Source organism: Ambystoma mexicanum, chromosome 5q, assembly GCF_040938575.1.
Source record: "Ambystoma mexicanum isolate Mex_15411 chromosome 5q, UKY_AmexF1_1, whole genome shotgun sequence".
Lineage (NCBI taxonomy): Eukaryota > Metazoa > Chordata > Amphibia > Caudata > Ambystomatidae > Ambystoma > Ambystoma mexicanum.
In genome coordinates, this window is record NC_090933.1 from 715952379 (window position 1) to 716096557 (window position 144179).

The following is a 144179-nucleotide window of genomic DNA, read 5'->3' on the forward strand; positions in this document are numbered from 1 at the left end:
CCTGAAGCACGCAGACGACTACATCTCTCTACCACGCTCGGAGCTGGAAATAACCAACACAAAAGTGGGATTCCATGCACTTGCCGGCATACCGGGTTGCATTGGTGCCATCGACTGCACCCATGTCGAATTGGTCGTCCCACATGCCATGGAGGCCCAGTACCGCAACCGAAAACAATTTCATTCCCTGAATGTACAGATGGTGTGTGACTCCAACAGGATCATTACACATTGTTGTGCCCGATTCCCTGGATCAACCCATGATTCTATGGTCTTGAGGAACTCGACAATACCACGCTACATGGAACGACACGCAGGGAACAGATCCTGGCTACTCGGTGAGTCTCATTACATGCATGATGATGTGGGGTATGTGAATTGTCAATGACCTGCCAGGAAGGGGGGGGGGGGTGTGCGTACGTATCAATGGCATTCCACATCATACGTTTCTCGTCCACATACAGGTGATGCTGGATATCCACTGAAGAGATGGCTCCTCACACCAGTCCGGAACCCACGGGACCAGCATGAGGAGGACTACAACCATGCCCACTCACGTACCCGTGTAGTCATTGAACAGGCATTCGGCCTACTGAAGGGTCGTTTCCGCTGCCTCAGCAGGTCTGGCGGGGCACTCCTGTACCGCCATGAGAAGGTTGCAAAGATGGTCATGGCATGTGTCATGCTCCACAACATGTGCGTACGTAGAAATGTGCCCATGCCCCCTGACGCAGAACTGCAAGCACCTGAAGATGGTCATGAAGAGGGTGGGGATGTGGCAGCACCTCATGGAGTCTGCGAGGCACCGGAGGGCCGTGACATTCGTCAGCATCTCATTGATGTATGCTTCTAGCACTCACGCCTGGTGGCTGATGCATGGACACGGGACTCGTGGCACTGCGTGTGTCTGGGACATGCACAATATGGACTGTACGCCTATGATGGCCTAGTACACAAAGATCAATGTCCACACTTCTCATTGGTTGATCGTGCACTTTTTATGGCATATGTGATATCATGTTGAACACCCTATCGACCCGCCACCCAAGTGAGCCCAACACACCCCCTCCACCCTCCTACCTCCCCCCCGAACACCAGTGTCCAAAGATGCTCATTGTCAGTGGGCTGTCGCTATTGCATGCCCCCTCTGCGGGTATCAGGGGCACCCCTGCCTGTGGAGCGCAGGTTCCTTCCAGATCTACGTTGGGGGCTGCCCTGGACGGAACTTGCAACGGATGATGTGTCTGCCTGCTCACGTCCATGCATGTCCCTAAGGGTTTGCGAGAGCTCAGTGAGCACACGGCGCACTGCGGCAAGTTCGGCACATACGTCTTTGGACGTCGCATGCAGTTCCCCCCTCAGGCTCTCGGTGCTACTCTCCATTTGGACTCTCAGGCTCTCGGTGCTACTCTCAATTTGTGCCCTTAGCGTCTCTGTACCTCTCTCCATTTCTGCCCTAAGTGTCTCTGTTGATGTTTCTATGTCTGCCTTGGTGCCCCCACATTCATCGGCATGGCCCTTGAGGAGTGTGGCCATTTGCTGCTGTTGGACGATTAACTTGTCGAGGGACTGTTGCCTCTGCTGGGCCATGGCCATTTGCGGTGGTGTCACAGAGGGGCTGTTGTCCTCATGTTGCCTTGCCACAGGGCTTGTGGGGGATGGCCAGTCGTCGTCTTGTGGGTGCCCCTGCGTGGTATCCTCATGTTGTACGGGAGGGGACAGACAGGGGGATTGGGACAGGTCATGGATGGATCTGACCTCGACATCCCCGTCTTCTGTGTCGGAGCATGCTGCCATCAATGGGGTGTCACCTATGGTGCTGCTGCCACCAGAGGCAGTGCCTTCTGTGGCATCCGTTGGGGGGACCTGTGGTGGTGGTGTTGTGGGCATGCTGGCTGCTGGGGTGCCTGTTGATGTTCCCTCCTCTGTGCTGCCACCTGATTTGTGCTGCTGCCGTGTCTTGATGCGTGCAGCTGAGGTGGAGGGTCTCTGGCCGTTGGTCTTGGCCCTCTTTGCAGGTGTGCTGGTAGGGGTGTCCTGTAGCTCGTCGTTTGGATCGGACCCTGTGGTGGAGTAAAGGAGGGCGAGGGTTATTGATGGGTCAGTGGGAATTGGAATGGCATTGTATCACATGCATTGGGGTGGTGCCTGAGGGTGTTTGGGTCGGGGTCTTGGGGGTGGTTTCATTTGTGTGTGGAGTGAGGGTGCAGTTGTTTGGCAGCCTGCAGTTAGGGTGTGCCTGCTGCACGTGTAGTGCGTGTTTTAGGGGTTTTTAATTAATTATGTATTTACTGTGGGTTTTAACGTGCGCTATCAGGCCGATGTGTGTGGACGTTCTCCTGGACATGTGTTTCTGTTGCACTATGGGGACACATGGTACTTCACATGAATGGACTTTGTGGATTTGGCATTGTTTTATCTGGGCCACCTACCTGAATCTTCGGATGTCTGCACTCCTTTCTCCATCCCTCCGACTCCCTCTATGCTCTCCATTCCGATGGTGGAGGCACAGATTTCTTTCCAGGGGGTCAACTTGATGGGTGATTCAGGACCTCCCCCGGTGGCTGTGGCAATGTTGCGGTTGGCAGAGAGTATGCTGCGGACGCGTATCCGCAGGTCGTCCCATCGCTTGCGGCATTGCTGTGGGGTGCGGGGTGCGGTCCCCACCGCACTTACCCGCTGTGCCACCAGAGCCCATATGGCCTTCTTGTTTGCAAGTGCCGTCCTGGTCATTTGCGTGGAGAAGACGACGGCAGCATTCTCCTGGAGGGTCTCTGTTAGCACGGTGAGTTCCTCACGGGAGAAGTGGACCTGCCGCTTGCGGTCGCACGCTTTCTTCGCTACTTTTCCCATTTTTCTTGGTTTCGCTAGGGTGGTTGGCGGGTTGGGGTGTGTTTCGGGGTAGTGATTTTAGTGGTTGTGTGGTTTTAGTGTATTTATAGGTGTACGCCGGGATGTTTCCCGTTCCGGGCCCATGTTTTAACTTCCGTTTCCGTATATTTCCGGCCACCGTACTTTCCGGTAGGCGCACACTGCGGTGACCGCTAAGAGGGGTGGCGGTATTGCACCTAGGGCGCCGTACGGCGGCGGTGTGGGCCGTTTTGGGGTCATTTCCGCCATCGCGGACTTTGCACTTCCGCCATGCCGTGGTGCTCGTGCCCGATGGGTCGGAATGGGCCGCACTTTGCTCCTTCGTGCAATGGCGGAAACGCTATTTACGCTGTGGCGCTCCGGTCAGTCGCTTTCCGCCAGGGTCGTAATGAGGGCCATTGTCTAATGTATGTATTGAAAATAGCTGGGGATGTCAGCAGCTTAAGTGAATTTGGGTTTAAAGCCACTAAAATCGAAATGTTTAGAATGTTTAGAATAAATGAGTGACCTACATTTGAGTGTCACACAGGTTGCAATTGTCTAAATGTCATAGTTTTGAACTTAGATTCAGTGTTGTAGCCGCATGTGTAAAAATTGCAAGTTTGGTTTGAATGTAGAAAACTGGGAACCAAAGTGAGATTTAGCTGAAGCCTGGCTTAAAGAGATTTAATTCTGCCTGACAACTACCCCCGACAGGAGTTGAAACTTGATCAGCAGCTGTGTTACCAGGCCTGGTTGCATTCTGCTGCCCCTGCCAAAAGGAGATGACACCTCGCTGATTGAATTAGAGGAGTGGGACATGGGGACTGCAGGAAACTGAACAAAGCACTGTCTTGGGCTCAGGCAAATGTTATATTCGGGGGGTCGTAAAATAGCTTCCTCTTGGGAGAAGTGGGAGGAGAAGTGCCTTTGTGAGCAAGCTGAGCTTGGGGGAAGTGTACAAACCAGAAATTCCACCATGTGCTTTGGAAAACCACACCCCTTTGGGGCCAGAGCATAATTTTAAAAAGATGGATAATTCATAGTGCGGACTTGTAAAAATTATATAAATACTATCATCATTCTTGTGATTTTTCTGTGCACATTTTAAGAGGTGTCAGGACTCTGTGGTATGTTCTGGGGAGTAGTAGCGGAAAATAAGGTTGTTACTCCAAATATATGCATGTTAAAAATCTGACACTTTATCATCTGAAACCCACATCCCTTGTGCACATTCGTGTAAAATCTGGAAAAGTTTAGAGGTCGTTATCTGGATAAAAGGGCAGAATTCTGTCAAAAGTGGACACAACATCTTACAAAGACAGGGATCGGATGGTTTGGTGCCACAGAAAATATGTCAACTGGACATATAATATTAGAAAAATGGTACATAGATAAATGGGTATTTGGATCAGAAATAGATTTGTGTGCACTCTGACTCACTGTTCCCTTCTCAAATCAGGTCAAAGAGAAATCCTTGACCTATCAAATCGTGAGTGGGTTGGGCAAAGAAAGTTAGCATCCACACCCATTTTCAAAAGACATAAAAAGAGCCACTGGAACCCAGGCAGGGTCATTCACTTTCCACTTTCTTGCAGGACGCTTTACCGGGAGACTCCAGACTTCAAATCCATCAATCTCCAGAGACCAGAACTTAACTCCAGAACTTAAAGCAGAGAGGCCTGGACCACCAGCTAAATCCTTTTTCAGCAGGCCTTCAGAATCCAGCAATCCAACTAAGCTGTTCTTCAGCCGGGCGAGCTGTTGAATTCTTTGCCAAGAACTTTTGCCAGAAGCAGACCCAGAAAGAAGTGCTGATAGCAGAACCGCAGACCAGACCCAGACCGCTGTGAGCAGGACCGGTGCCTGATTGAACCGCCGAGCAGAGAGAACCGCAGCTAAACCTATTGACCCGATCCGTGACGGAGTCGCATTCCTGTCCAAAATATAGTGTAAGTACTCAGCCAGAACTGTGCAAAACCAATCTCTTAGTTTAAAATAATCTAATTCAAACTATGTTAACCTTTTGAGAACTGCATCATAGAAATCGTGTCCCTCCTGTTGTTTCAAAGCTGCAAAACTGTCATCTGTCATTCTGAGCTTTACTTTTATTTTGAGAATCTACCTTCACAAAATCGTCCGTATCTTGCTACTCCGTATACGTCCTCTGTAATCGCGCTCGACGCACGTGAATAAATTCCCGAGATTTGACATTTTGCTTCATTCCAGCCACATGTAAAAACATTTGTCTTTTGCTTCCATTACGGAATTCCGTTTTCAACCTGGTTACCAGCCCTGAATCATTGATAGGGCTGGCCTGAACTGATTTAAAGCATCTCTCACTCACCCTGAACCTCTAGAGGGAATTCAAATCTTTTTTAGCATATTTTTCCCTTCTTTGCAGACCACCTTTAAAGTACTTTGCCTGTGTTTAAAATCATCCCTGTTTCTCTAAGCTTGCTAGGGGGGAACTGAATTCGTATTGTACTGGGATTGTATTCCTGAAGACTGTGTGTGTTACTTCCACCTCCTTACATTGCATAGAGGGGGGGTGAATTGCCAAAAGGGGAAAAATGATTATATTATGTTTTGCTGAAATCATATCAAGTTTATTCCTGTGTTGCTTCTTTTCCACCTTGCATTTCCTTGTACCATATAAAGCATTCTCAGCTACCTTGTTCTTTCCGTACCAACTCCTAAGTAATAAAATAAGTGTGCTAGTATAACATTATCCATTGTTGATCGACATTATACTCATAAGTGTGATATCAATTATCAATGTATTTATAAAAGTTTGATATATATCTATTGTTTAGTTTTCAATAAATCTTTTAATTTGCAAAAAAAAACGACTTCTTCGCTCAGGTGGGTCAGGGGGATTCTAAGAGAGGGGCGTTATACAAGGGTTCATCATCCAGATTATAACTTGTCATAAAAATATATAAATAAGTGCTTCCCTTGAGCAATCCCAGACAAGGCACTGACTTAGTGGGAATGCTTGATCGGAGTCATTAACAACGTCATGCGATGTCACCCAGGGTCAAATGACATCACTTCCTGTGATGTTACTCTTGGGGCATGGCATTGTGATGTCACATCCGCGACCCCTGGCATTTTGGTGAAATTATGTCCCTGGTACGCTCAGTATTTTCCTTAATCATTCCAAAAATCATGCATACTTTTCAGTAAACATTGAATGATTTTATCTGGATAGCATGTAGGGCACCCGCATGGTTGCCTGCTTGAAAGTTGCACAGACTGTTGAATCCCCAAGCCAGGTTTTCACTCTCTCCCTCGAATGGATGTCCAGTGTTGTAACAATTATCTTCTGGGACTTATCAGGGCTGTTAACAGTCATAGATGTTGGTATCTCTATAGATCCTCTATTATTTGTGAATAACCCAAGATTACTCGTCTCCAAATCAATTTCGGCATGGTAGAATCCTAACTGCAATGAGCACATGAAAGAAACCATTCAGCTCGAATACCAAGACAATGGATAATAATCAGGATCTGGCCACGGATCACAAAGATGTTCATTGACCTGAAATATTAATCATTGAACCAAATAAATGTGTCATTGACATAAACACTCTCCTGGAAATTCATTAAACACTTAAATATTGTATTTTCAGTTGTCAAATCTGTATTAGGGATTTAAAAAGGTTGCACAAATCTTTGTGGAATTCACCCATGGACAAAAGCTTTTTTCATCCACAAATGAAATATAACATGCAATATTGATTACTTAAAGAGAGTTCGGACGTAATCAGATTTTTTGAAATGCCCTACAAATCAGGTTTTTTTTATTTTAATTTTTAAATTAATTAAATGCTTAATGGGACAGGGCACTGCAGTGATTTGTATACAATGCCTTTGGAGGGAAGGCCACCACATGGCAGTGTACCACGTGTAATTATTTATTTGAAGAGCTCCAGAGGAATGTATACTCTTTTTACTTCTTATACCCTCTGGACAGTGGGCAGGAGACTTGTTGAGGAATGGCCTTCTGGAGGGAGGTTTGTCCCATGTATCCCCGGATAAGCACTGCTACTTGGGATGGGGCTTGTGTTGTGCCTCTCTGGGGACTGAACGCACTCTGGCCCAAGGATGATGGTGTGAATTACAGTGGCTACAAGACTAGCGCTCTGTGGTCTAAAAAAGAGGCATCATTTTAACAGTATGGCTCTAACTTGGGAAACTCTTCACAGAATATAGAATCTGCTTCCGTGATAAATAGAACTTTCCTTCATATACTCTCAGACTAAACTGATAAGGAATTTCTACTGGGTTTACATCACTGGTACCCTCTGGACTCAGCCACCACCAGTCACTAACCTAGAGACTAACTAGCAAAAGACAGATTCATTAATAGTCACAAACGTTCGTGGTCTTCCTTTTCTTCATATGAGAATTAAACCAGACTATCCAAACCCCTTACATTCATAAAGTATATCAAGTACAACTGTCTCCAACTTGCTCTTTCAAGGATATATCGTAAAGATGATGTAACTGTCTAGATTCACAAACTGTCACAAACTGACTTTTTTGCACTGTTCAAAGTGACTTTGCACTGCTGAAAAGTGACTTTGCACTGCCAACACTGCCAACACAAACCCCGATTCGTGGAATTGTGCAAAGTGTATTTTTGCTGTGCAAAGTCCGGGCAAAGTCATTTCGTACTGCAAAAATGACTATGCACGGACTTTCCACTGCAATAATACACTTTGCAAAGTCCCATGATTCAGGATTTGTGTCAGCAGTGCAAAGTCACTTTTCAGCAGTGCAAAGTCACTTTAAAGCGTGCAAGAAAATCCATGAATGGTGCCCATAAAATATCAAAAAAGCCAACGCAGCTTTCATCTCGCTTCTGCTCTTCATACTATTGGCAAAACAAAAGACACTGGTCAATAATAGCTGCCCTACGACAATGCGACAAGCTCCCATTTTCAGCAGTATGGAAGACCCATTTCCCAGGACTGCACCTTGTCGCAGGGCATCTTAATTAAAGCGTATTGTCTTCTTTCCCTCACTTGCTAATTGCACTGCACTGCTGCTGACCGGTGCTTGTGAAAACAATGAAAGGCACTGCTGATGTTTTCATCATAGTTGGTGATTAGTTGTGCGCTGTGCATTGTGAGTGTGGTTATGGCATACAGGAACCAGGACTCACTATGCAGCATAGTCTATACTACAGTTTTTTGGCAGACTTGAGTAGATTAAAGTGATTTCCAGTTCAGCCAATCAGCACTAACTTAGAGGAAAACAAGGATTATCATGAGGGAGATGTAGGAAGTGGACGCGCTAAGGAATCCCATTCTTGAAATTAAAAAAGTGTTGCCGTTGTCTGTTCTTTTTAAGCTCTGTCTGTGAAACAATAATGTCTGCTCATGAAGGTTATTTGTGTAATCTTATCATCATGTTACTTATTTATAAGCAATCACCCAAAGATACAATGTTTGAAAAACAAATTATAATACAAAATGAACATTTGAGAATTTAACAAAATCATTGTTTTATCAAAAGTGTGCGATGTTGTGGGAAACCCACTTTGTGTTTGTATTGAGTGTATGCTTTCCCATTCAGGTTTTCCAACTAGGGTGTGCCCATAACTTTTGATACAGGAGCACATTTAATTTCTTTGTGGCATTGGCTTGCTCAGTGTTACTTTCTTAGCAACCCCCGGGCAAGCTACTAAACACTGCATCACAGGTTTGTTTCGATTAGCGAGACCCCAACACTGATTTGCATCTGTTGAGTGCTACTTCTCCATGAGCATACTCTGGATTGAGCTCTCCTGTTCGAATGAGAGATCAGTAACACATTCAAACTCTGAACAGCTCTCTCTCCACTCTGTGATTTAAGCAGTTTTGGGGGCACCTTCATCTGCTCTTGGAGCAGGGTACATGAAACTCACTGCTTGCAATTGTATTTGGGTTTTGTAAAGTGAAATCTTTCCCCGAAGGGCCCTGTAGAGGAATACATGCTGCTAATATAAGATACAACAAAGAAGGATATTTACTAAAAAGCAGGGTTCCAGCCATGCGTGATAAAAGAAAGGTTTTCTTTAAGGATAATAGTTTCTTGTCTTTCACGTGATTTAAAGGATGAATATTATAGAGTTGGAGATCTTTGTTACAAACATTTGTCCACGCATTCTTAACCGCTAAGATCTGCTGGAGAGAAAACTATAGGCGTAATTTGAAAAAAAATCACTAAGACCGTGCTAAGTAGTTAGAAAAAACATTGCGTGGACTCAAAAAATAGCATTGGGAACCTATTCATGGAAACGAGTAGTGCCCGGAATGCCCACAACACGCCCCCATGGCAAATAGATCATAGCGCTGTTGAAACAACCATTGCACCTGAAAACACAAGTAAAAAAGTAATCACCATTACTTCCACTCCTCTCGAGTGACCGCCATGTCCTTGTCCCAGTACTCCTACTGTTTTTTGCTATGAAGAGAGCCTGGACAATCTCAAATTACACAGGGGTTCTGGATTCCATCAAACCAGACTAAATAAAGGAAATAGGAAAATTGCAAGGCAAAACCCAGCTTTATTATCATCAAAATACAGCAGTATGGGCAGTATACAAGCATTGAATTCTTTTAGCTCTTGCTCGTTACATAAAAAACAATGTTCTCTATATTCAACATTTGTCATAACTGCCATCATACTGTAATCTCAGTTACCAAAAACGTATGGGTGACAGGGATTGGGAAGTGATAGCGATTACATAAACATTCTATAGGGATTACATTTTTAATTGGGTAATGCTTGTCTGATGGCTCCTCCGGACACCACCTCTATATTGATAAAGGTAAAAAGATATCATCTCTGCAATAGGTAACCTTACTTCATGGGAAGCATGATATTGGGGGTTTTAACTGATTGGCTTTGTACTAACCGACCTTTGACCACTGACAGGTCGTCAAGACATGAGCCAGACAGGAGTAGGGTGAGGAAGGTCCACTTAATGCTTCCCTTTCAATTAAAGAAAATACCATCCCTCAGTCCTAGGCCATGAGCCAGGGTTGTATTTGGCTTTGTTTAGTGCCTTGTGTCTGAGTGTACTTGTAGGGAGTAATGCAGGTGGCCTATCTGTGTTAGTTGCTAATAAATAGACAGTGTTCTTCAATTATGGGTCACGTGTGATGGGACCATGTCTGGAATTATTTCAATCTGCATTTATTGGGATTATGGTTTATTTTACCATTTGGGACAATATCGATTTATTCTGCGTGGTTTCCCTTAGATTATAATTGCATGCACCTGGCTAACAATGATTGGTTGTGCGTTTCTAAACTTTAATTAATCTTGGAGTATACTTCTGCATCCTGGGAATTACTATCTCATGTCTTCTCTGCAATGTTATGACACTCCCCTAATTCACAGTAACCCTGGCTGTGGTAACCAGCTTCTGTGTGGGATCTGCACAAGTCTGTATCTCTGTGGTTTCAGCATGTTGTGTTCTCTTGAAACCTTGAGGCCTTTGTCTATATGAAAGCGTGCTGTAGCTTCTATTTTGGAAAATATTGCTACTCATTACTCTCAAGTTTCTATGTTAGTGAGCTATATTTGCGTGTCGTTCATGTATCATTCAGTTTATACAGTGCTTATGTTATTATTCTTCATGTCTTATGGATGCTATGTTAATATTCTTCATGTATAAGTGCATATATTACCTAGTGTGCATGTCCTTCACATTGAGTGCACTTTTGCTTTGTGTCTAATGCATGCACATATATTGCCACAACATTAATTTGATTACCTTTGCCATCTTCAGCCTGAATAGTGACTATTTCTAGCAGTACCTGCCTGGGATAAGCGTGATACGGTTTTCTTAGGGAAAAGCATTTCATACCTTTATGACATTTACAACAGCGCACCAACCCCCTAATTTAAGGCAGCACCCACAAGCCCGTCCTCTTCCCAGTACCCCTATTAATCAGCACAACGGCCCCCTACATCAAGGCAGCACCAACATAGTCCCACTAAACTGTGCGCTGGCCCACAATGTTAAGGCTGCACACAAGTACCCCCACTAAACTGCGTCCCAGCTCCGTACAATAAGGCAGCACCCACAGAGACTCACTAAACTGCACCCTGGCACATTACATTATTGGGGGTACAACGTACCCCCAATAACCTGTGCTCCGACCCCCTACATTAAGGCAGCATTGTTAAGTATTTCAATCAGGCATACACCCAGGTCTCGCCAGAATGTAGTGCACAATGAAATACTTATTTTATTTGTGTCTATAAGTTCAATATTCTGAATGATATACCACTCATATCACACCCTTCTCAAAACACTCCCCAGGTCACACTGAACCAGGAATCAGGCTAGTTTGTAAAGGTAAACATTTATTTTATTTATTTAATATTCAAATCACACATAAGTTTAATATCTATATATAGGTGACAGCAATCACCTAACAGTGACACTACTATTCAGAAAATAAGCAAAGCAATTGAATTCACTTATAGTGATGCAGAATAGAAAATGCAGGAAAAAGAACAGTTTTGGTTTGTGAACAGATAGCGTTTAGGTTAATATTCCCCCTGCAAAGTACTGAAGTACAAATGAGCAATCCTACACAAATGTGAGTAACCAGGGGGTATTCTGCAAAGAAAGACAATGGGCCTCATTACGACCCAGGCGGAGGACCATGGTGCTATTAGCACCATGGTCCATGCCGGTGTCCGCCATGGCGGAATGGGGAATTACCACCCCATTCCAAGGTTGGCGGGGTGGTAATTCCCCATGCCGCCATGGCCCTTCCCCATTCCCATTTTTGCCCCATAGGGCTCAATGGGAATGGGGAAGGCACTAAGTATGGTGCCCCAAATTGCGGCACCGTACTTAGCACCAAGGTCCCTTTGCGGGTCCCTACTTTAAAGGCTGGTAAAACCAATGGCCCAATGGGCCTCATCACGTGTTTGGCGGTAACCCTTAAATGCGGCGGTAGCGCTATTTCTGCCGGATTTAAGGGTTCGCCAAATCACGGGTTTGGCAGATTTCCCCCCAGCTCTGAGCTGGGGCGAAATCCGCCGAAATTTTGCGCTCATACCTCCGGCGGGAAATCCGGTAAGAGCGCGAAAATTCCCCATTGAGCCCAATGGGGAATGGGGAATTCCCGAATGGGGTCAGTGGGGAATGGGCAATACCCGTTCCGCCAAACCCGTGATCCGGCGCTATTAGCGCCAGGGGGTTTGGCGGCAGGGCTATTAACCGCCCAACTCGTGATGAGGCCCAATGTCTAGAGTTTAAATGCAATCTTCCCTCAACAAACAAGAGAGAGAACCATTTTTGAAAAATGACACTTTTAAACTGACAGGTGGAAATTGCTTTGTAAAATAATGCAAAGGGTGAAAAAATGATTAAATGGATAGAAATTCTGAAGAAAGCAACACTAACAGGTCCTAACACACAGGAGCTATAATATAAACAACAGTACACACTTTAGATCAGGATGGGATTTGAAGAACACTTTGAATGGGAAAAGACACGTGTAAACTTTGGAAAACTGCAAATCGCTGCAGAATTTCACTATGCGATATTGGAGAAAAACGCATCAAATACACTGCTCCACAATGCGGTTTTTGGTTGTCGATGTAGCTATCAGTGAGAGTTGAAATTTCGTTTATATCTATAAATTTGAAGAAGTTATGGAGGTTTTAGCAAGAAGCGATGTTGTAAAATAGGCGCAAAATGAAGCAGAAGTCACGGTTCTGGTCATTGGATCGGGTCAGGTCTACCGGCAGCAGGACACTTCTGGAGAGATTGGATCAGCAGCGCGGTTCTGGTCAATTTTGGACTGCACCTCAGACTGGATTTGGATGGGCCCTTCTTGTCACTGGACACGGCAGATTACAGGATGCAAGTTTCAGCAGGCAAGCCTTAATGGTAGCAAGCCAAGCTGAATCAGAATTATATCCCCTCAATTTGGGATACTTGAAATTGGGTCTAGCTAGCAAGAGTTCCGCAATGCTAAAATCTGGATTCTGCAAAGAAATCTGGAATCAAAGAGGTCTGGAGTCAGCTACAAGAGGAAGAGTTCTGGAACAAGGTGCTGTGCGGTTATCACTGTGTGCTAGGTGGAGTGAAGTTCCTATATTTATCCTATCAAATGACATCACCAGGTTTTATGGTGTGGTCAGAATTTCAAACACACCCCCATGGCGGTGAGTGGCCGCAGGCACATGCTTTGTTTTGGTTGGCAGTCAGAACAGAGCTGTCATCTTTACGATGGGATTTAGGAACTCCCACATTGATTTTGTCCAAAACATACATTTTGCTCAAATGTACATTTCTACAATGATGTACCTTAATACAATTGAACACATACATTTCATATTTGATTGTCTATATTCACATTCAATCCCTATCTTTGTGCGAGCTGTTGTTGTCATTCTATGGATTTTTATCAATTTTAACCATACCAGTTTGGATTAATCATTTCTAATTCGGTACATCTCTGGGCGCTTATCAGTGGATCATCTACATATAATCTTAGGTTTGCAACATTAATCGTTCTGTTACAATAATAATTTTTTTGCAACTTTGGTTCCTTAAATGGTACAGGTTTCATCAATGTCTTCAAATCAAAAGCCTGAAATTAGGTTAATGTCTACCAATTTTCAGATTTATCCCTCTTTAGGTTGCTCAGTTAAAGAGTTTCAACTTTTATCACAAATAAGGATTTAACAAGCCCCCTCAGTTTTTTTTTCTTTGTTCCTCCTCTTCACAGGCAACAGCTGTCACAGTCCTTTGATCAGGGAGGTGTGTCCCCTTCCTGGAGAGGGAAGCTCCCCTGTAGAGATCATTTGGGCAGCTTGCCATTGTTCTTGTCTCAGCCCCAGATGAATGTCTAATGTGGTCTCATTGTGCTGCTTGTTGTCATTATGCGGGAACCATTAGGCTTCCTATTTTCAATGGAGTGTCAAGCTGAGATGTCAACTTTCCCGGGCCAGGCACTTTCCAATAACAATTAAGCAGTTACTTCCACTGGATTACTGTAAGATGCACAATAAATTATTTTCTTTAGCACAAATAAAAATAAGCACAGTTTATAAGGGATTTGGACATCTAAAAGAATTAAGCCCTTCAAAAACATGCTTTCAATAGGCGCATTTTGCAATTTCTTCCAGAAAAAGAAACACCTTTAAACTGGGTTTGACAGCTAATTTTATTAAGCAGCTGTCAGGCAATGAGGCCTGGACTCCTCTGACTGCCTGGAGAATCTATGATTTCAGCACACTTTTCCTTTCAATAATTCACTGGTAAAATGACTGAATTTAGCACCAAAACAGCACTTTGAAGGTTGCCATTGATTAGAAAGCTGTATTTATGGAATTTTCGGATTTTAGCCCTTTTGTGGCCTTAGTTCAGGTGACAGGTGACAGTTGACAGGTGACAGATGACATTCAGTGATTCATGTTTTTACACCAATTTTGACTTTGCGTGGCAGGCTGTGCAGCCTCTTGTGATGGCGAACCATGCATAGTTTAGCAGATTTGGCATGCACAGGGATTAGTGCTTCCATTTTTGGCAGTTTCTCCCCCCATTGGCAAAGGGGTGTAGTAGCGTGCATTGGCATGGGTAAAAATCTTCCACAGTACGCACATACCCCCACTAAACTGTGCCTTGGTGTCATGATCTCTGCTTCCAAAAGGTCAGGGTTTTCCCAACTCCCTTGGAAGCAGATCCATAACCCAGGTTCCGAGTGCCAACCAGTCCCAATTGGGACCTTTTGGACCCAGTCCTGGCGCCAGTGGCACCAGGCTCATAAATATGCCCAGTCCCAGCGCTGGAAGCGCCGGGCTCATAATGCTTGGGTGGACTTACCTGCAGCAGACCATGCTGCTTACTTGCCTGCCAGTTGAGCCTCTGATCCTCTTCTGTTTGGGAACTACTTTTCCTGTTGGGTGGGGCAGGAGCCACTCCCTAGATTCAGAACACTGGAACTCTTCTGGAAAGCAGGAACTCTTTTCTTACCTAGGCGTGGCTGTGGAAGGAGACTCTAAGCACTACAGGAGGCTATTTAAACCACACCCGATGGATGAATCTTGCTTTGCGTTATTCTGCATCCTCTGCAGCAGAATGCTCATCGTGTCTTCTGCATCTGATCCTGGGCCTAAGGAAAAAGGCTTACCATCCTGAATCCAGTCTTCAGCAACACCTATAAAGACAAGAAAGAACAGGTTAGCATTACGGTCTTCAGTGACAGCTCTTCACTTACCTGGTCCATCGGCTGTCACCAACGCCTCGCGCTGCATTCCGGCATCTGAAAGACAAAGGCTTACCTACTCTTCGTGCGCTCCGGAGGTCTTCACACTGCATTCCGGCATCTGAAAGACAAAAGCTTACCAACTCTTCGCACGCTCCGGAGGCCTTCGGCGCTGCATCCCGCATCTGAAAGACAAAACAAGGTGCGTTTAAAGACATTGGGGAACTTTAATACTCACGTGCCATTACTCCTTTCCACATCTAACCCAGTGGGTATTCCGGCACCCTGCAGCCGCTCCGAACTTGTACCTGCAAAATAAAAAGACAGTTAGAGCGCATCGTGAAGCAGGCAACAAGCGCTTACTTACGTGCTTCCAGGTGCTTCTATTCATCACACGGGCTCCATCTTCAACTCACTTCAGCCCGTCATCCGCCATCGCCGGAACCCTGCAAAACAAGAGACATCATTACTAAAGACTTTAAAGACATTAGAATTACTCGAAAGTTACCGTTCGTGCAGTAAACGACGGACAGCAGTCCTCTGAAGTCAAGAGGCCTGCTCCCCTTATCCAGTGAAGAAACTGGTTACAGCACCCTGCCCCGAGGCAGATGGCGACCACGGCGTTCACTTACCTAAGGTGAGAGCGTTAACCTTTGGGGTTCTACAGGAGAAGAGAAAGGGAAGAAGAGGGAGACATTCAATAACCCAGTTCCTTAATCCCATATTTTCTATCTGCAGACATCTTACCCTTCGAGTCAGACATAGAGTGCACAGAGGTCCAGCCCAAAGAGCCAGCCGTGTGTTACACATCACCTTTGAAGATACGGTATACGCCCAGTCAAGACCGGCACCTCTACGGGAATTAGGTGAGCGTTACAGAACGCAAAGCCTACCACAAAACTCCCATCCAGGCGCTATGGAAACCTCGGATACCGACCAGCTAGCCCAGTTACTTGGGGAACTAAGGGCAGAAGTGCATGCAGCCCGTCAGGAAACGAACGCTCTAAGAAGGGAACTGATTATTTCCAAGGAGCGAACAGATGATCTCGCTAGACAATTGCTACAGTCACAAGCCGGACAGACCCCGTTACCCGCATCTGGGGGAAATCTTCCTTCTACATCCTCTATGAATCCAGTGCAGATCAACCTACCTGGGAATGTACCTCTGGCTCCGCCCGAACGATTTTCTGGTGACCCAAAGAGGTTTGCAGTATTTATCAATCAGTGCCGGTTGCATTTCTTATGCCGGCCAGCAGCCTTTCCAACTGATCAAGCTAAAGTAGCTTTCGTGCTTTCGTACCTTAGTGGCAATGCGGCAGACTGGTCGATCCCTCTAGTAAATCAAGATGATCCGGTCCTCCATGATTTTCAAGCTTTTCAGCTCAGTATGGAAAAACTGTTCACAAGACATTCACAGGGGCAGGCCTTGGACAATGAGCTTCTTTCGTTGCGACAAGGTAATCAAGACCTTTTGGCTTATATTGCGTCTTTCAACAGACTGATAGTGGAAACTCAATGGCCTGAGGACAAAAGGATTACGCTGTTTTATAGAGGTCTACGTGGAGAGCTCAAAGATGTGTTAGCCCAAGTAGTGAATCCCCCACAAGATTGTTCGGACTATATAGACTTAGTCGTTCAAATAGATCACAGACTGCAGAACAGGAAGGCCGATCGTTCCAAGTTTGATGCTCGAGTATTTTCCAAATCGCCAACTCCTTCCAAAGGAGTAGACTCCGGGGAACCCATGCAAATAGGGGGTCTGAAAGGTCCTCTAACACAAAAGGAGCGGGAAAGGAGAAAACAGTTGCAATTATGCCTCTATTGCGGAAACTCAGTGCACTTTCTTCAAGACTGTCCGGTGAAACCTGCCAAGAAGGCAGTAGGAGCTGCAGTTACCAAAGTTACAAACTCTGAGCAGGGAAACAACCTCGCCCGACAAGAATAGAGGTCCTCTTGCCGAGCGTGAAAACCAGTTCCGTGACCTCGCATTTCGTGATACCTATGGTCCTCATTAGCCCTGATAATCCGGATCGATTACATGCAATTGAAGCTTACGTCGACAGCGGTGGCATCGGCAATTATGTGGATCATGAAATGGTTTTGAGGATGAATCTAACTCTTTGTCCCAAGGCTGTAAAGGACGTCATTACTACGGTGGATGGTACGGAGATAGCCTCCGGGCCAGTAACGCATACCACTCAAGAAGTGACGCTAGTAAGTCAAGATGGACACCATGAGAAGATCGTGTTCGATGTGATCAAGGCCCCTCAGTTTCAGATTATTCTAGGAATACCTTGGTTAGAGAAACACAATCCTCTGATCGATTGGCGAGCAAGAACGGTCCAGTTTCCAGAATGTGTCTCTACTTGTCACCCTCCACCTGGTGTTGCACTGGCAGCAATTTCTTCAGAGACTCCCCAGTTACCTCCCGAATACCTAGAATACCAAGATGTTTTCCGGAAGGATCAGGCTAACTCTCTACCTCCTCATAGGTCTTATGACTGCCAGATAGACCTGATACCTGGATCGACTCCTCCTTGTAGTAGAATGTATGCCCTCACCGAGCCTGAGAACCTTCACCTTCGACAATACCTGGATCAATACCTGGCAAATGGGTTTATTCGTCCTTCCAAGTCCCCTGCTTCTTCAGCTTTGTTCTTCGTTCCAAAAAAGGAAGGAGACCTTAGAACTTGTATAGATTATCGCTCCCTGAACCAGATCACCGTTAAGAATAGATATCCGTTACCTTTGATCCCTGAACTCCTGGACCAAGTCAGAAAAGCATGCATATATACAAAGCTGGATCTTAAAGGAGCTTACCACTTGGTACGAGTAAAAGAGGGCGATGAATGGAAGACAGCCTTCCGCACCAAGTATGGGCTATTTGAATATCAGGTCATGCCCTTCGGACTTTGCAATGCCCCGGCCGCCTTTCAATATTTTATGAACAATGTCCTCAGAGAGCTCATAGATGTGTGTGTTGTTGTTTACATTGACGACATCCTCGTTTATTCTTCATCGGAATCTGAACATCGGAAACACGTGAAAATGGTCCTCGAAAGATTGCGTCAACACAAACTTTTCGCTAAGTTGGAAAAATGTGTTTTCAACGTGACTGAAGTTGAATTCTTGGGATTCATATTATCACCTGGCGGAGTGCGTATGGATTCAAAGAAGGTCGATGCAGTTCTCAAATGGCCATCACCATCCTCCGTAAAAGGTGTGCAAAGCATGTTAGGCTTCGCTAACTTTTACCGCCGGTTTATCCCCGAATTCTCTCGAATAGTCCAGCCCATCACTGCCTTGTTAAAGAAAAACAAACGTTTTGAATGGTCTACCGAGGCGGAACAAGCTTTCCAGGATTTGAAGATTAAATTTATCTCTGCACCAATCTTAAAACACCCTCGCCCCGAACTCCCCTACATCGTGGAAACTGATGCTTCAAGCCTTGCCATGGGGGCAGTTCTATCACAAAAGGACCCGGTAACCAATCAGTTGCATCCCGTGGCATTTTGGTCCCGCAAATTCTCGCCTCCTGAAATCAATTACACGATTACTGACAAGGAACTTCTGGCTATCAAGTATGCCTTTAAGGCTTGGCGGCATTATCTGCTGGGGGCCCGACACACCGTTACTGTGATTACGGATCACCCAAACCTGCAATATTTGAAAACCGCAAAAGCCCAATCCTCTAGACAACTCCGTTGGGCATTATTCTTTGCCGAGTTTGACTTCATAATTACCTATCGACCTGGTACAAAGAACGGTAAAGCTGATGCCCTTTCTCGGATGGGAGTGGAAGAACACTTGATCAACCCTAAACCTGTACCAATCATTCCCGAACAAAGAATTCTGGGTGTAATCGCCACAGAATCCATAGAGGAAGTTAAGGATAAAGCCAGGCAACTTGTAACTCCAGCAGACATACAGAATTGGCATCTGCAGGGAAAGGACTTTGCAGTAAAGGACAACTTAATGTATTTCCAAGAACGATTATACCTACCCAGCACAGATTTACAGAAAAAAGTAATCTCTTGTTATCACGATTCTTTAATGGAAGGACATCCCGGTATGGCCAAGACCTCAGAAAAGATCAAGCGCTACTTCTGGTGGCCGTCTTGGAAAAAAGATATCAGAGACTTTATAATGTCCTGTGGAGTATGCGCCCAAAACAAGAGTCAAAAGGAAAGACCAGCAGGCCTCTTACGCCCTATTGACATCCCACCTCGCCCTTGGCATACGCTTTCTATGGACTTCATCACCGATCTACCTCCATGCTCCGGATACAATACGATTCTAGTAATCGTGGACTTATTCTCCAAGATGGCGCATTTCATTCCGCTCAAAGGCTTGCCAACAGCAGCAACTCTGGCCCGAGAATTTCTCGAAAACATCGTCCGACTGCACGGTTTTCCTTCGGTTCTAATTTCGGATCGAGGTAGTCAATTTATTTCTCATTTTTGGCGAAGTTGCTGTCGGTCAGCTCAAATTGATGTGAGACTATCGACCAGTCACCACCCTCAGACCGACGGACAAACCGAGAGGACCAATCAAACTCTGGAACAGTATTTACGCTGCATGCTGCAACAAACTGAAAAAACTTGGAAAGACATCCTTTGGATAGCCGAATATGCCTACACTAACTCTGTCCATTCGGGAACTGGGAAAACCCCGTTTTTTCTTTTGTACGGCAGTCACCCTCGAACCTCGGAGTTGGCTCCCCTCCAAGATCTTGAAACACCAGCAGTAGACTACCTGCATTCTACAATCACCCAAGCCTTTAAGGAAGCTGTTTCTCACCTTCAAAGGGCTAAAGAACAATACAAGAAAGGAGCAGATCAACATCGGAAGGAAGCCCCTCAATATCAAGTAGGGGATCAAGTCTGGTTATCCACCAAATATCTACCTCTAAAAGGGCCACGCACATTCAACCCAAGATACCTTGGTCCCTATTCCATCACTACCATAGTAAACCCAGTAGCGGTCAAGTTGGACTTGCCCCCGCACATGAAGATACATCCGGTCTTCCACGTCTCTCTATTAAAACCCGTGCAACCTCAAACCCGACTAACTAAATCTCCAAAACCTATCCTAGTTGATGGAGAACTCGAGTTTGAAGTCAAAAGCTTTCTGGACTCCAAGATCTCCAAATCTAAACTATTTTACCTAATTGACTGGAAAGGCTACGGCCCCCAAGAGAGATCCTGGGAACCTGCTGAATATGTCCACGCTCCTCGCCTAATCAAAAGATTTCACCGAACATTTCCTGACAAGCCAAAACCCCCGGAGAAGCCCGGTTTGGGAGGGGCCTTGAGGGGGGGTACTGTCATGATCTCTGCTTCCAAAAGGTCAGGGTTTTCCCAACTCCCTTGGAAGCAGATCCATAACCCAGGTTCCGAGTGCCAACCAGTCCCAATTGGGACCTTTTGGACCCAGTCCTGGCGCCAGTGGCACCAGGCTCATAAATATGCCCTGTCCCAGCGCTGGAAGCGCCGGGCTCATAATGCTTGGGTGGACTTACCTGCAGCAGACCATGCTGCTTACTTGCCTGCCAGTTGAGCCTCTGATCCTCTTCTGTTTGGGAACTACTTTTCCTGTTGGGTGGGGCAGGAGCCACTCCCTAGATTCAGAACACTGGAACTCTTCTGGAAAGCAGGAACTCTTTTCTTACCTAGGCGTGGCTGTGGAAGGAGACACCTAAGCACTACAGGAGGCTATTTAAACCACACCCGATGGATGAATCTTGCTTTGCGTTATTCTGCATCCTCTGCAGCAGAACGCTCATCGTGTCTTCTGCATCTGATCCTGGGCCTAAGGAAAAAGGCTTACCATCCTGAATCCAGTCTTCAGCAACACCTATAAAGACAAGAAAGAACAGGTTAGCATTATGGTCTTCAGTGACAGCTCTTCACTTACCTGGTCCATCGGCTGTCACCAACGCCTTGCGCTGCATTCCGGCATCTGAAAGACAAAGGCTTACCTACTCTTCGTGCGCTCCGGAGGTCTTCACACTGCATTCCGGCATCTGAAAGACAAAAGCTTACCAACTCTTCGCACGCTCCGGAGGCCTTCGGCGCTGCATCCCGCATCTGAAAGACAAAACAAGGTGCGTTTAAAGACATTGGGGAACTTTAATACTCACGTGCCATTACTCCTTTCCACATCTAACCCAGTGGGTATTCCGGCACCCTGCAGCCGCTTCGAACTTGTACCTGCAAAATAAAAAGACAGTTAGAGCGCATCGTGAAGCAGGCAACAAGCGCTTACTTACGTGCTTCCAGGCGCTTCTATTCATCACACGGGCTCCATCTTCAACTCACTTCAGCCCGTCATCTGCCATCGCCGGAACCCTGCAAAACAAGAGACATCATTACTAAAGACTTTAAAGACATTAGAATTACTCGAAAGTTACCGTTCGTGCAGTAAACGACGGACAGCAGTCCTCTGAAGTCAAGAGGCCTGCTCCCCTTATCCAGTGAAGAAACTGGTTACAGCACCCTGCCCCGAGGCAGATGGAGAGCACGGCGTTCACTTACCTAAGGTGAGAGCGTTAACCTTTGGGGTTCTACAGGAGAAGAGAAAGGGAAGAAGAGAGAGACATTCAATAACCCAGTTCCTTAATCCCATATTTTCTATCTGCAGACATCTTACCCTTCGAGTCAGACATACAGTGCACAGAGGTCCAGCCCAAAGAGCCAGCCGTGTGTTACACATCACCTTTGAAGATACGGTATACGCCCAGTCAAGACCGGCGCCTCTACGGGAATCAGGTGAGCGTTACACTTGGCCCCCTACATAAAGGCAGCACCCACAAGTCCACCCTTTTCCCAGTACCCAGAGTAATCTGCATGTCAACACCCTACATTAAGGCTGAACCTACAAGTCTGCCCTCATCCCAGTACCCTAACTAATATGCGTGTCAACAACCTACATGCAGGCTGAACGCACAAGTCTGCCCTTGTTGCAGTATTCTGACTAATCTGCATGTCAATACCCATGGCCTAGTTCACTGTGGAGCATTTACCTTCCTCAACTCCTCTAGCATGTGTCTACCATAAACCATACCTGGCAGACATCCTCCACCATCATGATCACTTGGAAGTATTGGTCTATCCAGGATAATCACCTATTCCATGGCATTCCATGCCATCCCCTTGGATCACACCCAGCTGCACAACACCAGTCAACCATTTTGTTGCTGCAGCTGTACTTTGGTCCCTTGATGTACAGGTGACTTAGTCCATATGCGATTTGCATAGCCCAGTGAATCAGAGTGTGACCACATCCCTCTTCATCATCCCCAATGCCAATAAGCCATATCTGTTTTGGGTGTGTCAGCACATCCACATGGACAAGAAAGTGCAGACATTTCTGTGGTAGCATAAGTGAATTGCCAGAGTGAATTAGCTGTTTCCAGATTCCTCAAATAACCTTGCAGTGGAGAACATCTGACCAGACACCTAAACAAATGTGTACATATTCATAATAACAGACCCAAAACATCTTCTGAAAAATACCTCCCATCACAAGATCTCTACCCACATTGCCACAGGTAGAAACACAATTCAAATCAATCTCTACTACCACTGAGACACCAAAAGCAAACATGCAATGTCCCTGCACCATAAATGTCATCAATCAACCATAGTTTGCTGCCCACACTCTTGTAATGCTCCCTTCCCTACGGGCGAAAAACACATGTCCACATGGCCATATGGGCAAGTCAGTCACATTAATACCACCATGTCTATCTCAAACAACCCCAAGCATAAATCAACACCCATGAAGACATTTACAAAGGAAATGCCATGACAACCACAGCATACATGTTTCACACACCCATTCACATCATGTACAGAAATGACCAACAGGCCTGTACTGCAAAGCACTGAAATAGGCAAGCAACAGATGTTCATGATAAAAATGTGAAACACGTAATTCCCAAAACATGTCAGCTCCTCACATCTACAACAGACCACATATGTTCATCTACCATGAATGCAACATACTAAACATCACACGCACATGAAGCATGCACAAATGTCGCCCAGCAAAGATCTCAGTACCAACATGACTCGCAGAGTGTGCCCTAAACCCTCATGACAGCTATAGGACATACTTACTCAGAGAACATGTTCAAACAAAAGTTGCACATGGAGAAAGAGATGGCACACAGTGTGGAAATGAAAATGTGTTGAAGACCAACTATATACAAACATGAAAAGGGAATCATTGTCCAGGAACAAATAAATAAAGGAAACCTGCAACTACTTAACTATATGCATGAGTCAGCGGGCTAGTCCATGGAGATCTCTGACAGTGCCTCATGCCTCAGCCAAGATCAATTCAATTTCCACCTTTGCTGCCTGCAGGTGAGCCGCGGTTGTTTCCGGGATGGCTCGCAGGGCATCCCTCATCTGAGATTTAATCTCCTCTGCTGCACTACAAGACTCCTCCAGGATGTCAGCTCTCTTCCACCTCAGCCCTGGCTATTTCTGCCTAATGTGCCTGCTTCCTCTCCACCTCTTGCTGCCTCACAAATGACACCTGAGAACACCTCAGTGCCTACAGTCACCTCCTGCCTCACTTGTACCATGAGTGCCCTTGTTATGCCATCCATTACTTGCTTCCTCAGCATCACCATCTCCTGCTGCCTGTCCATGTGTCTTTGGCGCACATACTCCCTCTCACTGAATGACAGTCTGCGTCGGGGGAGTACATTACCTGCACTGACTTCAAGTGCCTGTTGTTCCTCCACAGCCTCTTCCCTTGTCTGTTCTTGGTCTGTCTCAGTTACCACCTCACCTGCCACAGTATAGTTTTACACTGCCACCAGGGGTACAGGCACTTCCAGACTGACCGATTGTGGGACAGTGGCATAGGAGGCCATGGTGGTAGCTGGCATGGAGGCTTCAGCCGAGATTGACTGGGGCACAGAGGTGGAGGAAGTGGAAGGGGGCCATGGCAATGGCCTGTCCAAAGTGGCCACCGGAAACACCGGAAAGAAGGGCAGCTGCCAGTTGTGACAGGAGGCGGCCCATCTGTCCGTGATGGTCTAGTAGCAACTCATGAGTTGATTGCACAGCACCATGTATAGAAGCCTGCCGCCATAAACTACCCATCAGCAGGGTCAGCTTTTCATCCCAGATGACCACATTGGCTGGAAGTGCGGGCTCTGTCTGGATGGAGGCATCACTGAAGGTGCGCAGTGCTTCTGCAGATGTTTATGGTACAGGAGGTTGTGCTAACCCCTCCACGGTGGACTGCACTGCCTTCTGTCCCTGAGCCAGGTGTGCAGCCTGCACATCTCTCTTGGTACCCACACCTGACACCATGGGCAGGCCTGCAATGGCCTCCTCCTGTTCTACCATCAACCCAGATGCCTCCAATTAGATCTCCATGCTTTGGGGCCCTCTGCAGCAGTGCCATTAGAATGTGATGCTCCTCCAGGAACCTCCCCCTCAGAGGAGGTGGAAACAACAGGGCGTGCCAGGGGTATGAGGTGTGCCTGGAGGGCTTGCCCCTGGGATGCAGCTCCACAGCACTGTTGATACTGTCTTCTTTCACCACTTCAATGGTGGAAAGGGGAACAAAGGAAATAGGTATCAATCATGAGTGCCAATGCATGTGTGCTCCCATCAATTCGATCAGTGTCATGCTATCAGCATTAATCAACAAGCATGTTACATACACACACTGGCCCATGCTCTGGTAAATCATCAGATTCAGTCTCACAAGTGTAAGCAAAATGATTTGATTTGATTTATTGAGCATTTGTTAGGCACCTGTACAACAAAATAGTGTTTCAAGTCACCACAAGGCAAAGTGGGGAGGGAACAGGGGAGGAAAAAAAACATAATGGTAAAAGACAGAACTGATACAATCATGGTCCTGCTAGGTCTCGTGGAATTCAGACGTGCAAGTGCTGTGAAGAGAAATGCAGGGGTTTGGGAATGGGGGAGGGAGCAAGGCATGGGCAAGTGCTGGTGAGAGCCCAGGAGGGAAGTGCCAAGGGTGCCAGAGTAGAAACCGCTGGTTAAGTGATAAGGCAGGGGAATCCCATGGGTGGGATGCACAGCCGGCCAGCAGGGGGCCCACAACGGTAGTACTTGGGGGTGCTGTTGTTGACTGGGCAGGGGCCAGGTATCTGTGAGATTTATGAGGTCCTGGCTGCCAGTCTCAGCGGCAGTGGGTGATTAGCAGGGGGAGGGAAAGAAGTAGAGAAAAGCAGAGATTTGAGAAGTTTGCGGAACTTAAGGAGGGACAGCTTAATTCTGAGTGGGGCAGGGAGGCTGTTCTATAGAGAGACACCAGCCAAGGAGAGAGAACCGCCCCCAACTCTCTGCTTGGAGAAGTGTTTTGACAAGCAGATAGTTGGAGTTAGAGGAGTGAAGGGCTGTAGCAGGGAGGTATTTAGGGATAGAAAGTTGGAGATAGCGTGGTCCCAGGCCCCATATGAGATGTCACAATGCTGAATCTTGCATGGGTGAACACAGCACCTCGATGTGAGGCCACATGCACATGACAACAACTCACCTCATATCACCATCACAATGAAGCAGTGACCATATGTAGCCTGAAGGCATGGCTATGAAAAGGCAGCCTGGCCACATGTGTCCATAGCACCATATGTACATCTACATAAAACCACGTCTTGCAACATGCTCCCCTGACAGTCTGACATGAAAGCATGTAACATGTACATGCACCCATTGCTGATGATTAAGCAGCAGTGCTCTTGCTGCCAACAATAACATATGTTATGATGACATACTATTTAAGGCCCCTCATTCTGTGGTCTGACATAGCACACTAATGATTATGATAGTCAGATGTACAAAAACGACATGAACACACATCTATGCCCATGTGACGGTCATAGCTGCCGAGTGTAGATGATACTATCAACATATGCAAATGAACAACCCGTTGGGGAGCCTGCATGTATGTGCCTCATAAGGCCTCAATATCTCAATGTGGCAACCGTACCTGTCAGAAGCCTTGCTGCCAGTATCACACAGTACATGCACACTAGTAAATTATGTACCCAACAGCTGACAGTGCTCATACCTACACCTGTCCAGTTCACACATGTGTGCCATATCATACTTCCATTGTCAGCAGTGCCAGCATGCCAGTGAAACATAGTGCAACACACACGCTGTGTAAAGTATTAACTAGTTGAAGTCATGCATGCCCAGGCAGGATATACAAAAGTCAGTGGAAAGGTTTAGCCTGTGAGTACTCACTAGCACCTTGGATGTGTGCCTGCAGGTCAAGGACCTGGGCATGGGCTACTGAGTTTAATCTCCCCAGGATCCAGAGGTGAACTAGTGACACCCGATGGTGGCCTGCATGGTGAACTTCCACGGATGCACCTGCATCAAAGGCCGCATTCATCAGGCTCTGGATCCTGAGGTCATCTGATCGCTTCTTCATGCGGGCCATTGTAGAGGCTGCCACCCCCTCCGTGTTGATGGCAGCCATGATGTCCGCCCAGATCTTCTGTTGGCCAAGCGCTCCAAGCTGCTTCACAGGAACAAAGAGGGCATCACATTTTGCCTGGATCAGTTCACCCAGGATGCCAACTTCAGCAGCTGAGAAGCATGATCGCCCTCAACCTCACCTTGGGGTGCTGGAGGATGTCCCAGACGTAATGTACCCGAGGCCAGTGGGCTGACGCTTTGCGCTGATGATGAGTACTCTGGAGCTGCAGTGGTATTGTATAGGTGTGGAAGTCCTAATATGGCTGAGGAGGTGTTGACAGAGCCTGACAGGCGTGCCACAAGGGAACAGGCTATGGGGCAATATGAGGCCCTCCAAGGCAGTACAAGTGGTCAGCAGCCAGTGACACACTAATAGGGAGCAGGATATGTTGGGGTATGGAGGCAAAATATGTCGGAGGAAGGAAGTTATGAGGTAGGAGTAGCAGCAAGGCGGAGGTGCCTCCACTCCATGCATGAGGCAGCAGTGAAGAACACAGAGGATTGGCCCTATGCATATAATTTCGGTGCCACATGCAGCACATGTAAAGCTGTGCATGAAGTACCCTCCCTTGTGTACATGGATGCAGAGATATTTAGGGGTACACCATGGAGTTCCACGCATGCACAGAGGTTGCCCTATTTAGGGAATACACAGCAAAGTTCCTGACATGTGCGATGGCCCAGACATTTAGGGGGTACACCACAGAGCTCCTGGCATACACAGAGGCAGAGACATTTAGGGGGTACACCACATATTTTGCGCCTCCATTTGCGGGTACCTTGCTGTGAACGCTGCTTGAACCATGGTTCAGAGTGCTCTGCAGAAACCATCCAGCAGGGTCCACCTGCTGAATGTGGTGGTGAGCCTACAGGTGCCCCTTTGCCACCAAAGCCCAGTAGGACTAAGAGGGGCCAGCCTGCATAGCAGGAACATGCAGCACTCCATGAAGAGGCAAAGCTGAAGGAGAAGGGCCAATGAGGAAGACACGCTTTTCAGATGAGGAGCTAACAATCCTCACTGATTATGTCAATGAACATCAGGTCAACCTGTGCCCTTGGGCTGGTAGTACCCTTCCTGTAACCCAGCGGTATAGGATGTGGCAGGAGGTCACAGCCTGGATAAATGCCTGTGGGGTGTAGAGGCGCACTGCAGGCGAGGCCCATAAGAGGATAAGGGGCCTCATGCAACGGGCCTGGGAGAAACTCGGCAGCAATGTGGTTTCTGCCCAGGCTACTGGAGCTGGATCACCACATGTGGATGAGCTGACTCCATTTGAAGAGGCCACCAGTGGCCTCATAAGCAGTGAGCAGGTTGTTAGAATTGGAGGCATGGACACCTATGCAGCCACATGAAGTGAGTGCCATGTGTGCATGATATGTATGCCTACCTCGCCACATGATATGCTATCACATGTTGTAGTAAAGTTGGTAGTGGTCCATCTCACCCCTCCATGAGTATTCCAGTGATACTCCATTAGACATCCATTACATGTTGTGCATTCTAGAGGTGGAGGCTTGCAAAATGTCTGCGGTTGACATTGATCTTACTGCACACATCACTGTATACTGGATGCTCTAGTGATGTAAATACACCTATATTTGCCAATTGCCTGCAGGACACAAGTCATTGTACAAACTCACAGTGTCATGCTTGTGGATTTTGTATCGTGAACACAAATTCAGACTCTCATGGAATGACAGATAGCAGTGGATGATGTCAGAGTCATCCATTCACTGGCCCTGGAGGCCAGTGGATGTGGATGAGGGTCAGTGAGAAGTTGCATAAGGGTGTGTTTCAGACAGAAGTGACAGTGGTTGTCCCAACTTTGTTTGAGTGATAATGATTCCATATTTAAAGTGTCAATTATTCACTGGTCATGCAAGTGCCCACTGGTCATATCCACTGCACTCTCCTCACACATAGTAAAGATGCATGGTAGCATGTTCAACAGCAAATCTGGACTTAGCCAAGGTGTGGAAATGGGTTGATGGGGATTCTGGAAACATAAATGAATGTCTGCATGCATGTTTGTTCAGCAGGTACAAATGTGATACTGACACATGTTTCAAGTTGGAATGTATGAAGTTGAGTAGGAACTCCATCCATCCACTGTTGGACCTTCCACTCTCACACATGTATGTATGTATGGACGCATACTCCTCCAATCGGTGGCTTGATGCAGGACCTAAGATGCACCAACATGATTGCACAGAGCATTGAATGTTAGTCGCCTGTGTCTTCCACATTTCAGACTGCCCAGTTTCAATGTCTGATGTATGTGTGGCTGGCCCAATTGTGTCTGTATGAATTTAATTTCACATATGAATGTCCAGCTGGGTTGGTAGGCCTCTGAACTTTGTTGCCTGACTTTGTGCAGGTGAGGATGCAGTGGATGTGGAGGAGGTGAAGGATGAAGCACAACCATCCACCAGTGCAACCCGGGGTGCTGTGTCTGGCGACAATTTCCTTGTGTTACAGGCCATCATCAGCAGGCTTATTTTTGTATTTTTTATCATGCTACCCCTATGGACATGTTTGCTCCCTTGTCTCTTTAACTGTTTTTTTTCTACCCTGATTTTGTACCCAGGTATCGTACTGCGATCATCTCCCTACTACTCCTCTCTAGTTGGTGTCCATATTAACTGTTTTCCAATGTGATTTTTCTCTTCAGCCTCCTACTTTGATTTTGTTATCCTGGTGCCTCATATTAACTCATGATCCGCTGTGAATGCTGCTTCTTGGTGTCCTTACCCCTGGTGACCAACATTATTTGTCTACCATGGCCCTTGCTTCTAGGTGGCCTACCACTACTTTACTCCTGGTGTCCTGCATTATTTCTTGCCTTACTGTGTTTTTCTGCTCAAGTGTTCGACTGTGACCAGGCTTTAAGGCACACTACTCTGAATATATGCCCCTCCTATGCTCAAAACCTTACATAACTTCCAATAGCATCCCACGCTATGACACAGTTTTATTATACCATTACCAAGTGATGCAACAATGGCAGGATACCTCCATCGCAAAGGTACAGAAAGGCCAAGGAGGCTACCTTCAAGACAGCAATGAATCAATCAGTGAGAAGTAGAATAGTGGTAGCAGTTATAACAACCTATTTAAAGACCTCTAGCAACTTAAATCTCATGATACTCTGACCGAAAACTCCCAGCACCAACAACTGACATCCCCTATTTACCTCAAGCCATCAAAACAATACACAGAGTACCTGAAGAAAAGGAAAGAAAGCAATACCACCCCAAAAGACCACGAGTGACAGCCAATGGACATTAGCACAGAGAAGAAAAATAACCAGAATGATCTGACTCCAGGAATCATCACAGATTATACATTTTATCATGAAAAATCACCCTACTACGACAACCAACTGCATCCCAAGAAGTAGTTGCTTAGTCTCCTCAAAGACAAATTCAGCACTTGAGAGTGTTTCGAGGTGCACACTGTTAAAGAAGGAGCAACCCGGGCAAACATGAAAACCCAAAGAAGATGCACAAATTCAGAAACAGATGAATTCTTGAAAATCTATTACCTTTATGCACTGGGGAAAAAAATGTTATTTATCACAATAACCGTGCTTACAAGGGACTAGGCAGTGGTTATAGACAGATCCATTCGTATAGGCTTCAAAATTCTATTTGTCAACAGCATTGCAGGTTGATTATAAACAATTGTAGCTGTAGACAAAGACATTATCAGCGTTAAAATCATCACAGGTGATGAATCACTTTTCCTCCTCTTTCTGCCCCTAAATGTCCATGCTCAGATCCCAGCTCATGCCCATACCACCCTCATACAACCCATCCTTTTCAGATAACCTGCCAGATGCTGCCTGCCAACACCTTACTATTTCCGAAAACTTCATTCTATAGGTGGGAAACTCCCAATATACCACCCAACTTGTGATGAGGCTTTGTCTGCTGCATTCTGTAATGCTAACTTAATCTCTGTATCTTCATAAATGTTCTTACCCTATCAAAACAAGGACTGCAACCCCATCAGCATATTAACTAAAGCACCACTACTGCCAAAGTTGATCAAAGCCCCCTAAAGCCTCCCAATATTAATCAGGCTATGGAAGAAAACCAATTCAGACCCTCAAACCTCCAAACACCAGCCTACAATTAGAAACCGGACTGGAACACTGGAAGAAATACTAAGGCACCTCATCATGAGTTGGGCGGTATCCCGGCTGTAATACCACCGAAGTGTAATAGTGTTAGCGCTCACCAGTCTAGCAGTATTAACACCGGATCACGGGTTGTGCGTTAACTGTAAATCCCCATTCTCTATTAAGTCCATTGGACCCAATGGGGAATCCTCAGCGTTAATACTGCATGCTAATTCAGCTGGCAGTAATACAGGGTGCTAAATGGGATTTTCATCTCCAGAAAAAAGCTGGAGGTAAAACAGCACATTTAGCACCTAAGTCGTGATAGGGCCATCCCTTAAATGCAGACATAAAACCGTTACTGCCGCATTTAAGGGGTAGAGCCCAACTCATGATGAGGCCCTCAATGACATTCATGCCTCAATATTTGATTTGAGTTATTGGATATTTATAAGGCGCTTATACAACAAGAAAGTGTTTCAAAGCACCACAATGCATAAGGGAAGGGAACAAGGGAGCAAATATACAATGAAAGTGACAATGAATAAAAAGAAAATGAACAGCGGTCCAAATAGGCCTTGTGACACTCGGAACATGCAAGTGCAGTGGGAAGAAAAAACAAAAACAGGGGGTGGGTGTAAGTGCAGTTAGGGTCCCCCAGGGGGAAAGTGCCATAGGTGCTCATTGGGGAGGCAGCAGGTTAGTGCATAGGTGAAGACGTCCCAGGTGAAGAGGGAGGTCTACTACCTGACATGTAAGTGCAGGGAGGAGGCAAACCACCCAACAGGTGGGAATGGGCCGAGAGGGCAGTCCGGGGGGAGCGGGGGGTGCTGGTGTTGATTGGGCAGAGGAACAGGGCCCTATTAGACTCTTGAGGGACCAGACAGCCAATCTCAGTGAAGAGGGGATGGGTAGCATGAGGGGGATAGGGAAGGAGGAGGAAAAGAGAAAGGGCTTGAGTTGTTTGCAGAACTTGAGGTGGCCGTGTCAAGACGGAAAGACAGAGGGATGCTGTTCCATAGGTGGGAGCAAACTGAGGAGAGAGATCTGCACCCTGCTCTTAGACACCTGTGTCAGTGTCACCCTGAATATGTTGTAGAACGAAGCAATTTAGCATAAGCTTTACTCCAAACATAACTCAGAGGGTCAAGAACATCTAGAGAGAAAAATACCCACAGACAGCTAGAGTGGCATTCCACTGAAAGCTCGGGATCCACAGACCTAAAATGATAAAAACAAGAAAAGCTCATTGTTAATACTGAATAGAGTCAGATCTAGACATCGACCACGTTATCCACAGGTACAAATAACCTGTAGCCTAAAACATAGCTTAATCACCATCTCAAGAACCCTTCTACTCCACTGCAGCACTCTTCTACAAGTACATGTGAAAAACGGAGGGCTATCTGGATTATAAAGGGCCGGCATCACCAGTCGCAGCAATGTAAACATTACCAAGGAGACCACCTACTCCAGCACTGGCAGTCTTTCATCCCTTCTCAGTTGCATTTTCTAACCACTGTCAATGCTAGCAATCCAGCAGGGTCATTAATAGACCTTTGCCCCTCAAACATCTACAAAGAAATATCAAAACTCCCCGGTCTAGATCCCTTCTTTCCAAGCCCTTCTGAAAGCGTCCATCAAAGAATGGGCCTCATTAAGAGTTTGGTGGTATCCTGCTGGTAAATCCGTTGTGATAGCACCAAACGGTATTATCGTTCCTGCCACTTGGTCTGCCAGAATTGCCGGTGGATTACAAGTGGCAGGAAGGGTTGTTAATCCCCCTTCCATGTGTCCCATAGGACTAGATGGGGGGATTGCTGGTATTAGCGGCACCAGTAATGTTTTGCCGGTGGGGTGCCTGAGTTACCTCCAGCTAAGAGCTCGCAACTGTAGGATCGCAACTGTAGGATAGCTCTTAGTTGGAGGTAACTCAGGCACCGCACCGGCAAACATACACTTTGCCAGTCTGGACACGTGCCGGTAAATGGAATTACTGGCACATTAATTCCGGACCGACTTACTTGTAATGAGACCCAATATTGTCCCCTGCACAATCCAAATAGCCTTTCTTAAAAAGCCTCACAGTGGAGCCCAATGGCCCAGAACACTAATGATATATCTTCAACAGACCATTCTCTGCAAAGGTCCTGGAGAAGTTGATCTACCAACAGCTAATGGAACACACTGAAAGTTCTAACCATCTCCACAAATAAAAATTAAAAAAACTGCTTCAGACCTAAATCAACGCTATACAACACAGATGCCAAGTCACATAGTGCACTCATCCCACTGCACAGCTCCATCAGCATCAATACTATCAACTATCATATCATGCTAAAATGATTACAGGACATTGGATTAAATAGATAGAACCACTTTGTGACAGATCACTTGAATCTCACTATTATTTTTAGTCAATCTATGATACCGTAGATTTGTATTTACAATGGCAGTTCTAATGCACCATGATGAGTGAGATTAAATGGTAGGCTCCAGGATATCGCCAACATTATCTGGGAGTGCTAAAGACTGAACCTAGAATCAGGAAACCTCTTTAGATTATAATCTGCAGTATCTAACAATGGAAAGCAGTATCCGAGATTATGAATGGAGTCATGAGACCACTTGGAAGTATAATCTGTAGAGTTTGTAATTAACATGCAAGGTTCTGGAGACTGTGCTGGGAGTCTGGCGACCCATTATGTGATTTGTGTTGAATATGAGTTATACAGCCTTTGTGTGCTGTTTATAAATGGAGGATGTACGCACTGTGCTATTCTTCTGACACAAAACTATTAAGGTGATTACCAATTTAATATGCTTTCAGGTTTTCGTCATTGCACTCTATATAATTGCATTTTCGCTGCAGGGAAAGACGATTGACAACCATCTTGCTATGGTTATTGTGACGACCACACTCCACCAGTGATTGCAGCTGTTCCTACACCAAACGGCATCAAACATAATAATATTGCAATTCTATACACTGCTTCATGAAGATCCCTTCGGCGGTGTAGCATTGCCATCCATGTCCTAATTACTGCACAATGTAACATTAGTTAATGTATCAATCTTGGAAGGTTGCTAGACTGCCTCGGCCCTACTGTGATTCAAACCCATACCCTGCATGCCTGATGTCCAGGGGGTGCTTTAATTGCTGAATAACATTTCTGGGATTTTGCTGCTTTTCATTGCTTGAGGATGATACTTCAACAGGAATTGCATGTGGTTGCCTTTGGCGGTGTATGCCAGCCATGTTAGCATTTGCATGTGTTCTTGTTTTGCAGCATAACATGGATTTTAGTGCTAGCAAGATGATAGGGGTGAACGATGCTGTTGTTTTGGGGAGGTTTTGAACAAAAACACGATTGCATTCTCCATAACTATAAATATGTCAAATGGGAAAATACTGGAAATGCACTTGTTCAATCCTGGCAGCACACAACATTCCCTAGACACACTGAAGACGCAGCTTGAGCCATATCCAAATATCCACACAGCCATACCACCACTTGTGAAGTTGCTGGAAGTGTTCCACTTTGTGTCAGCGCCTCTTTCCAGGGAAGAGGTGCCAGTACACCACATGTTGAAAGAGATAACCAATTGAATTCAACTCACACAAGTATGTACATATATTTCCCAGATGCCATTCATCTATGTTCTGGTTTCTCAAATATAGCTGGTGCTGTACAAATGTGGGCTTTTTTACCGCATGTGGTCATGAACAGACCTCCCATAATAGAGCATGTATGCTTCTTCAATGTCCAGGCGTTGTGCGTATCTGATTTGCATGCCCACACATTGCCCTTCAACATTTCTGGGTTTTGCACATGGCCCATTGATTCTGTAGTAGTAGCAATGTCATGCCTGTAATGGCATAAGTCAACCATGAGCATGTCTTGCTTTTATGTAGGTAATGTATGCAGTTTGGTAAGAAAACAATCTACTGTTGGGTTGCTGTACATTTATAACAGTTAAATGTAATTTTCATTGCACTAACTTGTCACAACTCGTTACTATGTTCGAGTGGCTTTCTTACTCGTAAGTAACTATATTTTCTTAGCATACATTTCGTATGCAACGATGAGGGTGCCAGTCGACTGACGTAATGTCTCATACAACCAGTCCTTTGCCAGCAAAATTCTTCTGCGTTCAAATACAATCCTGAACTTGTATGAGGGAAGAACACAATTGAGAGTATATATGGATTGCTAAAAAGGTAGGCTTAGTTGCTTGCATTTGCCTGACAATCACGTGTTATGCCTACCACAGAAAATATGCTAAATAGTCACCTTCTAATATAAATTGCTACAGCTAACATTCGAAAGTCATGTTTCAATGCCACTAGTCACGACTTAAAACCAAATGAGAATAATGAGTCTGTGCTGGGGGCGAATGGTCGAGGATTAGCTACAAAAATAAAACAATTGACATGTGTCCCTTGATTAACAATTTAAATGAATAGCCTGCATTGGATCAAATATGTATCTGCACTGAATGTACATACTGCGCACGCGTTGGAATCCGCAAAAGTGTGTTGAGGCTCGAACACTTCCAATGGAAGGGCAGGCCCAAATGTGATTATTACAAATGTTACTGCCTGCACTACTGAAGTGCAACTTTGAAACTAGTGTGCAGTTCAAGGAATGTACACAAACCTTCAGATATGTATAACCAGCGCAGCCACGTAGTTATAAGGCCACCATCAAAACACTGAAAACTATTATTTGTGTAATATCTTTATTGATTTCTATGGTACCAAATTACAAAACATGAATAGTGAACAATAATAAAAATAAAAGCCCATTCACCAACCCTTGTCCTCGTATGAACCAATGGTGAGTTTGCAAACACTGACCCCCTACCCTTCTTTTTCGGATTTGCCATTATTAGGCCAGGCTTTTGAGAAGTGCAATATGCTTGTATACTTTAATCTTGGAGCACGTAGTGCAACTGCAGGATAGCGATGTAACATAACATAACGCAAAAAACAGCAACGTGCATTTTTACAATCTTACATTTACTCAAGGAGGCATTCAATCTGATGCGTAATAAACAGTTTAAAGAAAAGCATCCAACGCTGAGAAAAATGGAACACTATCATCACACTTACAGGGAGATCTGTGGATATCGTTGTCTGCAACTGACCATCTAATCAGCTCTTTTAAACATCTCTCAAAAGCGGGGATACATCTGCCCGATGCTGTTCTATGTGTATTTCAATAGCACATTACTACAGAAATAAATGTAGTCATTTGTCACCCCCTCTTGCGCATGGGTATCATACCTAACGAGCATCCCTTACATAAAATGTCAATCACCCGCTCCGGCCACTTCAGTGAAATGCAAGCACCTTACACCACAACTTACAGTTGGGGGTACAACTCCAAAGCAAGTGCAGAACGTAGCAATCCGTTAAGAACACCGGTTCAGCCTGCAGAGCTCTCAGGTGCACACTTGTGTATTGCCATTGTGCAAATATTTTCAAAGGAATAAAACCAAATGAAAATATCCTAGCTGACTCTAGCTTTTCTCGCCATCTTCGTTATTGTGTTTGCTCTTTTGCTAACGTTCATTGCTGTCCAATTAATTAAAACAGGTTTTAAAAGGTTAACTTGTGCTGAAGTTGTTGTTTATTCATATGAAAACCATCCAACAGGTGTTTCGAGGCACAGGGTGCTTTCTCAAAACTGAAACAAATGAAAAACAAAAACAATACATTCTTACAACCATGGTGTGGTTTGTGCATTGTAAGCAATTTGAGAACAACTGGGCAACATTTTCCTGTCACCTATATATTGTCTTGATGTCATATTGTGCAAATGAAAGTCATATGAGAAGAATTAGATGAGCGCATGTGCTAAGGTATCTTAATGTCAAGAGAAACCTGCAAGAGTTCTCAGTGTACTTATTGGGAATGGAATTTGTGAGGACAAGCTTAGGGGACAGGGTACTGCCGAAATGTTTATAGTGTTAATATTAGCTAGTTAAGGTTAACAGTTTCAAGTGTAACGAGACACCCTGAACACAGGGATTTCCTTCCCCACTTAAGGTCTGACACAACAAACTGTTTAACAGTTTCTTTCCTGTAGCCCTATCTCAGACACATATCATGCCCCTTGGATTCCTCTCACCTGAGCTAACAATGAGCCAAGAACCAGGCCAGTGTACAGGAAATATATTGGTATGTATTTGAATTAAAAAGTAATAGAAATTAGCACAAAAAAATGTCAAACACCACTTTATCTGTCGCACAACACAATCAACTTCTCTCAGCATAAATAAGTCACAAAAGTGAATTGAAAAGAACACAATAACAATTCTTCACTTGCTACAAATTACACTTCACAAAATAATTATACTGATCAATAACAAAGGCTATTATCATGTTGTGTTGTGCAATTTTGATTTGCCTGCAGGCTTAAAAGGCTAGCAGTAGAATTTCAACATTGATACAAACACATATGGCAATAATGATTTAGACCACACTTTTGGTTTAAAATAAACACAGGGTGATTTAGCTGTTTGTTTTTCAGACCCCCCACCCCCCCCTGCTTTGGTCTATTTTGGGAAGTCAGACAGAAAGAATTGAATGATTTGGGGATTTCAGACCCCCACCCCCTTATTGAAAGGCCTGTGTTGGGGAAGGTGGATAAAATGGTCTGACTGATTTAAGAACAAAGACACCCCTCTTCCTTAAAGAAGTTGGTGTCAACAGGACAAACAGTATTACCCAATTAAATTCTAGGCTATAGTTTTCAGCACACACTGGGAAGTGGACTATGTTAATTTTGAATTTTAACAAAATTCACCCTGTAGCATTCTGACAAATAGGGAATTAATTAAATTAATATTTGTATTAACAAAGACAGTGTTGCCCCCTAACCCCTGCACACTATACAGGGAAAGGATTCAAGGCAAGCACACCTGCAACCTTTTGGTTTCCAAGTGCTCAGTTCTACTTACCTAGAAAACCTTTGTTTAAGGTTCAGGAAAGACAGCTGCATCTCAGGACACTCTGGAAAGATAGGGCAGGGGTCTATTCACTCCACTCTCAAAGATGGCCTTCCGCTTTCCACCATAGGACCCAGTCAGCTTTGTGGCCTTCCTAGAAGTAGACAGCACCACTCTGATGCACTCTCAGCAATCTCCTCTGGTGTTTCCTTACAGCTGTCAGATCATAGGTTTCAGAGCCTTCCCGATGGTTTGTCTCTTGTATGTCTGTCCCTGTCTGTCTGTCCTTTTCTGTGTGTGTCTCTCCCTTATATAACAGCAATGACACCACTAATTTACAATCTTGGGTATGTAGCCTGCAATAATTCTGGCAACTAGGATCGGACAGTTACCCTTCTCTCACCTCTCACACCCAGCCTCCAAGTCAGGATTGGTTTAGAGGTCTGGAGCAAAATATGACACTTCCCATTCGTAATCGCCATCTGTTCTCCTTTCAAATTTTTGGCAAAAACTAGTTATGTATCACAACTTCATTATTTTACTATCAATTGCCACAATATACATATTTTCTGATTCAGCTAGTACTGAGGAATTAGATAAGCAGACCACCACGTCTGCACCATGTAACATGGCCATGCGGCACCTTTCTGCCATTTCCATAAAAAGTATAATGGTTATGAATTTGTAAGTTATTACCCATATCCCTAATTTTATTCTCCAACTGTTCATCAACATTCACATGTGGAACATATTCAGATCAGCCAGACACCTAGTTTAACTGGCCATTACTGTTCCCTGAGTCACAGATGGAGGAATTGTATATCACTACAATTACCTCATAATTACATAAAAAATTGTGCATACACGAAATCAGTACAGCTTTTGGTGGCTGGGAAAAAGGCCTAGATGATAATATTCCCTTTAAATTAATTGTGAATATTCATGTGGGACAAATGGCCCTCCTCCTGCCTTCCGGTCATCTGTTTTCACTGGGTCAGCCTGTACCTAGAGTTATTTTTTTTTAATCTCAGTCTCTTTGTGTGGGAAGCTTGCTCTTTCAAGTTCCGGACCCCATTTTCACACCTATTAGTCATGTTTCAGCCAAGGGGAACTTCTCTTGTAGTCAATGCCCTCAGAGCCAAGAGGTCTGGGGAACACTGAATTTTGAAACCTTTAGCAGGACACTTCGTTGCAGTTGGTAATTAGATGGGAGATGTGACATCCAGACTGGGAGTGGGAGATTTCCTTGTGAAGTTTCCCACAGCCAGCAAAAGGGTTTGTCTTGGTCTGACATGTGGTCATGAACACAAAGTAGCTTTTCAAATGTCACTGGAGTTTTGTATGTGAAACCTAATATACATTACTTTTTGTCAATCCAAACATCATATTTTTTTACCTGACATTTTTTGGTTAGCAATGACTCATTTTCCCATTTAAACTGCTTTTATTTGCACACTTGTGCCAGCCGTTTTTGGTGTCACTGTTTAAAAATCCTGTTTTCCATGTGAAAGGGATCTTTGATTTTTCCTTTTTTGTAAATTATAAATGAAAATTCAGCTTTTTATTTGGTAATGACAGGTAAGCTCCTTTTCCACATGGCTCTTCAATTTCACTTGAAACGAAACAAAGGCCATGCTTTTCTGTTTCAGTGTTTATAATCCTGCTGTTCATGTGAAAGGGACTTTGGTTTAGGGCCTTTGAATGCACCACACACAAGCTGCAACTGCATTTCATAAATGCATACACATTCAACATACACATTCAAATCTGGTGCAATTTCAACATTTTGCACCTGAGATGTAACTCATCTTTTTGGTTTGGAGGGGCATTCTGTTACCAGATTTCTACTATTCCCTAGATGTATGCTGTGTTTTGGTCCACTCGTTACATACCTTTTGATTAGGCTTGGTCATTCATATTGCTTAAGCCTAATGAAAAGGTGTATATATGATGTAAGAAATGCAGGTGAAGCTTGACACTGACAGTGTGCCCTTAAAAATGCAATTGACGCAAGGAATCTACACAACAAACAGCAAATAAGCCTCACTCTGAAGAGCAAGGTCACCCAATATTCTACAAGGTCTGCACAGGGTTTGGTAGTACAACATTTTCCCTGCTTGCCCACAGTGCAGCTGGTAATATAGAAGGATATATACCTTGTTGCTATCCATACTCCCAGGGTGGTCAAGAAAGCCACTACAACATCATTAAGTTGCCGCTCTAACACTAAGCCTCTAGAACACTAAACTCTTTGTATCTATATTTATCCGAGATATACCTGTTGAAGAGCCACAATACATATCCTGATTGCCATGCTTCAGAAGCCAAATAATGTCTTCTCTCATTGATGGAGAAATTCACCCTTTCACAGTACATCCTCAAATACTGCATAATCTTTTGGAGCCAGAGTATCCTGACATAGTGCATACAATTCCACGGGTAGGCTATCCAACCCAGAGACTTCCAATGGGTTAGATTTTCTATGTACAGGATTATGATCGCCTGATATGTTTATATCCACTTGCCTCAATGGACAAAACATATTTCCCTCAGAGCAATTAGTGACATCTACCTGAACTAGACATACACGATCCCTGGAGACCAGCTCATCACCAGAATCCCTGGCATTACTGGACTGGAAACAAAGAACTGCAAGAATGAATAGTCTACGAAACAGACTTGTTTCTGCTATGTACCCTGTCCTTGAACAAGTTACCAGTGCAGATCAGATCAGCACATTCCACCCTACACTTCATGAGGGACTTGAATACGTTACTCTTCAAGGAGCATTGCTCCACTCAACCATACATCTCCTCAAGGAGCTTTCCTCCTTCTCTGATCGTCTTTTCAATCATAGCAAACTCTGCTACCCACCCCATCCCAACTTACCTGGAACCACCCCTACCAGGTCTGTCCCCTGTGTGTAGATCTCCATTCCTTGCCCAGCTAAGTATGCAGTTCATAAATCCCATATATAAATCTGTTGAACAAATGACAACTGTGAGGTGAGCATGGGTAAGTTAAACGGAGCTATAACATTATGTACAATGGTGATGGTATGCTGTATAATGTCAGAATTAACATTTTCGTTTGCACCTTGCTACATGTTTGCCTACCATGTGTTCTCACATTGCAGTTACTTATCGGCGGCTATTTCTGTTGGTTAATTTTTCACAGTAATTTCTTGCCCACTTCACCCTTGTTTAAATGTGGGCCTCATTACAAGGTCGGCGGTAAGCCACCGGTATGACCGGAAGGTTGCCGCTGGCCACATAACACTGGATCTGCCGCCTGGCTTGCCAGTGCCAACGGGACATTACAAGTCCCGGCGGAGTAGAAAGTCAGGTGGCAGATCTTGTAAGTCCCCATTCCCATGGAGTCCCACTCGACTATATGGGAATGGGGACTCGGAATCACCGACACCATCGCTGATGGTGCCAGTGGTTCCATGGCAACTCTGCCTACCGGGGCCGCTGCACACAGCAGGGTCAGACCTGCTGGGCACAGTGGCCCCAACAGGCAGACTCGTAGTATGGCATTCTAGTAACAAGAGTGCTGGTAAGCTTACCAGCACCCTTGTTTCCGGACCGCCACACTTGTAATGAGGCCTATTAATGTCTTACTGTGTTCACATGAAAAACCTTGAGAACAGATTCTCCGAACACCTAAAGAATGATGGTACATCTGGTTGCACTAAAACTCTGTGTACCATGGTCATACTGAGCATGCTGTGCTCATGTTCTTGATTGTGCAACTGCACACATTTATTTAAGGTTGTGTTATTTTTTGGTATAGCTAAGATCTCCGAATGTTCTCTCATTGACCTACTAGTGCAGTTTCAAGCTCACCGATTGAAGAATTGAATGTGTTGCATTACTTCCTTGGTCATTGATTGGTTAAGATCCTGGTAGTGGCTCGAGCTGTTAGAGACATTATTGGTGTGGTGTGTCCATTGTGTATTTACTTGTGTGCGCAGTTATGGCTTCAAAGGAATCCCATTTGTCATACCTTGCACCACCTGAAAAAAATCATATCGTAATGCCACAGCAGAGCATAATGGAGCGGTGGGCATGGACGTGCAGGCAGTGAATGGTTCTTCACAAAAGCGCACATCTGTAAGCCAGCTGGTGATACCTGCATCATGTACATTTGACATTGTGTATTCACGAAAAATGTACAGCATGTACAGATATATCAATGTCATCAACTGGCAGTTGTAAAATACGTTTGCGAATACAAGCGCCCTGAACAACCTGGCATATCGTAAACATATCTTTACCATGCATTTCAGCATAAGGCAATTGCTGAGTTGCACAGCCCACGTGCACTCCAGTAGAACCCTCACCACTCCAGCCCATGCTACAGGAAGGCACACGAACTCCCATTATCTCCCATTCTGCATTGACGTCACAACATTTACTAAATGAGCCTTCCCTTCCTTGGGGACAGACCATCCCTGGCACAGCTCTTCACGTTTCCAGAATGTGTCCACAATTCATTGGCCCCTTGGGGTATAAAGTCCTACCATACCTTATCTACTTCCTGTTTTTTTCTGCATCTGAAGAGAGGCCGTGTACAGTGCTGACGCAGAGTTGTTGTCGGTGTTAGCCACTCATGCCTGAATGGCACGGTTGAGTTATGGTAAGTGGCTCTTATCTAATTGGGGCCGCACTGTTTCTAGCTTGGGAAGGGTGGTGTGACCATGTTTAGAAGGTGTTATTAGGATCCAAACCCAGTGTGTAGCCTGATGTCCTGCTATTGGCAAACAGGGTATGTTGTGTTTAAGCATTCAAAACCTATGGTAAGGTGGCGCCCTTGTAATCGCTCACAAAGTTTTCCTATCACCCTGAAGAGCGGCTGCACAGCTTCAGTTCCTGCCACTCTTTCTTGGTCCAGGGAATGAGCAGACTAAGCACTGCCTTTAGGTTTAAACATGTCTGTGTATCAATCGATGCCGGCAGGGACTTTCTTTACAATAAGTATCACAAAGGATATTCATAGGTTAGAAAACTCTAGTTTAACATGTTTGCACCCCTTGTGGAGACTCAATGGGGCATTTATTCAAACCCTAAACAGTTGCTGTTAAGTACTGTCCCTTGGGTAACAGACAAGAAAGTGCTAACATTGTAATGCTATAACGTGATTTTAGCTATTGTGTGGAATGACCTCTGAGAAGAGGTCGCTATGTCTCAGGTTAGTGGCTCACTTTGGACCGTGCAGGTCACGGTTCTTATCCCACCTTCACCATCTATGGATAAATGATTTGCTTATCTATGAAGGTTTTCTCAAGCTCCACTCTTACATCAATATTGGGCCTCATTACAACTCAGGCGGTAAGGGTTTTACGGCGGCGTAAACAGCGCCGACCCTTACCGCCTGAGTACGAGGTCCCTTAGCGCCATGGAGGTTTTAATACCTGCTTTTAGCAGGTGTTAAAATCCATGGCGCTAAGGGACCATGGAGTTAATTACGCCACCGTAATTTACGGTGGCGTAATTAACGCCTTCCCCACTCCCATTATGCCCTATGGGGCAAAATGGGAATGGGGAAGGGTAAATGGGAAAATGGGGATTTACCGCCCCGCCAAGGTTGGAATGGGGCGGTAAATCCGCCAACCACCATGGCGTAAATGTAGTTTACGCCATGGTGGTAAAGTCACGGCCCAGGCGGTAACTTACCGCCTGGGTCGTAATGAGGCCCATTGCCTCCGTTTTTAGGAATTGCACGTTGCATCGCTGAGAAGTTACTAAGGCAGCTAAAAGAGAACCATTTTGTACAACCCTTAAACCCTTAAACCGTATTCAAGTTTGCTGGCAACCTGGTGGAAAATCCGCCAGAATACCGGCAAACACATCTACCATTTCCACCGCCTGATATACTGGCAATACTGGAATATTACAGGCAGTGGAGCCGCCAGAAAATCCCCATTCCATGGAGTTCTCATACTTGCGGATTTGCCATTTTTCGTATGAAATGTTGAAGAATACTGTGAAAGGAAGCTCTGTTTAGTGGCCTTAGTTCCTTCTAGTATGTTGGAAGGAGGGGCATCCAAAGTGGGGTCAGAATTGGAAACAAGATTGGTTCGAATACTCGTGTAACAGTGGCTGACAGTGGCAAAGGGCAATGTATTCCTTTTGTGAAAGACTTTGAGTGATTGCGACAAATTGACTCCTGCCCTAGAGCAGTACAAGGATGAGTAGAGGCTGAAAGGCAGCCCTCACACTTCTACAACCAAGAGCCAACACAATCATGAAGGTAAAAGTCAAGAGATGTACCTCCTTTGCCTTTTGTGGTAACGTGGGCTGAGGGAAGGCTATACTCTAAAAAGGGGTGTAAGTGTGGTCCAGTAGCCAACCGAACAGTCCAAAATAAAGGAAATTCCAATCAAGGTTTCCTAAAAATATATTCTTAAATTAGACACACCATGTACAATATTAACCAGAAAACACTGTAAACACCCACCCCTGTAGAAGAAACACATAACATGCACATATAGAATAGACACAGCACTCTTGGTGATGAGACAAGGGGGAGAAACATTCAAAAGACCACAATGTTCAAAAGGATAGTAGCTAGTCCCTAGGGCCCAAAGACGGACCGGGGGGGGGGGGGTCAGGGGGGGTGCAGATATCAGTCAAATACCTTCTGCAAATGTCTTGGGGTTAGACAGCGTTGAACCAGGTTTCACGGCATCTGCTGCAGTGTCGGCTTGGTTTGAAGATGTGGCAGTAGCAGTTATCCAGCAGCAAGCGGGCATTGCGGCGGGTTTGAATGGAAGGGGAGCTGCAGTTTCGAAATGTGAAGGCTCGGAGGTCGCAGTGCAGGGAACACCAGCATCATGTCGGTCATCTCAAAGGAACAGTGATGAAGAAGCTGGCATTTTGGACAGCGACTCGGGCAATGCAATGCAGCAGTACTTCATAGTTCGAGCCGAGGCAACAACATGCTTTTGCTGGCATGGTAGTCCCACTCCAGAGTTTCAAGTTCCAATATCAATACAATCTTGGGGTCCAAATACAGACGAGGCTGGCACATACCTTTGGTGTATTTGCAGCACAGTATGGTCCTAGGGACAGAGTGACTGGTCAAGAGGCAGACTTCTCGTCTTGCAGCAGTGTTTACTCCCAATGGTGCCTGGGATGGTTATTCTGGATGGCTGATTCCTAGTACTGCCTCATATATCCTCATTTAGTCAGATGCCGGAGTACTGGAGGTAATGGCTAATTATGTATTATAATCTTCAGTACTCCTAGTCTTCACAAATCGTCACAGTCCTTACTGCCCAGCCCCCTCCCTCCACAGTATTAATTGAGCTCTCTATGGCTGGGAAATGTACAGGAATAGATAGGGTGAAATTGAGCTAAGGGAACGAGGAGACATTCTTGGCTAGGTATTGGCTGTCTCCGTGGCAACAAAGAATCCTTTATTAAGGATTACGACGACTACTGTGGAATAGGAGTAATGCATAACTGACCCTTAGGTTATATGATCCTTAGTCAATGGCTCCTCTGCTGAGCTAAGTCCAGTGGTAAGCTTTGCATTGAGGTAGGTATTGTCCTCTTCACATCGGCCTATGGGCTGTCAGTTTGCTCCTGTCCCTTTGCAACAACAGAAACATATTTTTAAAATCTCGGGATTTCACAACATTTGAGGCTTTCTGTCTGTTGGTAAATATTGTATGAGGGACGTCATATTGACCCACTTGTCATTTAGATTGGCGATCGTAGCATGAACGTCTTTGAAAAGGTGTTTTTCGATACAGATATGAGTGTGGGTTCGTGTGTGCGCCCAAACGCTATATTACTTAGCTAAACTTTCAAAAAATCTATGACAGCAAAGGCCCAATGTATTGAGGCACAGCAGCATTACGTTTACACGCCGCTGGATTTAGGGCTGGGCGGGGGGAAGCACTTTGAACACTATCACAGGCTGTTAGACGACATGTCACTCTGCGGCCTTTCGCCTGACCTTCTCATGACACCAGCCACAGAACAAAGGAGCCATGCTGCCTGGGAGACTGCTGCCGCTCTGGGCAGGTAACCATATCATCTCCACGAATGACATTCATGTCAGATCTGCTCCTTGTCAGGAAGTCTTTAAAACCGGACAACCCAAAACACTTGAGGTTTTTCAGGCTGACCTTGGGAAGCTTAGGAAATATTGCCGTTCACAGGCTAGACACATTTCTTACCCTGAAGCATGTTGATACTTGTCAGTCACGTAAAAACGATGTATTCTAGTCATTTCGACATATCAAACGGACATGCTGACATGCTGCTTTTAACGGAGTTTATTTAAAAGTGTTTTTTGACAATAAAAAGTGAATGATCATTATGTGACTCTTGTCTATGTTTCAGGATATTTTAAATCTTTTATGTATAGAAAAGTAGCACCGTGATAATGAGAGGAGGTGTTTTGGTTGTACATTTCCTCGTGTTCAGATTTCAGGAAGGGCCTGAAGACCCTAATCTTAAAAATAAATCTCCCCAATTGCTGATCACACCACACAACCGTATTTCTTCCACTCTGGTGCCCCATCCCCTTCGGCCCCCTAACCATCCCAGGTCTGTGAGACCTGCTATCCCTGCACCGTTTCTACAGCACTGGCTGATTCCCATCTAGGTTTGCAATGTATACATCCCATGAATACATACATTCCCCTCAGTACCCTTGCTTTTCAATGGCAAACAACATTGATCATTCCTTATGTTATAAAATCTTGTCGATTGCTGCTCATTTCAGAATTGTTGATGTTGGTACCCATGATCAAGCCTTCCAGCTCAGATTATAAGGTTTGTATTGAATAATCGAAGTTTAGAAATACTTTCCGTACATCTTTTCCAAACTGGGTTAAAATTGTATCCATTGGATAAATATGCGTGTATGTGTGTGTACGTGTGTGCGTGTATGGTGTAAGGTAGAGAGAAGTGTGGTGAAAAGGCTGGAGGGTGATTGGTACTGGAACAATCCTGGAGTGAGGGTGCCTACCAGTCCAAAATGTCCTGGCTTTCTTGATTTCAGGCATATTCTTGTTGTTTGTGTCTCATCATGCCATGTCCATTCAAACCATGTCTAGTAAGTTTGACATAGTAAGATAAAGTGAAACTGAATTGCAAGCTTTCTGTTTCCTGCTGTTGCCTTTCAGTCTGGTCTGAGAGAGAGAGGCGGAGCAGCAGAGAGCCAATGGAAGAGCAATTCTGCTTCATCAATTGTAATGGAAGGTGGTTGAGGTTTGGTAGCTGGCAAAAGATTCTCAGTGTCACTAGGGTTTAGTCACTTGGCCACCGTAGAGTTTTAGATGCTAGCCAGGGCGGGAGGAAAGTTCTTCTTGTCCCACGTCTGTTGGAAGAGGAACACAGGGCAATTCCTCCCAATTGGGTCAAGGCTTGGGAATGAGCAAATCAGCACCATTTTCCTATTTGCTGCCTGGTGTACAATCTATTTTTACTTCAGGTCAGATAGACGTCCACTGTTCAGAATCACCTGGGTATGGAGCTCTGTGAATTGGGTGCTATGATTGAGAAGCCCCTGCACATGCTTAATGGGTATGCAATACGGTTTATATAGCACAGACCTAGCAGTGAAGCAACAACGAGCTGCACAACAAGGACATATAGGTTTTTAATTTAAATTTATATAGCGCGCAAGCAGCCCAAGGGCATTGAGGCGCTGTTACTTGTGAGAGCTTAGTTACAGAGGTACAGGAATGGTAGCAGTCGTTGGTACATTATAAATATTACAGCCATAATACAATACTTACAGATTATGCAATTGGTCATTACATTCCAGCTTATGCAGTGGGTCATATGCATAGTATTCATGCTGATGCGAGGGACCTTATGTGAAGAGGATGGTTTTCATAGCTTTATGGAAGGCGATGAGGGAGGCCTCAACTCGAATAGTGGGAGGTAGGGCATTCCAGTGTGTGGTTGCAAGATATGGGAAGCTGGAACCACCCGCTCTGGCTCTTTTTACTAGTGGCACATAGAGCATGTTGGTATAGGGTGATCTGGTTGGCCTTGTGGAGGAGACAGGGTGGATCCTTTCTGAGAGGTAAACGGAAGCAGTGAGGTGAATGCACTTGTGGGTCAGTGTAAGAGCTTTGAAGACAATTCTTTCCTTAATTGGGAGCCAGTGGGCTAGTTTTCTAGCCTCCGAGATGTGTTCTCTTTTAGCAATGCCTTGGGCTGCACGGAGAGCACTATTCTGTATGACTTGTAGCCTTTCCAGATTTTTGTTGGAGGTTTCTAGAAAGAGTACATTGCAGTAGTCTAGCCTGGAGCCAGTGATGGCTCTGGCTATGTTTGTGCAGTTCTCTTTGGAGAGAAAGGGCCTGACTGCGTTGATTAGTTTAGCGTGATATGCAGCTGAGGAGGCTATTGCATTGACTTGTCTGTCCATGGATAGGTTGGAATCCAAATAGACTCCAAGGGTTTTGACTGAGTCTGAGACAGGTATTTTGATGGTGTCGATGGTGAAGTGACTGAATAGTAATTTGGTAAATACTATTGATAGAATTAGAAGGATCAACTCTGGATGGAACATTTGAAAGGCCATGGATAGTGGGGACTCAGAGGGGTTTCATTCAGGCGATATAAGTTAGGCATGGGAGTTGGGCACATTCATGATTATTTAGTTGGTGGATCTGCAGCTATCCTCCTGCACAAGCTATATCCCATGTGACTGTCCTTCAAGCTGGTTTACTTTAATACACAGTTGAGCCCTTTGATTTGTCAGAGTTATGTCCTCCCCTGCCCTGTTTTCCTCTGCTAGAGGAAGCCAAGCAAGTTCTCTTTTATTCCCACAGCAGAAGTCACCAAGGCAGTAAGTCATTAAGTTATTCATCCCCCATTTAGCATGCCCTTTTCTATACCAAAACCCCAAAAGTGTCCAAAGCTGTCAGGTCAGTAAGCCCACCTCCCACATTTTCCTGCCATTTTCTAAGACCATTTTTAACTCTGAACATGATTTTGCAGAGTTTATCTCCAAATCTCTACACTTCTCAGTATAGTCAACGACTTTGATTTCCAATACATTTTAGTAGTATACAATCATGGGAAAATATCCACACAAAAAAGAAGCACATACTACGGTATAAGTAAATAGGTGCAGAGTTATGCTAAAATGGTGGCTGGCAGACAGACCTTGCTGGATGGATCGACCTAACAATAAAGTAAGAAGGCCATTAAAGAGGTGTGCAAGAGGAGGGGGCAACCCAGTGAAGGACAGTTGAATTCCCCACTGGGAAAACAGAAGAGAACAAACCCTCACATCTCAGGATCATCCCCAATCACATTAGCACAGACCTCAACCGTTGTTCTTTCATGCAAAAAGAAATCAGCTGAAAACAATAGAAAGGGCAGCCATGTTTTCCACTCAGACAGGACTCCGAATAGAAGAACAGACCCCTTTGTCCGGTACAGCCCAAAACAGCATTAGCACACGTCTCACAGCTGTGTTTTTATCCAGCAATTCATCAAAATGCTATTGAAAACAATGACTTACTTCCTTACACCAGTTCCTCCAGTCTGATCACAGATATGTTTTGTTTTATTTTTATTGTGCTATGGTTTTCAATTAAAAGCTTTCACCAATTAACTAATTATAAAAATGCAAAGAATGCTTTTTTTAAATTAACATATAGGCTGTGTGCTCTCCCTCGCATCTTAGGCTGCATGCGCACCCTCTCAATTTAGGATGTGCGCGTTCCCTTGCAATGCTAGGCCGTGTGTGCTTCCTCGCAACGTTATGCCGGGTGTGGCCCCTCTTACTTTAGTTTGCGTGCCCTCGCTCGCATTTTAGGCAGTGAGCATTCTCTCTCAATCTTTAGAATACGTAAGCCCCCTTGCAATTTAGGCCACATGAGGTCCCACTATACCTGACTGCGCCAACCCCTCCTTTCTCTCAGTCACCACGCTCTCGTGCATATTAGGTCCCTGCATTCCCTGTGGTCCCTTCACTCCCCCTCTTCTTAGCTGTCACCCCTGATCTAGTGTGTACTGTTTTGACATTTTGTTACTCCATGGTTGTTGGCTTACTTTGCATTGCCTGCATTCCTGCTGTGTTCATTCCTTACTTCTATTTTCCTTTGTTGTTTGTACTGTTCTTGTCGTTTTTGTTTCTCCACGGTTGCTGGCAGGGGCATTGCTGCGGGGGGGGGCAAGGGGGCTATAGCCCCTGATCTTTTGGTTGTAGCCCTGGATAGAATCTCAGGAGCTACAGCCAAAAGACTAGCTAGCCCCCAGTCCCAACAGTTCCGACATCAGTTTAGCCCCGGGTCTTTCCAGACCTAGCAACTCCCCTGGTTGCTGGTGCTGTCCTTCTTCACTCCTAGGTCCCCTGTTATGCCCCCTGATTTGTTGTTGGTCCATATTCCTATTTCCCTTCCAGGTCCCTGACTGTACTCTTTACCTTGTTGGTTTTTTACATGTGCATCCTTTTCCAGGTTCCTTATTGTGTGCTGTACGTTGCTGTTGTCCATGCATTGCATCTGATTTCCAGGCTGCCATCCTGTCCACTGTGTGTCCCTCCTCCTTCCTTGTCCCCTTTAGTGTTTCCCCTGCCTTCCTGCTCCCCAGTGCTCCCCACCGCTTAGCCCCCCCTCCTCCCCTCTTCCTCTCTGCAACATCTACAGTTCTCTTTGTCTCACCTATCGTATTCAAAAGCTTTTTTATCGGCTATCCTCTCACCAAGTCTGGTAGGAAGAAGCATGAAAGGGACATCCTGGTCTCCTACCCAGGCCTCCCCATTGCTGAACACTACACCAGTTTGTCATCCAGACAGACCCATACCGACATCTTCTTTGCCATTCCCTCTCCAGGCCTATGGACCCCCCATATGGTCTTTGTTCCCTCTCCTTTTTCCTCTTCTCCCATTAATGGTGGCACACGATGGGAAGCCCTCCAGGCCCCCGTCTACTCCTCCAAGACCATCATTAATGTCTACCTAAATGGCACTGTCTTGGTCCAAGGCCCTCAGGCCAACCTCCTCCTTTTTGATAAACGCTTCCTGCACCTTATCAACTTCCTTTCCTCTCCTGCTATCCCTTATTTCCCCTCTCTGGCTCTTCCGACGACTCCATCCTCTGCCACCTCTACCGCCCCTCTGCTGCTTCTCTGGCCAACCTGTTGCCCCTTTCCTCTGCCACTGCTTTTGCACCCTCCTCCTCTTCCTTGGCTCCCTTGCCTTCTCCTCCTTCCTCCTCTGCCCATCCTCTGGCACCTCAAACACTTCTGCAGGGCATACCTCTGACCTGTACCGCTCCATGGAAGTACTTCAAAGGGGGCAACCTGCTCCACATTGCTACTCTCAGCTCTCGTTCAGCTGTCAAACACTCCTCTGACATCTGCCATCTTCTGGAAGAACTTGATTTGGATGTACTCTCTCTCACCGACACTTGGTTCATGGCCAGCTCTGTCACAAGCTTTGACACTCTCCTTCATGATGGCTACAAGATCCTCTCTGAACCCCGAACCAACCATCCCGGTGGGAGTGCAGCCTTGATGTTCCTGGTGTGGATCCCTGCTTCTATCATTCGTATGCAGGACGGCTCCTCCTTTGAATGCCTGGCCTGCAGGCTCTCTACCTCTCCTGGCCTTCTCTCACTGTGCTCACTATCTACTGGCCCCCTGGCCAGGTTGCCCTCTTCCTCTCTGACTGGACTGATCTCTCCTCCTCCCTCCAAGCCTCTACCTCTCACCTTCTCCTTCTCTGAGACCTGAACATACACCTGGATGCTACTTGCCCTTCTTTGGGACTCTTTCCCAAACCTCTGCGACTTTCTCTATTCTTCCCTCTGGCCTGACTCTCTTTGCAGGGCACACCCTGGATGTTCTGATCTCCTCAGCCCTCCCCCTCTCCAACCCTCTCTCACTCTTCTCTCCTGGAGTGATTACTTTCTGCTTTCCTCCCACCTCTCTCTATCCCTCAGGCCAAGCCGTCTCCATCACTGCCACCTATTTTCTTGGTCATCCGACCCATGAAGCGTGTGGCAGCTGAGGCTTTTGACGCTACTTTCTCTCCTCTTTCTGCACCTTTGGCTGACTCACACCCTGACACAGCCCTATCTACCCCTCATCTCTCTATCTCTAACATTCTTGATGTCCTAGCCCCTGTCATGTGGATCTGCTTAAAGCCCAAATCCAAGTGCAACTCTTGGTATGACTCCGACCTCATAATCCTTAAACGCAAGTACAAGGTCACTAATGGAAAGGGGAGGGCATCAGGTGCACACCCTGACAAACCGGCCTGCCGTCTGCTCCAAAGGAAATACAGACTCTCAGTCCTCACCAAGAAGAGAGCCCACATTCAAGCCCAACTCTCTGCAGCATCTAACAAACTCAGCTGAACACTTCAAAATTAGCAAGGAGCTGGCCAATCCTGCTGCAGTCTCTACCTCTCCTGTTCCATCCCAGGCCCTGTGCTTCTCATTTTATCAGTAGACCTCCAGACATCCTGTCCACCCTCTCTTCCTCTACCTCCTCCTCCTCCTCCACTCCTGGCCCTCATGTGGCCATCTCTCCTGCAACCTTCTCTTCCTTTCTCTTGTTCACCTCAAACGATGTTCCTAGACAAGTCTGATCTATTAAAATCTTGTCAAAGCAGGTTGTCCCCTGTTCACCCAGAACCATCAAGAACCACATTGACACCCTTGCTCCAGCCTTGGCTGATTCCTGCAATAACTGCTTTGCCACTGGAACCTTCTCCTCCCCCTTAAGCTCTCCCTTGAGCACCCTCTTCTAAAGAAGCCCTCTGTCTTCCTTCCTCTCTGGCTTACTATTGCCTGATCTCATCACTCCTTTCCTGGGCAAATTTGATAAAAGTTGGCCATCTCCCAGCTTAATCTTCACACTGAATCTGTTGGTTGTCTCCACGACCACCAGTCTGGCTTCGGAGCTGCCAGAAGCACAGAAACTGCTCTCCTGAACACCTGTGAAGATCTGCTCTCCAACCTTGATTCTAACCTTCCGTCTGTCCTCATGCACTTCAATCTTTCTTCTTTTTTTGATAAGGTCAACCATGCCATCCTGCTCAACTGTCTCCATGATAACGTGGGTATCACTGATCAGGCCCTGGCCTGGCTGATGTCCTTTCTTACTGACCGACCCTCTCAGGCCCAACCTGGGTCTTTCCTCTCTTCCATCTCTCTCTCTACTTGTCTTGTCCCCCAAGGGTCTAACCTTTCTTCCTGGCTTTTCAACCACTACCTGGCACCTCTTTCCCACTGCATAACTACTTTCTGCTCCAACTTACAGTGTTATGCGGATGACACCCACCTCTCTTTCATGCTCCCCTCAGTCCCCTCTCCTCCTTCTCTCATACCAGACTGTCTGGCCGCAATCCAGGAATGGTGCACCGCCAATGATCTCTGCATTAATGCCAGTAAGATTGAGGTCTTCCTCATCGGAACACCAGCTCCCTCCTTTCCTCTCTCTCTCTCTCCTTCTCTCTCTCTCTCTCTCTCTCTCTCTCTGGCCGCCATCTGTGGGCCCTCTTCCTGCTCCTATCTGTGAGGCTAAGAACCTTGGGATCATCTTCTACTCCACCTTCTCCTTCTCTCCTCATATCTCTGACATCTCTAAAAAGTCAAACTATCAGCTGCCCCTCCTCAGAGGTATTCTTTGATTCCTCACTTTCCCCCAGAAGCTCACTGTCTCCAGAGCTCTGGTTCTCTCTAGGCTGGACAAAAGCACCAGCCTCTTTCTAAATCTTCTTGGCTCTACGCTCCGACCTCTACAATTTATCCAGAATAGGACTGTAACACTTGTCCTAGGTCTCAAGCCCAGGAATCATACCTCTCTACCTCTGAAATCTCTTCACTGGCTCCCTGTGGCGGCAAGGATCAAGTTCAAGACACTTTGCATCGTTCAAAAGGCTTTCCGGGGCCTGGGACCGCACTACCTCCAACTTTCTCTTCCTAAACATCTCCCTTCATGAGCTCTCCGCTCATCCACCTCAAACTCTCTGAGGGTCAGTCGCTTTTCCAAGCAGAGAGTATGGGGCACATCTCTCTCTTTGGCTGGGGCCTCATTATGGAACAGCCCGCCTGCCTCTCTCAAACTTGAGCAGAATCACCTCTGCTTCTGGAAGCAACTCAAGATCTTACTTTTCACTTCCGCTTTGTCTCTTCCACTCCGCTGTTGATGTCCTGACTACCCCACACACTGGTCACCTGGCTAACCTCTGAACTTGGGCCCAGGCTCCTGTATGTCCAGTTGCCCCTCGCACTGCCTCTTGGCTCCCCCCACCCTTGTGGTCTGTATCTGCAACCCTACAGTCCCCTTGCTCTGAACTTAATGAGTTACCTGCACTTCTCACCTTCCCCCTCCCTTGGCACTTCTTCCCTTCATCTTCCCTGCACTTGCACGATCTGAAGGAAACAAGGCCTAGTAAAATCATTGTTTTGTCCTCCATCTGTTCCTCTGTTCCCCCCTTGTCTTGTTGCGCCTAGAAACACTTGTGTACATGCGCGTTATAAATGCCATATCATATCATATCAAAGAATGTGAGGCCATTAATTGTATACTTTTTGAGCACTCTGGGTAAAGTTTCCAATTCCAGTACAGCCACAAAGTTAAACAACATTTAGTCCTGGTTTTGCCTGGCTTCTAGGATTTTTAGATAAAATACCACCCTCCTTAAATTATATGGGAAACCAAAGGCTATCAAGTCCTATTTACTATTAAACAACTGGAGTTGATTTTGGGAGGCTGGGTGCAAGTCTCCAGAGTCTACATTCCAAAGGTTTGAGCCATGTGGTCTCTTTATGCGTACAGCTTTCCAGGCCATAACGGGCACTCAGTGCAATGCTATCTTTAAAGATTTTCACCAACCCTTCTGTCGAGTGAACACCTTATATTTGACAATGTTTCACAGAGCATTGAACTTTTTCATGATTTTACTTATAGTCATCTTTCCAATCGCAGTGCTGTTAATATTTTCAAATACAGGTACAATAAGAAATGTGTAGTATTCCAGTAGTTCTAGTTTTTCCCCATTCATCTTCCATGTATAGGAGCTTTGTTTTCTTTTCTTCAGGCGTAGTAACATGACCATATTTTTTTTAAGTTAATAATTAAACCATTCTCTGTGGAATGTTTATTAAGAGTGTTCAAACTTCGTTGGAGGCCCAAAGGGGTTTGGTCAATGATAATGGTGTCGTTCACGTAAGATAACCACGCCACATGTTGGGGGGTCACCCGTGGAGGGAAGCTGCAGGATTTTTCATATCTTGGTCTGTTTTAGCCCATGGTTTGTAAATATACTTTCGCTCAGGAGACCCTCTTGATTAATTCTCAATTGTACTGTAGTGTCTCATATACTTCTTTAAAAAAAATGTAATGTGATTGGGTCCAGACCCCAGGTCGCAAGTTTGTTCCAGAGTCTTTTTCTATTTACCATGTCAAAGGCGGCTTTCAAGCAGATACAAAGCAATTTACCAGGGTCTTCCAAAGTGATACGAATCAAAAATATTAATGTCAACAAGTTGATCTGTTTATCAAGGCCCTATCTGAAAACCATCTGTTGGTTCTTTAGAAGATGTGACTCCTTATTCCAGTTATTTATCCTTTCTAGAAGTAACTGGGCAAAGATCTTTGAAATGGTGTCCACCATTACGAGCAATCTATAGTTGTAAGGAATCTCTTTAGAGCCTTTTTTATAGATAGGAATCAAGATGGGCATTTTCAAGCTTTTAGGTATTATGCCAGTGGCATACATTTATACAAAAAGCTTGTAGAGGATGTTTGTCCACTTTGGAGGGTTTTTATTTATGACACTATTCAGAAACCCATCAGGCCCCAGGGCCTTCAATGGTATAATATTGTGTATTAGGATACCTATGTCTTCCAAATGGAAAGGCAAGGTATCTTTTTCTAGGTAAGGAATAACGTTCTCCAGTAAGCTGGACAGAACCCCATTGGCATTATAGAGTTTTGTTATGTACTCTTTCCATACAACCTCTGCAGTTGGATTGACCTCTTTCTTTTCGGGGTCTACTTCGGTCCATGATTTATATATTTTGCAATATGTTCAAGTATCAAGTGGATCAAAGCGTCCAGAACATACAATGCCAAGCTGAGGTCCTTGCAAGGTTTTGTGTGTTTTGATAGCATTCTTGAATCTGGTTTTAAAATGTACTATGACAGCTTCTCTCAAAGTCAGATCGGCTATCGTTAATTTGGCCATTTTCACACCCTTTTTAGTGAATTTTTCATATCTACAATTTCCTGATCATACATTTTCCTGTTCAATTTGTTATGCACGATTTTCCTTTGTTTATCCTGCACATACTCAAAAGCTTCTTTAATTTCAAATGCATATTCATGGATACCTTTTAGATTCACACTGTCAGAAACAGCTGTCATTGAATTCTTGAGAATATACCTCAGACCACCTTATTCTATTGCCATCATTATTAATCTTATAACTTCCTTCCAAGTGTGTTAGAGGCAGTTCTTGTCTGTGGAGAATGAGTTTTGTTATCATGTGGTCACTTGCCTCAGTAGGAATTAGTTGGAATGATTTGATGAAATTAAACACATTTTAAGGTATTAGAAAGTAATCTATCCATGAATATGCATGTCCATTAGACCAAATGTATGTCAAGACATTATGTAAATCACTCACTTTATCTGCTTTCAGAAGATTAATGGCTGCTATAAATCCACCCCAATGATCTCCTTATTCCATAACATGTTTAAGATCCTGCTCAAATACATGTTACATTATTACAGTTGTTAATGATTTGAATGTGTGACTTCCTAATAGTGGCTTTAGTTTGGGGAGAACATATTTGGCAATTGAGAGCCCCTATAATAATAAACACATTTTCTGTTGATTCCACTCACTAAATAAAGTTTCAATTTCTTCATTTATAGCCGTTGTATGGGTATTTTCAGGCGGGTTGTATACATTCAACAATAATATTCGATATTCTATGAAATGTACTTTGATCATACTTACAGCAGTTACTAAATAGTCACTATTTTCCAACGTGCCATATTCTACTAGTGTCAGCTGGTTTTTGGATGCAATCAACAAACCTCCATATGGTCACCCCATCAGTTTGCATGATGCCTTTTTTTTGGATAGTATGATATCCATCAAAGTGGATTTCTTGCATTAGCCATGTTTCTTGGAGGGAAAATAGATCTGCCAATAGCAGTTGTAGCAGACCCACAGAGTTCTGCACGAAGGAAGACAACTTTCTAGCGTTCCGCGATAATATTATCAGTTGGTCTTGCCAATTCTGTTCCTTTCAACTTATGCTGTCTGTGTTCCCCATATATTACCCGGGGTTACTGTCGAGACTTCATCTGTCGTGAAGAGTAAAGGGGCCTCCGTCCCCAAGTATCACACTGGGAGAACTAAATGCACTCCCTGTGCGATCCTTGAGGCCACAGGTGTGGATGTTGGATTGCCGGAACCACGCGACACCGATAACCCCAAGGCTGCTGTAAAGGAAACAGGGATTAGCACAAGCAGTCACAGTAATAAATGTACAGGCGAGAGTGTAGATATATGAGCTGGAAGGCTTACCTAGATATGGTAGTGAATCACTGCTAACCACACAGGACCTGGGAGAGTGCTGCGGGGAGGGCGCGTGAACAGTGCTCTCTGTTGCTGGTATGATGGAGAGGAAACACCAGCTATTGGACACACCCGATCAGTTCTTGATGGTAGAACAACCAAAGTACAATCCGAATGCAAGATGTGAATTCTGATGAGTTCGTAAAGCAAAAGAAGTCTGTTGGTAAGATCTGAGGTCGATGAGCCAGGTATTCACAAAGAAGGGTGCCAATGCAAGGGAATAACCAATAGAAGTCTGTAGTCCGAAGTCCGTGGTTCTTGAAGCCAAAATAGATCCTGATCGATAAGCAACCGCCAAACAGAGTCGCAAAACAGCTGTGAAGTAATGAGTGCTTGCGAGGACGCTGTTTTATCCTGATCGTTTCCTTGTCACGTGAAGAAGAGCAGAATCGCGTGACCAGGATTTCGTCAGGTGACCAGGAACTGATGCGACAGCCTGACACTGCATGACCGTATTCGCCACGGCAGTTGCCAGTGCAGGAAGGTAAACCAACAAGACTGCACACAGCCTCCACCTCGGGTCATAGACTGTCCACGCGACCCCCGCGCTGCAGGTACGCTAAAACTGGTGGGTGTCGGTGAACTGATGGAGGGTTTAGCAGGGGAACTAGAGGGTGATGCCGGGATCCTAGTGGGGGCTTGGATGCGGTGCATGACAGTTACTCTGGTGGACAGATGAGGAGGCACTCACGTTCAAAGCCACATGATCTTACTAACCAATACACCCATGTCAATTGTTACTGGCGCATTAGTCGTCTCCTGGCAGGGGTCACCCTGTTTAGGTTTTTTCCATGTATGTTCTTTTTCCACAAATCTTGAGAGGTCATAGCCTAAATCTTCCAGAGTATGGTAATGTGCCATGATTAGTCCGGTGATCACATGGGAGACTAAGTGAACTATTGCCCAATTTGCTTCGGTCAGTTTTGATGGAAGTTTGATTAGCAACATCACACTCAATGACATACATTTCAGTTGGTGGATCTAGCGTATTCATTCCTAAACATGATTAAGGTATGGGCTATGAGACGTTGCATATGTGTCGAGGATTTTAATTTTTCTTGCCCCGTACCTGTTGTTCTGGCTATTTTCCAATGTCTTATCCACCTGCTGTGCAATATGGGCTGCTTGAATAACAAACCTTTGCAAATTTGTGGCTTCCATAAGCATCTCGCGCTTTATATTGCTTTCCTTACTTCGGGTATGGGATTCCTTGAAAGGTGTTCTGTGGTTTTCAGACATTATGTTCTCAACCAAATCTGTAGATTTCAGATTCTTGCTCAACCACGTACCTAAAGAGCCAGTGTAACTTTACATTGCGGGAACAATTTCACTGCAGTTTTCTCTTTCTTGGAAGTCCACGTTTTTTGGAAAGATTTCCACCAGGGATTGAACTGATGCAGTGGTCTTTTTAGTAGCAACACTGTCTTCATGTTTCTTTGTGCTGTTCACGTAACGGTTTATTTGGGTATTGGTTTACCGCCTCAATCATCTCTTTTTACTCCCTTTCTTCACTAACACATTACCTCTTATTTGCCCATTTGTTTCCCTTTTTTCAATATGTTCTCTCACTTTTGTGGCATTCTCCTCTGCCAAGGTATCCGTGATACATATTAGCGATGCTGGAGCAGCGTCCTTTTTTGTCAGTTCATTATGCGGTTCCACTTCTGTCATCATCTGAAGTGCCCTTGCATTATCCAGGTCTGCATCCACCAGAATTGTAAGGCCTTCTTTTGAAATGCATTGCTCTTTCAGTATATTTCTGTAGAACGCATATAATGCTTCTTACATAATAAATGATTCTGTATGTATTTCTTCCGAAGAAGAATCCGATGAAGAACATGAGGAATAATGAGCCAGCAATGAGGCATGCACTCCGGCAGCAATATGTTCTAGGTTAGGTGATCTTGACATATTGGTAGGCGGGCATGACTGGTCTTCAATTTTCTCTTCTGCTGAGATATCATCCCCAGGTGTTAGGTTATTAAGTGAGGTTCCTACTGATTCGCTCTGTACGTCAAGACACAAATTGAGTAACGAGTTGTTATCAATGGGTTCTAAGTCTGATCATTCCTCCTGAGGTATATGGTCCTCTGTATTTTCGATCCACAGGCGTTTCCGGTTTGAGATTGTCTGTGATTTTCCCTTGAGAGGGTTCCATTATGCCGCGCTTTTCGCAGATGCTGCCTATAATGCCTACAGCAGATGCTTTGTTCTGTAATTTGCTCTTTTTGCTTTTCTTTATCAGATGATTAGTTGCTAAGGCACAGCTACATGCAGCACATAATGTGGAGCGTAATTAATACTTTTTAGGGGTTTCTAGCGTCCCAAAATAAAGGAAAAACACGAGCTACAAAATCAATAGAGTGTGCAACAGTCAAGGGGCATGATTAGAATGATATCTATCAATTCAAAACATAGGTCATAAGGAAAGTCTTACTTTGCGTGACTTTTTCCATCTGCAGTATGCATCGTAGCAGCGGACCACAACAGACCACTTAGAGTGCCACTTTTCCACTCCGCACAGCAATGGAGCTTTTGAATGTTGTTTAAAGCAGCACTGTCAGCAAACACCGCCTCCTGCAGAGGAGAGAGATTCACCCCCCACTCTCTGCTGGAGAAGCGTTTGACCCATAGAGAGTTGGAGGCAGCTGAGCAAAGTGCTCGAGAAGGAATGTATTTTGGAAGAAAGTGTTGGATGAAGTGCGGACGCTGGCCCCAGAAAGCCTTGTGGACAATGCAAAGGGTCTTGAACGTGATCCTTGCCGCCACCGGGAGCCAGTGGAGAGATTTCAGGGCTGGAGAGCTCTAGTACCTGGGTTTAAGGCCAGGGATACGTCTTGTTGTTCTGTTCTAAATTAGTTGCAGATGGTGCTGAGTAGAGGAAGGCAGATTGAGAAAGAGGCTGCTGCAGTAGTCCAGCCTAGAGATAACCAAGACTCTGGAGACAGTGAGCCTCTGGGGGAAACTGAAAAAGGGAAGAGTCTTTGAGGAGGTGCAGCTGGTAGTAGGACTTTTTGACGACATCCAAGATGTGAGGAGAGAAGCAGAGAGTGGAGTCGAAGATGACACCAAGATTTTTTGCCTCAAGGAAGGTGAAGGAAGAGGGCCCAAGGAAGGCAGCCAGAGTGAGAGAGGGAAACCAGGAGCAGGGGTCCCAATGAGAAGCATCTCAGTCTTACTGGCATTAAGGCAGAGATTGTTGGAGAAGCACCAATCCTGAATTGTGGATAGAGAGTGAGGAATGAGCGAGAGAGGAGAGGAGGCTGAGGGGAGCCTGAAGGAAGGCTGAGTGCCATCCGCATAACACTGAAATTTAGAGGAGAAGGTAGAGATCAGGTGGGCCAAAGGGGCCAAGTAGAGGTTGAAAAACCAGAGTGAGATGAAAGAGCCCTGGGTAACACCACAGGTCGAGAGAGAGGTGGGAAAGAGAAAGGGACCAAGTTGGACCTGGGAGGGGTGGTCCAAGGAGAAGGACGTCAGCCACTCCAGGGCCTGTTTCATGATGCCCAGGTTCTCACAGACTTGAATGATCAGGATGGTATGATTGACGATGTCAAAGAAGAGGAAAGATCAAGTAGGATGAGGATAGAAGCAATGCTGGAATCAAGGTTGGAGAGCAGATCTTCATGGGTGTTCAGGAGAGCAGTTTCCATCCCTCTGGCGGCTCTGAAGCCAGCCTGATGGTCATGGAGACAACCAACAGATTCAGTGTGGAGAGTAAACTGGGAGATGGCCATTTATTCCAAGAGTATGTTCAAGAAATGGGTGATGGAGGTTGGGCAATAGTTTGCCAAGCAGGTAGGATTGGCAGATGGTGTCTTGAGGAGGGCATTCACAAGGGAGTGAGTAAGGGGAGAGGGGACATTTTCAGTGGTGACAGACTTATTACATAAATTGGCCAAGGCTGGAGTGAGGGTGTCAATGTGGTCCTTAATGGTTCTGGATGAGCAGGGGAGCACCTGTTTGGATGACACTTTCATAGATTTGACTTGTCTAGAAACCTTGTCAGGTGTTTTCAGGGAGAAAGGGGAGAAAGGAGGAGGAGAGGGAGAGATGGCCAAAGGGGGGCTGAGAGAGGGAGAGGGAGATGAAGAGGGAATAGAGGACAGGATGTCCTTAGTTTAGTGGAGAAGTGAGAGGCCAGAGCTGTACAGAGGGCCTGGTAAGGAACAGGAGAGGTAGAGACTGCAACATGATTGAACAGTTTCTTGCAGATTTTAAAGAGTGTGGCCATGTTGTCAGAGGCTGCAGAGACATGGGCTTCAATGTTTCCTCTCTTCTTGGGCAGCACAGCAAATCTATATTGCCTTTGGAGCAGGTGGCAGGCCAGTTTGTCAGAGGATGTGCCTGAAGCCCTCACTTCCTCTCAGCCACACTGCACTTGCGTTTCAGGATGGCAAGGTCCAAATCATACCAAGAGTTGCACTTGGAGGTAGGCTTCAGCCGGATTCTCATGACAGGGGCAAGGATGTCCAGGATGTTGGAAATAGAGAGATGCAGATTAGAAAGGGCTGTGTCAGGGTGTGAGTCAGCCGCAGGAGTAGGAGGAGCAGAGAAAGTAGAGGCAAAGGCATCCACTGACACACGCTTCATGGGACGAATGGACGAGAATGCAGGTGGAAGTGCTGGAAGGGGCTTTACCTGAGGGATTGAAAGCTCAACTCACATATCACACATTACATTACACACATTTTGACCAATAATTAAAATCCTACCACATGAATCAATGTGGTTCATGTAAAGTGCAGTGTGCAATGTCAGCTGTGTTTTCCACACATGACGTAAACCTATATATAGCATAGGATGCAGGACCCACATAAAACAATTTGAAAATCAAAGCATAGATATATCATGAACCAATTAATTTACTACCCACACATTTTGGATAGGTATACAGTTTGTACAGTACATTCTACGATAATAAAAAGAACAATTAAAATGTTAAATTGACTGATGCCAAGAAAATGTGCTCGATGGGTTGATACCACCTATTCCTCAAGCATATAATATCACACCTGAAGGCTTCATAAACGGTCAGTTAACAGGAAATATCACCCATTAGGGGACTTTCTCTTGGAGAAAATAAAATGAATACAAATGACAAAGAAAGTTGTTTACCATTCATCAATCAGCCACAAAAGTTGGCCATTATTACAGTCAAGAAAGCATGTATTTTTTCAAAATAAATTAATCTTCTCTTTAGCAAAAAGGGACATTCCAAAATTAGGTGGCAGTGTTTCCACCATATCTAAATTGCAAAGTCAAAGCGTACGCTTGTCTCTAGCTAGCCCAAGTCATGGACCCACTACCTCTAACGTATTGAGACAATTGCATCTGTATCTAGGAACCACATTCTAGTGCCCCAATAAAGACATTTGGAAATGTAAGCCATCTGAGTTTTTACACCTGGGATAAAATTCATGTATTCCTTAAAGCGCATTATATGCTTTAGACTTTCTATATTTTCTTTGAGGTCCCACTGCCTGAGCTTTTTCCTCATTAACATACAGTGTGATTCAAAATCAAAATGAGTTCACTCAGGGAAGCTTCTGAACACAAACGAGACATCCCCAGTTTAGTAAAGAGAGATTCCCCCTTTGCTTCTTTGATTTTACTAAAGAGTTGCGGTTTATTCAGTTTACACATAAACCACCAAGAGTTTAGCCCCAACTCTAGTCTAATAACCCCTGGAGGGAGTGAAGGGGGCACACTCATGACTGTTCTCCAAATGTTTCCCTCCAGAGCATTTAGCCATTTGCTATTCTTTAATGTTAGCAATTCCAATCCATTAAAAAATGGCCTGTGTCTCTTTGGCTTTATAAAACTCTAGAAGGGGGCTGAGGGAAAAAATCACAGAATTTAGTATGGATGACTTTCGTCTGAATGATAAAACAATCAATCCTTTTCCCCAGTTTCTCCTTAAACTTAAATGGTTCTTATTGGCAAAAATAAACCCCAGGTATACTAGTTGGTCCACTTCCTCAATATGTTCCCATTCACAAACTGAAGTATAGGCACAGGTGGCTTGTCATATGACGTGAACTTTATTACAGTTAGGTCGTGCGCATAGATGAATGATACCAATACATTTGGGCATTGTATTGTGGTTGTATGGGGACATGAACGGTGCCGTCTCTCCCTCTCTCTCTGCTTCGCTCGCTCTCTCTAACCACCTGGGCTCGCCCCACTCCTTCCAACCTCGGAAATTCCACCAACATTCTTTTCACCATGTGATACCACCATACTACACATCCCCTTTCCTTCACAAACATTTCCTCCAACCTTTTATGATTCATGATAGTGTCTCAAATGCCCCGGTCTTCGGTAGCTCCTTCCAAAACTTGATGTCCTCCGTGGCATATCTTTATTATCTGCCAAGGAAAGTGCACTTCAACCTGAAGATGCAACACATCCACCCTTTCTCTTTGCTTCACTTTCATCCACCTCCCCCATCAGCACCATTACTCTCTCATTGTTCCACACTCTACCATCCCTTGTTCTCACACCATGTCTGAAAACCTCCACAAACCTACTGGGTTTCGACCACTGACATCCATTCTCCCTCAACACAACCGGTAACTTAATTTTGACCCAGCAACCAACATATGGCAACCTCACTCTCTTGAAACGTCTATTGTCCTGCTGCAACTTGTAAGTTACTTGACTCTCCATGATATTATCCTTCACATCATCCAGTCACACATCCATGCCTGCCACAGCACTCATCGAACCCGGAATGAATTTGGTGTTGGCTTTCCTTCCCCTGCTCAATTCAAAAGGAGAGCCCCATGTAGTGCTACACGGTGTAAACCTGCGAGCCACCACGGTTTCTCTCACCAATGACTTCTAATCTCTCCCATTCTCCCGTTCGACCATGCCCATCGAATGGCCTCCTTAATCACCCTATTCACCACTCTACAATGCCATTCGTTTGAGGGTGATAGATGGTGCTGACTTTATGGATAATGGATCTTTCCTCCAGGTACTTATCCATCTCTTTAGACCTGAACTGGGACTCATTATCAGTTAGCACTTCCTCTGGATATCCCTCACGTTCACACAATTCTTCCAAGAACTCAATCACCCTTTGAGTTGTCACATGAGACGTCATAGTCCGATGCACCCATCTAGTCAACATATCAATTACAACAATACAATACATTGGATATCTCCCACTCCATACCGGCCCAAAGATATCAATTGCCACTTTCTTCCACGGTCACTCTTATATATCGCTAAGCACCATGGGATACTTTGCACACACGCATACTTTATCACGGTTTATACAAAGGATACAGTTCTTGATATTCCACTCAATCTGCAAATAACATGTAGGCCACCAATATGTACTTTTATCCTGTGCTTTGTCTTTACAATTCCATGGTGCCCTTCCTGTCCAAAATGCATGACTTTCTCTCTGATTCCCTCAGGTGGTACCAATTTGTCTCCTCTCATCAGACACCCATCTTGGACACATAACTCATCTTTCACATTCCAGAAGCCTCCTGCTCCTGCCTTTTGCATCTCATTGTTGTACAATATTCCTTCCTCTACTCTCTTTATGACCAACAACATATTTGTGTCCTTCAATAATTCTTCATTCCACTCCTGCTTTGATATCACTGCATCGGATAACTCACAGATCACCTTGCATTCATCATCATCCTCTCCTAAATTCATATTATTGGGCATCCTTCATAAGCAGTCTGCTGCATAGTTCTTCACACCCAGAATGTATAATATCATAAAATCACATTCTTGTAGTCTGGACACCCACCTCCTTATCCTGCTTGAAACTTTACCCAGACCTTTTGTTGCAAAAACCTCCACTAAGGGTTTGTGATCCATATGTACTTCAAATGTTACACCCCAGACAAAGCTCCTGAACTTGTCCGTAGCCCATCTGATGGCTAGTGCTTCCTTCTCAATGGTTGCATATACCTTTTCTGCTCCTTTAATCAACCGGGAAGCGAATGCTATGATGTACTATTTTCCTTCATTGAATTGTGTCAGAAACACTCCTAGACCCACATTACTGGCATCTGTGGTGATCAATGTGTGTCGCCCTCTTACGTAATTCTGCAAGTCCGGTGCCGTAGCTAAAGCTTCCTTCATGTATCTGAATTCATTTTCACACTCTCCATCCCACAAGAGCTTCTTCATCATGTTTCTCAAAGTCACTGTGTGATCAGCAAATCTGCGGATGAACTTAGCTTAATACTCAGCCATGCCTAAAAAAGTACTCTGTTGTTCCTTGCTATTCGGTGTCACCATGTGTTTTATTGCATCTGTGAGATCCTTCTTTGGCATGATCCCTTCTCTGGAAATTACATGTCCTATGTACTCAAGTTCTTTCCTATTAATTATTGACTTTTCTTTTCTGAGTAACATCCCCACCACGTGCAACTTCTTGAACAACCTCTCTAACCTTCTGTTGTGTTCCTCTTCATTCTCAGCATAAATCAGAATATCATCTTGGAGAAAAATAACTCCTGTCTCTCCATCCAGAATGCGGTACATAATTTTTGGAAATATGGAAGCCACGGATATTAACCCAAATTGCATCCTGTGATATTGATAGAGCCCTTCCGGAGTAATAAAGGCTGTTAAATGCCTTGTTTTCTTATGTAGTTTCACTTGATGATTGGCAGCTGTGAGATCCAGCGTTGAAAATACGTTCGCCGACCGCATTGTCAAGATCAATTCCTGTATATTAGGTGACGGGTGTCTCTCCGGAATTATACATTTCTTAAGTTCTCTTAGGTCAATGCACACCCTGACTTTCCCAGAGCTCTTTCTTACCACAACCAAGGGATACAACCATTCTGATGCATAAAAGCATTCAATGATCCCTTGTTCTTCCAGCTACTTGAGTTCCATTTTTACTTCCTTTCTCAGTGCTAAAGGCACATTGCACAATTCTTGTAAGCCTTTCATACAGCATATTGCGTCATCTTTAAATATTTCTGCTTGTATTTTCTCTGCATTTACTTCTGGACCTTCCACTGAAAAAACAGACTCTTCAGCATTCAGATCTAGTCAAACCTTGAATAATTTCTGATTGGCCCAGCTGAGAAGAGAGGACACCCCTCTCCTTGAAACATAAATGTGACCCTCTGCCTGCCTATCCTTCAACATTAAGGTTGCCATGAACCAGCCAATCAATGATATGATATGATATGAATTAGATTATATGTCTCTCCTGAATAAACCATCATGACTATCAGGTATCCATTGACCATGACTGTGGTTTTTGGACTGTCCACGTCTTCACCTTCACCTAATACCATAGAGACACACTCTTCTCCTTCAACACTGTCTCCATTCCTGATCCAATTCGTGTTGGCATTCCTGCTCCTGCAAACCAGAAGAAATGTCCAGAGAAAATTGTTTACAAAAGTATATCAACATTTATTTTTAAATGATACAAAAATTAGAAAAAGTGAATAAATCACAAATTATTAGACACTACACAATTTTTAGAAAACACAGCAGAGCAGCAATATTATTTTGCCTAAAAAAGGCTAGTAAAAATCACACACACTTTTCATTCATAGTGCAGCATTCAAACACACCTCAACAATCAGTGACATTCATACAAATTGTTAAAAACCAGGAAAATAGAATTATAAACATAAGAGGAGCGCAATTCATGATTTCTCCCCAAAAAGAACATTAATTATTTTATAGTTTATACAAGGAACAATAGAAATTATTAAACACAAATCTATTGAAAAGGTGGATCACAGCAAAAGTAAGATCGCATCCCTTTGAGTTTTTCTCAACCGGTTTCCACGTGGAATGTTAATTTACACAACGTCTTGATCAGGAGGAAGATGTAAACATACTAGAAAAAACTAAAACATAACTATGTAATATTTCAATTAAAACCCTAATCAACAATAAGCTGCATATCCACTGCAATTAATTAGACTAAAAAATCAAAGGAAATATGATTAAAAAGATGTCAGATATACCAGAAACAAATAAATATAGTGACATCAAAATACACCAGAGTTGAGACCCAGAGCTGGGGGCAAGTGAGACCCGGATTGAAACCATGCTGAGTGCTACTGGCCGAGCCCGCCAATGATGAGTCAGAGCATAACACTTTTAGGGGGAAAACTTGAACAGCTAGAAAACATGCTAGCAAGACTGACCTGGAATGCAGCAACTGCTGTATTAAACGGATTGGCGAGGAAAAGTGTCCCATGGCCCTTTGACTTGTGCCCCAGTTGGTCCCAAGATCTATGTAAACCAAAGGGTAAAATTAGCGAGCGAACCCACATATGCCCACCGTGAAATAGATAAATGAATGGCAGCAGGGGCTCACCCTGAGAGATCTCAACTTGCTATAGGGAAATCAAGAGGCAGCTTCTACTTGATGGAAACTGGATAGGTGCGGCCTGCTTGAATAGTCAGGTGGATAATCTAGAGAGTAAACAGAAATCTGGAAGTATCAGTTAGCAATGAATGCTTGTGGATGAAAAACCTGCACATGAAGCTGTACAAAAAGTGAAAGCCATTTAAAGTTAAACCCAATAATGCAAGAGACCCAACAGAAAATTAATATTACCGCCATTAGTCCGTGACATGAGTTAAACAAACACTGCCCAGGATTAACAAAAGACTGGAGCTGCATGCACTGCTTAGGCTCTTATTACAACTACCTGCTACATGGCTTCTGGTGGCGCTATATTGAGATGCCTTTACTAAATAATGGAAGGAAGAGTACAAGGTGGTAAAAAACCCTAAAACGGGCTCCTCCTAAAATAAGCAGAGTCCCCAGGAATTGCACCACTCACCTCATAAACCGTGATACTTCAAATGAACAGGAGGAAGTAATTAATCTTCCGCACTTCGGGAAAAGACGCCCATAAATGCCACGCATGTGCGTAGTGGCAGAAACATGCGACTCGGGCGCCGACACAATGAAGTGATTTAATGAGTTTATAAATAGCCCGAAAAGCACGCAGCCATCAGTGACGTATGTTGGCCCTTCACGTGACTGCAAGGCAGTTCAGAAGTGAAAAGGGAACAAGTATAGCATTCATGTGACCGCAAGGCACTTTGGAAATGAGGCAAGGAGAGTGGCAGGACCAAATAGGCCAAAAAGCATGCACTGCCATTAACGTGGGTGTCGCTCACATGACCGCAAAGCGGTTCAAGAGTGACAAGAAGACAATTATGACGCTCACAAGACCGTAAGGCACTTTAGAAATGAGGCAAGGAAAATGGCAAGACCAATTGGCCACATTTATTACCAGAACGGCTACATATATTTAGAAACACAAGTAGTAGAGGTGACAAATGACTACCACAAATGTACAAATAGGGGCCAACCATAAATCAGTGTAATTAGCGTGCGAAAAGATAGGCACATAAACAAACTTGTGCATATATTAAATGAGACCCACAAGGGCATTGCATCAGTATAAATACAAATGCACTAAGGCTAGATGGCTACAAGTTGTATTTTAAGATTTATTTAACATTTTTAAGGGACTAGCTCACATTGAAATCCCACGATTCCAAAGTGTTCAAACCTTTATGGAGTGTTTTTAAATTGAAAATCCACATTTGTTCCTTGTAGGACAATTTATTAGCAGTTTGAACTGGTCCGTTGGCAAAGATTTTTTCAATGCAAAATTGATTTTTTTCCTGCTCCTGTAACATCTAGCTAAATGTCCTCTTCCGCTGCAGTTCCTGCAAATAACCCTGAGAGCAGGGCAATCTGGACTATTAGCCCAACGAGAAGGGCTGTCACACCTGTATCATGTCCTCGAAGTGGTCCATCCTCTTCCTCACTGTCCACCTCTACCACGGGTTTGGTATTCAATGTCTAGTCTTCTATCCCTGCAGATTCCTTCTCAGGTTTATCTCTTCACTCACTGTTGAATCTGCCTTCATACTTCGTTCTTGTGTCACTACTATTGTTGGTACCCTTCCTCCAATTTTGATTACTCATGCTGGCATTCACTTAATCACCATCTGGTTGTATGGCATTTATCATTGCTTTAACAGAAAAATCCTTTACTCTGCCTTCTAATGATTTTACGCACTTTTCTGTGTGTTCAACTTCCTTAGCCATCTTTAGTACGGTGTCTAAAGGTGGATCATCCTCTGTCCATAGCTTTTCTCTAACCTTGCTGCTGCGCCCCAACATAGACTGGTCTCTCAGTCTTTCCTCTAATTGCTGGTTAAATGTGCGTGGTCTGGCAAGTTTCTTCAGAGCTGTTATGTATTGCTCAACACTTTCCCCTTCTTCCTGTACTCTTTTCCCAAACTCTTACCTCTCTAAAATTTTTCTCATAATATTTGTTCATCTTCTATATGGCTTTTTCATATTCGATCATGTCCCCGCACTCATCTGGTAAGTCTTCAAACTTCTCTTAGTCAGCCGGTCCTAAACAGTGCATCAGCAAGGATCTTTTTCTCTCAACGCTGTAATTTGTACCACATACTACATTGGCGTAGTGTTCAAATGTCTTAAGCCATCTTTTCCATGGCAGTGTAGGCTCTCCAGCTTCAGGTGAAAACATTTGAAACGCCAGAACACTGTGTTTTGACATGTCACCTGCACCCCTTATGGTAGCCGTTCTGATATGGGTTTCTGATATGGGTGGCGATTGGGCTTTCCTGTCCTGGATTGCTTACACTTGAACAACGTAGCTGACATGGACGATATTAATTATGCTAAAAATAAATTGTAGCTTGGGATACATTGTATTTGATTAATTATGCTTTGACTAAATTGTAGCTTGAAATATATTGTATTTGATGCTTCCTCTTTATCTTTAGATGTGATAAGTGAATAGCTGGATTTGTTATTCCTCTTTGTCTTCATTGATTGTAGGCCAAGTACAGCAAGAGGAACAAAAAAATATATATATATATATTTTTTATACTAGGACGATGAAGAGTCTTGCTTAGTGAAGATGACGCCTGACCATTCAAAATGGCTGCGCTCAACATGCAAGCGGTTATGTTACAGTGTCCTTTTCTCTAACATTCGAATGAACATAGCACAGGCCTGCCTACTCTTTGTTCGCCCGCTATTGACTATGCGCATGTACTGTGCAGTGTGCAGCCAACCCCATTGAAGGCTGTGTCTCTCTCAATTATCACTGTCCACAAAGTGCTGAGGAGATCTCACCCGGGTCTAGTTGCTGTTGAGGGCTACAGCTGGTCTCAGCACTTCAGGTACATCCTCGAAATTACACCAGCATTTCTTTCACCGCATGATACCACCATACTACACAAACCATTTATTGTTTTTGAACTTCTTATTAAAGATTAGAATACATGATTTATCAGGATTAATCTTGAGTTTGCTTTCCGTTGTGAACTCCCCCACCTGATCTAAAGATCTTTTCAGTTCAATGGGCGTGGAGTCAAGTAAAATCAGGTCGTCTGTGTAGGCCATCCAGCCTACCTCAAGTGTCCCTATCCTACGTGGAAAAGGAGTTGCTCTCTGAATTGTCACTGGCAGGTCAGATATGTACAGATTAAATAAGGTGGGGGCTAAAACACAGCCCTGTCTTAAGCCAACCCCAACTGGTACTTCCCCAAAGAGTGGCCCCTCCCAATTCAAGCAACCTGCTAAGTAGTTATCAAAATAAAAAATTAAAACCATATTTAGAAGCACCGGTGAAATGCACCACATAGTTAATTTAGACCAGAGGCGACCTATATCCACCCTGTCAAATGTGCCAGACAAGTCCAAACGTGCAGAGTAGAGAGGTTGCCCCTTCGCCCTACAAGCCTTGGCTTGACATAAAGTGTGGACCAGTCCATTTAAAGTGGTCCCCATGCCACTACTAAAGCCTGTTTGGTGAATGCTCAACCTGCTAGTGCTTGCAGTCCAACTGACAAAGGGCCTCATTACGACCCTGGCGGTAAGGGGTTAGCGCCATCGTTAGCTGCGCCGACCCCTTACCGCCAATCACGAGTTCCCTTTCCGCCAAGGCGGATTTTACACCTGCTTCTAGCGGGTGTAAAAATCCATGGCGGTAAGGGAACTTGGTGTTAATTACGCCACCGTAATTTACGGTGGCGTAATTAACGCCTTCCCCAATCCCATTATGCCCTATGGGGCAAAAATGGGAATGGGGAAGGGTAAATGGGGATTGGGGATTTACCGCCCCGCCAAGGTCGGAATGGGGCGGTAAATCCCCTTACCGCCATGGTGTTAACGTAGTTAGCACCATGGCGGTAAAGTCACGGCCCTGGCGGTAACTTTCCGCCAGGGTCGTAATGAGGCTGAAAGTCTTTTAACACAAAGCCCACTAACAACTTACTAGATGAATCTATTAAGGAGATTGTCCAATAGATTTTGAGTGACATTCTGTCTCCTTTTTTTATAAATTGGGACTCCAATTGCTTTGTGCCAGAACTCAGGGATAATCAAATCAGTGGCCAGGTGACTAAAAAGAATAAACAAAATATTAGCCCACAGGTTAGCATTTTCTTTTATAACCATAATGGAGACTCCATCGGGTCCGCAAGCTCTTGAATCTTTTTAAAGTCCTATTGCTTGCTACAGATCTTCTAAATCAAAATTTAACAACCATGGAGTCTGTGATCGAGACTAGAGGCAGTTCATTCTTTTTGTCAAAGAGGTTATCAAAGTACTGAACCGAGGAAGATTCCAGAATACAGTTTGCTTGACAAAATATTTGTGTATTCTCATGGCCATTCAGTAATTGCTAAATTCCCCTATTATCATTCAGGACAAAATACTTCATCCCCTTTTGGTTAACTTTTATATAGTTGTGTATTTTATGCAATTCCTTCCAGTTTGTATATGTCTGTTTGATACTCTTACACTCTGCCACTCTCTCCTCAATACCAATTGACGTATCCCCCATCATATTCCTCAAGTCCCTATGCATAACTCTCTTGTGATTCCTTACCATGATGTCAAACGAGTGACCATGCTCTTTAATAAATGGGCATTGCTTCCAACTCACGGATGACTGTGGAGCCGTTATCCAATTCATTAAAGTTGTAGAAAAATATTTGGGTGAACATTTATTCAATTTCCTAAGTAATGTCCAATTAGACCACCATCTTTTTACCTTCTAGTTTAAATCTTGCGGGTTTATGCATAGCTGGGAAAGCTGATTTTATTAATTGTTAACCAAGATGTTTTTACGTGTAGAACTTGCCTTGCAGACCCCACCAAAAACTGGCTAATTCTTACGGCCAACAAGGCATGGTCACTGTTTGCACTCTTTAAAATCACAAGGATTTTTTTTTTTCAAAAAGAACTTTAGAAACTAAACAAAAATCAATGTTATAGTTAGCACATTGGTCCATACCAAATAGTGTGAATTCGTCTGTCCCCTAAACAGTCTCATTGATTCTTGTGAAACCCCAACTATTCAAGAAAGTCATCTACGTAAGGCCCCTCACCTCCCTCGTTTTATCTAATGCAACAGGAACGAAGGAACTCGACGTGGGGAACTATTTATGCCTCTCCACAGAAAATATTCACCAACCGTGACTGGCCATACTGATATCCAGCAAGCACTGTTAGGGAAGTGGGTTGACTGCAGGCAAACCACATCAAAAATTCGAGCGCACCTTTTTGTCTGCTCTCATATTGGAGCATATGGTGATGTTGCACCCATGAAGGACCCAAGCATCATCTTTCCAAACGTTGTTATTGCATTTTAAGATTCAGGTCAAGTCTTGAGAGATCATGGCCATAAGCCTGCATGTATCTTGCCTGACGTGCCACTCCGGAAGTCAAAATCTAATGTTTAATAACGTTAAATAATTTCGCATTGACGTACATTTACCAGAATGGAGAACTTTAAACTTAAATATTGTATCCTTAAACGTGAGAAAGGGAATGTTGTAATGACATTTTTTAAATGGGTTCTGTAAGGACATTGTAATGGGCAGTATAACGATTTACATATTTACAGTATATTAACCAAAGCCTCATACTTCCAAAAGTCAATTAACAATCTTTTCACCAATCCATTATCTGACGAAAGGTTGGTGGTGGTGCATAGAGCACAATTACTAAATTTGAAGAGAGCAGATACCCCAGTTACAAACATCTCTTCCAGTTACACATATCTCCACTTAAATGTTACTACATTTTTTTAATTTTCATAAAGTAAAAAGCAAAATTCTGCGGGAAACAGTTGATGTGAAGACTTTTAAAGATTAGCCCATAAGAGTGCATCTTCCTCCTTTAAAGCGTGCCAACATAGGATAGTCTGTAATCACCACTATGAACATATACATGGCATCATGAACATTTATATACTGGACACAGATTTCTCTTTAAAATCTAAAGATTAATGCATCACACATTAAATTATAAGGATGTTATTAATGAATCCTTATGCACAACGTGTAGTTATAAGTGTGGGTCAATGATCCAAGCTCAAGGTATTGCCGCAGGTGGAGTAGAGGGTTACACGTTGAGGAAGAATTATTATCCCAAGTGATATTGACCCCTTCCGAGATCTATAAGCATATTAGAACATGAAGTCGTGCAACTTAAAAAGAAAGCATTTTATTATGGAATAATGATGAGAACAAACAAATAACTTGTAACGTAATTTAATGAACATTGAACTAGTACAATAAAGGTTATCTATGGTGTGTTTCATTGGTGCTTGCTAGCTTGGGAAATGATATCACACATGCTGCTCTCTGTGTTTGCATAAGTGAAGCCATGTGATACTGTCATGCTTGTCACGCTGCATCTCAAGTCAGAATGTTAGGAATGAGTTCTACACCAGTTAATATAGACTGCATTCTGCACATAATGATTGTCTATGCAGAGGTCTATAAAGAAATCCATGTTTTAATTAAGCAATGGGCCCAGATGTGGGAGGGAATTTCCTATCAGGTATAGTTATAGGCCAAGGGAAGTGAAGGCCTTAAAGTGGGTCCTGGTACCATTACCTGACCGGTAATGCCCTCTGACAACTGAGTGATGTATAGCTATCAGCTGGTGTGCTAAGAGCTTGTCTTTTTTAACTAGAGATATGGTGCAATGGCCATTTCTCAACAAAAACAAAAAACACAATTCAAGATGGCCACTGTGAACAAGCAGAATGGACTACACAAAGACCCTTCTCCCTTTCCATGATGACCATTGACGTGAAGGGGAAGAGTAGGACTGGAGAAGAGAAGATGTTGGCCATGGGTAGAGATTAGTGATGTGATGGTGTTGGGTTTTGGATGGAGGCATTAGGGGGTTTTAAGGGTTAGGGCATTTCAGGTGGGCTGCGTGAGAGTGGGCCTTTGCCTGGGATGCAAGATGCTCGTGGGGCTCAGGACACAGAGCACTACCATGAGGTAAAGCCTTAAAACTGAGCACCCTGATTGGCAGGGAGGCTCCATGAAGTCACCTTCCCAGCGATAATATTTATTATAAATACATGTTACATACGGCAGGCAACAAAATGAATGGTAACTTGCCAATTTATTAATAAGTGTTATTATTATTATCAGGAGTGGCTGGTGAATGTTTTAATTATAGGGGCGTAAGCATTTTCCATGAAAATGCATGACTGAACAAGTGTAAGGAGGGCAAAGTTACAACAAAGAGAGGTTTGGGCCGTTTTCTCGCCTCAAGACATTTTTTGAAATTATCTGTTGCATTTTATGGAACACTTTTTGTGGAAAAAGTGTTAAAAAGTCACAGAGTTCAGAATCTTTTTTTTGGAAACACATAAAAAAAATCCAATGTATGCCATGTCACCAACAGAGCAAAGGAGCATTCCGGAGCATTGTCCAACACATTTTTATGATGCCTTTGCTCACAAAATATGCCAGTATTCTACTGATGTAAAAAACATTTTATGCAGGCCATATCCATACTGGCTGCACCAATATATGTCAGTATTCCCATATAAGAGCATACTCATGTGTGTGTAACCATAGTGCCAGTAATAATACCATACGAAAGCATGTCCGTGCTGTCTCTGCCAATATATGACAGTATTCCAAAGTAAGAACATACTCCTCTTGGCTTTGCTCATAATTGCAGTATACCATGGCATACACTGTAAGTAAACATTTCCATGATGTCTGCAACATCTGGAACCTAAACTGTGATGAAGTAGCCTACCTGGATCTAGAGACTACAAGGTTGATGGCTCAGAGGGCCAGGTGACTCCCCATGCCAGTAGATGGTGGGCATTGGGAGAGTATTGGGACACTCCCTGTTCCCCTGGCCTTAGTCTATGGCCTATGAGAGATGACAGTCACAAGACAACAATGCATGGGCATGTTAACCCATACCCAACTAAGAGGAGATGAATTTACATATGAGCAGGCCCAAAGATTCAGTATAGACAAATATAAAGGTTTTATTGGAAGATCAATTATTTGTCTTGACTTGACAATGGCAGTGTGTTTAGATACAGTTTACGCTTCACATGATACTCTGTCAAGAGAAGAGTCGAGGATGGTGGTCAAAATGTAGGCAGTGTGATGGTAACAGCTGAGGGAGTGGTGGTATCAGAGGAAGAGGAAAAGGCAGCGATAATAACAGAGAAGAAGGTGGTAAAAACATTGGAGAAGGTGGTAATGGGAGAGAACGTGGTGGAAACAGCAGACAAGCCAACAGCTGCGGATAAAGGGGAGGCCATCCCCCCGGCCACAAAGGATAGGAAGTTACAAAGAGGCTGATTGCCCCAAGGCAGGCTGTTGAGGTGGGTTGATGAATGCGATTTAGGCAAGTCGGGTAGACTAACAGTATGCGGGGAACCAGTGAATGGCACCAGAGAATTGGGGGAGCAAAGACCCCAGAATCAAGAACAATTGACGTCCCAGCAGTTAACAACATTTACCTGTGAGCCTTTGTTGTCCTGAAAGAGGCTATCACAGCAACTGGTCCAATTGAAAGGGAGACATTTTGTGCCACAGGAACAATTTCAGAAAAATAAAGGTTTTGGGAACACATGGGGTAACCCACAATCAGTTGTTATCACAGGCAGTGTTAGAAAGAGTTTTTGTTGTAATCTTTCACCACAATTTTTCCATTTTTTAAGGTGGATGCTTCATTGGCCTCCTGACAGAACGCATCACTATGTAGTGAAGTGCAGGGAAAGAAAGCACCGGAAAAGAAACAAAGGGAAAGAGAAGACCAGGGAATAACTATCCTATCAAATACTATAATTTTCTAATTCGTCCAAAAATATATCAAAAATATTTCACGTTAAATGTTCACATGAGAAATAAATAACTTAGGGGTTTTGGAGCATGGGGAAAGAAGCCCATATGAAGAGGACATGAGGCAGATATTGGGAAAGAGTCTACTGGGGAGGGGATCGGCAAGTCAAAAGTATCAGGAGCAGAAGCACCACGAAGAGCGGTTCGGCTGTAAAGGTCGAACAAAAAAAGCTGAATGTGCATTTGGTGCACTTTCAGCATGGTAAAAAAGACCAAAGCCCTTAATACTGAACAAGGGGAGCGAGATTTGCCCCCGCTCCCCTATTTCGGTGTTATGGGATGCTAGGGGTTGCGGGGGTGCCCCCCGACTACATTGAATGCACAGAATGGAGCAAACAACCGAAATACCCAACGTTCGAGTTACAAAATACAAACAAGTGGGATTCTCAATTTTGTAACCGATTTTTCAACGTAGATCCCCTATGAGATCATAGGTGATTTAATAGCCACTGAAAATAGTAACAGAGAATGAAGCACTTTGATAAGGGGGGGGGGCTGGATAAGGGAGTAAATGGAAAAACGATCATGGAAAACAAGCGCAGAGGAATGCAGTCCTAGAGAAGACAGTGGGCCTCATTAGGACCCTGGCGGAGAGGGTATTACGCCAGCGTAGTGCATGGCGTACCTCTCCGCCATACTACGAGTTCCCGTAGCGCCATGGAGGTTTTCTCCGCCTGGTTTTACCAGCCGGAGAAAACCATGGCGCTACGGGACCTCGTTGTTAATTACGCCACCGTATTTTACGGTGGCGTAATTAACTCCTTCCCCACTCCCATTATACCCTATGGGGCAAGAATGGGAATGGGGAAGGGCAGAATGGGGATTGGGGATTTACCGCTCCGCCGAGGTCGGAATGGGGCGGTAAATCCGCCAACCCCCATGGCGCTATCGGCGGCTTTCCGCCATGCTTCGCGGTGCATTTAGCACCGCGAAATCCGCCTGGGTCCTAATGAGGCCCAGTGAATGAAAAGAAACATCCAGGAAGCCAGCATTATGAAAGGAATGACTGTGGAATTGGGTGATGGAATGGAAGCATCTGGGAAGAAGGCACTGCAGAATCAATGGAGTGGAAAGATTGAGAAAGCGTTCCCTGAAAAAGAAGATGCATTAAACTGTTGATTCATGAGTGCACCCTGGAAAAGGAGTTTGCACACCGCAACCAATGCCCGCTACCAGCAGATCATGGATACAAAATGAACAAAGAGGCAAAAAGAAGACGCAATGCATAAAAGGGTTAATATACAAGAAATGAGCAGTAGAAACCAAAAGAGAAGGAGAGTTATTGAAGAAGGACAGAAGAAGAGGAGAAGCAATCTACAAGCCAAAAAGCAAAACACGTTAACTAAAGGGAAGTAATATGTCATAGAAAGGTATAGTATAAGAAAAAGGGGGCAGAAAAAAAGATAAGCTCAAGTTGAGATGAGACAGATAACAGCCGAAATGAAAAACTGTTGGGGGAAATGTGATCGCTTGAGGGGACTGACACTGGTTAAAATAATACACGGGACCTAAAAAAGCATACAGCAATGTACCCCTGCATTCCTTGCTGTTCCTTTCTACAGTCACAGAGTCAGCCAGTGGCCTGGAATGCCCTAACAGGGAACATTTGGGAGTTATTCGTGCCATTTATAACAGCAGGCCAGACATGTCATATTTAGTCTCTAAGTGATTCATATGCTGCACACAGCAATAGTGAGAGAAACACCATTGCTACCCCGTGCAAAGGTCCAATCTGCTCTGATGTCATTACAACAATATATTTTACGGACGGAAATGTGTACTTGTTTTCTTTATGTCACACTGACATGGGAGAAGGTAGAGATTATTTCAGGATTCCTTAGTAAACCAATCCAAAAATCTCTTTTACTTAAAAAAGTAATCCTCAAGTGTATGCATCTGCATTGACCATTTATCTTAATGGGAGAGCAAATAAGGCAGTAATTATGGAATCCCCAAATCGCGGTTTACAATGTAAGACAAGGGTTGTTTTTACATTGTTAAATGACACATACTGAGAACCCATTACCAGCTTCTGAAATGGAGGACTGAGATTAGAATCACAGTCAAAATAATGTGATGCTGTGAACTAAAATAGTACAAGCCAACCTTCCTCACAAACCATACACATTATAGATAATGCAATCCCTTGGAATCGATTCAAAACGTGTTATGAGAATGATGCATCTCTCTGCACGCAGTAATGCTTCAAATAATGTATATTGGGTTATCATTGCAACACGCTGGTAATAGCCATTGACGCAGGTCATTATTCCTGTTAGAGTGTGAGAGGAAGAAGTTGACATGAAGATATATGATGGACTAGTTGTAATGGAATTGTAGAAATCCAAGGAAAGCTATGCCAAATGCACATAGATCACAGATGAAGAAACAGCGGGCATTTATTATTGTTTACGCATTTCTTTGACTATGCTTGAATAGTCCCTGATCAGAGTCTTCCTCGCCACTGCAATGCTTAAGAAGACTCTCTATAAATACACTGTGAATCTGAGGTGGCACATTTATAAAGTGAGTGTTGCTGAAAATCGGTGTAGTGTGATTTAGGGCAAGTTATGCTTCAATGTGTGGTGGGATGGGCTTAGTTTGAATTAAGGAAATAGTTTATGATATGATATGATATGATCTGGTATTTATAACGCGCTTATACACAAGTGTTTATGAGGATTGAGAATTCGTAGTCAATGTTGGCAACTCATTGAAAGGATTAATGTTGGCAATCACAACGTTTGTAGACGTTGCCTTTCGGTTTTCTCTTTCTTTTACTTTTTTGTGTTGGACTGTATTTGTTTTAATGTGTCTCTGTGTTACATTGTCTATGTGTATTTGCAAACGGTGTTTATGTGTAACCTGCATATCTTTTTTCTGAGTGTGTGTGTGTATTATGAATATAATCTATGTTTGTACTGAAAGTTGTTTGAGTACATGCCTAGTGCGTGTGTGAATGTTACTTCTTTGTATCTTCCTTGTATGTCGATATATATGGCAACACTACTCGCCATATAGTTAAGGTTAGAATGTCATCCACACGAAATGCAAACATTCTCCAATAGGAAGGATCATGGGAAAATGCTGCATATTTAATTTGGGGCCCATCCCCCCTCAAAACTGGAAAGATTCATGTAAATCCATGTTACAGTTCGAAAGATATGAAAGGGTCAAACAAAAGGGTGTGTTTTCACTTTTCCATTTATTTTCCCTTATGGAAAATGTCCAATATGTCCTCAAATGTTATGTTATGTTATGTGGTCTCTTGGTGCTCTGGCAGACCTGAAATTGAAGGAGGGTTGGGAGGACGGTTTGCTAGTGGAATTGAGAGGGAGAAGAGCAAGAGTGCCTTAAATTGCTGTTGGCGACTTCAGTTAGTAAAAAAAACAGTCACTGTGCGTTTTAGGTTGGTAGCCGCCATGTCGTGTTGGGGTATGATTCTGCATGAGTGCGTTGTGTGTGCTTGTATTTGGTTTCATGTTGGATGTTGTGAAGTGTGTGCGGTCGATGTAGGGTTATGTTCAGTCTGGAGTTTGAGGGTGAGTATGCATAATATTGAGTTTTTAGTATAGTTAATTAAGTGCAACACATTTCCTACTCCCCAAAAAACCACCTCAAGTACAGCACATTTCCTACCCCAAAATCCATCTAAGCATAGCACTTTTCCTACCTCCAAAATACATCTATATGCTGCACACAGATAACTTCCAATAATACTACCGGGCTATTAATGGGGTGAAACAGTTAATCTACACAGTCTAATAATATGATGTTGGTAATGTCAAAGTGTTAGAACATAACTGAGCACAACAGTGGCTCCGTTCCCTGGCCACTCCAACCCACCTTAGTTGCAGCTGCAGGGTGCCCCATCGGTCACCCGTCCAAACAGGGGCAACCATAGACATGAGCTGCCAAGAATGGAGCTGCCACCTGGCTAGGGCCCACAGCTGGTTGCCCAGGGCAGGCTGCCCTGTGTACCTCTGCCAAAAAGACAGCTTTCGAGGGAGGCCACTGAGCCACTCACAGCGAGAGGAGGCAGGGAGAGGACAGGCGGGGGACATGGCAGAGGTCTGAGAGGGAACCCAGGTGCAGGGAGGCAGGAATCTTTCATTATCTTGTACTATGCACTGCTGCCACTTGTGTGCTCTCTTGGTAAACTGGTGCGTCTGATAAGAAAGCAGGTTTGGGGGGAGATGTGTTAGTGGGATAGTGTAAGCGGATTCAATTCAACACTACAGCTAAGTCAATGCATAGTCTGGGATGCTGAGGGAAACCCTTATTGATATATTTGTATGTCCAGTTCGTTTACTCTGGATGACAACCCTTATATAACACCCCTCTCTTAGAATCCCCCTGACCCCACTGAGCCAAGAAGTAGGCTTGTTTTGCAAATTAAAAGGTTTATTTGAAAATTAAACAATATATATATATATATCACCCTTTTATAATAAATTAATATTTGATAGCACACTTGTGAAGATGATAATGATCAACAATGGATAATGTTACAGTGGTACACTCTTTTTGATGGCTTAGAAGTGATATAGAGAGGATAAAGTAGCTGGGAATGCTTTTATGGCTTGAAGGACAATGCAATAATGAATGAAAATGCAGTACAGAAAATAAACTTGATATGACTTCAACAAAAGACAATGTAATCACGTTTCTTTGACAATTCACCCACCCCCCCTTTACGCAAGGTAAAGAGATGGAAGGAAAGCACACAGTTCTGAGGAATGCAATCAAATATCATTCAGTTCTCCCCTAGCAAGCTTAGAGGAAAACAGGTAGGAGTTTTAAACACAGGCAATATACTTTGATGTGGTTGCAATTAAGTGAAAAATATGCTAAAACGATTTTAATTCCCTCTAGAGGTTCAGGGTGGGTGACAGCTACTTTGTATTAGTTCAGGATCACTTTAGCAATGCTCTATGAATGATTGTCAGGTTGCAAACGAATTTCAGCAAAGGAAAGCAAGGACAAATATTTTTACACGTGACTGAAATTAAGCAAAATGTCAAATCGTGGCAAATGTAGTCGCGTGCGTCGAGCGCAATTACGGAGGCACTATAAGTCGATTTTAGGTTCGTTGGAAAGCTTATAATCTTAGCTTTAAGATGACAGTTAAAACCTAGCACAAACGGTTCCGGAGATACGGCCGATTTAGTAAAGGTAGTTTTTCAGATTTGAAATTTTAAAGCTCAGAATGACAGATGACAGTTTTCAGGTTTAAAGATGACAGAATGACACGATTCTAGGAGGCAGTTCTAAATAGGTTAAAATAGTTTGGATTAGATTATTTTAAACTGAGAAATTGGTTTTGGCACAGTGCTAGCTGGGTACTCATACTAGATTTTGGACAGGAATGCGACTTCGTCACGGATCGGGTCAACTGGTTGGACTGGACTCCTGGTGGTTCTCTCGCCACTGACGATCTCTGCCTGGTTCTGCTCACAGCGATCTGGGTCAGCTCTCCTAGCGGACATGCACAGCGGTCTGGATCTCTGGTTCTGACAAAAGTTCTTGGCACTGCACGGCGGTCTGGTCTCTGGTTCCGGGTACAGCTCTGCTTTCTGAGTGTTTCTGGCACAGGGTTTTATCCAGAATCAGACAGCTCAGCCCAACTGTCTGAATAGTTTGGTTTGGTTGCTAGGTTTTGAAGGCCTGCTGATAGGAGTTCAGCTGTTGGGTTCTAGAGTTCTTGGAGTTTCTGGATGTGAATTCTGAAATCAGGATGTGAAGTTGTCTGTCAAAATGCTCCGCAGAAAGTGAAAAAGAAAGTTCCTATCTGGCTTCCAGTGGCTCTTTTTATGTGTTTAGAAAGTGGGTGGGTTGGCTAATTCTGCTATGCCCAACCCTCTCAACTTATCATTGGCCAGTTCCTCCTCTCCCCCTTGATTGGGGGAACTGGGTTGTGAGTCAGAGTGATGAGGTAGGTTTATGGTCAGAGGATCCTCCCCTTGTCAAATTGCACACAAATCTATTTCTGATCCAAATACATATTTATCTATGTACCATTTTTCTAATATTATACGATCAGTTAACATATTTTCTGTAGCACCAAACCATCCGATCCCTGTCTTTGTAAGATGTTGTGTTCACTTATGACAGAATTCTGCCCTTTTCATCCAGATCACAACCTCTAAATCTTTCCAGATTTTGCACAAATGTGCACCAGGGATATGGGTTTCAGATGATAAAGTGTCAGATTTTTAACATGCATACATTTGGAGTAACAACCTTTTTTTCCGCTACTATCCCCAAGAACATACCACAGGGTCCTAACACCTCTTAAAATGTGCACAGAAAAATCACAAGAATGATGATGTTATTTATATAATTTTTACAAGTCCGCACTATGAATTATCCATCTTTTTAAAATGATGCTCTGGCCCCAAAGGGGTGTGCTTTTCCAAAGCACATGGTGGAATTTCTGGTTTATCCACTTCCTCCAAGCTCAGCTTGCTCACAGATGCAGTGACCCTCCCACTTCTCCTTCCAAGAGGAAGCCATTTACAACCCCCTAATATAACATTTGCCTGAGCCAGGGACAGTGCTTTGTTTAGTTTCCTGTAGTCCCCAGGTGCTCCTCCCCTAATTCAATCAGGGGGGTGTCATCTCCTTTTGGCAGGGGCAGCAGAATGCAGCCAGGCCTGGGAAGAGTGGTTGAGCAGGTTTCACTCCTGTCGGGGGTAGTTGCCAGGCAGAATTCACTCTCTTCAAGCCAGGCTTCAGCTAAATGTCACTTTAGTTCCCAGTTTTATACATTCAAATCAAACTGACAATTTTTACACATGCAGCTAGAACGCTGATTCTAAGTTCAAAACTATGACATTTCAACAGTTGCAAACTATGTGACACTCAACAGTAGGTCACTCATTTATTTTAAACATTTAGATTTTAGTGTCTTTCAGTCAAATTTCACTTCAGCTGCTGACATCCACAGCTCAGCCAGTTTTGTTATAAACATTGTGTTGGGCTCTTTCTCTTTCCAGATTTTGTATGCACACAAGACTACATTCTGCCAAATGTCTGCTGGTGTTCATTGAGATTTTTGAATATCTTGCAATGTTTAAAATAGGCATTTTTAGCTTGCATTTCAGAGAAACAAAGGTGATTTCAAAGCATTTTTTTTTATTTTAGCCACCGGCACTGCTGTTTCTTTGGCACACATTTCACTCGTGGCACTCCTGGCCCCTCACGCTCGCACTGGTGGGTGGCAGGCCAGGGGACCATTTTGCCGTGCGCAAAACTGCGCGGTTCTCCAGGATTCTGGCGCAAATGTGGGCGGCGACAGCTTATCCCCACATCTACCCAGTCTATTGATTCAACATGGGTCAAAACCCTTGACAAGCCCCCCACCTGACTGCGCTTTAATTTCGAGTCGAGGGGGAGTCGGGTGCAGAGGATGTTTTTGATCCACGCGCTGGTGTGTCCGCATCTTCTTCTTCCAATTCCGTAGATGGCACAGTTCAGCATCTTTTCCTCCATCCGGTTGGATCGATCGGTTCTCCTCACGTGTCCTGATGGGAATATTGGGCGGTACCCCGGGCCCCTCGGATCTTTGCTCCCGGTCTCCAGGTCGTCTTCCGCGGTCAGTCTCCGGGTTTCATCTCTCCTACGATGATTAAGCAAAAGAGGCAATACCTATTCGTAGACATTTCTCCCCCACTATTGATATAGTGAGGTGGCATATACATTTTATAGTCAAAAACATGAACATATACATTTTTTTAACTCAGGAGGCAAGAACATATTCAAGAATCATAGAATTTCATAGGCTATATGTGGAATATTTTAGGGTGGAACTGAATTAATCTGGAGCGGTCCCCTCTGGTATTGCAGAGGACTCCTCCAATTGCTGCAGAGTGTGCCTGGGATGGCAACACTTTAGCTGAATTATATGGACCCACTTGTCTTCCCCTTCCGCCAGACTACCTTTGGGGATGCGGATCTTATAAGCTACAGGGGAGATTTTGTCTATAATTTCAAATGGTCCCTTCCATGTAGGCAAAAATGTTCGCTGTTTGGCCTGGTTTCTTTGCAACTTGTATAGATAGACCCGGTCTCCCACAGTATATTCCTTCCTGGTGGTCTTCAGGTCGTAGTGGGTTTTCATGCTATCAGCTGATCTTTCTAGATTCCGCTGAGCATAGGCAAAAGCATGCTGAAGGTGTTTCCTTAAATTCTCCACATACTCATGAGTTGTGGAGGCATTTATCAGTGTCGGCTCTTGGGTCCTGTAGAGCAAATGCTGAGGAAGCACCATCTTGCGTCCGGTCATGAACTTAAACGGTGACATTTTAGTTGCAGATGAAGGGGTAGATCTGATGGCCATTAGGACCAGAGGTAATCGGATATCCCAACTTGGCCCAGAATCTGCCACAAACTTTTTTACGATGCTCACAATGTTTCGGTTGTATCTCTCCACTGCTCCAGAAGAAGCTGGCCTGTAAGCAATGTGTAGCTTCCTTTTAACCCGCAGTATCTCCCACATCTTTGTCATTACTTCACTGGTGAAGTGGCTACCTCTGTCTGACTCAATCCTTTGAGGTAGTACAAAACGGGAAAAGATGTGGTTAATCATCAGGGCAGCTGCTGTTTCTGCCTTGCAGTTTGGGGCCGGGAGACATTCCACCCACTTGGTAAACAAGCATGTGATGGTCAACATGTACTTGTTTCCTCTAGACGAGCGAATTACAGGGCCTACGTAGTCGATTTGCAAATCGGACCATGGCAGTGTCATCCCCCTCTTTTAGAGAGGTGCACAGTGTGTGAGGAATGATGGCTGAAATTGTGCACACACCAGACACCCCTTCAAGTATAGGTCGAGGTCCTGCCCCATGTCTGGCCAGTATGCAACCTCTCTTAAGATCTCAAGGGTTGTGTGAAACCCCCTATGACCGGCTGTGGCCACATCATGGGCGTGACATAACATCAGGCTTCGGAATGAGGTAGGGAACACCCATGGCCAGCTTGGGATTTCCTTACCAACAAACCGTCTTGGATTCGGAACATCTTTGGACATTTCATCAACACTCTTAGGTCCTCTTTCCCAATGTAATCGGTATCTGTCAGGGGAAAGTTCTCAGGGTCCTCAATGTGTTGGTAAAACTTACCAATTATTGGATCCCCCTTTTGAGCCGTGATTATATCAGCATCAGGGGTCTCCTTACTCCATTGTGCAGTTGAAAGATCATTGTGAGCATTTGTCTGGGACCTAGTGATAGCAGTGAGCTGGATTTCCCCCAACAGGGACTCTATTTCTATTAGATCCCCTTGGATTGCCCCGGTTTTGGCCAGCTGATCAGCTAAGTCATTTCCAGTTTTGTCTGGTCCCTCTACTTTGGAATGACCCTTGATCTTTTTCCAGTAGATGGTCATCCCCTTCGATGTGACCAGATCATCAATATTTTGGATTAACTTCCCATGTTTCAGGGGTTTGTTATTAGCACATAACATGCCTCTGGTTTTCCAATTAACCAGGTGCTCCACGAACCCTGTTCCGTACATAATCCGAATCTGTGATTATGACCAGTTTGTGGAGTTGATGTTGGACAGCAGTGAGGATGGCGTGATGCACAGCCATCAATTCTGCCACCTGACTACTTTGTAGACCAATTTTGTACCCAGCGGAGGGTTCTGGGGACTCATTCACCCATGCATTCCCTACGCCGGCCACCAGTTCTTTTTCCCCGTTGTTGTCAACATGGTAAGAGCATCCATCCACATAGACAGTGGGCATTCCCTCACACTTGTCTTCTTCAAAGACTTTGTGGGCGGAATTAATGTATGCCTCCATGTTGTCCTTGATTTTTAGACTTTCGTCCTCGAGACAGTTTTCTCTGGCACAATCATGCAAGTCAGCCAGACCTTGCGCGAGGGGACTCTTCTTGTTTTGGCCATATCTGACCTCCACAGGAAAGCCTTGCATTGACAGAATCCAGGAAGTAATTCGGGAATTACTCACATTTCCTGCCCGGATTCTGTCACTTTGGAGGTATTGCAGATGCTGGTGTGGAGTCTCCACTATGATGTGTTCCCACTGGACAAACGGGTGGTAATTCTTCAATGCCCACACCGTTGCCAGGAGTGCCTTCTCACAATCGTTGAATTTTTCCTCCACAGAGGATAAAGTTTTGCTCGCATAGGAGATTACTTTATTGACCTTGTCATGCTTTTGGTATAATACTGCCGTCAAGCACGTATTAGAGAACCCTGTCTCCAGGAAGAACTCCTTGTTTCTGACAGGGTAAGCTAGGCAAGGTGCTTGTGAGAGGCTTCTTTTGAGTTGTCTTACTGCCTCGGATTGTTCTGGACCCCATTCCCACTTGACCCCCCCCCTTCAAAAGATGAATCAGGGGTCTGGTGATCTCTGCGTGGCCCTCAATGAACTTTCTGCTGTAATTAGTCAGTCCAAGGAGGCTCCTTAGTTCCCACAGAGTTGTGGGATCCTTCATTTTCTGAAGTGCTTCCACTTTCTTTTCTTGGGGACAGAGACCCTGAGGAGTAATCTCATGCCCCAAGAAATTAACACGGGTTCTTCACCACTGTGCTTTCTGAAAGGAAAGTTTTGCTCCGGCGGCCCTCAACTGTGTCAGAACATAACGTATCTCTGCTATGTGTTCTTCCACAGATGAACTTTTGATGAGGACATCATCTACATAAGCCAGGTTACCCCTCGTACCCAGGTCGGGCATGGACTTATGTAGGAAAATGTTGAATTCATTGCCGGAGTTGAGGTATCCGAAGGGAGTCCGGGTCCATGTGTACTGCTGGCCCCCAAAGGTAAAAGCCAGTTTGTATTGGTCCTCCCTACTGACAGGCACGGTCCAGTATCCATTGGTCAGGTCTTTTGCAGTGAATACCTGCGACCCCTGAATCTGGGCCAGCCCTTGGTCAATGTAAGGCAGAGGCCATCGGGAAGTATGGACCTGTTTGTTGAGCTCCCTAAGGTCGGCACAGAGTCTCCACTGGCCGTTTGGCTTCAATATTCCCAGCACCGGATTATTGAAGGTGCTGTGTACTGGACGGATTATTCCCCGGGACTCAAGGTTCTTAATTATTTCAGTAAGGGACTCCATGGATGCGAGAGGCAAGCGATATTGCTTCACAAACACTGGAGTCATGCCAAGGTCCGTGGGAATTGTTGTGTGGATATCGGTGCGACCACAGTCATATGAGTCTACCGCAAAGAGATCTTGGAAATCCAAGAAAACTTGTTTCAACTTTTGCTTCTGTTCCAGAGTCACACAGGCATCAGCTAGGGTGACTCTCTCTTCCACCATCTGCCTGAAGCCTGGAAAGACTTCTGGTTTGGCTATCTCAGCGGCCTCCTCCAGCTGGGTGGAGAAGTCCCTGGTCAGAGTGCTGATTTGGACTGGAGGCTATAGGTGGGAAAGGCAGCCCACATGGACCTGGAAAATCACCTCATCCCTCCTGAAGTCACAAATCACATCTTCCTTACCATAAGGGCAAGAAGAGATCCAGTGTCCACCTGTGCCAAGATTGTACCCTGCCCCTGTACTTGTACCGGGGCATAGTATCTTCCCTCGTTCTCCTCAAGGGGGCACAGATAATGTACATTTTTGGACAACTGGTGGGCCAATTTTTTCGTTTTGGACATTGAGAGAGAAGAGATTTGGGCAGAATTCTGTGGAGAATCATGAGAATCTGAAAGAAAACATTTGCAACTGGATATTGATGCAGTTTTTGGTCCCCCTGGTTCCGGTTCTGGGCCTCCCCCCTCTTTTTGGAGGCAGTCACCTGGATGGGTTCGAACCAGGGGGTTTCGGTCTTGTTGGTTCTGGGATAGAATGATCGGTGGTGACAGCTCAATCCCCACATCTACCCAGTCTATTGATTCGGTTTTAGGTTCCCCTGGTTCCGGTTCTGGGCCGCCCCTCCCTTTTTGGAGGCAGTCACCAGGATGGGTTTGAACCAGGGGTTTTTGGTATTGTTGGTTCTGGGATAGAATGATGGGCGGCGCAGCTCAATCCCCACATCTACCCAGTCTAGGTTGGAATCCCTTTGGACCCATTTTTCCTTTAGAGGAGGTCCCCCATCTCTGGAGGAGAAGATCCTTTCCCCAGGATCTTCTGAGGATCCCTCTCCCTCAAATTGGAAGACCTGTACCTCCTCCACAAAGTGCGTCTGTTTGGGTCCTTTGTTTCTCCTACCTCCTCTCTGCTCCTTGGGTGGCAGACTTTCAGGGGTATGAGATTTTGTTTCCGGTTCCTGGTTTTCCAGGGGCTGTTTACAAATTTGGAAGGGAGCGTCCTCCAAGGCTTTACACCCCCCTTCCCCTTGTGCCTCCTACCTGGGAACCGGTGGGTTATCGGGGTGCTGCCCCCGTCATTGTTCTGGAGCACTAGGTCCAGAGTTTGGGGCATTCTGTGCCGGCATGCCCATCTGAGGGTTCTGTTGGGCCCTCAGCATGCGGCCCAAATCCTGTGCCATGTTCTGAACCTGGCGCTCTAACTGGGAAACCCGCTCAGGCTGATACTGGGTCCGGTTTTCTCCACTGGGCTGATCCCGGGAACGGTAGCTATCCCTTCTCTGGTAATACCCTGGGTTGGGAAGATTTGGGTACCCCTCCACCCTTGGCCTCCCCTCTCCCGGATATTGTTGTCTGGGCTCAGGGAATCGGAGAAAGAAGGATGGATGGTTTTGGGGTTGGAAATTGGGTGGATACCTGGGGAAAAAGTTCTGCCCAGGATTTGGTGAATTTCTGCTCTCCTGGGGAAAGTTAGGAGGGAAGTTCCCCGGGTTGGGCGCTTGGCTAGATCCCCCCCTTGGGCTGGAGGAGTCCACACATAACCCAGGATGGGTCGGTTTCCCTTGTAGCGGGGATTTACATAGTCAGAGGAGCGGGGAACCCCATTTGTGGGACTACCTCCTTGACTCCCTGTCTGTGACTGGCCCGAGGGCCTTCTGGGCTGTGAATTATTTGGCGCAGGCAGGTTTTTAGGCACCCCATCTCCAAATCTAAAACGGGGGCAACCTTTACCTCTGCCACCTTGGCAGCAGCAGGGGTGCTGTTGGTTTTGGGGTTTTTCTGCGCATTACTTTCATTTTCTATGGGCTTCTGCACCTCATAGATCCGGGTGGCTTGCTCAATGACCCAGTCTAAAGATCTTTTCTCATGAAAATCTCTCACGAGCTGTGTTGATGAATTCTCTGCTGTCCGTGCGCACCCTTCTGGTGGTCTGCGCAAAGGCACGCTTCAATTCTTGCACGAATTCTTGTGGGGCCTGATCCTCCCCACATTGCAAATTTTAGGCTGCCTTGCGAGCCTCTTGGGGATTTCTATGTACAGAAAAATGTTTCAAGATGGCTGCCCTATATGTGGACCATCTTGAATGGTTTTGGTCATCCAGCCCCGCAAAGAAACTGGAGTATTCAGGGGAGAATGTCCATTTGACGTACTGGATGCAGCTACTGCTGTCCTTCAAATGGAAAGTCTCCATCATTTGCTCATAGAGCTCCAAGTGTTCCCAAACAGAATACTTGGCGTTCTTATGATAAGGTGTGATGACACTCCTGATTGCCTTAATCTGTTTTAAGGGGTCCTTAAACAAGGCCCTTTTCACCTTATTGGCCTTTTTGGTTCTAGTAACCCTGGTCCATTCATCCTCTGATTCAGAAGCACTGCTCCCAGAGGTGCCCGTCTGATTTTCCAGGTTTTCCCAGATTCTGCGAGCCTGGGAATAGCTGGCAGAATGTGGGGACCTGGTCTCCTGTTTCCTGTGATGCTCAGAGGAGTCTTCAGATCCCTCCTTGCTACCAGGATTTGATGGGTACCCCCCCCCACTGACCTAACTGGGCAAAGGTTTTCAGGATGCCCTTAGTGGGCCTACTCTCCTGGGGTTCCCCACTAAATTGCACTGTGCTTAGGTGCCCATACCCGGATGCCCGCCCATCCATTCCTGGTTGGTACTGGCCTATGAGGCCCATTCTTTTGGCTGGATAGTAATCTGCCATCCCTATGGCCCTGTGCTCATGTGCGCCAGGGGACATGGGGGTGGCAGAGTCCAGCGACTGGGAGAGATGAAGGCCTCTGGTACTAGGACTCCTAAGGTTATGCTCAGGCGTTTCCCTTTCCCAGTGAACCTCATCTCTATCAGCCCCTGCTCCCTGTTGCAATGCAAGTGCCTGCGCTTTCAGTTCCTCAGTTAAGGCCTTACTAGACTCTATCAGTCTCTCCTGCATGGCTACCTGTTGCTGGAGCCTATCATTGTGCTGGCAGAGAGCCTCATTCTCTCTCTGTGCCTCCTGATTGGTCCTGGAGTACTGGGCCAGTCTTTGCTGCAGGAGGGTTACCTCCTGAGTCCCATCTCTACTGGCCTGCTCCTTTCTTGCCAGAGTCTCTTCCACCCTCCTGGTGTGCTCTAACAAGTTCTGATGCTCTTTTTGGAGGTCACCCAGCCCCTGGAGGGCCAAGTGATTTTCTTCAGTTTTTCTTTTTAAATGGCAGACTTCCTGGCCTAAGGTGTCCCTTTCCTGACTAAGAGTCTGCATCTGTGCCGCCAGGTTGTCCCTTTGCCTTTGAAAGGCACCAGCTTTCTGGCGCTCCTAATCAAACTCTGCCTGGGTATCCAGGTCTTTCAGGATCAGTTTATTGCTCTCTGCCTTTTCCCTATCTAGGTGGCCTTGCAGGGTAACTACCTGCTCAGCACATGCCCTATTGAAATCTAATTGTTGCTCCAGCTTTTTCTGGCTCTGCAGTAGGGAGTCCAAACCTTCTTGGTACTCCTTCTGCAAGGCCAGAAATCTGGTATCCTGGTCGGACTTTTCCTGTTGCAGGATACACATGTCCTCTTTGATTTTAATGAGATACTGCCTGCTCTCATTTTCTGACTCCTGGCTTCTGTGCATCCTCTGCTCAGAAGAGACCAGGTCAGATTTGGCCTTCTCTAACGTGATTTGTTGCCTATTTGCCAGATCTTGGCCTTCAGCACATTTGTCCTGCATGGCTCCCATATATAGATACAAATATGCCGCTATCCTAACCATCTTGTCGTGTTCATCTTTAGCTTTAGGAGCCATGTATAGTTCACTCAGGGCCACATGTAAGGGACCCTGATCTCTCCAGCTATCTAACCCAGTTGCAGTGACCTGTTGTGTGATTGCCTGCAACCACGCATCCTGGCCCTGCTCAGTCCATTCACCTCTCACAAATAGCTTATGTAAGAAGTGCTCTCTGGCTATTTTGATGTCTACCAGTGTCGTCATTCTGGAATTTGAGTTCCTTCCTGACTTACAGAAGTTTGTATTTTATTTTGCAAAACAGACCGTTTCCTTAGAGCGTTCCTTTGAGTGGTGCTTTCACAGTGTAAAACAGCGTAGTGATCTAACCGGATATGTGTATCCGGTCAGTTGGCACACTGTATTATGCTGCACAAGTGGTAATTCTAACCCAGAATATCCCGGCTACGAGCCCCCACTTTGTAAGCGACTTAAATTCAACACTACAGCTAAGTCAATGCCTAGTCTGGGATGCTGATGGAAGCCCTTATTGATATATTTTTATGTCCAGTTTGTTTACTCTGGATGACAACCCTTATATAACACCCCTCTCTTAGAATCACCCTGACCCCACTGAGCCAAGAAGTAGGTTTGTTTTGCAAATTAAAAGGTTTATTTGAAAATTAAACAATTTATATCTATCACACTTTTATAGTAAATTAATATTTGATATCACACTTGAGAATATGATGTTGATCAACAATGGATAATGTTATAGTGGTGCACTCTTTTTAATGGCTTAGAAGTTGATATAGAGAGAATAAAGTAGCTGAGAATGCTTTTATGGCTTCAAGGACAATGCAATGATGAATGAAAATGCAATACAGAAAATAAACTTGATATGATTTCAACCAAAACAATGCAATTACTTTTCCCCCTGGTAGCAATTCACCCCCCCCCCTTTATGCAATGTAAAGAGATGGAAGAAAAGCACACAGTTCTCATGAATGCAATCAAATATAATTCAGTTCCCCCCCTAGCAAGCTTAGAGCAACAGGGATGATTTTCAACACAGGCAAAGTACTTTAGAGGTGGTATGCAAAGAAGTGAAAAATATGCTAAAATGATTTTAATTCACTTCAGAGGTTCAGGGTGGGTGACAGCTACTTTGTATTAGTTCCGGATCACTTTAGCAATGCTCTATAAATGATTGTCAGGTTGCAAACGAATTTTAGCAAAGGAAAGCAAGGACAAATATTTTTACACGTGGCTGAAATCGTTGTAAGTCGTTTATTGGAAAGCTTAGAATCTTAGCTTTAAGATGACAGTTAAAACTCGCTCCTAGCACAAACGGTTTCGGAGATACGGCCGATTTAGTAAAGGTAATTTTTTCGGATTTGAAATTTTAAAGCTCAGAATGACAGATGACAGTTTTCAGGTTTAAAGATGACAGAATGACACGATTCTAGGAGGCAGTTCTAAATAGGTTAAAATAGTTTGGATTAGATTATTTTAAACTAAGAGATTGGTTTTGGCACAGTGCTAGCTGGGTACTCACACTAGATTTTGGACAGGAATGCGACTTTGTCACGGATCGGGTCAACCGGTTGGACTGGACTCCTGGCGGTTCTCTTGCCACGGACGATCTCTGCCTGGTTCTGCTCACAGTGATCTGGGTCAGCTCTGCTAGCGGCACTTCACAGCGGTCTGGATCTCTGGTTCTGACAAAAGTTCTTGGCACTGCACGGCAGTCTGGTCTCTGGTTCCGGGTACAGCTCTGCTTTCTGAGTGTTTCTGGCACAGGGTTTTATCCAGAATCAGACAGTTCAGCCCGGCTGTCTGAATAGTTTGGTTTGGTTGCTAGGTTTTGAAGGCCTGCTGATAGGAGTTCAGCTGTTGGGTTCTAGAGTTCTTGGAGTTTCTGGATGTGAATTCTGAAATCAGGATGTGGAGTTGTCTGTCAAAATGCTCCGCAGAAAGTGAAAAAGAAAGGTCCTATCTGGCTTCCAGTGGCTTCCAGTGGCTCTTTTTATGTATTTAGAAAGTGGGTGGGTCGGCAAATTCTGCTATGCCCATTCCTCTCAACTTATCATTGGCCAGTTCCTCCTCTCTCCCTTGATTGGGGGACCTGGGTTGTGAGTCAGAGTGATGAGGTAGGTTTATGGTCAGAGGATCCTCCCCTTGTCAAATTGCACACAAATCTATTTCTGATCCATATTTATCTATGTACCATTTTTCTAATATCATACGTCCAGTTAACATATTTTCTGTAGCACCAAACCATCCGATCCCTGTCTTTGTAAGATGTTGTGTCCACTTATGACAGAATTCTGCCCTTTTCATCCAGATCACGACCTCTAAACCTTTCCAGATTTTACACAAATGTGCACGAGGGATAAGGGTTTCAGATGATAAAGTATCAGATTTTTAACATGCATACATTTGGAGCAACAACCTTTTTTTCCGCTACTATCCCCAAGAACATACCACAGGGTCCTAACACCTCTTAAAATGTGCACAGAAAAAGCACAAGAATGATGATGTTATTTATATAATTTTTACAAGTCCGCACTATGAATTATCCATCTTTTTAAAATTATGCTCTGGCCCCAAAGGGGTGTGGTTTTCCAAAGCACATGGTGGAATTTCTGGTTTATCCACTTCCCCCAAGATCAGCTTGCTCACAGATGCAGTGCCCCTCCCACTTCTCCTTCCACGAGGAAGCCATTTACGACCCCCCAGTATAACATTTGCCAGGGACAGTGCTTTGTATAGTTTCATGTAGTCCCCCGGTGCTCCTCCCCTAATTCAATCAGAGAGGTGTCATCTCCTTTTGGCAGGGGCAGCAGAATGCAGCCAGGCCTGGGAAGAGTGGCTGAGCAGGTTTCACTCCTGGCGGGGGTAGTTGCCGGGCAGAATTCACTCTCTTCAAGCCAGGCTTCAGCTAAATGTCACTTTAGTTCCCAGTTTTCTACATTCAAATCAAACTGACAATTTTTACACATGCAGCTAGAACGCTGATTCTAAGTTCAAAACTATGACATTTCAACAGTTGCAAACTATGTGACACTCAACAGTAGGTCACTCATTTATTTTAAACATTTAGATTTTAGTGTCTTTCAGTCCAATTTCACTTTATCTGCTGACATCCACAGCTCAGCCAGTTTTGTTATAAACATTGTTTTGGGCTCTTTCTCTTTCCAGATTTTGTATGCACACAAGACTACATTCTGCCAAATGTCTGCTGGTGTTCATTGAGATTTTTGAATATCTTGCAATGTTTAAAATAGGCATTTTTAGCTTGCATTTCAGAGAAACAAAGGTGATTTCAAAGCGTTTTTTATTTTTTTATTTTAGCCACCGGCACTGCTGTTTTTCCTTTGGCACACATTTCACTCATGGCACTCCTGGCCCCTCACGCTCGCACTGGTGGGTGGCAGGTCAGGGGACCATTTTGCTGTGTGCAAAACTGCACGGTTCTCCAGGATTCTGGCGCAAATGTGGGCGGCGACAGCTTATCCCCACATCTACCCAGTCTATTGATTCAACATGGGTCAAAACCCTTGACAATAGAGAGGACAAGGTGCAAGAGCTTTGATGTGCTGTTGGTAGCTTCAGTTCAGAAAACTGATCACTGTGTGCTGGTTTGCAAAGTTTGGAGGTTGTCGTATTGTGTTAGGTGTGTGGGTGTGTGTCCGGTTTGTGTGTTTGGCCTGTTTTCTTGTTTGGTGTTGTGTGGTATGCGCGGCTCATTGTTGTATGTGATGGTCGTATGTGTTGCAGTAAGGTATGTTATATATAGTTTGTAAATAAAAATATATATATGTATCGTTTTGTGTTCAGAGTGACTAGGCATAATGAATTGAGGGTTGTTAGTTGGTTTGAGGACTGTTGTGTCACCCTCGGCCTCAGAGACATTCAGTCATTCACTGCCCATTGGTACATGCAAATTCGTTACCAAGGCCCTCTACAGTTACATCCAGGTTCCACACAAAGGTTACCTTTTGAATTATATTCAAGCACACTGCATTGATCATCTTCAGCCATATCCAAACTCAACATTGTACACTCTCTAACACATCCAGATCCAAATCACTGGCCACCCTAAAACACACCTAGGCTCAGTACATTGCCCACGCAAGGAGTTTGTCTGAGCCAAGGTATGTCTACAGCAGTTTTAGTCTTGTGTATTTCACTTGTTTTGTGATGGTGGAAATATGTCGTTTAGGGGTGTTCTTAGGATTGTTAAAGAGTCATGATTTTAACAGCTGTCTGAAGTTGACATGGTCCTCTGCCATTAGAATTTCCTTTAGGAGTGATTTACAGGGCTTTGCTACTATGCAGGAAAATGCTGATCCTCCACATTTTGTTTTGAGCATTGTTTTGGTTCAAGGCGGGTGTCGTTGCTGGATCTTAGTGTTCATGTTGGTTTGTAGATGGTGAATTGTTCCTGAATGAACTCTGCTCCTTTGTTGTGGATTACTCTGTGTGTTATGCACAGTGTTTTGAAGAAGATTTGTTGTTTTACTGGCTGCCAATGCAGCATTCTTAGTGCTGTTGTTATGTGGTCTCTTCTGGTGACTTTAAGGAGTAGTCTTTCTGCTGTGTTGGGTATCTGTTGTAGCTTCCTCAACAGGTAATCTGGCATTCCCAGGCAGATGCTGTTTAGCAAAGTCAATTCTGGACATTATGAGAGAAACTATGGAAAGTGTTCTGTGTGTGAAGGACAGGAAATGGAGTATCTTCTTGATTGTGTGCGGGCAGAAGAAATCTTTCTTTACTATTGCATTGGCGTGTGGTTCTTGTTTTAGTTCTTTGTCCATTTGGATTCCAAGTATTTTAACCACCTTGGATGGCACTGCAGTTTTCCCAGCTTGGATGGCCATGGAAATTGTTGGATGTTTGCGAAGTTGTTGCATGCGATCATGATTTAAATTCTGTCTGGGTTCAGTGTAAGGCTGTTGATCCTCATCCATTGGCTTAGTTCAATTTGTTTTTAGTGGCAAAAATAAAAAAGAGCTAATACTTCAAAACTATAATTTTGGTAAGTGGTGTATTTCAAATCAATTTAAGAATCAATCTGTATTTTAATATGGCATTTGTTTTACAGAGCTTGCTTCCTAAATTAACCTAAAATATCAGGAATGGGGAATTATGGAGCTGATTTCTTTGCCTAGAACTGACTGTTTTAGTTTACTTGCGTGAGGTTACTAGTTCTTCTGTTTGAATATTTTCTATAAACGTACGAAGTATAGCTTGACATTTATCATGGTAGCAACAATCACTGAAAAAATTATTGAATACACCTCTATTATGTGTGGTGTACTGAAGTATGTTAAATATGTTGGCACTATATGGCATCTGATCGCCCCAGTTGGAAAACACTAGACCTTCACATGTAAGGAAAACTGTTGCCTTCAGGAGTGCCTCTTTTTAGCAGCACTTCCTAGAAAGGGAAAGAATGCATAGTTGCATTAGATGTCCCACCATTTTTATCTATTTTAGTAGTAAGGGAAATGCATAAATATGTTTGTAATAGTCCTAACTGGAACTTGTTGTAAGCAGGTGGAATATATTGGCACTACATGGTATCTGGTAGTACTTTTTCTGAAATACTGTAGCCTTATGTATAGGCAAAGCTGATGCTTTTTAAGAATGCCTATTTTTAACAGCAGTTCAGTAAAATACACATAATGCATAGGTGTATGAGCAGCAACATTTGTACATTTCTATAAATGTAAGGGAAATGCATTTGCTAAACACTGCTACAGTAGTATTAAGTGACTGTTGATGTGAGGAGGCGGAACATGTTGCCACTATATGGCATGGGATAGCACCGGTTGAAAACATCAGACCTTCATATGTAAGGAAAACAGTTTTCTTTTGGATTGCCTCTTATTAGCAGCACATAATTGGAAAGGAAGAAATGCACATGTGCATTAGGAGCCCCACCAATTGTACCTGTTTTAGAAGTAAGTAAAATGCATTTGCAAAATATTGCTGAAATAGTGTTAACTGGCACTTGCTGTAAGCAATTGGAATATGTTGGCAACACCATGGAATTTGGTAGCAGTGCATGTAAAATAATGTAGCCGTATATGTGGGCAAACCTGTTACCTTTTAGGATTGTCTATTTTTAACAGCAGTTCAGTAAAAGACACGCAAAGCATAGGTGTATGAGCACCACCAATCTATTTACATTTCTGTAAAAGTAAGGAAAATTAACTTGAAAGATACTGCTATGGCAGTATTAACTGAAACTCGGTGTGAGTAGTTGGAAAATGTTGGCAATACATGGAATCTGATAGCAGTGGTTAAAAACTAAAGTATTGTTGAGATGCTTATAAATATATGAAAAGGTGGTACAAAAAAAGTTACTTTTGAAAATGTAAGCATGCCTGCAGCAGGTCTTTTTAGATGTAGATGTTTTTGAATCAGCAAAAATAAATGTTTAACAGGTTGAACAGTAGTTTTTGATATAGGTGTTATGCTCACCTGGTATCCACAGGGACACCACCCAGCCGAGTTACTCGCTGATATGCTTCTCAGCTTTGCCCTGATGTTGTTTGTGGGGAAGGTTCTGCCTGAAAATACAGGAGGACTGTGTTCAAGACTGACCGACTGGGGAAAGTATCCTCCCTCCACCCCCGTATGATTCCAGTGCCTCTGGCGCCCTCTACTCACCTTGTAGTAGAATTAGGCATGCTCTCCGTCCTGCCTTCTTTGCAGGGGAGCGTTGTCTTTCAAGGGCGAGTGCGGTCCAATTACTTAACTCACGCCGGCCCGTTTGATATTGTTCAGGTAGGTCTTATTGCTGTTCTTTAGTTTTGTTGCTATGCTGCATGCCTTTCTTTGTTTAAAATGACTCTTTTTTCTCCCTTAGGTATGCAGAGCTTCAGCGCGGCAAACTGGCTTGGTTGTGCCCCGCTGGTAAATGATGGCGCATTAAGAGCGCTAAGATGCGGTAAGTAAGCGCTATGTGCAGCGCTGCGAAGTCCTGCCTTTGCTAACCTGTGTTTTCCTTCCTTATAGGTCGCGGTGTTCTTCAGCGTGAGTGGAATGTCCGGAGTGGTGCCGGCCTAGAGGTGACCAACCAGGTAAGCCTTTTGAGCAGTTCGTAATTTGTAAATGTCTCTACTGCTTTCTTTAATGTTGCCTCTATCTTCCTCTTTCAGGTCGTTCTGTCCGGGAGGCGTGCAGATCCGAGGAAGCTGTTCTCAGTAGCTGCAAGTGTTTTAAGATGAAGACTGCAGGTACGATGCTGCTGCTAATGATGTTCCTTTTGTCTCCTTGCAGGTTCTGCTTCTCCGAGGTTCGAGGGAATAGCTGGACATGGTAAGCGTCACGTTGCAAGCTGCAAAGTAACACGAAGCGTGTTGTCTTGCTAAGGTGTGGTTTAAATAGCCCCAACAAAGTAGTCCAGGTAAAGTAGTCTCTAGGCTGCCACACCCAAAACACTAGACAGCATAGCTTGGTTCTTAGGAACCAAGCTATGCGGATGCCTCCATGTTGGCTGACAATACAATAAAGTAGTTCCCAAGCACATTGTTTTTCATGGTATATGAGCCTGGCACGATAGGCGCCAGGACTGGCCCCATGAGGGCTTTTGAAGAGGATGCCAGGCTCTAGAGGCATGAGTCCTGACTCCACCTGGGCAATGGGTTTGCCAGAGGGGGTTTTGGGCGATGCTCGTGACAATAGGAGGCTCTGAATAACAGGAAAAATTTACTCTCAGAATTCAAAGGTACATCTGAATTGTTGAAGTGAGTGACAGAGTTACATGTAGAGTTTTGGATGTGATTGGTGGATGGATATGTGACTGTTCGAAAGTAGTCAATCAGGGAGTGTTAGAGCGACAATGGTAAAAAGGGTAAATGGGCTGTCCTGTGTTTTGATGTCTGTGGATATCCGTGACTGTTCACAAATGACCGCATGTGCCAACCGGGTCCTCTAAGTTTTTTTCACTGAATTTCATAGGTTTTTAGTAGCGCAACTTAACCATAACGTCCCTTCAACAAAGTTTGTTCACTGAATTTCATAGTTTTTTAGTAGCACAACTTAACAATAATGACTTTGACTTTATATACATGTCATATGGAACTGACTAGATCTCTTCTTATGAACCTGATGTCCACTAACTTATTTAATGTTCGCGGACATGTTCGGAGAACAGTACCACTACCTAAAAACTGTGGGGGGGGTGGTGGGGTATGTTTGATTGTTATATCATAATATAGGAACATTTAACAAATTCAAAAAGCAGCACACAAACACATTATATATAGTAATACATAAGAAATGTAACCCATATATGTAACACACTAACCATTCATTTAAATACAATATGTTCTGAAATGGAATATACCACAAGAAGATAAATTGGCTTCCAACATAATTACCTCACAGACACAACAGAACTAAGAACAAGACCAGACCCACTGAATACATAGGATTTATCTTACCAGAAATAGTAAGTATACTTCATTTTACTCATATATTTATAAACTTTCTGTATTAGATTAAAAAATATATTATCTTTTTTTTTTTTTTCTCACAGAAATGTCTAGTACTCTGGAATGGCTAGAGGACAATTTCCCACATGAAGAAATGTCACAAGATAGTGAAACTAATGGTAAACACTTTATAATATTATTAATACATGTTAAATAAAGTTTAATTTTTATATTGTATTGTGAATAGTTTCCGTTTTATTTTTTTTAAAAAACAATAAAAGTGTCCGCGGACAGTGCGAGTGTTCTGAAATGTTCGTACATAAACGAAAATGAAGGTGTCCTGAAGAACACCACACCTGTTCGTACTGTTCGCTAGCAAGTTGAAACTGTTCTAAGAACACATGTGGTGTCCTGAAATGTTTGTAAAGAAACAAAAATTAAAGTGTTCTAAAGAACACTATATCTGTCCGTAATGTTTGCTATCAACTAGAACACAATTGGTGTCCTGAAATGTTCGTAAATAAACGAAAATGATGTGTCCTGAACAACAGTACAACTGTTTGTAGTGTTCGCTAGCAACATGAAACTGTACTAAGAACACACGAGGTGTCCTGAATTGTTCGTAAACAAACAAAAATTAAAGTGTCCTAAAGAACACTATACTTGTCCGGTACTGTTCGCTAGCATGTTCAAACTGTTCTAAGAACGCTATTGGTGTCCTGAAATGTTCGTACGTAAACGAAAATGGAGGTGTCCTGAAGAACACTATACCTGTTTGTAGTGTTCGCTACCCATTTGAAACTGTTCTAAGAACACAATTGGTGTCCTGAAATGTTCGTACATAAACTAAATTACACGTGTCCTGAAGAACACTATATCTGTCCTTACTGTTCGCTACCAAGTTTAAACTGCTCTAAGAACACACGCGGTGTCCTGAAATGTTCGTTTCACATGTGACGCACTTTTAATTACTTCAGAACCCGAACAGTGTCCGTAGGACATCAATGCGCATGCGCTAACCAATCTCCGTGCACTTGGTGTCCTGCGGACAGGCGCTTCCTTCGCGGACTAGTTCGCAAATGGATCATATGACTGCGCCCACGCTCATCGTGTGTCCTAAATTGCGGACAGTGTTCGTGTCCCGAACAATTTAAAAGTACATTTTCAGTTAATCCATAATATTTTTCAATAAAATCTCACCATGGCACAAGTCCCACATAGCAATCTTGAGTTTCTATATACCTTTTGAAACTTTCCGATCCTTTTTTTGTGTTCGATCTGTCCGCGGACAGTGCGAATGTCTGCGAACCGCGCACAAGCACCCCTATAAAAGACCACGCCCAAGAGCTTATTCCCATTGTGTTTCTGGCTATTCTTCAGAACACAGTGATTTTTGCTGCCACCTGCAGACTACACCATCATCGAGATGGCATCCTTGGCTGCTGAACTGCCACTTGGTGCTGCACCTGCTTCAGCACCACCCCCACCCCCTCCACCACCACTACCTCCCCAAGGGCCTGAAGAGGGGAACAGGAATGAGGATGCGGAGGAGGAAGAAGAGGATGATGAGAATGAGGTAGAGGAAAACCCTACTACCCGCACTAGGCGTGAGTCTCTGGTGTGGCAGTTATTTACCATTCATGGTAATGTTCCTAAGGCTCGTGCGAACCGTGTTACCTGCAATGAGTGCAAAATGATACTCAGTCGCGGGAAGGACTGTAAGTACAGCTTTGGGACCACTACTATGAAGCGACACCTGAGGTCATTTCACTCTGGGGCTAATCGCAGGGTTGTACCTTGCGAAGAACATAGCAGGTTGATTTCCTCTACTTCATCCTCTGTTTCTGATCCTGTCACCACAAGGACCACCTCTGTGGGACTGCGTCTTCCTCAAGCTGCCTCACAGGCCATACAGAATGCTGGTGACCCTTACCTTTCGAGGGTCACAGTTGTATGTATGTACTGTGACACAGTACTCTGCAGGGGGGAGCGACTTCGGAGTGCTTTTGAGACTATCGTCTCAGAGCACGAGAAGACCTGCTCACTACCCAAATAAAACCCACTCTACATCTTCCTCTCTCAGCTCGCCCTTTCTTATCCATGTGGTTGGTGTCCCCCCCTTTACCCTCCTTTACCCTCCTCTCCTAAAAAATACAAAATTACAAAAATCAAAAAAAAAAATAAGGCTCTTTTCAGAGACGCCTTTCCCAGTTAAAAAATAGAAGTGAAAATATATGAAGCAGGGCTCTTTGTATTTTTTAGAAGTCCGCGGACAGTTCGCGAACATTAAAAAAATTGGGTTGCTACTCCATCACACACATTGTAATTTTCTCTGGAAAGAAGTGGTGGCTCTGAAAAGAGCCTTTGGGTGGTGTGTGTAAGTCAAAAATTGTAAATGCTTAACATCTACTTCAAAATCGTTGTTGTAATTCCAAAAAAGGTCGCAATGCATTTTGAACATTTCTCAGAAAAATCTGATTGCCAGCATAAGTATGATGGACTCCATCTCTGCGAAAAATGTATGTACTACAAAACATAATGTTTTCATTGTGAAAAGAAGACATGCCAAAATCTCTTAGAAAGGCACAAACAGCCTTATTAACATTACGCCTTGCTTTTTCCATTTGTGGACCAAATGAAGAAGAACGAAGCCACATTTGTCTCTGCGCAATCCGTGAAAATATCACTTGAGAATTAGGAAACATGGCGATAACCTTCCTAAGTCCTTCTTTCATAGCAAATTGCAAACAAATTCCAGTCACATGTCCTAAACTGTTCCCTCCAAAATGAAACCACTAACAAAACTAATAACTAAATTACAAAAAAGACTTCTCAATAAGCGAAATATCAACAGAAAGAACTTCTTAAGTATCAGCGGAGGTGAATGGAATCACACTACAAGCACAGAACCTTATTTTAATGAAGAAGCGTACAAACAAAAGCAAACAAATACAATTGCCATACATAGCAGTGGTCGAGGTTATGAAAAAGTGAATAATACCATAATGGAACAAGAAGTACTTCTTACAAAAATATGCCCTGAAAACTTAGAATTACCCCTCCATTCAACTGAATCAGAACGTCTAGTGTACAAATGGCCATGCACATCAATGTGTAACATTCCCAAACAATGTTTCAAATCTTTATGACAATTCCTCAATAAATATGTAAAAAGCAAAGACAAAATCAAAATTAAATTACTGCAAAATATAGATACCTGTCCAGTGCGCAAGTACACAGGACTACAAGGACATTCATTTTCCTGCATTACAGGACCTACTTGTAAAACCACTTTCCATTCAACTATAAGAAATCTAGTCTATAAACTGTACTATGCTAAAAGTCCTGCTTTAGCACTAGCAAAGTTAAATAACATCCTTCTACATGGTACAGCAAAAGACCTACTTGGAGAAATTCACTATTTCCAGAAAAAATATTTTGGAAGTGAAAGCCATTTACAGAATGAAATAGCTTTAAACCAATTAAGCAACAATTCTACACATGGCAACCTTTTGCTAAACACATACAAAAAAGAAATACTAAAATTTCAAAGTACATCAGCTGAAGTACCAAACCATGTATGTGTATGTTGCCGTAGAATTTTTTATAAAAGTAACACAAAAACTGTGGACCTATCATACAAAATAGAAGACAATGAAGATTCTAAATGGTTTGAATTAGCTCTCTACCTTGTAGCAGAAAACAAATATGAAATAACTGAGCCCTTAATACTTTGCAGTTATTGCACTAAAAAACTTGACAACAACCAAACTCCTTCACGTTCTATCACAAATAATTTGGAATTATACCCAGTACCAAAACCTCTACAACAAATTAATTTATATGAGAGCATCATAATTCAAACAGTACACCCATTTCAAGCAATAATACGCCTTCAACCAAAAACAGCAAAATTAACTCCCTCTGAATTGGTAAAAGGCATTCGTGGAAAAGTAGTTTATTTACCATTAAATCTAAAAGAAAATGTGCATACTCTAGGAGTGCAACGTCCAATGCAGCAATCTTTAATTATATTAGTAAATGGAGTACCTACAAAAGACAAAAAAATATGGCAACAGCTGGTAGATTTATATACAGTTAGAAAAGCCTTCCAATATCTTAAAGAGAATAATGAATATTACAAAGAAATTAATATTGAAGAAAACTTGAAAGATACAACTGAAATCATTCAAGAAACACAAGAAGCTGGTCAATTTCAGCTACTAGATCCTGCTACAATATCAAATACTTTAGACTATTATACAATTCATCCTTTGCACTGTAATGACACCGTACAAGATGTACTGGAAATTTACCAAATGCGTCAAACAAAAGGATCGCCAATCAGTATATGGGAAAAAAGTATAGAAGCACGTGCTTCTCCTCTACTCTTTCCTACTGGCAAAGGAGGAAGGTATGATGATAGACCTATTCAAATATCAGCTTCAGAATACCGCTCATTACGGATGTATTCTGAAGATCCCAGATTTAGACAAAATGTGGAATACATATTCCACCTACTCTTTGAATGTGAACTAGCAACTTTATGTTACGGAGTTGCACACATATTAAAATCAGGATCACACTTTCAAAATATGAAAGCTACACAATTATTAGAGAAAGTGCAACAAAAGGATGAGGTTTTACAATCAAATATTACAAATCTATTAGCAAATATGCGTGGTACTAAAGAGTACTGGTTTCAACGTCATGGAGATGTACGTTGTATGATCAGAAACCTTGGCCCACCCACTTGGTTTGTTACATTAAGTTGTGCAGAATATGCATGGGAAGATTTACATGATTTCCTACGCATATCAAATAAAAACAAAACAAACATAGATATTCTAACACCTGGAGAACTTTGTTCTTTGGATCCTATTAATGTTTCAAGATATTTTCACCATCGCTTCATTGCTGTGCTACATTTTATTTGTAATAAAACTGTTCCTCTCCTTGGAGAAGTGCAACACTACTTTTGGAGAAAAGAATACCAAGCCAGAGGAGCACCACATATACACATGCTTTTATGGATTAAAGATGCTCCTAAATTTGGTCAAGACAGTGATGCCACTGTTTTACAGTTTATTGAAAAATATGTCACTTGTGAAATTCCATCAGAAGCCACAAATAGTGATCTTCATGCACACATTTTACAATTTCAAAGACACAAATGTGGAAAATATTGTCGTCGCAAATACAAAAACAAAGGCAAATACTACACCAAATGCCGATTTGGTTTCCCTAGACCAGTTACAAATACAGGTCAAGTAAACAACCTCATGTCTTCAGTTAGACATAGTGTTAAAGGTAAGTCACCTAAAAATACATATTACATAAAAAGAAAATAAGAAGAAAAATATATCAATGATTATAATGCAATCATTGCCCACTTATGGAATGCAAACATAGATGTGCAGTACATTGCAGACAATTCTACTGCAGTTGCACGATATGTCACAGCATACTTAACTAAAGCAGAAAAGACAGAGCTCCAAGACCTCTGGAATGACCTGTCATCAGATAAAACAGTATCTCAGAAATTATACAGCTTGGGCATAAAAATGCTCACCCATAGAGAATGTGGATCTTATGAAGCAGCTGATCGTTTAACTGGTACTTCATTGTATGGTGAATCTGAAAATATAGTATGGCTAAGTCTTGGTCCAGCTAAATCTAGAAAAAGAGTTCTAAAATCATACGAAGATATAGAAACAATAGCCAAACATGATCCCAACAGCCAAGACATTTTAAAAAACAATTTATTGGACACATACTACCCAAACAGAAGTAATACTTTGGAAAACATGTGTCTATACCAAATAGCCCAAAACTACACATACAAAAATAATATGAAACCTGATGGAAAAAAAGGTAAATATAGACGGACAGACTGTGAAGGCAGCTTAGTTAAACTCACTAAACCAAATTTAATTAATCATATCAAATTGTCATTGAAGACTCCTCAACATAAAGAAGTATATTACATGTCCCTGCTACAACTCTTCAAACCATGGAGAAAAGAAGAACAATTACTAGATAACTATGACTCATATGAAGACGCTTTCAAAGCAAATGAAAGCACTATAACTATTGTAAACTTTACACAGTACAAAACAATCTTGCACAATGAACAGCAACATGAAAAAGAACTCCAAGCCCAACTAGATAAGGATACTCCTGACAGTAGTCAACCTTCTGTAACAGGAAGCCAAGAACCACTGGGAGAACCACTAATAACAAATGAGGCAGAATTAGCTATGATAGAAGTAGAAAACACCATGTGTCAGTATGAAGATAAGGAAGACTTAACTATACTACAATCACAACTAAACAATGAGCAAAGTAGCATTTTTCAAGACGTATCAAAACAACTTGCACATGGTGTAAAACATGAAAATAAAGAATGTTCCTGCCATAATTAAAAACCTATACTACTGTACGTCAGTGGTGAAGCTGGTTCTGGCAAAACATTCCTAATCCAAATCATTAGTAAGTTCCTTCAACAATTGAGAAACAACAAACTGTCAGCTGTTGTCACTGCCCCCACAGGTTTAGCTGCCTACAACATAGGTGGTATTACATTACACCGATTACTACTATTACCAGTAGAACACCAGAACAAATTAGACTATTACAAACTTTCTGCAGAAGCTGCAATGGAATTACGCAGAGTATTGAAACAAATGAAAATGCTACTAATAGATGAAGTGAGCATGGTCTCCAACCTGATGTTAGCTTTGATTCACCTCAGATTACAAGAAGTTCTCAAAACAGACTATGAAGAGCTCTTTGCAGGAAAACACATTATTGTTTTTGGAGATCTGCTTCAATTAACACCAGTAAAAGGTGAACCTATTTTTAAAACATTAGGGCACAAACTCTGCCGTAAAACTGTTGGCAGCATTGGAAATGTCAACCTTTGGCAACATTTCCAATACAGAGAATTAACAGAAAACATGCACCAATCTGCAGATCTAACTTATGCCAACATTTTAAAAAGTTTCAGAGTTGGTATACTTTCTAAAGAAGCAGAAGCAACATTGAAAACCCGGCACATTAACCTCTTAAGTGCCATTGAGGTTCCCACCCAGTGCCAATGGCTTTTTTTTTTAAATCGCTGTATTCACCGCCCAAACCCGCCAACATTTCCCCCCTCATTAACCCCTTAAGTGCCACCGACGAGCCGGCTCGTCGGTGGCAACCTGGAGCGGTTTTTATCGACGAGCCGGCTTGTTGCTGGCATTTAAAGGGTTAATGCACTTTATGGCGATAATGCATGTGCTACAGATGTTATGGAACAATTAGCCCACAAAAATGTCAATTGTATGGCCTTAATGCCAACTCTTGCAAGCTGTCTCAAATTCAATGAAATAATGTTAAGTAAAGAAATGCAACCAATAATGGAAATTAGCGCCACAGACAAACTAGATGTACATGGTATGACACTACCCATGTGTGACAAAGCCACAACAAGACTAAATAATTTAGAAAAATCAATCTCAAACACAGCAGGCTTAGAAAAGATGTTAAAATTATCCTTCAATTGCAGAGTAATGCTTAAACGTAACCTTGACGTGGACCAAGGACTAGTTAATGGAGCACTGGGTACAGTTGTTGGCTTTCAAACATACCCACGTGACAACAAAATTCAGTTTGTCAATATACTCTTTGACAAAATTTCAGAAGTAAAACGGATAGGACGCTCAACAGCTAGATTCCTTCTCTTCAAAGATATGTATGTACGCAGAGAACAATTTTCTCTAACTCTTGCATACGCAGTCACGATTCATAAATCACAAGGTCTTACCCTAGACAAAGCAATGATAGATATTGGTAATACAGTCTTTAAAGAAGGCATGAGCTATGTAGCACTATCACGCTTACGTACACTTGACGGTCTATTTCTAATCAACTTTGATGCAAGTGAAGTAAACGCTGATATTCCTTGCATTTTAGAATATAATAGACTTCGCTCACTATACACTCCCCATCTAAACACATATTCTGTTCCACAAAAACTAAAACGTTGTAAAAGAAAACTAAATCAAACAGAAATGCAACAGGACGCCACTGTAAATCGTCCAAAGAGAGTAAAAGAAACTAATACTTCATCAAGTACCACAAACAAAAAAGAATCAATTAGAGAAAGTAAACCAGGTACTTCTTTAAAGAAGGAAGACAAACTCCAAAAAAAGAACTACCTGGACCATTTAAATTCTCAAATATAGTTGGTGTAAGTTGCTATGCAAATGTAGCAATGAATATTCTATTTCAATTACCACCAATTGTTGACAACATTTACTTACACAGTACAGACCCATTGGGTTTGCAAATGTTAGTACTTCACAGAAATGCAGCAAAGAATCCTGACAACACATATAGTGTTTTTGGAATAAGACGACAATTGGACTACTGTGCTGGAATGGTGAAATTCACTATAAACTCACAGGAAGATCCACAAGAATTTCTAATGTACTTACTACAAGTACTGGAAAACAAAAACATACCTATAAATGAAATCTTTCAGATTTCATACATGTGGAAACATACATGCACTCTCTGCAACAATGTGACACAAGAAGAAATCCCCAATGAACGCTTCATATATATATCAATACCAAATTGTGAATCCATTCCATTTCAGCAACTTGTACAAAATGCAAACCATGGTAGATTATGCTATACCTGCAATTCAGATAATCGCTCCACGTTAGTAATACAAACACATAGTAAATACGTAATACTAATGCTTCTACGTTACAATGCAGATGGTACCAAAAACAACTGCAAGTTGACTGGATTCACACATGGTCAAATATCACTTGGTAAGAAAACCTTCACAACAATAGGTATAATCTACCACGCAGGAGCCACAACCAATTCAGGGCACTACACTACATATATAAAAAAGAAATGTGGATGGTTTGAATGTAATGATAGTACCATTACTCTAAAGCAGAGATTACCAGCAAATCTTACAAACGCTTATTTGATGTTCTTAAAACCAAAATTTGATAAATAAACTGTATTTAAACCTTTAAGTAAATTTGTGTTAAAAAAATATAAACTGTTAGAATACTCCAAAAGCTATCTAACTGCTCAAAGATTCTACAACAACTAATCAGATAAATGAATACCACAAAATTAGACCAGAAAATACACAGTTAGAATACGCCAATTGGTATCTAACTGTCCCAAAATTATAAATTTGTGTTAAAATAATATAAACTGTTAGAATACTCCAAAAGCTATCTAACAGCTCAAAGATTCTACAACAACTAATCAGATAAATGAATACCACTAAATTAGGCCAAAAATACACAGTTAGAATACGCCAATTGGTATCTAACTGTCCCAAAATTTAACAATATCCAAATAGATAAATCAAAACCACTAAAATATATTAAAAAGATAGACAGTTAGAATACGCCAATTGGTATCTAACTGCTCCAGAATTTTATAATATCAAAACAAATGAAGAATCTGTTACTGCTCCAAAAAAATACAACAAAGCAAAGTATAAAGCATTAGCCAGAAACAAAAAGTGAACATTGAAAACAAACAAACAAATAAACTGTAGCATAACAGAAAAAGGTTATTTTTTAATCCAACATCGATTTTTTTTTTCTTCCACAGACCCAATGATTTTAGCAACAAACACAGAAACTGAGCAAATTGCACAGTACTCTGATTTGTACTCTACTAAATATGAGGGTCGAAAAAAAATAAAAGTATATTGCTTATACAATGTAATAAGTCATTACAAAATACTAATACTAACATGCTATTTTCTTTTATCACAGAAATGAAGAAGAAAAACATGGACTCCCATTACTAGACCAAACAGTAAGTATACAATAATAAGGACAACCATAGCAGCATATCACATCCATAGTATCTAATACCTTTCTTCCTTATACATTTGTTTTTCACCCAAAGTTATAAGCAAATATTAATGTGATATGCTGCGGTGGTTGTTGCCAGGGCATAGAGTCTTGGGTGCATGGCCAGATGGCCATGCACCCAAGACTCTATGCCCTGGCAACAACCACCGCAGCATATCACATCCATAGAGTCAAACATTTCAACTATGATCTATGGGAAACTTTTAATGTCCGCGAACAATGTGAGTGTTCTTAGAACACTTTGAACTTGCCAGCGAACAATACGGACACCGTTTTCAGGACACCCCCTACGAACATTTCAGAACAACGCGATAGTTCTTTGAACACTTTCAACTTAACAACGAACAATACGGACAGCGTCCTAAGGACACCCCCTACGAACATTCCAGGACACAGGGAGTGTTCTTAGAAGCGTCTTCAGAACACCACCATCTTGTTTATTTGCAAACATTTCAGGACACAGCGAGTGTTCTTAGGACACATTCAACTTGACAGAGAACAATACGGACAGCGTCCTCAGGACACCCCCTACGAACATTCCAGGACACCGGGAGTGTTCTTAGAAGCTTCTTCAGAACACCACCATCTTGTTTATTTGCGAACATTTCAGGACACCGCGAGTGTTCTTAGGACACATTCAACTTGACAGAGAACAATACGGACAGCGTCCTCAGGACACCCCCTACGAACACTCCCCGGACACCGCAAGTGTTCTTAGAAGCGTCTTCAGAACACCCCCATTTTGTTTATTTGCGAACATTTCAGGACACCGCAGGTGTTCTTAGAACACATTCAACTTGCCAGAGAACAATACGGACAGCGTCCTCAGGACAACCCCTACGAACATTCCAGGACACCAGGAGTGTTCTTCGAAGCGTCTTCAGAACACCACCATCTTGTTTATTTGCGAACATTTCAGTACACTGCGAGTGTTCTTAGGACACATTCAACTTGACAGAGAACAATACGGACAGCGTCCTCAGGACACCCCCTACTAACACTCCCCGGACACCGCGAGTGTTCTTAGAAGCGTCTTCAGAACACCCCCATTTTGTTTATTTGCAAACATTTCAGGACACCGCGGGTGTTCTTAGAACACATTCAACTTGACAGAGAACAATACGGACAGCATCCTCAGGACACCCCCTACAAACACTCCCCGGACACCGCGAGTGTTCTTAGAAGCGTCTTCAGAACACCCCCATTTTGTTTATATGCAAACATTTCAGGACACCGCGGGTGTTCTTAGAACACATTCAACTTGACAGAGAACAATACGGACAGCGTCCTCAGGACACCCCCTACGAACACTCCCCGGACACCGCAAGTGTTCTTAGAACAGTTTCACTTTGCTTGCGAACAAAACAGACACATATTGAGTCCTTAGAACACCCCCCAGTCAGTTTATTTAGAACATTTCAGAACACCCGTGATGTCCGCAAACAAATCGAACACAAAAAGAATGTCTAACACATAAAAAACACAACTTTCATCCTATCTCATACACTCCCAACTTCCCCAAACACTCCTACACACCAACACACTCTACAAAATACACATTTTGAACAAAGTTTCACCGCGCTGTCCGCGGACGTCCGCGAATCCAAGATGGCGGGCGCTACCAAAAAATCTGACGCGCTTCACGTTCCACGCTGTCCAATCAGCGAACACGTTGCATGTCCGCGAACATCACGCAAGACGATTGGCCAATCAGGACACTGTCCGTCGAGCAAACAGGGAAGTGTGCCCGCGAACCGAACACAGATATCACTAATTTTTTTTTACCTACTTTTTGGTCATTTTAAAAAGAACTACTGGACGGATTTTCACCAAATTTGCAAAAGCACGCTTTTGGGACCAAGCCGCTGCTCCTGGTCCAAATTTGGTGGAAATCCGTCCAGCGGTTTGGGCTGTAGGCGCGAGCAAAAATGTTTTCCCATTCAGTCTAAGGGAAAAAAAAAAGTTTTGGGACCCCCCCTATAACTTTGCCCTCCCTGGACGAATCCTCACCAAACTTTGCAAAAGAATTCAGAGTGACCCAAATACTTTTTTTGCAAAGTTTGGTGAGGATCCGTCCAGGGAGAGCGAAGTTATAAGCCACCCAAAAAGTGCTCTTCCTATGGAAACAGCAACTTAACCATAACTACATGGCCACTACCGTGGCCATGTTATATATATATATATATATATATATATATATATATATATATATATATATATATATATATATATATATATATATATAAAATCACTTCATATAAAACTCAACTTTATACATTTCAATGTACTGTAATCTGGCATTAAAAATGGTAAGAATAAGGGGAAATGAAAAAATGAAAAGAAAATAAATAATACACATTTTAAGACTATAGTCCTATTAAAAACAGAGCAGCGGTAGCATAGCATACATTCAGACTATTGGAGCAATATCGTCCAGCCCAAAGTCGTATAAAATCAAAAAAAAACATAGCGGCAATATTGTGCAGTACAATGTAACTAATGAAAGAGTATCGTGCAATACATCTATCAAGGAATCATTAGGAGACTTTAACTGTTAAATTAGTGATATACTTAAGTTTAAAGGTAGTTAAAGATCCCCATAGTTTTCCCCCATCACCAGTGATAATCAGGACAGAGAGAAGCGGGGGTCTGTTTATTATTTCTGTTCCAGGACCATCGAGAGCTTTAGGGATTTAATGAAGGATGCTACCGCCAAACCTTCTGCTATATTCGGAATGCTAATACATCTGCACCATATATATTTAACGTCTCCCTTTATCCCCCACTCTATAAACTTCTCCAGATAAGTCAATCTCCTTGCCTGCAGTATTGGGCAATGTAGTAGCAAGTGCTGCATTGATTCTGTTTCTCCTGTTTTCTCACAGTAACGGCACAAAGGGTACACCACGTCTACCATCTTCCTCCTGTAGAGAGCCTCTCTCGTCAGCAAGATATTCCAATGTAATCTAAGCAGTAAATTACAGTAGTGTTGGTTAAAAAAATGGGTCATCAAAAAGGAGGCAGACATGCAATGTTTATGGTCCCGCTGCAGGTGACTAAGAGACGGATAGGTATGAAGTTTCTCTGTTGTTATAATCCAATCCATTTCATATAATAGTGATTTAACTTTATCAGGATTCAATATCAAGGTAAATCTGTCCCGTATACAGATCCAATAACAGCTTGTTGCAGATATCCTAGAGTGTAATCAGATATTTGCATGGGAAATATCCCATCATGTCAGTGGAGATAAGCCTGTCAAGGTCTTCATATAGTGTATTTTTCAAAGGCGCAATGATGTTTCTAAACAGTGTCATCATTCGCCATTTGACCCGAACCTGCAGCGGGGCCAGACCAAATTCAAACCTGATTTCAGCCATAGGGATATTATTAGGTTCCCCCATGGTCTTCCTCCACAACCTGCCCTCCAAGATTTCCCAAAATGTTAACAGTTTGTTATAATGGAGCTCCATTCCATATATAATTTTGGGAACTATCTTCCCCTCATAGAAGGTAATTGCAGGTTTAATTAAGAAGCGACCACATTTATGATCTAATTTCATCAATTGATTAGCTAAAGGATCATCTTTTTTTTTTAAGAAAAACACGTAGTTCGCCAATGGATGGTTTCACCATTAATGGGAAGCCCAGGTACATTACCTTAATTGTAATTTCTACTGGTACTCCAAACATATTCCATCCCATTTTATTCTTTCTCTTACCTTTTGGAAATATCAGGACAGGTGTCTTTCTAGGATTTACAAAAAATCCATTCCTGGCAGCATATTCCGCACATTTATTTATCAATGTCTGCAACCCTACCCTGGTCCGGTCTAAAAGAAGGACATTGTCAGCGTAAACCAACCAAGAGATGCGCAGATTCCCGAATTTAGGTGTGACCAAGCATGCCTCCTTCAAAAACTCTCCAGCATCTGATACATACAAATTAAAAAGACAGGGAGCTAAAGAACATCTCTGCCCTAGACCTATATAGGTCCTAATCCACTTAGAGAGGGTGCCATCAAGATTTAGAGGGACACAGATGCCTGCATTTTCATAGAGGGCCATGATAAGATTCAGCAGGCCACCTGGCATGCCCCACTTGATAAATTTAGCCCAGAGTCGGCTTCGGATCACCCGGTCAAATGCTGTTGACAAATCTATTGATGCAATAGATTTCTCTGCTCCCGGAGCATCCCAGGATTCTTCTCTGCCTCTGAGGTCCCTGACCTTATTGGCAGACCTGTTTACTTTCCCACAAGGCATTGCAACACAGAAGAGGAATTTGGATGTGCCTCCAAACTGTATTGGGTCCCTGACCCTGGTTGGCAGACCTGGATTCCTCCTACTGGGCACTGCAACAAATAAGAGTGGCTTGGATGCTTCTCCAAGCTGTGGTGGGTCCCAGACACTGGTTGTCAGACCTGGCTTCCTCCTGCCAAGCACATAGTACCAAACACAGAATTGGTTTACTCGCCTGCCAAGCTCTGTGTTATTCTAAAGCAGCAGTTCAAACACTGTGTGGATGACCTTGGGGAAATGCCTCCCTTCCCCAGGCCTTTCTCAGGCTTACAGTACACAGTTCTTCCCTGGCTTCCAAGGATTATTTATGACCCCTAGGGGAATGTTTTCCTTGCCCCATAGTCTTTCTCAGGCTGCAATCACCTTGCTTCCCCAGTCCGTCAGGTACTGTGACTATGTCGAGCAATCCATATGCTTGATTCTATATGCGTACGGGCCCCAGACTTGCACAGCAGTTTCTCGCCAGTATCCTACTAAACTTGCTTCACTATCCTGCCAAATGATATTTGTTTGTTTTCATTTTTTTTAAGTGTATCTTGACATACATCATGGTCCCAGACCCAATCATGTAGCTTATTTTGTTTAATTGCTCCCTCAAGTTGTCTCTGCCACTCTATAGGGGCCCTGGTGCCTCCCTGTCCATCAGTGTACCTTATTGTGTGCTCTTTGATAGTCTCGGGTCATCCTGCATGCCTGCTGTCTGCAATGGGGCTTCCCCTGCTTTCTGCTTTCCTCACTGGGTGGTGTTGGAACTGCCGTGTCTGCTTCTTCCTTGTTTGCCCACGTGTGCTGACCTTAGGGAAGACCAGGATCATCTTCCTTGCTGCTTGCTCAATGTCCCTGCACACCGGACAAGCTTGGCAGCGACCCTCTTCTTTCTCAGCTTCCCAGTCTGCCTCTCTCTTTGCCGAGCATACTCCTTCTAATGGCTCATCCAGGGCGGGCTTTAGACTTTGTGAAGTCCTTCCTTGCTTTTAACTGGGCTTTGTCGTATCAGCTGTCGAGAAGTGCTACAATGGGAAAAGTGGTTCTGGGAGGTACTCTGTACTGCTCTGCGCCTTCTCCTTCTCACAGTATTGATCTGGTTATGATGTTGTGGCTCATTAAAGGTATTCTTCATCTCAGTACTCGGTGAGGAATGGTGACAATAACACATGGAGATGTTTGGCCAGGAGGGTATGGGTGAAGAAAGTGGGGGAAAGGAGAGGTGGGGTGGTACGTGAGTGTTGCGTTCTCTCAAAATAGTCATCACTGGTACCATAGGCTGTTTTACCTCCCGTGAGATCCACCTGCTGAATACCACCCCCAAGGGGACTATCGGGTAGCGCCCTCACCTCCATGGCCTCATAGGAAGAGGCTCCCCTTACGGAAGCAGTGAAGACATCTAGAGATTCCTCACAGTCCTTTTGGAAGATCCATCACAAACTATTCTCCTGTCTGCGACCTTGACATCCAAAAAAGGCAATGAAAAATTTGAAAAACTGTAGAGATCAAATTAGAATGATACTAGCAGCTGTGGAATGTCACAGTTTCTAACTTGAAAGTCCATAGAGTGGGTATAAATTGGATTTTAAGTTGTCCACAGAGTCCAGACACCGATAGTGGACACGTCATTACACCGCACAGGCACGGTCACATGATGAGGTCTGAGGCATCTGTGACTTTGTCACAAGTCTGCGGACTTCCGGCACAAAGAAAGTGCATGAAAAGTAAAATGTTTATAGGAAGAATGGTAGTAGGAGGTGTGCAAGGATGAAGTGTGAGATTCAAAGACTCTGGAGTGGCCAGAAATTGAGTTTTAATATATCTGGTGCAGTCACATGAAAACATTTGTGAGTGTCTGCAACCAAGTCATGACATTCGCAAACCATCACATGACCAAATGACATCACACATATGCGATACAACGTTCGCGACTGGTCACTGACGTATGGCAAATAATTACAAGTGTGCCAGGTGGTGCACACATGTTCATAGATTGCGAACAGCGTTGCATGTATGACATCACAAGTGGGACCACAGGCAAGCAGAGACTTTTGTTAACTAATTAAAGGTGCGTAGTCAAGGCCGCAGATGAGGCAGCACATCCGTGAACACCAAACATCCGGGAGACGTCACTATGATGCAAATATGTGGACAAAAACACATATATGGTCCGCAGATGTCAAATTTGCTTTTTGGGTGTGGGAAATTATTATGATTGGGTGAATAGGAGACAAAAATGTCATCATAAAATTTATTATAAAAATTTCTGGAAGAATTGGGGTGATTGTTTGGGGGAATGTCACAGGTACAAGTGGGGCAGTGACAATCAATAAAGCATATCACATGATTCTTGACATAATTGGATAGTTCTATTACTTGATTTGTTAGTTCAGTCATTTGTGTTCATAATTTGGTCATTTGATTTTGAAGAGTTTCTACTTCTTGGTTGTTGTTATGTACAATTGTCTCCTCATGATTATTCTCCTGGATTTCATCTTGTTGTACTTTGTCAAGTATAACACATATGAGAAACATATATTTAAAAAAGGTATATTTAACTTGTATTATGTCAGTGCATTGTAATGTATATTTTTATATTTACCATTAATACATTGGTCATTAGTCATATCGTCTTTGGGGAAGTACTTCACCAACCACTCAAGTGTTCTTGTCATTCATATATAAATACATAATGGCCACTTTTAGTTATCCAAAAAGTGTAATACCTTTATTAAATGTGTATAGTAACTCTTTACAATCAAACAATTGATAATGCTTACTTACTAAGTTGTGACAGAATGTTTTCTTGTGTTGGCTTGTTTTAGTTCAGTGCATACAATTTGGTGAAGTGCATTATTTATATAAGGTGTACAGTTATGTTCAGTATTTGGTATAATCCATAATCATGTGTAATGACTGAATAATCAGGTTTTTTATTTGTAAATGTATAATTGAGTATACATGTACATTTGGCGTGTATTAATTGTTTGTTATGTTGCTTTAGGTATCATTTTAGTATTACAAGAAAAAAAACATATATACATATATACATATATTCAGTAAAAAAACTTTGTTAAAGGGACGTTATGGTTAAGTTGTGCTACTATAAACCTATGAAATTCAGTAAGTAAACTTTGTGAAAGGAACGTTATGGTTCCAAGTAAAACCAAAAAAACCCTGAAATTTGCCAGTTATGGTAAACTAAGCAACCATAACTCGCGCCACCACCGTGCACTGCTAAGACTAACACCCAGGACAACAAAGATGACATCAAAGATGACATCCGTCCAGCGGTTTGGGCTGTAGGCATGAGCAAAGTTTTTCCCATTATGTCTATAGGAAAAACTGAAGTTTTGGGACCCCCCCTATAACTTTGCCCCCCCTGGACCAAACCTCACCAAACTTTCCAGAGTGGGCCATATACTTTATTTGCAAGTTTGGTGAGGATTCGTGCAGGGGGAGCTAAGTTATAAGCGGCCCAGAAAGTGCTCTTCCTATGGGATTAGCAACTTAACTATAACTACACAGCCACTACCGTGGCTGTGTAATATATATATATTACTCAGCCACGGTAGTGGCTGTGTAGTTATGGTTAAGTTTCTGTTTATGGGCCACTCTGAATTTTTTTGCAAAGTTTGGAGATGTTTGGTCCAGGGGGGGTAAATTTATAGGGGGGTCCCAAAACATATTTTTTTCCCATAGACTGAATGGGGGAAAACTTTGCGCACAGCTACAGGCCAAACCGCTAGACGGATTTCAACCAAATTTGCATCAGTGGCAGGGGCTTGGTCGCAAAAGCGTGCTTTTGTAAATTGTGTGACAATCCATCCAGTAGTTCCCTTAAAAATGATCAAAAAGTATGTCTCTACAAATTAGTGATATCTATGTCCGCTCCGTGGAGAAGATTGCAATTAGCTATTCTATGGCATGCTGGCCATGACCATGTTAGCACTTTAACCGATTGGTTGTGGCACAGCGTGAAGTGCGTCTTAATCTTTCGATACCTCCGCCATGTTTACTTTGTTTTCTGTTCAACGTGGACATCGCCGCTAATATACCTAAACGAAGAAGACACCAATGCACTTGTTACACTTATGGAACACTGTTACAAAGGGTGAGCGTTAATGAGACTTGGTAGTAGAAAGTGAAACATTGAAGTTTTCTTGTTAGCACTGTCATACGGTACAGTGAAACTTGCTACTCATTGTACGACATGAACTTACTGCGTCCATTTTACAATACATAAACAACATTACTGCGGTCAGACTGGCGGGAATCTGAGGCAGCCACCTGCTCTGTTTTGTACACACAGCAGTTCCGCGCATGTACGGGAGTAGCGGTTCTCATGAATAGCCGCTGATATGTTGTTTCAAAATGAGAATGTATTTGCATTTGCAGTGAAGGCCACTATCATTTTCTTTTTGAAATACGAGCTCAGTACGGCTGCATATTTGTCGACAGCCTTAAGGGTCAGTTGTTTTTGAACCTTGAGGGCCAGGGAAAGAGCAGAAAGAATGTAGGGAGTAACAGTTAGAAAAACATATCGTTTGATAAGGTTATGCTTCAAAAACGTTTGCACCAACCATGAAATATTAGTTCCACTACGGTCTGACTGCAGCTAATGCAATGGAGCCGGTCCACATCATGTAAGTGTATTTTTCCGACCTATATACCCAATTGACATTAGAGGGTAATTCACAGAATTTAGCGCACAAGTGGCGCACGAGGCTGGCGCACAGTGTGCCCGTGCGAATCTCTGCGCCAGCCGCGTGCGCTAAATTCCATTTCCGCACACAGCGTATTCATGGATTTTAGCTACCAAAACCAGCCGTGGCGCACAGTGGCACAGCGACCCTGCAGCAGCGCCAGTTATGCCCCCAAGAACGCCCCTCGCGCAGGGAAAAGCCATCAAAATCCCCAATCCAGCGCAAAGGGCTGCGCTAACCCTGTACCAGTATACATGGCCGCCACACAGCACACAGCAAGCGGGGAACGTGTATTACTGGGGTGCGCGGGAAGTTTCACACGCGATTGGCCCTGTGCGAGTGGGGTGTGTGTATTACTGGGGTTTGCGGGAAGTTTCACACGCGATAGGCCCTGTGCGAGTGGGGTACGTGTATTACTGGGGTTCGTGGGAAGTTTCACACGCGATAGGCCCTGTGCGAGTGGGGTACGTGTATTACTGGGGTTCGCGGGAAGTTTCACACGCAATAGGCCCTGTGCGAGTGGGTTACGTGTATTACTGGGATTCGTGGGAAGTTTCACACTCGATAGGCCCTGTGCGAGTGGGGTACATGTATTACTGGGGTTCACGGGAAGTTTCACACGCCAAAGGGCTTGTGCGAGTGGGGTACGTGTATTACTGGGTTTCACGGGAAGTTTCACACGTGATTGGCCCTGTGTGAGTGGGGTACGTGTATTACTGGGGTTCGCGGGAAGTTTCACACGCGAAAGGGCCTGTGCGAGTGGGGTATGTGTATTACTGGGATTCGCGGGAATTTTCACACGGGAAAGGGCCTGTGCGAGTGGGGTACGTGTATTACTGGGGTTCACGGGAAGTTTCACATGCGATTGGCCCTGTGCGAGTGGGGTACGTGCATTACTGGGGTTCACGGGAAGTTTCACACGCGATTTCACTGTCAGAGCGGATACGTGTATCTAGTGGGTTGCACAGGGAGTCCCACACGTGAATTGGCAGTGTGGGTCCTCCCAGGTGTGCCCTCCACCCCATCCACAGCCCCTGCAGGCAACCCACAACACAGGGGACTACCCTGCACCCCTGGGCATGCCCCACAGCCAACACACATGTCACCTTCCACTAGTGATCACCAACTCATGTCCCCCTGCACCCCCACCCCCAGCAGTGAGGGGCACCTGCCAGCAGGCCCCCACTCATGTCCCACTCATGTCCCCCTGCACCACCACCCCCCAGCAGTGGCAGGCACCTGCCAGCAGGCCCCCACTCATGTCCCCCTACACCTCCACCCCCAGCAATGAGGGGCACCTGCCAGCAGGCCCCCACTCATGTCCCACTCATGTTCCCCTGCACCCCAACACCCCAGCAGTGACAGGCACCTGCCAGCAGGCCCCCACTCATTTCCCACTGATGTCCCCCTGCACCCCACCCCCTAGCAGTGAGGGGCACCTGCCAGCAGGCCCCCACTCATGTCCCACTCATGTCCCCCTGCACCCCCACCCCCCAGCAGTGACAGGCACCTGCCAGCAGGCCCCCACTCATGTCCCCCTGCACCCCCACCCCCCAGCAGTGAGGGTTACCTGCCAGCAGGCCCCTACTCATATCCCACTCATGTCCCCCTGCACCCCCACCCCCCAGCAGTGAGGGGCACCTGCCAGCAGGCCCCCACTCATGTCCCACTCATGTCCCCCTGCACCCCCACCCCCCAGCAGTGAGGGGCACCTGCCAGCAGGCCCCCACTCACGTCCCCCTGCACCCCCACCCCCCCAGCAGTGAGGGGCACCTGCCAGTAGGCCCCCACTCATGTCCCCCCTACACAAAATAAAGAAGCACAATCATGGGCCACTTCTACACCAAAAAACCACATCACACCACCCGATTCTAGAGACGCAATGATTTCCCAATCCACCCCACACTGACATGCCTATCTCAAGACACAAACCAAAAGTCAACTATGTACATCAACACGTGTCCGTCACAAAGATGCACTGTTTGGTATTGATTGTGTAAACACACATTTTCACATGCATCAACAAATGTACAAAAATAAATAAATTAAATGAAATCATACAAACATAGCAAACATGAAATGAAAAGCATGTGCAAAAGATGAGTGAATGAAAATTATAACCAATACAAAAAAATTGGAAAGAAAAACATTCAAAACTCTCCCTCCACCAACGCAAATCCAAAGGAAAGGTAAAAAAAAAAATCCATTGCTTCATGTTCATAATGAAAAATAAAATTCAAATTATTCCATAGTCCAACTATTTACAATACATTGTCCCAAAAAAAATCCATTACTCCATGTCCATAATGGAAACAAATATTCTAATTAATCCATGATCAAACTATTCACAATCCATTGTCCAAAAGAAAAATCGATGAATCCATGTGCAAAATCCCAAAAATAAATCAAATCAATCGATTGTCCCACTATGTAAAGAACCCATGAGCCCAACCAAACAAATGAAACCTACCTAAGAAACTACATAATAATAAAACTATATACAAATGTGTGTGGCATTGTCCATTGACCACAAATAAAAGGAAAAGGAAAAGGAAACCTAAATCTAAAAACTATTTACAATGGCAGCGGGCTAGTCTGACGGCTCACTTCCTGATTTCCCGGGCCAGGGCATCATCGAAATCTCCTGCTCAATGTCCCGGAGGCGGTCCTCTTCCATGGCCCGAGGGTTTGCAGGGACGATGAAATATGGACCTCCAGGTCCCTGCAAATTGCCTCGAGGCACTTGGCACGCCTCAGAGCCCTACGCATGGAGTTCTCCGCCCTGACGTGCCTCTTCTGCCTGCTGCCGCTCTACATCTATAGCATGGCCCAACCGCTGCCACACGGAAGACACTTCCAGTCCTGGGTCCTCCTGCCCTCTGGCCGATGCCTGCCCCTCTGATGTTGAAGGCCCCGAGCCATCATGGCTCCCACCTTGTTGCTGCTGCTGCTGTGCCTCTGCCTGTGCCCTGGCTCTTGCTGCCTGCACATCCTCCTCCGGCTGGGGTGCAGTTGTTGAGGTAGCCACCCCTGCTGGATGTCCGACTCCCGACTGTGGCAGGGATGTTTCCTCCACCAGCCTGGCCGCAGGGTCAGAGGCAGCTCCACAGGGTACCCAGGTGATACATGGGTGGGAAGATGGCATGGAGGATGACTGGCGCATATGGGGTTCAGGTGAGGAGAGGGTCGGAACAAGGTCCAGCAAACGGAGGAATCCAGCCCTGTTGACCCTTCCCTGTAGGTCAACACGGTCAACGAGGCATTCGAGATGACGTGCAGTGTCCTCACGAAAACACTGCAGGTCACCTCGCATGCCCCGTTGACGCAAGCAATGCCATGCCACTCAGGACAGGCTCAACCCGGTCCTGGATATCCACGTCCGCTGGGAGAGGAAGGCCAGTTGTTGTAAGAAGATCCCCTCCGTGAAAACGGGTCTCGACGTAGGCATCCCTGCTGGTGCAGGATGATGCAGTCACAGGATCGGGGACAGGATTACACACAGGCACCTCTGCGGTGGCCTGTGCTGCCTCCTGTACCTGCCCCTGCACTGCACCACTAGCACCAGTGGAATCCCCACCTCCAGACCCCGTGTCTGTCCCTTGTACGGCCTCCTCCTCCACCAAACCCCCCACCAACCTGGATGACTCCGTGCCATCTTCCTCCGTCGGATCCTGTGGTGTCTCAGCTGCCCCTTCTACTGCCGAAGAGTCCAACTCCAACCTCTGCCTCTTGGACCGACCCTTGGCAGCTGCAGCCTGGAACGTGGCACCGGACTCCTCACTCCCTGACAAGATGACAACCTGGGAGGGGAGCCGGGCCTTGCGTCTCCGGCTGGCGGTGCAATCCCTGCCGCTGTGCTCCACAGCACCCTCTCCGCCCTCTTCATCAGTTGACGCTGCAGATAGGGAGAGATAGGACACAGGCATCAGGGCACTGTACAATGGACTGATACACACATGACAGTTGCATGAGTGGCAGTGTCAAACTTCAGACATGGCATCACAATCCCCAACACACATGTCATTTCAACTCACACACATGAGCAATTCCACAGCCATATCACAACAGCCAGCACCATCCATACACATGGGAGTACCCAAGATTCTAAAGGAATCTTGGGTACTCCCCCTCCTAAAAAAGCAAACATTGGACCCCAACATTCCTACTAACTACAGGCCCATCACCACGGTTCCCTTCCTACTAAAAATATTAGACAAGGTAGCATACACCCAAATCCAGAACTTCCTTGAGATGAACCATCTCCTCGGCACCCGCCAATCCGGTTTCCGTCCGCAACACGGCACAGAGACTGCCCTTATCGACCTAAAAGCCCAAATAGATTCACTCAGAGACGAGGGAAAATTAGCTCTCCTCCTCCTTCTAGACCTCTCAGCCGCCTTTGATCTGGTGGACCATAAAGTCCTATGTAATCACTTGGACTCGGCTGCCCACTTCTCAGAGGAGGCTATAGTCTGGATTCAATCATTTCTTAGTGACAGGACTATGAGGGTGTTCTCCCCTGCAGCGGCAGCAGACCCTATCCCAATCACTTGCGGAGTGCCCCAGGGATCTTGCGTCTCGCCGACACTCTATAACATCTTCACCAAGCCACTCTTTGACGATCTTGATAATCTGGGTATCACCTACACTAACTATGCAGATGATACTCAGATTCTCTTACCACTTACTGGGGATTACGTCGAAGACCTGGCTCTGGTGAATAGAGTCTACAGCATCGTTCAGGCATGGATGGCCAACCATGGCCTATGCTTGAACGATGACAAAACAGAGCTCATCATCCTGGGCACGGCAGCCCGTATCTCCAAACTTAACCAAAACTACTCCTCCTTCATCATCGATGGCAACACTATCAAGGTCGCCAGAGAAGTAAAAACCCTAGGTTTTTACCTTGATGCGACACTATCTTTCACCAAACAGGTGAACTCACTGTCATCATCCACTGCCTATACATGCAAGTTAATACGAGCTGGGAAACCATTCCTTTCAGAGGACAGTTGTCTTATTCTAGCTAGAGCCCTCATTTTATCGAAATTAGATTATTGCAACGCCCTCTACATAGGGACTACCAAACATATCATCCACAGAATCCAAGTGCTCCAAAACAATGCACTTAGAGCGGCCCTAAGTATCCCCAGAAGTGCACACATCTCAGAAATAAGACGAAGACACAAATGGCTTTCCACCCAAGAAAAAATTAACCTTAAATCTGCGTCCCTCATCCACAAATGCCTAAACAACAAAGCTCCCCGATACCTCTCAGAACACTTCAACAGGAAAAATCCAACGAGACTCACAAGGACAGCCAGCCCCAACTGCCTCCTAGTGCCCAGATTCAAACTAGCCACCATTGGAGGTTCCAGCTTCCCAGTTAAGGCAGCACAGTTATGGAACTCCCTACCCCTTGCACTCAGATCTGACCAAACCTTCAATAACTTCAGAAAGAACACCATAAAATGGCTTATTGAGAATGCGACATAGCATATGTCACTTTATACGTAACGTCTTCTTATAATGTTTGTACTAACCTGCTTTTACTGTTTGATCGTCATAGATTTGACTGTTTAGCTACACCTATCTGCACTTGCACTTGCCCTACCCTGCAGACTCGAAATGTCCACTATGCCTGTAACCTGTAACGTTAACTAATCTATAACCTGTAAACGTTAACTAAGCTGTAAACCTCCTTGTTCTCTTGCGCCCTGCTACCCTAGGGTCTGGTGCGCACAATAAATAAATAAACAAACAAACAAACAAACAAACATACAACAGCATGAGCATCCAAAGGTGAGTCAGACATCACATGAAACACAGGGAGTGTAGTAGACATGCACACACTCCACCACACTTACATGCATGTCTACATCTCCTCCAACTGTTGCAGTGATGAGATCGCCATACATGTCAGATCTGCCATTCAGCCTTCTACATATCAGTGTCACATGCATCCATGTTGCATCACAGTTGCACACTTGTCAAATACACACACATGCACATGCACACAGTGCAGATACATGCATTAGGAACCACCATCCATGCCACAACCATGCCAATGTACATACACAGAAATTCAAACATGTGTGCTCCCACACCTGCATTTGTCCAGCATGCTTACCAACACATACACCATCAATGTGTCTCACACCTGAGAGGACACACATGTGGCAGCCTCACGCCCATGTTCATAAACATCCCTACATGGCCCTACAAAAACACATGTGCAACCTGCACACTACTGGCACACCACGACATGCACAGTGGCCAATCACCCTGCATGTACACTTACCGCTCAACTCCAGACGGGTCTGCCTCTCAAGGATCTGGACGTAGAGCGCTGGGCATATGCGTTCCAGGACCCTCATTTGGTGGTCTGACAGCTGGCCCCGGCACCCCTCGGCATTCGCTGCCTTCGCGAGGCGCCGGGCCTTGTTGAGGGTCCAGGACTTGAAGTCCTCCCAGCGCTTCTTGACATGATGTAAGTCGCGGACTGCCACCCCCTCCGCGTTGATGGCAGTCACAATGTCCATCCAGATCCTGGTCCATCCTTCATTGTCGGCGCGCAAACTTCCAAAGAGGGCATCATACTGCCCCAGGACTTGCTCCACCAGGACACCAACTTCCCTGGCACTGAAGCTGGTGGCCCTCTGCCTCTTTGGCTGGGGGTTGCCAGTGCTGCCAGATGGTGTTTTGCTGGACATGGCAACCCCAGAGGCAGGAGTAGGTGGGCAACTGGGTCCTGGGGCTGGGCTGTGGAGCGATGGAATCCCAGTCGGGAGTCTTCGGTTCTAGCAGGGGTGGTCACAGCTACTGCACCCCTGGCTTACGTGCAGGCAGCAAATGGCAGGGCACGTGGGCAGCAGGCAGTCAGGCAACAGCAGATTGCAGGTGGGAGCGTGCTCGGTGCTCTGGGGGGAAGTAATTCGGCCTTCTGGGAAGGAGCATGGTCTTCCGTGTGTTTTCGCGTGGCCAGCTTGATATGGAGTGATTTGGCACATGAAAAAATTGCACGTCAGCGTGCAATTGGAGGCAAGGCCCTTAGCGCGTAAGCGCGTCAGCACACGTACGCGTTTTCATTGGACCAAAGGCCCTTAGCGCGTAATCGCTTCTCTGATGTTAAAAAACTGCACGTCCCTCAGCACGGGTTAAAGGTGAGCAGGGCCAGCAGTTCGCTGTACGTGCCTTTCATGGAGACCGACATGTGTAGCTGTTTCGTGTTGTTTCGCGCGCCATCACATCTTCACAGCGAGGACGTATCTCTTCTTTTGGCGGGGGTATTGGCTACGCGTGTTTTTCATTATCACGCTAGTCAGACTGTGAGTCGCCCACGCTATTTTTCCCACTGCGGGTACCCCTGTGTATCGCACCCGTTTTCGAGGTCTTAGTAGCCTGTGTATCCCACGGGTACACATTTTTCGTGTTACTGGGTGCCACCGCGTACTGCGGGAGGTTGATTCCACGCAAGTAGGCTGCAGGGTTGCGTGCATGGTTTTACTGCAGTTTTGGGGTGCCTGAGCGTAGCGTGACCCGTCACTACATCACCGGGGTCACATACAGCCTTGCAGGTGCAGGGGGGCTGTTAACATCTTGCATCCCACCCCCTTCACCCCAATTGCCCAGGTCAATTGTGGTGTACACCTCTTATTGGCACTACTCCATCTGTGCCGGCACTACTCCGTCTGTGCCATGGTTGGGAGGCCACCAAAGGTGAGAGTCGCCTTAGCTGGGTGTACTCCTCGTGGTGGGTGTGGTCAGGGACGTGGCCAGGGTGACCAGGGAGTCGGGGGACTCCAGGGTGTCCAGGGTGGCCTTAGAGGGGTAAGAGGCAGGGGTGCACCACTTGAGCACAATGTTGTGCCATGTGTCGGTGCAGTCATGCCACCACCCCCTGTGGTTCCGGGAGATGCAACTTCTGCATCTGGCACTGGCGCTGTGTGACCCGTCAGTCCATTTCATCGACTGCCACGGGCCCAAGGGTAGTGGTAGCTGCAGGTGCAGCTGTGGACACCACCACCCAGGCTCAGGGTCTGCCAGCGCAGGCTGCGTTGGCGATTGAAGAGCCCTTGGAAGATTTCCAACAGGACCGGAGGGAAACCGTAGGGGCACGCAGGGCTGCCCTGACCAAGACATGTGTCCCTTGGGCAGTAATGTCATCTGCTGCCCCTAACAGCCGGGTGTTGGCAAGTGTAGGGGCAGATGCAGCCAACAACACCCCGGTTGTGAGTCTGCCAACCAGGACAGTTGCGGTCAATGACAATGCCACAGCGGATGTTGATGCACAGGGTCCATTAGAGGGCACCCAGCTGCCACTGACACAAGTCAGCCCTTTGGTCGTCCCTCCACCTGCCACTCCCTTTGCTCAATCCACCAGTCCCACTGGCCATACTGATCAGGGCGACATCAGCCAGCCAGGGTCTGCGTCACAATCCAAGAGGAGGAAGGTTGCACCTGCAGCACAGGCTGGGCCCCCACACACAGCCACGACCTCCTGCATGTCGAGGAAGAAGCCTTTCTGCAACCAGGAACTGGACTTCCTCATGGGCTACGTGCGGAAACACAGCCGTGACATGTGAGTGCTAATTGTCAGACTACGTCTGCCCACCCTGATACCCACTGGAAGCAAGTTGCGGAACATGTGAGTGCATTCGGCCATGATGTGAGCACGGCGCAAGAGTGCAAAAAGCGTTGGAATGACCTCAAACGCAGCGCTAAGGCTAAGCGTGCCTCAAATTACAACTTGACTCTGGTGACTGGCGGTGGGCCTGCACCGGAGAAGGAAGACCTCACTCCGCATGAGTCACTCGTTGCGGAGTTCATACCATCTGAATTGGCCGAAGGAGTGGGAGAGATGCCGGACTTTGATGCCCAGTCCGGTTAGTGTTGATGCGTGTTTGTCGAGGACGTGTGTGTTTTACTTGTGTGATGTTTTGTGCATGACTGCCACTACATGTTACGTGTACATGGTTATGATGTGTGAGTAATGCAATGCTTCCCTGATGCATGTCTACTCTTCTGGATGGTGGACATGTGGAGCAGACAGGGACTGTCCACATCGCCACTTTTGCACCGTAATCACATGCTGGTTACCAGTATGCCCCTCCGGTCCATGTTCAAGCTCACTGGTACATCTGCATGTAGCGTGGGGTGAGCTTCCTCTCAGCCCAGGAACTATGCATAGCATGACTGACGTGCATGTGTCCTCTGCCTGCAAGGGGGTAGCCAATGTAGGCATGCTCCCTTGCCCCTCTACACCGTGCTCTGCACCCCATTTCCATCTTACCACTGGTCTGCTACAATATTGCCGTTGGTTACTTCCCTGGTCATGCCTCCTGTGTACCTTCTAACATCCAGCGGCCAATCTGCCAGACATATCCATTGTGCTACATCCTTAGTACTTGATGCAGGGTGTCTCACTTGGACTGTGCAGAGGTCAGATGCCCAGCAGGGACATGAGTGCCCATTCATGCTCCATGTGCATTCCACTCATGCCCATATGTGTCCATGACTGGATGAGCACTGTTACACAAGTCCATGATGACCCAAATTGCATGGCATTTCATCCGCCTTCCCATGTTAACTGTGGCTCAGTACTGCGTTGCACACATGTTTATGGTCTAACAATCTGTGAGGGTCACAGGCCTCAGCCTGTTTAATGGCCAATGACTCTGTCCAACTGGTGTAGTGTCTTCTTCACACGTGGGTGGACTCCAGAGGTTTCATCATGTGTCCTGCTTACTGTCCCATCATCATTTGCAGTGTTGTCACTTGACTCACATGAAGCTGTTGATGCTAGTCAACACTGTCTGTCAATACACAGATCTATGGTCAGCCTTTTGATACCATGCTAGGCATCCCTGCTTTTGCACTTGGGTGGAGGGGTGCTTTGCTTGTAGATATGCTATCCATTGAATGCACATTGCACGTGATGGCTGAAGTTGACCTTGCACTGCCTTCACATTTTCTGACACACACCATGGAGTCCTTGTACATGTAGGTAGTGAGTAACATACATATTTTATGCACTGCATAGACCCACTTCAATGCAGACTGCCACCTTTCAACAGGTCTGATCACAGAAGCAATTCCAAGTTGACCCAGCATGTATGCCAGGTTCTATTTTGTGTGTCACATGTCTGCCTGATGTGTTTGTTGTTGGTGTGTGTGTGTGTGTTGTGTGCTTCTCACATGTGTAGTGACCTTTTTTCTCTCTATTTTTCAGATGATGACACAATGGAGCCGGAGGATGGTGTTGTCATGCCCGGCACAGGGTTGTTATCACTACATCAACCCAGCACAAGTGGGGGTAGTGGGGTGGTAGGCCACGAAACCCCCCAAGTGCTACAGTCCATCTTGTCTCTGGCTGCCTATGAGTCCAGCCCTGAAGAACACTCTGACAACCATGTCGAGTTGGATGAGCATCAGGTCCATATGTCAGGGGTGAGTGATTCTGATGTGGACACTCCTCTGTCCGCAACACCTGCACTGAGGGGTCAGACAGTCTTGGAACCTCCGCCCGTGGTGGATCGGGATGCAGGGTCAGCCTCCACACCGGTCACTGATGTGCCTGGGACATCACGTCGACGGGGGCATGTAGTCGTGCAGCCGCGGGCGGTGCCAACACAACAAGGACACATGGTCCTTGGGTCCCGCAGGGGCCAAGCCTAGCAACGTGGTCGCCACGCGCAACCACAGTATACTGAGTGGGAGCAAGACATGACTGCCAATTCTGAACGGCAGGGGGCAGCAATGGAGAGCATCGCTGAGAGCATGGAGCGTGTGGCCCAATCTGTGCTCCCCTCTGCTAGGCAGGTGCTTCTCCAGCAGCAGGCGGCACGGTCCAAGGCCCGCTCGCTCAGACTGGGCATGGCGGCCTCAGACAGGGCACGCCAGGCTGAAATGTCTCTGTGTCAAGCAATTGCTGCTCACACAGAGGCAGACATGAAGGCCCTGAGGGTGGAGCATGCTTCCCTCAGATCCACTCTGGGTGTCCTTCTGATGTCCCAGAGGGAGCAGGCAGAGGAGAGGTTTGCACAGCTTGAGCGTACCATCTTGGCTGAGCTACATGCTTGCCGGGAGGTGCAGCGGTTGTCCAGCCAGGCCTCGCAGGAGGAACTCCATGTTACACGTGCTACCTTGCAAGAGAAAGCACGTGTGTCACGGGAGGTTCTGCATGCAGACCTACATGTCATCGCCACACAGAACCTGGCTCACCCGTCTGGCAGACCACCTGCCGACGGGCAAGCTGCAGCTAGGCGTGGTCATGCTCCTGTGCCACGTCCTCCTTTCCAGGAAGAGCCAGACTCGGACGACAATCTATCTCCCACATAGGTCGGGCTGTGCAGGCGTTGAGCCCATGGAGGTTTTTTTTTTCCTCAGCATCATCGCATGTGGGTGTGGAGCAGCTCCCTGTTCCTCCCCCAGCCTGGGTGCCCCCCCCCCCTGGTCGTATGTGGCCATTTTTTATTTTTCTTTTAGTTTAGTTAGTAAAGTTTCTGTTTGATAGTTAGTTTAAATAGGTAAAGTAGGTTTTTCATAGTTAGTGTAATTAGTTAATATAGTTTAAAATTGCTAGTCTATTGTGCTTTCATGTGACGGTGTGGTGCTTTGTGGCTTTTGAAAGCATCCACTGTCTGTTCCAGCTGGGCCCTTCAAGCTTGTCTTGTGTATGTGTTTGCTGCTTGGGGTCCTTGACTCACATATGCCACTCCTGCTTCCCTTATCCATGGGCTCGCAAAGATGGTTCGGTGTAACAGCCTATTACACAAGAGCAATGGACTGTCATATCTGTGGCATGTCTGCTGCTGTGGAACTTGTGTTAACACCCCTAGTGGGGATGATTGGGGTGTAATTGACCACTGTTCTTCGTTTGCTAGATGGGGTGTTTAATGATTCATGTGTACATTCATTGCTATGCATTGTGTAGTATGTTTCTTATCTTTAATGAACATGTGCTTGTTGAAAATCATGCCGTAGATAGTGTGTTCCACACTGTTGCTGTGAAAGACGGACTGATGGTGTGATTTCTGATGTACGTCTCTGACATGGTCCAATCATGTAATGCCTGAAGAGACACACACAGATGAATATTAAGCATTAATCATGTGTTTCATGGACTTTCTGCAGGGGGATGAGCCTCAAGACCACCTTTGCCAGCAGACATGGGCCATTGGATGTCTGGAATCTGGACACGTTTGGTGGTGCCGACATGCACATGTGTGCGCAAGCAGATTCACAGGGATTGCGATCATACATCCAAAAAACAATGTGTTTCAATGGACTCCTGGCAAGGTGAGCAGCACAGGGGGGTCACAACACAGCAAACCTTCCACCTGGCCGGTTGAACATACATGCTTAGTAGCAGCACTGACGGTGAGCTTGGACAAATATTGGCGCTGAAGCGCACAATACAGCTCAGATGTGTTGGTGGACTGATGGCTAGTTGATGGGAAAGTTGTCTGGGGCACCTGCATGGGCAGTGGCACATACCCTCCGTTCCACTATGGTCCTTTGAGGCACTTGTATTAGCCATGTAGCATTGCAAGACATGGAATGAAGCAGCTCACAGGGACAGACAGCAAGGGACAGACTCGGGTGCAGTGCATTTCATTTCCAAGTAGAATTTGATACATGCACTGGCTACTTTATTTTGGTCATGGTGGTACAGGACTTGTTCTGAAGTCAGACCTTGCTATATGCGTCTGTCTGCTTACCCAGGGAACATTGCATGTTGTGTGAATCTTGACACATTGGTGTTCAATTTGCCATGCACCCACCGGTGCCTGACTTAATGCATTGACTGTGTATGAACCATCACAGGGGTAATGTTACGTATGGGTATGAAGCATCCACACAAGATTGACTGTTTGTAGAGTATGTTGTTACTTTGGGGCATATTTGGTGGTATGTTTGTGTGTTTTGGGCACACACAGATTATTAACTGTGGCTCTCTTTGCAGCATTGAACTGCTTTTGTTACCGGACCGGAGAGTGCGCAGGCAGGAGGCCAGCACTTACCCCAGAGATAAGTTTCTCTTTGACTTCCATTTGAGTAATTTGGTGCTATGTGCATGTGACCAAGTTTGGTCTATTTGTGTATGTGTTAATGTGTGTACTACATTTTGGTGCATTCCCTACTTTCCTGTGTCAATCCTACTCCCCTCTCCTGCCCCTCATTCCGGTTATCCAGTATGCCAATGCCTGTGCCAACTGCATATCCCTGACCCTCCTTCCCCACCAGGGTCTCAGAGGCCAGTGTGAGTTAGACCTTGCAGGCACCCAGACCACGGTGGGGGTGGTTGTTTTGTGACACTCCTGCACCTGTACACGGGAGCTGTGACAGTAGACATCCGTTCGTGTTGCATCATTCTATGTTATGTACCACACATGGTTCAGATCCTGTTGTGACATTGTTTTACTGTGCTACCTTGGTTGTTAACATCGTTGTGGTAGTACTTGGCCTTTGTGGCGTACTGCTACTTGAAGTCATCTACTGGAGGATGTTCTGGTTTGTTTAACTGCCTGCAGGGTATTTGCTTGGTTTCTGTGTTGTCCTGCTTTGAGTTCTCTTGGATTTTGTGTTTTTGCAAATCTAGGTGGACTCTGAGGGTGCCGGCAACTTTTTACACACAAGGTGGGAGATGGTGACAAAGGGGAAGGGTGATCCTGTGGCCAGGTGGAATTCAAGGATGTCGGATGAATAACCCAGATGCAGTTGTTCAGTGGGTCGTGGTGATTTGTGAGGGAGGGGGGGTGTTTTGTTGTTTATAATTGCCTTGCCCTGCAGTGTGATGGGCACCCTGAAATTGTATTTGTGCTTTACTATGTACATGATGTATTCTGCTCATCAATGCCTGTTCATGTGTTGTGTTTACCTTTCAGGTGTGATGGGATAGTTGTGGTTTGACATGCTGGGGTATACACATGGTGAATGTTCACATGTGATGTGTAGAGGACAGTGATGGTCACTTGATTTCACATGCATATGTTGAGTGCATGTCCCTACTGACCCACACACCTGCACTATGATCCACTAAATGTACAACCACCCTTACATGTCCACGTGTACACTCTGTTTGCCTTCTGTTGCCCACTGTGCCCCTGCAGCGAATGTTCTATGACCATTTGTGGATCCTGTACATGCCTAACTTTGTTATTTTATGTAGTTTGTCACTTAGATGTGATGCTCAGGGTGTGCATCACACACAATGGCTGTTCACTGTGCTGTGCACTGAGCAGTGGGTTGCAGGAGGTGGACATGGCACACAGTAGCTGCAGTGTTGATTATGCAATGCACATTGTGCATGTGGACAGGCATTCATTGTTATGTTTCAAATACGACTTTTGGAATGCATTTGGGTATGACTTATTTTGGGTGAGAGGTTGTTGGTCAGTCATTTCATCTGATTCCATATCAGGCATCATTGTCTGATGCCCATTTACATTTTTCACATGGCAATTTGTATCTTATTGGTACTGTGTTGGTGTATAGCTATTGCTTGCCATGTCATGTTGTGGTTTGGGAGGGTTTGAGTGACATACCAGTGATAGTCATGGCCTGTTTTGCAGGTCTGGGTGATTCACACCTTGCATGTGTGCCTTTTGGTCACACAGGATTGCTTGTGTTTAAGTAGCTAGGCATGCACACAATGTGGCAATTCCATGGCAACAATCTCAGGGTGGTAAGGTTGTGACAGTTGGCTGTCTCTTTGTCATCATCGATTGTCACCTGGTATGTGCCAGGCCTGTGTGCACTCCGCAGGGTTGGGAGTTTAAGTGAAAAATCTGGCCACAAGCTGGGACCGGGCTTCCTTGCCACGTGCCCTATCCCCTCCCATGGGCACCACCATGTCTACCGGTGCGCCCTGCCGTGTTGCAACATTGTGCAGGACACATGCTGCCACAATGATCCTGCACACTACTGGGGTTGCATAGAGCAGCTGCCCACCAGAGCGGTCCTTTAACAAAGTTTTTTTACTGAATTTCATAGGTTTTTAGTAGCGCAACTTAACCATAACGTCCCTTTAACAAAGTTTTTTCACTGAATTGCATAGGTTTTTAGTAGCACAACTTAACCATAATGTCCCATTAACAAATTTTTTTTTTCAGTGAATTTCATAGGTTTTTAGTAGCACAATTTAACCATAATGTCCCTTTAACAAAGTTTTTTAACTGAATTTCATAGGTTTTTAGTAGCAAAGCTTAACAATAGTAACTTTGACTTTATGTACAAGTAATATGGAACATACTGAACCACTTGAACTGAATGTAATATCCGCAAACATTTTTGATGTCCGCGGACATATTCGGACAACAGTACCACTACCTAAAAAGTCTGGGGGCGAGGCATGTTTCATTGTTATATTACAACATGATAACATTTAGAAAATTCACAAAGTAGTACACATACATATTATATGTAGTAATACATAAGAAATGTAACCCATATATGTACCACACTAACCATTCATTTAATTACAATATATTCTAAAATGGAATATACCAAGAGAAGATAAATAGGCTTCCAACATAATTACCTCACAGACACTCCAGAACTAAGACCAAGACCAGACCTACAGACTACTCAGAACATATCTTACCTGAAATAGTAAGTGTACATCATTTTACTCATATCTTTATAAACTTTCTGTATTAGATTAAAAAAAATATATATTTTTATTTTTCTCACAGAAATGTCTAGTACTCTGGAATGGCTAGAGGAGCACTTCCCACATGACCAAATGTCAGAAAATAGTGAAGCTAATGGTACACACTTTACAATATAAACCATTTAAGTGTTATTATTTTATATATATTTAACATATATATTTATTTTTGTACAGAGCATACCAAAATAGAAAATATGTCTGAAGAAACTGTTATGGAAAACACGCTTGACAGCTTAAAAGAAAAAATGGATTTATTATTGAGCAATTTTAATAATTTGAAAACTTTTGTTGAGGATCATTTTAAAACAAAAACCTCGTACCATTGTCCCACATATACTTGTCCCCCCCTCACCATATCCCAGTCAATTATCCCCAAACCCTCTCCATAATACAAAACATTTTGATGAGACTTCCATCCCTTCTTCACCTGATATCAATCATGTTGAAACCCCTAATTCTCCTGTTATTGTTTCTGTTTCTGCCTCACCTTCTCTGTCATAAATTATTAATATATGTGAAATAAAGTTAAATTTTTATATTGTGATGTAATTACTTCCCATTTATTATTTTTTTAAAAACAATGTAGATGTCTGCGGACAGCGCGGGTGTCCTGAAATGTTCATAAATAAATGAAAATGGAGGTGTCCTGTAGAACACTATACCTGTCTGTATTGTTCGCTAGCAAGTTGAAACTGTTCTAAGAACCCAATTGGTGTCCTGAAATGTTCGTAATTAAATGAAAATGGAGGTGTCCTAACAAAGAACACTATACCTGTCCGTACTGTTCGCTACCAAGTTGAAACTGTTCTAAGAACACAAGCGGTGTCCTGAAATGTTTGTAAATAAACAAAAATGGAGGTGTCCTAAAGAACACTATACCTGTCTGTACTGTTCGCTAGCAAGTTGAAACTGTTCAAAGAACACAAGCGGTGTCCTGAAATGTTCATAATTAAATGAAAATGGAGGTGTCCTAAAGAACACCATACCTGTCCGTACTGTTCGCTAGCAAGTTGAAACTGTTCTAAGAACACAAGCGGTGTCCTGAAATGTTCGTAATTAAACGAAAATGGAGGTGTCCTAAAGAACACTATACCTGTCCGTACTGTTCGCTAGCAAGTTCAAACTGTTCTAAGAACCCAATTGGTGTCCTGAAATGTTCGTAATTAAACGAAAATGGAGGTGTCCTAAAGAACACTATACCTGTCCGTAATGTTCTCTAGCAAGTTAAATGTTCTAAGAACACAATTGATGTCCTGAAAAGTTTGTAATCAAACGAAAATTGAAGTATCCTAAAGAACACTATATCTGTCCGTAGTGTTCGCTAGCAAGTTTAAACTGTTCTAGAACATACGCGATGTCCAGAAATGTTCGTTTGATGTGTGACGCACTTTTAATAAATTCAGGACCTGAACAATGTCCGTAGAACATCAACGCGCATGCGCAACCCAATGTCCGTGCATTTGGTGTCCTGCGGACAGAAGCTTCCTTCGCTGACCTGTTCGCGAAGGGATCATGTGACCGCGCCCATGCTGATCGCGTGTTCTGAATGCGGACACTGTTCGTGTCCCCGAACAATTTAAAAGTAACTGCCACCTGGTGCTGCACCTGCTTCAGCACCACCCCACCCCCTCCACCACCACCACCTCCCCAACGGCCTGAAGAGGGGAACAGGAGTGAGGATGCAGAGGAGGAAGAAGAGGATGACGAGAATGAGGTAGTGGAAGTCCCTACAACCTGCACTTGGCGTGAGTCTTGGGTGTGGCGGTTACTTACCATTCATGGGAATGGTCCTAAGGCTCGTGCGAACCAAGTCACCTGCAATGAGTGCAAAATGGTACTCAGTTGCAGGAGGCATGGTTCGTACAGCTTTGGGACCACTACCATGAAGCGACACCTAAGGTCATTTCACTCTGGGGCCATTCGCAAGGTTGTACCTTGCGAGGAGCGTAGCAGGTTGACTTCCTCTACTTCATCCTCCATTTCTGATCCTGTCACCACAAGGAACACTCCTATGGGACAGCGTATTCCTCAAGCTGCCTCACAGGCCATACGCAATGCTGATGACCCTTATCTTTCGAGGGTCACAGTTGTGTGTATGTACTGCGACCCAGTACTCTGCAGAGGGGAGCGACTTCGAAGTGCTTTTAGAGCACGAGAAGATCTGCCCACTACCCAAATAAAACCCACTCTACATCTTCCTCTCTCAGCTCGCCCTTTCTTATCCCTGTGGTTGGTGTCCCCCCTTTACCCTCCTTTCCCCTCCTCTCCTAGTGTGTCTTGTATAAAAAAAACAAAAAAAAAATAAAAAAATAAAAAATAAGGCTCTTTCAGAGCCACCTTTCACAGTTGAAAAATAGAAGTGAAAATAAATGAAGCAGGGCCCTGTGTATTTTTTAGAAGTCCGCGGACAGTCCGCGGACATCAAAAATTTTGGGGTGCTGCCCTATCATAACCATTGCAATTTTTTCTGGGAGGAAGTGCTGGCTCTGAAAAGAGCCTTTTGGTGGTGTTTGTGTTTGAAAAATGATAAATACTCAACACCTACTACAAAATGGATGCTGTAATTCTAAAAAAGGTTGTAATGCATTTTGTATATTTCTCAGAAAAATCTAATTGCCAGCATAAGTAAGATGTACTCCATCTCTGCGAAAAATGTATGTACTATGAAACATAATATTTTCATTGTGAAAAGAGGACATGCCAAAATCTCTTAGAAAGGCACAAACAGCTTATTGACATTGCGCCTTGCTTTCTCCATTTGTGGACCAAATGAAGAAGAATGAAGCCACATTTGTCTCTGCGCAATACGTGAAAAAATTACTTGAGAATTTGGGAACATGTCCATTGCCTTCCCAAGTCCTTCTTTCATTGCAAATTGCAAAGAAATTCCAGACACATGTCCTAAACTGTTCCCTCCACAATGAATTATAATTATATCTGGATGTTGATCTGTCTCCAAAGTAGCACAGAGAGGTAGCAAGTCCAACCACTTCATTCCACGTACTCCATGCCAGTGTACTTCCACATGTGGGAATCCAAGATATACAGCTACTCCACAGCTTTCTGCATGCACCTTCAACCAATGTATCCACGAGTCTCCCAAAATCAAAACAATCTGTTTTCTGAAACACACAGCCATAGCTATCTGTTCTTCTCTCAGCAAAAACAGTATCTGAGAAACTCTCTCCTGGCACAACACACCCACTAAACTTTCCTGACCAATCCCTTCCTATGCACATTCTCATTTGCAAGGCTTCCCAACCCAAAAATAACCGGATGTAACACCCGATGTCCGCGAACTACCGCCACGTCCGCGGACATATCGTAACATGGACAGCCCTTCTACCATTTCCACTTCACTCTCTGTGCCATTCCATCATTGGATGTAGCCAAGAAGTCACATGACCATCCAACAATCACATAGAAGACCTCTACATCTAACTGCATCATCATAGATCAGCACTGCAAATGTACTGTGAATCTCTCTGAGTACAAATGTCATTTCATTGGAAAGCACCTTCTACAAGAAATACTCTACAAGTCTCCAAGATTTCTACTTGCAGCTCCATGCATATCCATATGCATGAACACAAACTGCAGGTATGCATATTTTCTGTAAAGTACTTGTACACATTTTGTAGTTTCATATAAACAGATGAACTGACTTTTACCTTGTATAATCTGTAAAATGTACTTACTGTCTTTTTTTCCATCTCCTAAAATCAACTGTCACTTACAAACCTTTATACTATTTAATTTCCTTTTACACACATATATTGAAATCATGTAGAACTAACATTTTTTAAATAAAATATATAGACTACATGTAGTCAAACAAAATTGCATGCACACACTATGTTCAAATCTCAAACAACAATACTTGTACAATAACATAACATTTTTTTATTTTTTTATTTATTAAATTATTTATATTTATATAGGGCAAGCAGCCCATGACATTGAGGCACTATTACTTGCAAGAGCTTAGTTACAGGAATAGTGGTATTCAGTGGTACATTATGAACTTCACAAGGCATACTAAAGATATTTTGTTTGCTACAGTTAGTCATTGCAATACAGTTTATTCATTAACAACATATGATATGTATTCAACTGGTGCGACATATCTTATGTGAATAAGATAGTTTTAATGGTTTTGAGGAAGGCTCTGAGGATGTCAATTAAAAAAATCAATGTCTAAATTAAAAACAGTGCTATATATAAACAAAATTACTAATTTGTTTCTTTTACAATTGCAGTGAAGACCATTCTCCTGAAAAGAAGCAGCCGAATTTGAAGTACAAAGAACAACTAAGAAGTAACCTGCTCATTTTAGAAAAAAAGTAGGTTTAATAGCACCATAATATTTGTATTATTACTCAAACAAACTGTAAGGTTAATTCATGTTATTTCTGTGCCTAACAATAGAGATTGCGCACCATTCTCTACAAAAATACCCATTTCTTAAACAGCGATTTACAGCCAGAATGGTCCACAAATTCCTATTTTTCGACACACAAATTACCCAACTCAGCTGCTAGAATTTTGATGTTATAGAACAAACAACTGTTTTAATTGTATAGCATTAGATTTACTATTTGTACTTCTCCACACCACTAGCTTACTTTTTTCTGTCATCCGACCCCAGTTTAGTAGCACATTAATTCAAGAATACCCATCCCTACTAGTTGTAGTTGCCCAATGCACAATCACACACCATTACATACATCTTTATCATCTTACTCAAACACTCATGCACACAGCACACATACATTGCAGAACACCCCAACCCATACCTTCTTTATTTTTTTCAACAGACCCTAAAGAATGCCTACCAGAAATCAAGTCCATAGAAAGCAACGCAGAAGTAGAACAAATGAAAATAAAAGTGTTCAACATAAGCATCCATCTCTAGCAGAACTTGTAAAAAAAGTTGACACAAAACAGCTAATACAGTCATTTAGTGAAACAAAAGAAGTTTCAAATACAAAAACTTTGCTTCCTCTATCAAAATGTAAAACAAACCAGAAAACAATTAACAAAAAATCAGCTATCACTACAGATAAAACTGCTTCTATAAATCTTGATATAGTGCAAAGTAAGCATACCAAGAAAAGTATTTTAGCCAAAATGTTCCGTCACAGAGTCCTTCAAAATCTTATAAAAACAGGAGAGAAACCAGGTTCAACCCTTAAAACCTATCGTAGAAAATTAATCTTAGAAGCTTTAATAGACAGTGCAATTATTCTCAAAAGAAAGTTATTTATTTTAAAGTTAAACAAAATGAAACCACTAACAAAACTAATGACATGACTAAATTACAAAAAAGACTTCTCAATAAATTGAAAGATCAACAGAAAGAATTTCTTAAGTATCTGCGGAGGTGAATGGAGTCACACTATAAGCACAGAACCATACTTTAATGAAGAAGCATACAAACAAAAGCAAACAAATACAATTGCGATACATAGCAGTGGTTGAGGTTATGAAAAAGTTAATATTACCATAATGGAACAAGAAGTACTGCTTACAAAAATAGGCCCTGAAAACTTAGAATTACCCCTCCATTCAACTGAATCACAACGTCATACACGTCAATGTGTAACATTCCCAAAAAAATGTTCAAGTCTTTACACCAATTCCGCAATCAATATGTGAAAGGCAAAGAAAAAATCAAAATGAAACTACTGCAAAATATGGATACCTGTCGAGTGCGCAAGTACATAGGACTACAAGGACATTCATTGGCCTGCATTACAGGACCTACTTGCAAAACCACCGTCCATGATATCAAAAGGTTATCAACACATCATTCAACTATAAGAAATCTAGTATATAAACTGTACTATGCTAAAAGTCCTGCTTTAGCACTAGCCAATTTAAATAACATTCTTCTACATGGTACAGCAAAAGACCTACTTTAGAAATTGACTATATCCAGAGAAAATATTTTGGAAGTGAAAGCCACTTACAGAAGCAAATAGCTGTAAATCAAATTAGCAACACTTCTACACATGGCAACCTTTTACTACACACATACAAAAAAGAAATACTAACATTTAAAAGTACATCAGCTGAAGTACCAAACCATGTGTGTGTATGTTGCCGCAGAACTTTTTATGAAAGTAACACAAAAACGGTAGAATTATCATACAAAATAGAAGACAACAAAGATTCTAAATGGTTTGAATTAGATCTATATCTTATAGCAGAAAACAAATACGAAATAACTGACCCCTTAATACTTTGCAGTTACTGCACTACAAAACCTGACAACAACCAAACTCCTTCACGTGCTATCACAAATAATTTGGAATTATATCCACTACCAAAACCCCTACAACAACTTAATTTATATGAGAGCATCATAATTCAAACAGTGCACCCATTTCAAGCAATAATACGCCTTCAACCAAAAACAGCAAAATTACCTCCCTCTGAATTAGTGAAAGGTATTCGTGGAAAAGTAGTGTATTTACCATTAGATCTAAAAGAAAATGTGCACACTCTAGGAGTGCAACGTCCAATGCAGCAATCTTTAATTATATTAATAAATGGAGTACCTACAAAAGACAAAAAAATATGGCAACAGCTGGTAGATTTACATAAAGTTAGACAAGCCTTGCAATATCTTAAAGAGAATAATGAATATTACAAAGAAATTAATATTGAAGAAAACTTGAAGGATACAATTGAAATAATTCAAGAGACACAAGAAGCTGGTCAATTTGAACTCATATATCCTGCTACAATATCAAATACTTTAGACCATTATACAATTCATCCATTGCACTCTAATGACACCATAGAAGATGCACTGGAAACGTACCAAATGCGTCAAACAAAAGTATCACCAATCAGCATATGGGAAAAAAGTATAGAAGCACATGCTTTTCCTCTACTCTTTCCTACTGGCAAAGGAGGAAGGTACGATTATAGACCTATTAAAATATCAGCATCAGAATACCGCTCATTACGAATGTATTCTGAAGATCCCAGATTTAGATAAAATGTGGAATACATATTCCACCTACTCTTTGAAAGTGAACTAGCAACTTTATGTTACGGAGTTGCACACACATTAAAATCAGGATCCCACTTTCAAAATATGACAGCTACACAATTATTACAAAAAGTGCAACAAAAAGATGAAGTTTTATAATCAAATATTACAAATCTATTAGCAAACATGCGTGGTACTAAAGAGTACTGGTTTCGACGTCATGGAGATGTACGTTGTATGATCAGTTACCTTGGCCGACCCACTTGGTTTGTTACATTAAGTTGTGCAGAATATCATGGGAAGATTTACATGATTTCCTACGCATATCAAACAAAAACAAAACAAACATAGATATACTAACACCTGGAGAACTTTGTTCTCTGGATCCTGTTAATGTTTCAAGATATTTTCACCATCGCTTCATTGCTATGCTACATTTTATTTGTAATAAAACTGTTCCTCCCCTTGGAGAAGTGCAACACTTCTTTTGGAGAAAAGATTACCAAGCCAGAGGAGCACCACATATCCACATGCTTTTAAGGATTAAAGATGCTCCTAAATTTGGTCAAGACAGTGATGCCACTGTTTTACAGTTTATTGAAAAATATGTCACTTGTGAAATTTCATCAGAAGCCACAAATAGTGATCTTCATGCACAAATGTTATCATTTCAAAGACACAAATGTGGCAAATATTGTCGTCACAAATACAAAAACAAAGGGAAATACTACACCAAATGCCGATTTGGTTTCCCTAGACTAGTTACAAATACAGGTCAAGTGAACAACCTCATGTCTTCAGTTAGACATAGTGTTAAAGGTAAGTCACCTAAAAATACATATTACATAAAGAGAACAGAAGAAGAAAAATATATCAATGATTACAAGGCAATAATTGCCCACTTATGGAATGCAAACATAGATGTGCAGTACATTGCAGACAATTCTACTGCAGTTGCACGATATGTCACAGCATACTTAACCAAAGCAGAAAAGACCGAGCTCCAAGACCTCTGGAATTACCTGTCATCAGATAAAACAGTATCTCAGAAATTATACAGCTTGGGCATAAAAATGCTCTCCCATAGAGAATGTGGATCCTATGAAGCAGCTGATTGTTTAACTGGTACTGCATTGTATGGTGAATCTGAAAATATAGTATGGCTAAGTCTTGGTCCAGCTAAATCTAGAAAAAGAGTTCTAAAATCATACGAAGATATAGAAACAATAGCCAAACATGATCCCAACAGCCAAGACATTTTAAAAAACAATTTATTGGACACATACTACCCAAACAGAAGTAATACTTTGGAAACCATGTGTCTATACCACATAGCCCAAAACTTCACATACACAAATAATATAAAACCCGATGAAACAAAAGGTAAATACAGAGTGACAAACTGTGACGGCAGCTTAGTAAAACTCACCAAAGCAAATTTAATGAATCATATCAAACTGTCATTAAAGACTCCTCAACATAAAGAAGTATATTACATGTCCCTGCTACAACTCTTTAAACCACGGAGAAAAGAAGAAGAAATACTAGATAACTATGACTCATATGAAGACACTTTCAAAGCAAATGAAAGCACTATAATTGATGTAAACTTTACACAGTACAAAACAATGTTGCACAATGAACAGCAACATGAACAAGAACTCCAGGCCCAACTAGATAATGGCACTCCTGACAGTAGTCAACCTTCTGTAACAGGAAGCCAAGAACCACTGGGAGAACCACTAATAACAAATGAGGCAGAATTAGTTATGACAGAAGTAGAAAACATCTTGTGTCAGTATGAAGATAAAGAAGACTTAACTATACTACAATCAAAACTAAAAAATGAGCAACGTAGCATTTTTCAAGAAGTAACAAAAGAAATTGCACATGGTGTACAACATGAAAACAAAGAATGCACCTGCCAAAATTACAAACCTATACTACTGTACGTCAGTGGTGAAGCTGGTTCTGGCAAAGCATTCCGATTACTACTCCTGCACTAGAACACCAAAACCAATTAGACCATTACAAACTTTCTACAGAAGCTGCAATGGGACTAGGCAGAGTATTAAAACAAATGAAAATGCCACTAATAGATGAAGTGAGCATGGTGTCCAACCTAATGTTGGCTTTGATTCACCTCAGATTACAAGAAGTACTCAAAACAAACTATGAAGAGCTATTTGCAGGAAAACACATTATTGTTTTTGGAGATCTTCTTCAATTGACACCAGTAAAAGGTGAGCCTATTTTTAAAACATTAGGACACAAACTCTGCCGTAAAACTGTTGGCAGCATTGGAAATGTCAACCTTTGGCAACATTTCCAATACAGAGAATTAACAGAAAACATGCGGCAATCTGCAGATCTCACTTATGCCAACATCTTAAAAAGTATTAGAGTTGGTATACTATCTAAAGAAGCACAAGCAATATTGAAAACACGGCACATTCATGCACTTTATGGTGATAATGCATGTGCTACAGATGTTTTGGAACAATTAGCCCATAAAAATGTCAATTGTATGGCCTTAATGCCAACTCTTGCAAGCTGTTTCAAATTCAATGAAACAATGTTAAATAAAGAAATGCAACCAATAATGGAAATTAGTGCCACAGACAAACTAGATGTACATGGTATGACACTATCCATGTGTGAGCAAGCCACAACAAGACTAAATAGTTTAGAAAATTCAATCTCCAACACAGTTGGGTTGGA